This window comes from Mytilus edulis, chromosome 8 (genome assembly GCF_963676685.1).
Source record: "Mytilus edulis chromosome 8, xbMytEdul2.2, whole genome shotgun sequence".
Classification (NCBI taxonomy): Eukaryota; Metazoa; Mollusca; class Bivalvia; order Mytilida; family Mytilidae; genus Mytilus; species Mytilus edulis.
In genome coordinates, this window is record NC_092351.1 from 83749981 (window position 1) to 83894159 (window position 144179).

General features: G+C 32.3%; 7 protein-coding genes across 10 annotated transcripts; 3 read left to right on the top strand and 4 right to left on the bottom strand.

Annotated features, from left to right (window-relative positions):
• Positions 1-4625: 4625 nt before the first annotated feature.
• Positions 4626-40531, bottom strand: LOC139486463 (leucine-rich repeat-containing protein 74B-like). 4 transcript variants are annotated; one of them, XM_071271344.1, is made up of 16 exons: positions 40159-40531; positions 34936-38941; positions 25200-25481; positions 23844-24028; positions 23313-23342; positions 18148-18255; positions 17333-17426; positions 16697-16746; positions 12092-12170; positions 11678-11763; positions 10417-10611; positions 9737-9832; positions 8811-9071; positions 7375-7460; positions 6130-6192; positions 4626-4998 (listed from the first exon to the last, which is right to left on the bottom strand). In XM_071271344.1, the coding sequence occupies exons 2-16, from the start codon at positions 34997-34999 to the stop codon at positions 4737-4739; spliced, it is 1941 nt and encodes a 646-aa protein (XP_071127445.1). In that variant the 5' UTR covers positions 35000-38941; positions 40159-40531; the 3' UTR covers positions 4626-4736. The 4 variants fall into 4 exon arrangements, with proteins under 4 accessions (XP_071127445.1, XP_071127446.1, XP_071127447.1 ...); XM_071271345.1 differs by lacking the exon at positions 23313-23342; XM_071271346.1 differs by lacking the exon at positions 6130-6192.
• A 7499-nt stretch (positions 40532-48030) lies between these two features.
• LOC139484451 (cytochrome c oxidase assembly factor 8-like) lies at positions 48031-48510 on the bottom strand. Its single transcript, XM_071268184.1, has one exon. It carries the CDS (start codon positions 48508-48510, stop codon positions 48031-48033), a length of 480 nt encoding a protein of 159 aa, XP_071124285.1.
• Positions 48511-50479: 1969 nt separating this feature from the next.
• LOC139486426 (E3 ubiquitin-protein ligase TRIM45-like) lies at positions 50480-59729 on the top strand. The gene is made up of 4 exons (XM_071271299.1): positions 50480-50614; positions 51126-51189; positions 52965-53068; positions 57443-59729. The coding sequence occupies exon 4, from the start codon at positions 57504-57506 to the stop codon at positions 59556-59558; it is 2055 nt and encodes a 684-aa protein (XP_071127400.1). The 5' UTR covers positions 50480-50614; positions 51126-51189; positions 52965-53068; positions 57443-57503; the 3' UTR covers positions 59559-59729.
• Positions 59730-62165: 2436 nt separating this feature from the next.
• LOC139484452 (E3 ubiquitin-protein ligase TRIM56-like) lies at positions 62166-63077 on the top strand. The gene has a single exon (XM_071268185.1). It carries the CDS (start codon positions 62166-62168, stop codon positions 63075-63077), a length of 912 nt encoding a protein of 303 aa, XP_071124286.1.
• Positions 63078-77628: 14551 nt separating this feature from the next.
• LOC139484453 (uncharacterized) lies at positions 77629-87804 on the bottom strand. Its single transcript, XM_071268186.1, has 6 exons — positions 87685-87804; positions 86375-86639; positions 85044-85279; positions 83871-84099; positions 81462-81533; positions 77629-80736 (listed from the first exon to the last, which is right to left on the bottom strand). Exons 1-6 carry the CDS (start codon positions 87802-87804, stop codon positions 77732-77734), a joined length of 3927 nt encoding a protein of 1308 aa, XP_071124287.1. The 3' UTR covers positions 77629-77731.
• Positions 87805-93213: 5409 nt separating this feature from the next.
• On the top strand, positions 93214-100167 carry LOC139486427 (uncharacterized). The gene is made up of 7 exons (XM_071271300.1): positions 93214-93321; positions 93939-94002; positions 94596-94695; positions 95842-95913; positions 97912-98160; positions 98893-98988; positions 100116-100167. Exons 1-7 carry the CDS (start codon positions 93251-93253, stop codon positions 100121-100123), a joined length of 660 nt encoding a protein of 219 aa, XP_071127401.1. The 5' UTR covers positions 93214-93250; the 3' UTR covers positions 100124-100167.
• Positions 100168-102245: 2078 nt separating this feature from the next.
• LOC139487152 (tripartite motif-containing protein 59-like) lies at positions 102246-104225 on the bottom strand. Its single transcript, XM_071272129.1, has one exon. The coding sequence runs from the start codon at positions 104223-104225 to the stop codon at positions 102675-102677; it is 1551 nt and encodes a 516-aa protein (XP_071128230.1). The 3' UTR covers positions 102246-102674.
• Positions 104226-144179: the final 39954 nt, after the last annotated feature.

Consider the following 144179-nt stretch of genomic DNA (forward strand, 5'->3'; position numbering starts at 1 on the left):
GAAAAGGGTCGCTCTATTCAGCTACGTTATGAATTAGGGGAAACAGTAGTTTAAGTTAATTTCAAATAACGCAAATGCTTAAAAGGAGTACACGCATCAAGGTGAACAAAACAACTACCAAGGGAATCGCATACTCTCCCATCGGATTGAACATGGATGTGTCAACAGATTTTTGCTACCATTTTAAGTCAGATTTCGAATTTAATCTCATTAAATTGTCATAAGAGGCAACTGAAAACACTCGGTGAATGTGGGAATTCGAGGTTTTCTCTGGTTCCTACAGATTTATGACTGTGAAGAAAATAAATATTTTCTGAATTGAGATATACACATAACTTGTCTGTCGACAAAATGTTGATGATAACAGAAATGCTTGCGTGTTGTATACTTCAGTCGTTTATTTTACAAAAGAGAGTCGAAAGATACCGAAAGAACAATTAAACTCATAAGTCAAAAAAAAAATTGACAACGATATGGCTACAAAGAAAATGATCAACATACAAATAATAGTACACAAATCACATTATAGAAACTAGAAAACTGCACTAGAATATTCAAGCAATAGTGTAAGTTTTTTTTTCAATTTTAAGTACAAGCAAGCAATTACTCAAAGACCCTTAGGTTCTTAGCAATGCACAGTTATAATTATATAAGGTATTTCTAGAATATTTATTTTCAATACACACGAAACACTGACATTACTCCAAAAGATGATATATCATTTAAATTGAAATGCAATAGTGTCAATAAAAAGACTTATTAAGATAGCATCTAAATGATTGTTTCCCGCAAAACAAATCTGGTTAACACATTTCTTGAAGTTTAAAAACAGTTAAACAGCTTGTTATATAATCAACAATTGAATTAAAGAGAATAGTAGTATAGTGTTGTTCAATAGTCATGAATCGATTTAGAGAAAACAAATTCGGGTTCCAAACTAAAACCGAGGGAAACAACTCGAACTATAACAGGAAAATAACGGAACAACAGAAACGCTGAATTGCAGGATACTTCATTAAATGGTGGATTGAACCTGGTTTTGTGGATAGCCAAACCTCCACTTATATGGTATTGTTAAACTAATCGCTAAAATGACAACAATGCGTTTCTGTTGTTTTTACAACCATGTACCTCTAGGAAATTGAATAGAATCATTATCAATGTAAGTCAACAATTGTCACTTTTAAATCTTGAAACGGTTGGAATTCATCAACTCAAATTAGTGGCATGTTTGCTTGTCTAATAAGTCCGTCTGTAGGTAATAAAAGTTCAGAAGTTTTGACTGTCCTATTAAAATAGAAATAATTTGTTTATGTCATAATAGTGTCTGTGCTAAATTTTACATAGATAAACAGTTAATTTTGCCATTTTTTACAACCCCTTATGTTCAATGTTAAAACATTAGCGAACAGAATGGCTTCAATTGTTAAATTTAGCTTAGACACTAACACAAAAAGAAACCATCTATAAAATAGCATATCAGACTCCTATCTATAAAGAAACTTCTTTGGTTCAGTCTATTCATTGACAATTGCTTTTTCATATAAAATTTTAATATAAAATAAAATAAAATAATGTATCAAAGTTACGAAGTAAATTTCACCAGATTTTTACAGTAATTATTTTCCTGTTTAAAATTTACTAGTCGGATTTCTATTTTATGCTTTCTTACTTTGATAATACTTAAAATCTACCGATTTTCAAGAACAATATATTTTGGCGGCTGTCGCAAGTAAAAAAAAAAATAACTCAAATATCAATCGCTCCTAATATATATGTAGGACTCTAAAGTACGATGGGGACGCTAAAGTACGATGGGGACGCTAAAGTACGATGGGGACGCTAAAGTACGATGGGGACGCTAAAGTACGATGGGGACGCTAAAGTACGATGGTCACGCTAAAGTGCGATGGTATACGCTAAAGTGCGATGCCTCCATACGCTAAAGTCCGATGGTCCGCGAAAGTATAGACGAGAGAATTGTACTTGGATTATGACGTTAACAGTCGTTTATACAAATCAAAAATGAATATGCCGGAACATAAATTAAGAATATTTCATTGACAACTTTTAAACCAAATGTCCATGATTTAATTTTAGACCTAACCGTGCTTCGTCGGCTGAAGCAACTGTGTTTATTTATTCCGGATGCTGGAAGAAGAACGCGTGTCCTGCACTAGATACAAAACAGAATTACGCATAAGTATCGTGTATCCTGCTTCTATTGGTAGAAAACGGTCCCCGTTTAAATAATATCAATTTTATTGAAAAGAAACGTCAGTGAAATAAAGGTTCGTACTTTTAAGCGTAAATTATAAATTGTCGGCTAAAAACATAGTTTGTACAGTGTAGGAAAATGTAACATGTATTTTTCACGGAAAGTGAGAAAGCTCGACGAATATCGCTTTTTCTCGCATTTTAAATTAAAGCTTAACGCCTTATACAAATGTTACTTATTCCGACAATGTGTTCGATCTTCTGAATTTAGAAACTATCACTTAAGCCTACCGGTAAATCATAAAGTCATCACATATGTTATACCTTGACATACCGGATTTGTTACAACAAGAGCAACACGACGGGTGCCACATGTGGTGCAGGATCTGCTTAACCTTCCGGAGCACCTGATATTACCCCCAGTTTTTTTATGGGGTTCGTGTTGCTTATTCTTTAGTTTTCTATGTTGTGTCATGTGTACTATTGTTCGTCTGTTTGTCTTTTTAATTTTTAGCCATGGCGTTGTCAGTTTATTTTCGATTTATAAGTTTGACTGTCCCTCTGGTATCTTTCTTCCTTCTTTTAGCATACTAGCTTTTGCAAAAAGACTTTTTTTTATCCATGTACATTTTAAGCCGTCGAACCTTATCAAATTGGTCCATTGCACTTTAGCGTGATATACCATTGTACTTTAGCAAACAAACAACCATCGCACTTTAGCGTGATACACCATCGTACTTTAGCGTAGACCATCACACTTTGGCGTGACCATCGCACTTTAGAGTACCATCGCACTTTAGAGTCCTACATATATGTATGACTCAGATAGACGTCCGGTCTCTAATCGATGTCCGTTCCTCAAATCGACATCCAAATATGAGGTCACAATGAAATTAGATTCCGAATCGACAACCAATGCCATGCCCCTCTAATCGACGTCTTTTTTTTTGTTGTTCTCAAATCGACGTCCAATATTTGGCTTTTCTAATCGACGTCCTTTTTACGGACTCGCCTTTTATGACGTCACATCTTTTTTTATAAAAATAACAGCTGTCATATTCCTGATTTGATAAAGGCATTTTCCGAATACAAATGGATACCTGAACCTTAAACCGAAAAAGTTGTTAAAAAAGATCTTGTCCAAATAATAATACTTTTTAACAATTGACTGTATATACTTCTTTATTCTGTCAATTGTTTTAGACTGTATATTGCCCCTAGATGTATTTCGTTTATCTTTAAATTTATGCTACTGTCTGTTGTCTCATTTTCACATGTCAATTATTTATATAAATATGAAAGGAATAGAACAACGTAGATCGAGTATATTAACTTTTTCCCCAATAAATTAATATGCATGTATAAGTACATGATGTAATATGATGTCGGTTTTTGCTTATTGTAATTTTCTGCTGTGTGTCTTCTTATGTTTATTTAGTTGATTATTTTGGACAGGATGTTGCCTACTTTGTTGTTCCTTCTTATATACGTCAACTTAGTTTTTATGATTTGTTAAGTATATAAAGATATATAAAAACAATTAGTGTCTTTAAGCAGCTTTACACAAAGAATAAAGTTAACGATAAAGATAATTTTAAAAAAGATAAAAACTCAGAACAAATAATTAAATGATATATATGACATCGATGAGAGGAGACTTCAATCGATCAGATGTCGTTTTGGAAAAACATTACGTCACATTGGACGTCGATTAGAGGGTAAAAATATTGAACACTGATTTGAGAACCTAACTTTAAATTGGACGTCGATTTGAGAAGGGACGTCGATTAGATACCGGACGTCGATCTGAGTCTAACATATATAAAATATGTTTTCTTAATTAACATGTTCAACTATATCAAGTAATTTGAAAATTTTGAAATTTAATCGCCGCGTAGTGACCTTGAATGGATTTTCTGACGTCAAACACGTGAAGCAATGAATGTGGTTTTAAAATTGATAAGAAGCTTTTTTGTTAACTATTTGTTTGTTTTGAGATTGTGACACAGTGATGACTGCTGTACACATATTTTTAACTATTTTAACTATTAAATCTGTTTTGTTCACGCATCGTTGTAAATTTAACGGAATTACAAGTGAGAGGTTTAGTGCTATAAAACCAGGTTCAATCAACCATTTTCTACATTTGAAAATGCCTGTTCTAAGTCCATTCATTTGATGTGTTTTATCATTTGATTTTGCCATTTGATTCCGTTGTGAATTTTCCTCGAAGTTCAGTATTTTTGTGATTTACTTAACGAAAGTATCCAAAAAAATAGTTTGTTTATAGCATTTGACAAAGGGTACTAAAAGGCGATGTTTTATACCTGTAAGATCTTCTAACCTAAAAGGCTACTTTAAGCTTTTATTCATAATGAATATAGCACCGATTAAATCAGATAACTTCCTTGAATGACAAAATATTTAATTCTGTAAACGTTAGTATCACCATAGTCTAATGAGTATTTATATTACATATGCTGATTTGAAAAACACTTATTAGGCCCATCCTATATAATTTAGTTTGTATGTACATTTATCTGTGGTAATTTTCCTGAAGATTTCATGTCACTTCGTCTCGGTGATTTAATGTCATTTCTCCTCGGTGACACCAGATCGCTATTTTGTTTTATTAATAATGCTTCACTTGGTTTAAGGTATGTTTTTGAGTATTCTCTCTTTTCTGAAGGCGACGGAGCTAGTTTTGAAGAATGTTGTCTCGCTTCTTGAGCTTCTGCAATCAGGTGTCTTTTTAATCTTCTCTCACCATCTATAAGTTCCCTGTTGGTTTAAATGAAATATTAAAAGTATATTGAATATATATTAATGAATCAACCAACCCATGATTGAATATGTGTGCCTTCAACTATTATTACTTTGCTAGAAATGTCTCGCGGATGTTTTGATAAATGCATATATTTCATTGTTTTGTCGTTACGAGAAAAACTGTATCCATACAAACAACTTTTTGATAGTTTTAATCACAAACATGTTGTAAAATGTTTATTAATCTGTAAAATGTTTATGATTTAGATTTCTTAAGTGACTTTTGCATATATACCCTCGTGCATCTAAAATAGCGTTCCCCAATTTCAATGATGACGCTTCATGTTCAAAGATATGAATAAAACGAAAACAACAATAACTGCTAAAAATACATTCCAAAGTTTTAAAAACAAATTAATGAATCAATATGGCAAGGACTAATTATATCATATAAGTCAGCAAGAAATAACTAAACGTTACACACGTTGGCAGTGGCTTTACTTCAAAATCATACATCTATTCAAAACAAGTGAAAACACATTTAACATGTTTAAACAAAATAACATATACATGTATTTCTATTTTAACATTTACTTATCAAACATGTATTTCAAAATATGCAAACAGACTTTAAATATTACAGCAAAATGCCTGGAGTCTGTAGGATAATGTAATGTCTTTGGTTAGCTTGAACCGTGCAATCATTACTAAGTTATTTATACTATCCTCCTTTAAGAGTAGACTAGTCCATCTCTCTTTCGTTAGGACGAGACTTCTTCGAAAGGAGGTTTGTACAGTTTACCGTAAAATGATGTTTTCACGGTTCATCTTACAAACAAGCTAGCAAAAGATATAACCTTTGCCTACACACTCAATGCATTTTGCTGTAAGGGGGAAGATCTACAAGAGTTGATAGACAATACGCTCTTCTAGAATATATGATTTTCTAGCTTTTTCTAGTAATATTACGTATCTACTTTACAATGTTTCTATCATGCAAAATAGCGATAAACAAAGCAAAATATGCGTATAACTATATTTTAAATATGTGATTGAATAGTGATAATAATAGCAATCTATCTATTAAACACAAGGAAGCAAAGCATTTATATATAAGCGTTGTATGGTCATAAGCGCTATTGTTACCCTGGTATTTTCTTTGATATAATATTTTCTATTCGTTTTCTCTCACTTTCAATTTTTGTCCGACTGCATAGCAAACATAATCAAAAATAGTAAAGTAAATGATGAATCAAAATGAAAAGAAAATGTTTACAGATTTCAAAATTGAGAGATAACATGGGTGCTCTGTTCCCCTTGTCGAGCATGTGTGATTCCCGGATCCTTGTAAGATTCGAATTTCTCGTTCTCTTGTTATCAAAAGTCCTTTTTTGGAGATTTTCCTTAAGTTATTAAACTTTTTTTTTGTCATGACACATTCCTTTTTCTTTGATTTATGAGTTTGAAATATTTCCTTGGAACCTTTCGTAACTTTTTGTGACTCTTTATAATGATACGTATCCTTATCATATGCAGTCTCAGGAATCAGGAATCAATGTTGTCTGCTGTTGTCTGCTCTATGGTCGGGTTGTTGTCTCTTTGGCACATTCCCCATTTCCATTCTCAATTTTATTAAGTAAAAGTTAGTTTCATTTGTTTTTAAATGTTTTCACCCGACAGTTTAACAAACGTGTTGAAATGAACCAACATTTGCTTTAATTACCAATACAAATGTTCCGCAATGACCTAATGTCCAATAATATTTGTCAATTTAATAAAAACTAATTGGAAATCGTACAAAGAGGCTTAATTATATGATATTCCCTTGAATATAGAACATTTACATCGTTAAAGAAATTCTACTACATCATGAATAATCAATTGGTCTCATTTGAACGATTACAAGATCAAAGTGTTATATCCCAGACTATTCTTTTTTTCTACAAAATAAAACCCTTGCTAAAATTCTCTGAAAGAAAGAAAACGTTTTACCAAAACGTACAGAATCTATTACACTAGATTCGATTGAGTCACATAAAACAGAATAGACATAAGTGAAAAAAACTTTTAATTCACGAGAAAAATGGCTAACAAAATAATCTGGTTATGTTTTTGTTCATTGTTAATTTTTTGTACTTTTAAGAGCTGTTTGTAATTTTCCTGCTTTTTAACGTTTTTTTTTTAATTCTTTTGTTCATATTTGTTGGATGCCGTGTGACATTAATGGTATTTTCAAACGTGTTGTGAGTTTGTATTAAAATTTTGTCTTTGAACATGGTGTAGATTGTCCATTTTTTTTTTTTTTTTTTTTGGCTGCTTGATTAATTTACCATGTTTTATTTGTTATTTAGTACTTAGTACTTAGTATTAATTATAAAAAAAAGTACTTACATTAGGTCTACATCACCATCTCTATTAGTATCTAGATAACCCATGACTGTATCTAAAGCACTAGTACTGATGGGATAACCTTCCCTCTAAAATTCAATTAAAAAATCACTGTAACATTTTATAAAACCGACCACAAGATTATTCTATTTCTTATACAGTAAATTCAGAAGTTATTGCAATGTCTTTATTAATGCAAAAAATAAGAAAGGATCATTTCGCAGTAATAAAAACTTCCGTTCTTATTTTAACTTATTATCGCTTGAGTTAGATAGCGCATTTTAAACAGTAACCAGTGTTTCCCAATTATAAAAAGTAAAATCCCAAAAATACTGAACTCCAAAGAAAATTTTAAAAAAAAAGTCCCTGGTCAAATAGCATAATCAAAAGCTGAAACACATCAAACGAATGTATAACAATTGGAATATTGGTACAGGCATTTTCTTATGTAGAAAATTGTGAATTAAATCTGATTTTATAGCTAGCTAAACCTCTCACTTGTATGACATAATAGATCCACGTATTAATTTCAACAGAAATTTAGCAATAGTTTGATGGCTGATATCCTGAACGTTTCTTTATATTTGAATAAAAGGATGTTTTATTGTTTTGGCTCTTGCATATTTTCGACTTTCAAATATTCGAATTGAAGCGTTCATGATGAAAGTATTTCCAGAAATATGCTTCGGACGCATGAAATTATACATGTTATAAGTGTTGTTTTCATTTTTACCGTCATTTGTCCAGAAAATGATAATTAAGATTGAGTGAGAAGACTTTAACATACTATAGGTCAAGCCTAAGGGTCTAGAAATGAGGGAACAAACTACCATTTTTTTAGGGCTGATACAACTGAGGTAAAACTAAAAACATCCAAGACCATTTTAAGCAAAGGAAAAATAACATCACGAACATGTTGCCACTTAAATGTGTGTGTTGTGAACTCAAATATCTAATATTTAATCTCAAAAGTGTGTACTTAAAAAGCTCCTCCAATGACTTTCTGACAAAGACCACATCAGAATAGGTAAAAACCTACACTGCAAATTGATGGACTATTTTTTGAATATATAGAGATTTGTGTATCGAGATTTTTTGGTAGATTTATTGGTGTTTAATATCACTTTCATCACAAAGGTGCTATTTCGTGACGCTCAATTTTTTTTTTGTTAAAGTCCGGACCTCCACGAGATAACAATCAACTTTCGTTAGGAAAACTTACAATAGAAGTAGACCGCACCTTTCACGTGCCGGATTCGAACTTTCAACCTCAGAGTTGACAGGCTAGTGATACAGTAGATCGACTACTAAGACCACACAACAATCAAGGCCTCTATATATCGAGATTACGGGTGCACACTAACACAAAGCAAAATTTTCATTTTCAATTTTTTACGGTTTGAATACAGCACTTCTAAGATCTTGGTAATTAAACTTACTTCAAAGGCAAAATGTAGCTCCTCTCTTGAAAGAGAATTACTGTTGTCTTTGTCAAATTTTAAAAACATGTCAATTGTCCTCATATGTTCCTTCATGAAATATAAAATTCTGATTGGATCAATGTTGAACACATTTTTCGAGTCAATGTTAGATACAACGCCCTTTCTAACCGGAAGTGAAATATCATATCTAGCCATGAAAAGCCTTTCGTCCTGTATATTTTCCAGCAATGGATCAAACTCCTTATCAACAACGATACCCTGAAAATATTCAAAACATCATATGATAGATTTGCATTGAGGAAAATATATCATATAATTTATCAAATTTATCTTTATCTTATATATACGTCATTGTCGGAACGGTACACTTGTATATTTAGAAAAATCTAAATAATGAAAAAAATATTTAATTTTCGTAGAAATATCAAGTAATTCTGAAAAACTGGTGATTTATACCAGGTACGTTCTTTTCCAAATGTTTGGAGTGCCAAATACATCAAGGCGTTGTCAGTTTAATTTTGGGGGCCCTTTATAGCTTGTTGTTCGGTGTGAGCAAAGGCTCCGTGTTGAAGGCCGTACATTGACCTATAATGGTTTACTTTTTTTAAATTGTTATTTGGATGGAGAGTTGTCTCATTGGCACTCACACCACATCTTCCTATATCTAATTATTGTCTACTAATGATATTGAATCTCCCTTTAGTATATGTTGCCTTTCTTTGTGGACAGTGGAAAAAAGAGCTTGTCTAATGTTTGCTATGAAGACCCTGGATATGCAGCAACCGCAGATCTGTCGTACTAATATCATGTCCTGTTCAAATAACTGGTCAGTGTGCCCTGTTATAACTTAATTGTTGTTTTGAATACAAATTAAAAAAAATAGAAATAGATAAATACGAATTTATACAAACATATACACATACCTCCATATCTAATTCCTTTAGTCCACATTCCTTTGAGGTTGATATCCGTTGGAGAATAATGCTGGTCATAGGAGCTGTGATTGGATTTTGAGCAAGCTGTGGATTTTAAGTTTAATAAATGTTTAATCGATAATATTCAGATAACAAAGGGCTTCATGATAAAAATGATTCATAACAGTGCACATTGTGTATGGTGTGTTTATGTTTCGAAATGGCCATATGTTTGGGGACTGAGTACTTATGACAATTCATTGATTAACAGTGGTCGTGAAAAAAACATAGGGATTCGGGCAGGCACACGATTTTCTATTGCTGTTTTAAGTCTGGAGTTTCTTTTCTTTTAAGTTGCTTTGAATGATTTATTTTTAGAGTCTGGTATATCTTCCCATATAGTTTGGGGATTATTCATTATTGATGACTGTTCACAGACCTGTAGTTGTTGATAACCTTGTCCTTTCGACTCAGCTCAATTGGTTTCTCATTGACAATTTTATCATATTCGTGTATGTTTAAATAGTAAGAGACATATCAATAGCTACATGTATAGTAAGTTCAAGTCTACTCATAGTTCTTCATTGGCATGCACCATATTATCATTTATTATCAATTAATTGCCAGATTTTTAAGGACAAGGTAAAAAGTTTCAGATTTGTATTTGAAAAGATCGACAACTGACTCACCCGTATTGTTGAAAGTGATTTATTTCCGCAAACTCCTTTCAGCAGTTCAAACATGGCCGGATTATGTATTCTGTTGTTAGCTAAGTCGATAGTAGAAAGGGTTGTGTTATGAACTAATGCGTGGCCCAATGCTGCACAACCTTCAAAGGCAAAACCATTCCATGCCACTTGAAGATTTAATAATTTTGTGTTTTTCTGAAATTATGATTCTATTTATTAGTAGAAATACGTTTTATTGCATGATGTTGTCTAAACGTTTAACTCAAACTCTGTCTTTCATATCATTATTTCAATTCTACCTGTCCAGTTCTATATTTGATATTCATTTGTTTTTATTTGTAAAAATAACTCTAACATAAAGGGGGAAATTTGATACCAGTATCAAAAAAATCAACACTTCAAATTGCCATATGCCTGTGTGTTACATGTAAATGCCTGCGTTGATGACAGATCTCTGTTATATTTTTCATAGCCTTTTACAGCTTCGAAACGATCGAGAGCTTTTTATATTGCAACTACCTGTGTTTATTTCTTAGCTATATTTTGTATAATGTCAATTTCATCTTAGGAACACTTTCTCCACAATCAGGGGTCCATTAAAGGATGAAAATAAGTTTGAAATGTGTGTTCCACTTTAAAAATCTATCAATGTATTAAATTAAGTTGCAGTATAAAACAATATAAGGTCAATGTCATGAAAATATAAACTGTTTTGTACTCGGCGCAAAACTGGGGAACCTCGCTCTTCCCCAGTTTCCCAGCCTCATACACAAAAGTTTATATTTTCCTGACATTGACCTTATATTGTATATGTATATTGATATCTCGTTTTTAACTTTTTAAAGGTTTTACAAATGATTGTTTAAATTGCTACTTAACAAACTAACATCATGAATACGAACAATGTTGGGGGAAAATCATAGCAGATCTACATCTTAATGAACATTAGATACATTGAACAAAAATTTACTCAATAAATTTTACCATTTTACGAAAAAAAATTGAATAAATTAAGACGCCGGACTTTTCAGATGTTCGCATCGATTAAGAAGAAACAAATTAAGGTAACAGACTGAAGCTGGGAGATTCGCATGAACTCTTAAAAAAAAGGTGAAAAAAAACAGAAATACCGAACTCCAAGTAAAATTCAAAACGGAGAGTCAAAATAAAAGCTCAAACACATCAAACGAATGGAAATGAACCACAATCAAGTATGTAGAAAGGAAAATTGTCTCCTTCTATTGCATACTTAAGTATTTACCTCTAACCCTCTCGCTATACCAATGGCACCATTACCACGAAGGTGATTCCAGCTAAGGTCAAGAGTAGTTATCATTTCATTGTCCTCTGAAATTAAAATAAGTATTTAAATTATTTTAAGATAATATGTATGCAAGATTTAAAAAAAAATAGTATATTTTCTGAGATTATGAAATGTATCATATAGCAATGATATCTTCTTTTTTATGGTTATAAGTTAACATCATGCTTCATGCAAAACATTGTTGCATTACACTTTTTATTTGCATGAAATTTTACAATCTAAAAACACACACTCTGTTAGCACTGTATTGTATTGCGGGTCATCATTTATGTCAGCAAACTCTACTGTATTTGCTCTTCAGCTGTATTTCTTTGTTTCGTTGTCATTCAGAAAAGCAAATATGATACTTACTCAGAGCATTTCCAATCAAAATGCCGCTATCTCCTAGCTTATTCTTTGACAAATCCAAATTACTTATGCTCTCATTGTGCTGGAAAAAAAATCATTACTCGACTACTTCTTTCATTCGTTTACACAAAACATTGTATATAACCTAAATAGCATATGTGGTAGGGTGGTAAAGATTACTCTGGGCTGTACATGTGAAGTTGGCACGATTGGAACTGAAACATTGGAAGAACAAACAAAGAATTAGAAGAAATTACATTACTCGGTTTAATTGGGACAACGTATGTCAGTTAGTTGGTATACGCCTAAGTATATAATATGTTTTTATCCTGCAATTGGGTGTCCTACTATACAGATACAGCCCTACAGATATCGCTATGATGTATCTGTATACTATACAGATATCGCTTTAAAGCTCCGTTTAGTGAATTTCAAGTCTGAAGCGTAGGACAACTCGTACACTTCTGTTTCAAATTTGACACTGTTTTGTTATTTGTTTTTACTGTTGAAATTAGTTGTTATGTTAAAATAAATAATTATTCACCTTGAGCTATGTATTGTTGTTGACCATTCGAGATTCTTTTTTTGCGGACCCGTCTTCAGCGTAATGTGTGATTTTGATATTACTACGCGGGCCTCAAGGGATTACAAATCGAAAATAAATACTAAATATGTAAGTTTTTTGTGTCTTTCAAAACACAAACAATATACAGAATTAATTGCAGGATAAAGACAATAACTGTTTAGTGTCTTTAAATATCAGTTGTATGTGTACTCGGCTCGAAATAGGTGTAGTATCTCGCTAAAAGCTCGCATACACCTTGTTTACTAGCCTCGTACAAATACAGCTGATATTTAGAGACACTAAACAGTTATTGTCTATATATCTGTTGATAGAACTTCTCTGTCGTATAAATATAAAATCTAAACGTACATTTATAGTGAGAATGTGAGAGGACGGTTTGTTTGTAAGTTTTTTGTTGAATTGTGCTAACATGCGATGATGTCCTTTTTATTATATATATTGTAAAATTAATGTATAATTTATAATCGTTATTATGACGTAGGTGGTGACATACATGGGAAGTGTGATATCTTCAATGATTGTTTTTTTTTTTATTTCTTACTTCTTACCATCAAAAGGTTCATTTCATTTTTTTGCTAACCTTACATTATAAACATGATATAAGTAATTCCTCAAAATATCTTCTATATTACATTCATTTATCATGACAAGCGTAATGGTGTATTTTTTATTTTAAATTAAAATGTTGGTTAAACAAAAATTATAAAACGGTGTAGACGTCGCGTACGGTGTTGGTGTTAGTTTTGGTAACGTTATTTTGACGTTGTTTTTCATGCATTGTATAAATAACGTCGTACTTTTTTTTATTTCGTGCAGCTCAATTATACAGCATAATTTATATGAGCGGTTTGCTTGACTTGCTACGCATAGAACCGAAATGCAAAAGCGGCACATATTTTTTTTTAAGTACAGTTAAATTAAAACGGAAAAATAATATTCATTTACATTACTATCCCCTCGGAGCAAAGATATTTTCTCTTTCTTTTGATTGAAACAGGATATTTAAAACAAAAAGTTTAAACCACTGTCTTTTCTGCTGCTTTTTCTTTTAGTTTAAACATATTTATTTATAATGGATTGGGAAACAAGTTATTACAACTTATATTAATCCGTTTCCACTTTGAGGGTGCGAATGCTTCCTTGTAGCCTTAGTCTGCTCTTTTCGAAATCTGAAAGGGTGACTTTTATGTGCAAGAGATATTGCTCTTTCTTAATAAAACACGGGTCAGTCATTTATCGCCCCCTTCCGACGGACTATCATTGTTAAGTGAGTGTTTCACAAGACCATCATACTCGCAAATGGTGCATGACAAGGGCTTATTCTTTTATCCGCTTTTGATAATTTCCGAAAATAAAATTTTTATTAGTTGAATCGTTTGTTTCATCGCCTGTTTTAAATGGTAAAAGAATCAACAGTTGAAAGCAAATTCAAATTAACCACAATAAAATTAATTTAATAAAATTTGCCAATTTCATAAACAAAAAGAAATTTAATCTCAACTATGAACAAGAAAACAGATGGGCGCAGATAATTTTAGCGCAAAACTACTAGGGGGCATTTTAGCGAAGATATTAGAGCCCATTTTAGCGCAGGATTAATCCGTTCAGCTGTATTTTCGATAGCCCATTTTAGCGAAAACTTTCCTAGTTGAATAATACTAAAACCACGAGCATTAATTTATGCTGGTTTAATATTAAAGTTGTATGTATATATTATATGTTCACTTTGGTTCATCATGGAAATAAAAGTAGTTCTATAGTTGTCACTCAGCTATTTACGTTTTTCTTGATACTATCATCAAATTGCAAACAACAACATATATAAAAATACAATGTATAGGCGAATGTGCACCACAATCTAGACAAGATAAAGAGAAAAATCAGTTCCTACTGCAACTTTATCAACAGTATTGTACTGATTGTGCATGGGTTTTCTCTTCCAGATCTCGCGCATGGGTCTTTGTTTTTTAATGAAAAGTGTGCAAACAAAATAAATATTGAAACAAATATATAAAGAAAAATGCAAGGATTAACTTAAGAATGTTTTATTAATCCATCGAAATTGATAAAGAAGCATGCCAGCATTTTTTTCTCCTTTCATGTTCCTATGTCCCTAGAAACACACTATCCATTCTTTCTGATTTGAAAATGTGCAATATAAATTGATCCTTTTTCTATTTTAATCGTTCGTTCTAAGACACCAGGTCCCATGTACTGAATAGAGAACATTCAAACTAGTCCCCCAAACTACCTCAAGTAATAGATAAAAAGGGAGGGAGAGGATTTCAGAAACATTAAACCTGTTAAAAAAGTTTTGAATAAGCATTCAATGACATATTTGTCGCTGGACGTCAGATAAACAATGAATCAATACACAAAAAAAATGCGCCAATTTGGGTTACGCAATGTTTCAACCAATCTCATTATTTAATTAAATCATACTATTGGTAGAGAAATTGACAATTTGTTATTTCTGATTGATAATTTGTTATATCAAATTGATAATCTGTTATCTCAAATTGATAATTTGTTATACCAAATTGATAATCTGTTATATCAAATTTATAATTTGTTATATCAAATTCATAATTTGTTATATCAAATTCATAATCTGTTATATCAAATTCATAATTCGTTATATCAAATTGGAAAAAGTTAATTAGCATGGCACGTAAAGGCTTCCGCAATTTTCGACGTTAGGCACTACATGTCAAGTTTTACAGAACGTAACGTCAAAACAAGTAAAAAAGCATGGTGTGACATTATGACTAGACAAAAGTAGTCGCTGACTGTGTCGTTAATACTTCCGACATGTGATCGAAAATGGGTTCAAAAAAATCCCTGAACAGTAGATTTTAATGTTATATAATATTTTTTGTGCTATTATAATTTCAAATTCCCCCCACTCCAAAACTGTATAATACGACTTATCATACTTGTAACAAAAATGTAAAAAACGGCGTTTTGTGACATTTTGACTAGACAAAAACAAAAAGATCGCGTTTATTTTTTTTTCAATATTTTCTCTTAAAACTTCGACACAATTTTTTTTCATACACTTAAAAAAAAAGTTTTCACGTTTGAATAAAATTTCATATCGTAGAAAAGACAGCAACTGCCTATTACTTTTCATAAGACACTTTACATAAATACGCCAAAACGTCAGAAAACTGCGAGTGTGACATTTCAACGGATTTAATAAAATGAACAATTTAGGACATAATTTAAACAATACTTACTAATTGAAGACATAAAAAGTTGTATATTTATTGTATAATTTTGACACAGGAAGGTTGGATATGTAAATTGTGGTTTGGATCTGCAGCATTCGTTCGAATTTTGAAGAGCTCCAAAAAATATGCAAGATTTGGGTTTTGTGACAGAAATACAAATTTCAAAAAATCATTAATTTTGCCACGATCTTTTGAAATGTTGTAACACAACTTTTTATTTTTTTTTTCCTTATTATATACGGAATAAAAAGATATATCATTTTCGGAATAATCTATTTGAATTACCTTTAAAAATCACTCTTAACTTCACCCCTATCCATATTTTTTTTCAATTTTCGGCTTGACCACAAAACAAAGTGAACTTTTCGTCCTGGTCAGACGCGTCCAGTTAACGATGACGTCATAAATAAAACATACATCATTAACACCAAAGACTACTCTTGCTAGGAGTACAACTTTTTTTAATAAGTTTAAAAATTGACAAGAATAACTTCAAAGCAACGCTGATCATATGTCGCGGTGTTACTTGTCTACACGCTCAAAATCAGTGTTATTAGGGATCATTCAAGTAACAAAATTAATAAAAGTATTGATTTTAAGGCATATTCCATTTCTACTTTTAATTACGCACATTTTGATATATACATTTATATAGTTATCAATTCCGAAACTTCTAACAAATGCAATAAAGGCGAACTGGAAAGCAAAACCCGTATTATCACCAACACCGTACGCGACGTCTGTAACACATATTCTAAAATTTTAAATCACTTAACCTAAATGAAATACCTCGATAATCATTGCCACGTGTGGGGCATCTTTGTCGTCAAAATGATTATCTACAATGTAAGAAAAAGCTTGTGTTAAAAAAAAGAAATATACATATACCTGTGTTGTCAATTGGTAGGGTATTGAACCGGTGTGGTAAACACAAATTTAGCATGTTTGGTGAAACTGTGTAATGTGTGTTATTCAAGACAGTTGTTTGTTTGTGTTTCTTTTTAAAGGCGGGGAGAGGGGGTGATGGTGTGATGTTTTGTCCTTCTTTGACTGATTCTAGTTGTTTCTTTGTATTTTCTTTTTGTTTCCCCATCAATAGGTTTCTTTATGCATGATTTTTCAGCTATTATAATAAAAGGCTTGAATTGGGACATTATGGAAAATGTTGTTCTTCCTTGAATTGGTTCCCTCTTTTATAGTTAAATTGTGTTAACCATAGCACTTCCTTTTGTATTGTTCTATTAACACATGTATTTTTTTAATTGTTTAAAAACTAAACTGGTATCACAAAGAGTCTATTGTGGTACTTTTGTAAATTGTTCTATGCGTGTTTCGATTGCTTTGATTTTAGAATTTCATCTGATTCAATTTTCCAAAGATATTGTCGTCGTTTACCCTTTTTTTCAAATATCAACGTTAACATACCGCTTATATCTAGTTTCCGTAATGTATTACTTTTGCTGAGGAATTCTGCCAGGGTTCGTATTGGTGCGCCGCTTAATCCACAGCGTCTTAATGTCTAGAAAAAAGAAGAAATCATTAACAATTTAGAATTTATTGTCATTTACTATATTACAATAATCTATACTCCAAATTTCTACTTTATTTTATTGTTATTTTATATACTTATATCTTTTTCCAAGGAAAGCGACTCCTATATAAGACAAATTGCATGTCTGCTCGTTCGTCACAACTCGGCCGTTTCCGTATCCTTATCTAACAGAAGGAGATTAGCGGAGTCACTCGAGGATTGCCGATTATATATCTGTCTATACATGTACAAACCGAATGAAAGGAGTATGATATGATGATTAGAATATCCATATCGTTATAACCTACTTTGTTATCCATTTCAACATGAATGTGTAATACACTTGCAAAGGCATTATTATTACTAGATTCCACACAGAATACCATTTCTTGTTTTAATAAATACAAGAAGATACCACTTATAGAACTTTGCCCCCACCTCACCTTTTAGTTCTCTGTTAATAGTTGTACAAGTATGATAACACGTAATGTTACATGTAACCTAATGCATTTTGTACATCATTTTTGTTATCACAAACAAAATCAATCATAACTTGCAATGAAATGAGCTGTGGCATGGCGAAGATTATAAAAAGGTAGACAACTCAGAAATATACAAAATATCCCTTTAAATCTAAGTTCATGTGCTCTGAAATAAAAAGTGCGTCCGGTGAATCATCAGGCGTAGATTAAAAATACTGATAACTTACCAATGTAGATATTGTTTTGTTTGTCCTGAGTATTTCTGAGATGTATTGGATATCCCTAGCTGTCAAACTGTTACCAGAAAAGTTTATCTCCATTAAATCTACATCGTTCTAAAACAGTGATATAACAAAAATATAAGATTATACCGTATGTAACGAAAATCTCAAAGAATTGTATATTTAAAATTGCGTATATCAAGCTTGAACCAAGTTACCAAACAAACCACCGATATCAGGTTCAACACGACTGAACTTTTACATTGATGGTATGGTGCTTTTATCAAGATATAGTACATGTATTTTATTGTAATGGTCCGAAGAGTGTGTGTTTTTATATGTATTGTAGGTAAACGTAGAGGTTTTCTGCTTTTGCAAACTGTACAATGACTGCCAATTGTATTCTGAATTTCTGAAACTTCGTAATGAATTTGGCCTTCTATTGATTGTTATTCGACCGCGACTGAGAGGTCCTGAGCAGACGAATAGTTTCATAATCTTGTGTTATAAGTAATAAGCCTGGTATATTTGATGAGTTCTTTTTGTCGGTTATCAGCATACTATATACTACATTGCCCTATTGTTACTATTTCTAGTCATGTTATTGCATAGCTTTGGTGACTTGAGTGGTCTAGGCAATTAAAATACTAGTAACATAAGCCTGTCAACATTGTGATTGTGAATTCGAATCCCGCATGTGGCAGGTTCTTTTGACTCCAATCTTAGTCGACTAAGATTTTAACTATTTGTACCAAATGAGTATTCCATCTTTTTCTACCAATAAAAACAAGTACATTTAGCCACGAAATAACCAGTAGTGTTGAAAGTGGCGTTTAAACCCAATATCAATCAATCAAATTCCCGAACTATCTCATTACCTTTAATATTTCTGAATTATAATTGATTATAAGATACTTAACAGTAATAAAACCGGCTATTGAAAGACAAAACCATGGATTCTGTTGATAATAACAATGTGAAGACTGATTAGAATTTGGATAATGGTACAAAAAGTGGGTATATTAGAGTCTGAATAGGATTTACTGGGCAAGATATTGGTCCAAGGGTACAGAAATTATATGAATATAAAATGGACAAGAAAAATATAGAATTGCTCACCTGAATTTTTTTGGTTTAATCTCTCATCAATGATTATTTTGGCTTTTCAATTTATTTAAATTTTCTTTGAATCGTCCTATTTTCTTCAAAAGCAAAAAAAAATCATTTTCTCCTATGTTCTATTTTAGCCATAGGAGCTATGTTTCTTGACATACAAGGAAATGAAATATAAAATTTATACTAGATACTCTGAAACTCTAAAACTCATTTAGCCTAAGTTTGGCTGAAATTGATACAGCAGTTTCAAAGGAGAAGATTTTTTAAAGTAAGTCAACATGATGAACAAATTGTGAAAAAAGTCTTTAAAGGGCAATAACTCCTTAAGAGGTCAGTTGACAATTTTGGTCAAATTGACTTATTTGTAGATCTTACTTTGCTTAACATTTTTGCTATAAACAGTTTATCTGTATCTATAATAATATTCAAGATAATGACTAAAAACTGCAAAATTTCCTTAAAATTACCAATTAAGTGGCAGCAACCCAACAATGGTTTGTTTGATTCATCTGAAAATTTCAGGGCTGATAGATCTTGACCTAATGAACATTTTTACCACATGTCAGATTTGCTCTAAATGCTTTCGTTTTTGAGATATAAGCCAAAAACTGCATTTGACCCCTTTGTTCTATTTTCAGTAACGGCGGCCATGTTTTTTGACGGATCAAAAATCGAAGCACACACTTTGTGCAGGATAATCTAAGGAACAATCATGCTAAGTTTCATCCAAATCCATTCAGCAGTTTCAGAGGAGAAGATTTTTTAAAGTTAGCAAATATGATGAACAAATTGTGAAAAATTGTCATTAAAGGACAATAACCCCTTAAAGGGTCAATTGACAATTTTGGTCATATTAACTTATTTGTAGATCTTACTCTGCTGATCATTTTTGCTGTTTACAGTTTATCTTTATCTATAATAATATTGAAGATAATGACCAAAAACTGCAAAATTTCCTTAAAATTACCAATTAAGTGGCAGCAACCCAACAATGGTTTGTTTGATTCATCTGAAAATTTCAGGGCTGATAGATCTTGACCTAATGAACATTTTTACCCCATGTCAGATTTGCTCTAAATGCTTTCGTTTTCGTTTTCGTTTTTGAGATATAAGCCAAAAACTGTATTTGACCCCTATGTTCTATTTTAAGTAACGGCGGCCATGTTTTTTGACGGATCAAAAATCGAAGCACACACTTAGTGCAGGATACGCTAAGGAACAATCATGCTAAGTTTCATTCAAATCCATTCAGTAGTTTCAGAGGAGAAGATGTTTGAAAAATTGTTAACGACGACAGACGACGACGACGACGGATGCCAAGTGATGAGAAAAGCTCACATGGCCTTTTAGGCCAGGTGAGCTAAAAAAAGAGAATAATGGACAAAACAAATAAAGAATAGAGAAAACCGGTCTAAAATATTGAGGAATATAATACAAATGAAGACCTCTTCCCCGTTCCACCCATCAAGATACTTATCAATTATGTCTGTGAAAACGTTTTTGATATCTTTGAAAAAGGCATATGTCTCTTATATCATAAGAGTTCATAAATTTCCCTAATCACAAAAACACAGACAGTTCATATCACTTACAATCTCTAAACACAGACCGCTCATATTACTTTTTTAAAATCTCTAAACAAAAGCAGAATGATAAACAACAAAATCTACTAATCTTAAAATTAGTTACATCACATTATATAAGAGCAAAAGTGTAAATACCGATACAACTCAAAATTAGATAGACAATCAATGTTTGATTTGAAATAATGGTATTTGTTTACGGACATTGCATATTTGATATAGTCTAGTATTCAGTGCATATGACCAAATTAATTTAAGCTTTTTTTATCTTGTAGCTTAAGAATACAAAATTGTAGTTCAATTGCTAATGAAACAACTCTTCATTAGAGATAAAAGACACAGACATTAACAACTATAGTTCACAGTACGGCTTTCAACAAAGAGCAAAATCCATACCGCATAGTCGCAGGCAGCTATAAAAGGTGCAATGACAAAAATGTAAAACAATGCTTTGAAAAAGAAAACAATGAACTCAATACAAATATGATATAAAGCAACAAACGAAAATCCTTTTACTACATGCTCCTGACTAAGGAATTACACATACAGAATGTGGCGATATCTGCTCCTGACTAAGGAATTACACATACAGAATGTGGCGATATCTTCTCCTGACTAAGGAATTACACATACAGAATGTGGCGATATCTTCTCCTGACTAAGGAATTACACATACAGAATGTGGCGATATCTTCTCCTGACAAAGGAATTACACATACAGAATGTGGCGATATCTTCTCTTGACTAAGGAATTACACATACAGAATGTGGCGATATCTTCTCCTGACAAAGGAATTACACATACAGAATGTGGCGATATCTTCTCCTGACTAAGGAATTACACATACAGTATGTGGCGATATCTTCTCCTGACAAAGGAATTACACATACAGAATGTGGCGATATCTTCTCCTGACTAAGGAATTACACATACAGAATGTGGCGATATCTTTTATTGTCATTTTGTTAGCGTCACCAGCTGAAGCTGGAAATGCTTATTCATCATTGATACTTGGGTTCACCGTTAACACATTGAAAAGAAACGTTTTGAAACAAAAATATAATCAGGCAAATTATTGAAACAACGGGGTGATTTGGACTATTAAAGGTAACTTGTTGTTATAGGTTAGATTTCGGTCATTGTTGCGAAATCGTGGCTTATGTGAATAGTCAAGATGTCCTACTTAGATCAATTCAAAATAGGTGCTATTAAAAAAGATTGAGAACGTCAAGTTAATCTCTTCAAGACCTATTATTAAAATCTAATAATTCCTGTACTTATTCTTTATATTAAGTAGTTAAAAGTTTATAACTAACACCCTGTTTCGTTGGGATTAAATATTATTCATAATCACTGTTCGTTGAAATTGACCTTTTTTCCAAAGAATAAGATAATAAATACTATTACTAAATAAGTGGGCCACTTAAATTAAAAGGTAATCCAATATTTGTCCATGTTAATATATACTGAGTCTCAATAAAAACGCAATGTACATGGCTTGACTGTTTTTATTTAAATAATGGGCGATGATTTCCCATTTGCACCGGTTTATATCTTTGACCTCTTTTGTATTATAAAACTACAGAATAACGGGTTCAATTGGTTACATGTACGACATACAGGTTTGTGTATTTCGAAAAGATGTCAAAATTATTTAGCTTAAGGTGGTACCCAACACTTGTACTAAAATTAATTTGGCTCGTTTAATTTTTATAAAATTTTGTCAAAGTACTTAATACTTTGACCCTTTAACAAAAACCAACCGTTTTGTCAGAAAAATTACACTGGTTATATAGCATTTTGACAAACACCAATTTTTATCATTGAGAAGCTTTATATTCCCTTTACAACACTACGTAATCAAAACGTTTAGCTGACTTTACAGAGTTATCTCCCTGTAGTGTTAGGTACCACCTTAACAAATCAATGTAATTAAAAGATTTAGAAACCTTAATGGTTCCTCACATTACGCACAGAGAAATTTGCCCTTTCTTGCTTTCGATTGTAAATAAAAAAAAATGTCCCTGATAAGGGAGACAAACACAAAAATTGGATCTCTTATTACAGAGTCAATTACAGGAATTTGCAAATAGACTATTGTTAATCGAAGACATCACCGTTTTTATGTCCTTTTTTTCGCAGACATGATTATGCATATTTTTTTTAATTTTTGCAATATTGATTAATCGTAATAAACAATAAACTGGCCCTGTGCCAATGTACTTTTAAATTGTATATTTAATTTTAAAGTCTGTAAATCAATAATTAAAAATAAAATTGTTATTTAATTAAGATTTGGATTACAGAAGTGAGGATATTACCTCAGTATATATAACTATTGAAAAATAAATAATCTGAAAACAATGGTTAATCTATGAAGATTTAGTATTATAAGTAAGGACTATTAATAGAAAAAGAATCATGCAAAGACCGCCACCTGAAATAAATAAGGGAAATTTTCTAGCAAATACCTCTCCATCCAGACGTATTTCTTTTTCCAACTGAAGTAACAAAATATGTGCGTTTTTCTTTATCAATTGGAAAATGTAATATGTTAACGAAATTTCTATAGGACGTTTCCACAAATCTTCGCTTTATATGATATTCATGATTTTGCAATAGCGAAATTGGTCGTGTTTATGTGATTGCACAATTTCATATATTTTTTATACTTTTTGCATTCCGATAATTTAATTAAAAAAATAGGAGTTTATAGGGTTTTTTCTATGATAATATTAAATGAACAAGGAAGGAAAAAAAATTATATACCGAAACTGTTTGGATTCCTACAATTGAACAATATTTTTTTTCTATAGTAAAATTGTTGAAAATGTATCAAAAACTTGTATACATCTTTCTAAATCGTGAAAAAAACGTTGAGAACATCACGGTCACATGACAACATTATGTCTATGAGCTGATAGACAAAACACTGTAAACCAATCAGAAGACGCGTTACATCCAAAATTAAATTATATAAAATACACTTATCATACACTTACAATCATTACAATGTATAACGCTCTCAGTTCTTTTGATGAAAGATTCAAGTCTGTGATATCAACTATGCCAGTACCAAATTGGTTCATAACTTTCCTTGATGGTATAATTCCCAATTGTCGACATTTTTGTTTGTATGTGCTCTTGTGTTGTTCTGCAGCACTGCTATATCTCACTGGTAACATTTCTGAGAGAGAGAGAAATTGTTATATCTATATGATAGAATTTGATGCGACTGTCATACAAGTGAGAGGTTTAGCTAGCTTTAAAACCAAGTTCAATCCACCGTTTTATACATAGGAATGTACTAAGTCAGAAATATGGCAGTTGTTATCCATTCGTTTGGGTGGTTGAGCTTTTGACTTTGTTATTTGATTTGGGACTTTCCTTTTTCATAAAACCAAAATAAACAAAATACGAAGTGAATGAATACAGCTATAAACAAAAATGGTACGCACTCATTGCTTACACATAGTTTGATTTGTGCGTTAACTGGTGAAGGTATTTTCAGATCTCGCTTCGCACGCATGAAACAAATGAAGTGTTATTTTCATTTGATTTAAATACAATAACATTTTACAATACACCTGTTTAATAAAGCACGATGATTAAATTTAAATGCTAAAGCTTAATATTTAAATGAATTTTAGTACACGGCTTATATTTTTAAATCTGAAAACAAACACATGATACCTACTTGGCGAATTCGACACTTGATTTCTGAATAATTGTTATACGCTAATGGCCTGAAGAAACAAAATATATGTCCAACATTTGTAAGTCTAACAATAATGAGTCGCCCTAAAAGGCACACCCGGTCAACATTAGCACAACCTTGTATCATACTAGCTAGGAACGAAATATTGCATGCTACATGGTGTTTGCAAAATACGTGGAGAAAGGTTATCTTTATTTATAGTGAATTGTAAATATCGTCTCGTACAACTGATATTTTCTATTTTATAGAATAATCAAAATCGGCCACTCAACTATTTATTAGTAATTCAACGGCAATATTTGTCATAGCAAATACCGTTCTTTTTTGCTAGCAAAGTGCGTGACAAACAGGTATCATTTTATTATTTTAGTACACTACGTTTAACTATTGCACTAATTAAAGGGCATTACTTTATAATGATATTAAATTATCTTATGCAACAAGATTCTGTTGTTCAAATAATAGATTGCTAGGTGTGGTAGAGCACCCTAGAAATAGAGCATCTTGTAATACAGACATTTGCAACTAATATCATCATGCGTTGGGAAGAATAGTGAAATGTTCACGTTGACATTTTCAATTGTATTTTCAAACGCGGTGTAGCCGTTAATTTTCAAACGTGGATAGCCGTTATAATTACCTTCGTCACTGTCCCATTCATATTCTTCATCAAAATTTAATTCTGCAGGTGTTTGCGCTATTCGAGATTTGTTTCTTTTCAGTAGTCTTGAAGGTGGTTTAAACGATACTCTAGAAAGGTTCCGAGAGGCTGTCCTTGATGCGACATCTTGGTGTCTCTGCTCATCTCTCTTCCGAATGTCTTCATCGTTCGAAAGATTTGTGCCAAGCCTAGAAAATGTTACAGTTGACGGCAGTCCAACGTCTGTTGCCATGTCATCAGCTTCCCCTAATTCTGGTGGAACTGCAAAATGTAAATAACATTAAGAAACAGACTATATTTGATTCCTCTAATTCTGGTGGAACTGAAAAAACTGTAAATAATTTAGAAACAGACTAGATTTGATTCTTCTAATTCTGGTGGAACTGAAAAAATGTAAATAAAATTTAGAAACAGACTATATTTGATTTCCCTAATTCTGGTGGAACTGAAAAAATGTAAATAAAATTTAGAAAAAGACTATATTTGATTCTTCTAATTCTTGTGGAACTGCAAAAATGTAAATAAAATTTAGAAACAGACTATATTTGATTCTTCTAATTCTGGTGGAACTGCAAAATTGTGAATAAAATTTAGAAACAGACTACATTTGATTCCTCTTTAATATTCTGGTGGAACTGCAAAAATGTAAATTACATTTAGAAACAGATTAGATTTAAATCCTCTAATTCTGGTGGAACTGCAACAATGTAAATAAAATTTAGAAACAGACTATTTGATTCCTCTAATTCTGGTAGAACTGTAAAAATGAAGAAAATAAACATTTAGAAACAGACAATAGTTGATTCCCATAATTCTGGTGGAACTATAAAAATGTATACATAGCATTTCGAAACATACTATTTGACTGACATAAAATAGGTGAGGCAAACGAATACAAACTATAATGGGGTTATACGCCAATAACATCGTAGATACATATGTAGCAACCAAGGATACAAATATATTGATGGTTGATTTTTGTTTGCTTTATATCCAGTGGCAAATTAAAATTATAGAAAGGTGAGTCAATATGAAGACTAAACACTATTTTCTATTTTAAATTAAATTGTGAAAAATGTTAGTACATGTATGTATCTCTTTTTCTGTATGTTCATGGTTGCCTTAACCGCTATATGCAGTCAACAGACCCTGGTCAAGCAAAAAGAATCACATTGGACTTTAATCCATGATACGTGTATAAGTAAAATTTAAGGTGGTACCCAACATCTTCACTAAAATTAAATTATCTCGTTTAATTTTCATAAAATTTTGACAAAATAGTAACTTTGACCCTTTTGTCAAAAATATAAAAAAAAAATCAAAAAACTTTAACCACACACTTTACTGGGAATTTTTTTTATCACGGAGAAGCTTTACTATTTCATAAACAGAGTAGAACGTGATTAAATCGTTCAGTTGATTTGTAAAGAGTTATCTCCCTGCAGTGTTATGTACCACTTTCCGAACGTTTTCGGCGATTTTGTGTGCTTATTGTACAAACGTTCACCTATCATTTTAGTTTGATATTACTTCCGAAAATAAAAATGATACAGTGCGCGGCAATATTTTTTTTCTCTTTTCACCAATAATTTAACAAGCCCGAGTTGTTTGTAAAATTACACCAACATAATTATATGAGTTTCACTGTCCCTCTGGTATCTTTTGCCCCTCTTTTACATAGCATATTTACTGTACCTTGGTCATGATTCCAGATCTCATGAAAACTACTCTCTATTTCAGGTGAAAGCATCTTCTTTTGAATTGATACACTTTGCTAATTATTTCATATATTGTTAATTTGTTTTCAATCAGATAATACACAAAAAACCAACCGTTAGATGTTTAAGCAAATTAACAACTCGTTACTCCGAATTATAATTTGCTAAACTTGTTCCTTTATAGGTTTATATAATACTTACGACATCGTTGAATAACATTATCATTTAATCTATTTTCATTAAAGTAAGTCATTTTAAATTATGTACTAGTACTGTATATGGTAAAGCTAAACAGTCATAGTATTTAAACACTTAATTTGTTTTCTTTGGCGAATTAAAGAAAATTTATTCCCCTACAGCCATCAATTTAGAATTTTTTTCAATGTCTAACATGTTTTCAGAGAATTTTTTTTTATTTATTTATTTATTTTTTATTTTTTTTATTTTTTTAGGGGGGTGGTCATTTAATGCCGTGAGTCGTCAAAGCAGTCTCTCCAGCGACAGATATCCAAAGGTGCCAAATATTTGTGTGAGGGGGGGGGGGGGGGGTTAAAGGATACAAACATACGATACGGCGATATTGAAAAATACTTTTTAAGATTTCAGTTTCGAGTAATCAACCGTGAGGGGGTGACACAGGTATGCTTATCTCTAAAACCATGCATTTTTGTAAGTGATTCCCTATTTCCACTTTTACGCATCTTTTTCCCAGATTCCACATTGTGTGGTCTTTATATCATCCACACCACATCTATTTGTACCTCATATACCCAACATCACACCTTTTTGTACGCCTCAAGTATAACCATCATCATAAAATAAAATTAACATCACATCCTACATCGCAACTTGTTCTACCCTTTAACGCTACACCAAACTTTTTGTACCCCTTTATCCCAGAAAAAACTTGACATTCCCCTGCTCCGTAGTAACGATTTGAAATGCCCCTTTCAATCATATCATCACTTTCTGCTGTTAATCATAACTTCCCTAGAATTCCCATTTTCCACAATCACCTATACCTATTTAAAGTATCATCATTAGTTTATGCTCGTTCTAATCATCCATGAAATATTGGCTGCTGAACATGAAAATTTTAAAAAAAAACAGTCAAACAAACTTAAGTTAAAAACATAATTAGCTCAAGTTGGTCTTCCTCGATATATCTGTTGACGTTATATTGATTGGATAATGATATTTTAAATTAAATTTTTATCCAAATAAGTCTTGTTTGAATTATGTATTAAAAACTACAACAGAAAGGCAGCTTTTTTGACTGATAAATTGTTGTTTTTGTTTGGAATTTTACGATTTATTTCCCTTATAGCCATACATGTAATATAATCATAGTTTTAAATAAAATGTTTATTTTACATGCTTTCAAAGAAAATCAATGACACATATACATGTCTACCGGTGCCGAATTGGGCGTTTTATTTTGGAATATATAACATAAACGGAATATTTAAATGTACTTTAAATTTAAGCACGTATCTTAACCTAAGATTGTCATAACAGAATTTCCCCGAGTAGAAGCTATCTGAGTTTACCGATTGATGAACTTCAGTTGTTTGCATAACATCCATACTATTCTGACTCTTTTTAATGGTTGACTCTTTGCCAATCGCCAATTGGCGAAACTAGTGCAAGTCTGGTGCCATAGTATGGCGGTATCGAGTCGGCCGAAGTAGCGATGCATATGGCGTTATTTTATGTCACATATACGGACTGATGTTCCAGTAAAATGAAGAATTAAATACATGATTTCAACAAAAGTGTTTCGTGTCGCAAATATTAACAGGAAAAAACATATGAATAAAGAAATAAATAAATGACGGCAATATTTGAAATATTTGCCACTGGCTGTTACACAAACGACAATCAGTCATAAACTAACACAAATGTTATTAGTCAACAAAATATGACATCCATTTATTAGAGTTATGATTTGGCTTATAGAATAGAGAATAATGGGTAAATGGTGCAGATTACAGGGCCAAAAATAATAATAGAGACAAATAGACCCCAAACAGTTAAGAATAAAGAATGACGGTTCTTAAAATATACAAAAAAAGAGTATCATGTGCAAAACAGATAAAAAAAAAAAAAAAAAAAAGAGAAAATGGTCTTACAAAATAGACAATAAAGACAAGAAGAACACATATCCAGACCTTTGTTAATGAGCATAAGGCTTGCATGCATATAGCCTGTAATTCAGTGGTTGTCGTTTGTTTATGTGTTACATATTTGTTTTTCGTTCATTTTTTTACATAAATAAGGCCGTTAGTTTTCTCGTTTGAATTGTGTTACATTGTCTTATCGGGCCTTTTATAGCTCACTTTGCGGTATGGGCTTTGCTCATTGTTGAAGGCCGTACGGTGACCTATAGATGTTAATGTCCGTGTTATTTTGGTCTTTTGTGGATAGTTGTCTCATTGGCAATCATACCACATCTTCTTTTTTATATATATTAGTTTTAGAATAGTCAATACTTACGGTACAAACAGAGTGAAAATAAATGTTTCGTTCACTAGCGAAAACTGACCCCTTAAAACTCGAGAATCGGCAGTATATATGCGCTGACCTTTATCGTATATATATATTCTATGTTTTGTCAATTTCCCATTTACTCCAGTTAAATTCTTTAACTTAGAAAGTTTTCTGTATCGTAAAATAATGTCACTTAATCGTTTGTCAACTTCCCACTTACTCGGGTCAAATTAATTAACTTAGAAAGTTTACTTTATCAATTGAATTTTTATATTACTTAAAAACCATGACATTTATATAGTCAGCTTTCGTGATATAAAGCTGTGCTATTCATAAAAAAACAACGATCAATTCTTAATAAAGTAAAAAAGATAATAGATCACATTTGCAAATGACTTTAAACAATTGACTTTTGTTAAAAGGGAAGCAAGTGGGGGTATATCTGGTATAACAGAAAAATCGATTTCGAGTGCAACCTTTACTTATATAATATAACCACAATATAATATACGAACATGTGTTCTTTGTAAAATGTGGTAATATTGTAAGTCCCTGCACTTATGTAAATCTTGGGCTATTGCAAAGGGGAAAACAACCAACCCTTAAAGTGTGTTTGATGGATTGGCGGAAAGGTGCCGACGGGTTGTTATTCAGAAAGCGGGCTACACATTATAATTCTAAATACTAGTAGACCAGTTCGTTCAACAATAAAACAAGCATACGTTCTTAGCTTTTAGATTGTATTCATAAAAACTGCCTTTCGTCTTTCCTTTATTTAGATTTCGTTTGTTTTTCAGGGGCCATCTAAGGTACAAAATTATGTTCACCATTAAACTTTTAAAGGGTTCATTTATATAATTTCCTCATATTTCCTTCCATTTTATTTTTCTAATTTTTAATATTTATTTTTTGAAAAAATTTCCATATTAAGGGTCGAATAGATTTAATCTTCAAACTTGAAGGTGTTAAACTGTATTTTTGATTATTACAGTGTCATTAAATTACATCGAATAATTTTATTACTTTAGAGAGCGATTCGCGGAAAATATATAATCGATAAAATATAGACATTCCATGAAGACGTCTTTCATACAACATCCTTAAAAGACGAACTTTCAAATTGATACAGATAAAAGATTTGTTTGTGACATGTATAAATTCAACGTATAAGTGTTAGGCTATAAAATCGGAAACTTATGAATAAAATTAATTCAAGGTATCTTCATATTACAAATTTTACTAAATGATTTGCATGCCTAGTGGATTAAATTCCTCACACGTTAAGGCATGCACATTTAAAGTCGTTTTGCAATTTAGTTATTCTATATTTTCGTGCAGTTATATATTTGGTTTGTATTTCATATCCTATAACATTTATTTACTTTTACAGTTAATCTTGATTTGATTATGGTAATTGAAATTATAAACTGAATTTTAAATGAAATAAAACTTTAAAGTTAAAAAGGTGTTTCAATTATTAGCAAGAGTACTTTTAAGTAATTATATCAGTTAAACGTGCCGGATCTGAAATATGAAAGTGTTTACATATTTTTAACAAGTGCTTTTTAATCGAATAATTTGTTAAATATCTTTAAGGTATCATATTTTTCATTAGAATCCTATTTGAAAATCTAATGAATGTTTTTTTTCCTTTATCATAATCAAAATTTTCATTTTTGTACCAGTACCAACAATCCATGTGGACAAATAAGTTTAATTTCAAATTTAGAAATAAAATTACTGCTGTCCCACCATAGGGGGTCTTATTGGGGGTTCTGATCCCGGATCCAGCTTGCTGTTTTGTCAGATTCCCGTATTTCGCTTACACTATGTACGTAAGCAATTCTCATTTTTTTTTATTTCCCGTGTCCCGCTAGACTTCATTTCCCGTTTTCACGGCACAATAATTTTGACTTTCACGTGTCACGCTTACAAAAAATCGGCAATCCCGCGTCACAATCGCTTAGACCCCAATGAGACCTACACCATATACACAGAGCAAACGCTATGTTGAGAAGACTTAGTCTTTGGTATCGTTGCTACGTTAAAAAAATCTGTATATATAATGTTCACTCTTGCAATATTTGCAGCTTGACGTCACCAAACTTCCATGGATTTCAATTTGTACAATACCAAAAAGTTAAGCAACACTTCCATTTAGATTAATAGGGGTTTGAGGGCTTTTATCTTTGTAGAAATTTGAAGTTACTAGTCTAAATTTTCTCCTATCTATCGTAATTCGGCATAAGAGCATTACGATATCAGAGATCTATATATATCAATTAGATCAAATTTTCTCTGATATTTTACGACCAAAAAGAATGCTTTAAGGGTACTAACATATCTCGGTCTGTCTGTTATTTATTCCTATTGCTATAACAGTTCATACACCATTTTAGAGTAGATCGGACATTAAATGTTACGATTGTTCAGGTTACCTACTTAATCGGATGAATTACGTACTTCGTAGAAAAATTAACCCATTTTAAATTCAGAATTAACCCAAAATATGACCAAATACTAAATCGTTTCTATACTTTTCGTACCAGGATGTCAGTACACCATAACTTTGACAAACTATTTAATTGTAATAAAAATGTAAATTGTCGAATAGAAATACATAAAATGAACTATACCTCCGATAACATGCGGCTACATCCAAAGTTTTAAAGTTATTTATGTCAGTATTCGTCATAATACGGTTTGTTTTATGGTTAGTTATTTAACGCATTAAGATCAAAATTAATTCTATGCTACTTAAGAAATACAAGGGTTTTATTCTTAAAGATTTATTTTCGTGTAAGTAATTAAAAGGATCACAGTCAACAACTGAAGTTTTACCAATCAACATGCATTGTCACGAAAATGTGATCCTGTGTTTAATGACATATTTTATTAATTGATGTTTTGACCACTGTCTACGAGTTTACTTATTAAATGTAGGCGGTTTTACATTTCAATAAACGATTAAGCATATTTTCGATGGGGATTAAATTCCAGAAATTCGTTAATCTTATCTAGTCTTTGTATTTAGACAAGTTATACAACTACAAGAAACTAGCATGTGCCTCGATATAATCATAAGAAATGTGGTAAAAGAGATTCGGAAGATAGCAAACTCAGAAGTTAAAAATAAATTAACAACGCAACGATTAAAATAAGAAAAAGACCAACAAACAAATCACCACATAGAAACAAAAGACTGAGCAACACGAACCCGATCAAAAATGGGGGTGATGTAAGATGTTCCGGAAGGGTACGCAGATATGTTTCTCATGTTAGTTTAAACCTGGCGATTAGTCTAGTTTAGGTCACTTTAGAAAAACAGGGGGCGGGAATGTACTAACGAAAACATATCCGTTGTCATTTGTGAAAAACAAATATTCTGTAACAATCCACCAACTCAGTCCTGATGGCGTCTGTAAAATTCACAAAGGAATGATTTCAACAGCATTTGGAACTCTTGGTTACATATCTGCCCTGTGGAACAATATATATTATAATGGACTTTTGGACTATCACCAAACCATCCTATGATATATCTTAGACCTATAATAAATCAAAGCTGTCTAGCTTGATGTACTTCTAATGATTACGGGTTTAGGATTATATAAACGAAGTTATATTTACGTTCTAAAGGACCATTAGCTGGCAAATGCATAGTTATTGAATAACCAACTGACTCAGATTCTCAAATTTGATAAATATATACTAACAGTCTTACACTCATATAAAAATAACAAAAACCCGAATAAAACAATCAACAATGCATGGAATCATTATTATGTATATTTAAGACTGGTCGCAATCTAAATTAACCATGGAGATAACCTTCGAAGAGTGCCGATGGTATAAGACCCAATACAGATATAGATATAGAAAGGTAATTTGGTCAACGAAATTGTTTTTCCCGTCGGCCGCCATGGTTCGATGTTTTATTTATCTTAAAATTCATTAACGGAACGTCTTCATGACACGACCTAGTATAATAACTGTCTAAAAGCCCTCAAAATGCTGAATGAAGCAAAAAAAAAGACAATTGTGATAGAAAAATTTTATGAGACAGTGTATATCATGAAACCATTTCAAGACATGACTTGATGTCTTAACTTAACGGTATATTTTTGGATTCCTCCTAACTTGAGAGCCTTTAAAAAATAACTTAGAACTTACGATATCGCACAAGTGATGGTCATATGACAACATGGCTTACTCCTAAGAAACCTTCGAAAACGAGGTTCAAGACACAATTTATACAAATAGGAATGAGAAGTTCCTAAATCATGTTTACAACCCAGCTTCGAACTTCAAGGCATTGAAATGTCAGATAGCAATTGGTTAATTATTTGGCCTTATGTCCGCATAATTTTGCATGACCAGTGTTTATTTTTTTAATATGAAATGGTTGTTGACATTTTAATTTATTCGTGTTTGGTATAAATTTCGTGTCAATTAAGGTTACACTATTATCAAACATCAGGCGCGGAACCAGGAGGAGTCAAGGGGTTGGAACCCCACCTTTTTGGACGACCTTTGTCCCTTTGTCCTGGGTTAGAAACCCCCTCCCCCCGTTTAATAATGGCTGGATTTTTTTATGTTAATGATGCGTATCAGACAACACAAATAAGAAACACATTAATGATGTTCGCTTCTCTTGTTTTTGAATGTTTGTGATAGCCTGGATAACTGGCCCAATCATACTGCGTCGAGCAAATCAGTAGCCAGGACCCCAGGCTATATGTTTGTGAGATATTCGGAATCTGGTGTTTTTTTCCATGTAATGCCATTGAAAAAAAATTTGCCGACTAACCCCTACTTTTCTTTTCATAATTTTATGACATATACAGTATACAGTAGTTTAAAAAGCTATTATTCAAAAACTTGTTATTTTTCTTAGTTTTGGAAATAAAAAACTTGCCTATTTTAAAGATGTGAATCATTTCCCGCCAAATTTCCGATGGCTTACATTGAATATCTCGAAAACAAGCACAATGATCCTTAATAATGTCTGCTCCTTTAACTTCTTTATTCGTATACTATCGATGTATAACGATCTAAGTTAATTCGTATACTATCGATGTATAACGATCTTTTAAAAAACAAGTTATTTTGAAACAGAGTAGCGAACATCCTTTGGTTGATTTTTTAAGCGACAACAACCCTACCATAGAGCAGACAACAGCCGAAGACCACCAATGGGTCTTCAATGTAGCGAGAAACTCCCGCATGGAGGCATTATTTTCTTTTCTATTTATTTCTGATATCGATATTTGCTTTAACTTATTTTTTTTTAAATATTTTTTATTTTAAATATCAATTTGCCACATTATCGTAAATTTTATTTTTAAATATCAGTAGAAAATGTAAACAAATTGAATAATAATAATAATAATAATGTACGTAGGACAGTCAATCTTCGATCTATACAAATGTGATCGCGTATATTGAGAAGAAAAGTACAGACATTACTAAGAAATATATATATGTAACTTATATAGAAAACTTACGAGATACATCACTATCTTCTCTTTCATTCTTCAATTCTGTGATTAAAGAAGTGTATTCCTCCATTTTTTTTTTTTTTTTTTAAATATTTTTCGTAAATATTTTTCAAGTGGCAATCTTCATTTCTCGTAAAATCTTAAGTGATAAACACGCTTCGCTAACGGATTTTAATCCTCAAATATTATTGTTTCATAAAACACCAAAGTGCATAAATATAAAAAATGTCCAAAATAGTAATTTTCCGGATCCCGACTGAAGAACGTACGTCAGCTGTTATAATGAGGAAAATTTAAACATGATTTTATCAGATTCTAATTTATAACCTATATATATTAAAGGATAATAAAATGTCGATCAGTCATTTATAATTTGTGATAATATTTATGTTATATGATTCAAATTTGTTGTTATTTCATTTAAAATCAAAATGAAACGGATCACCGCATTGATTTACATAAGTAATCGATTTCACTTTTTTTAACTGAATTTTCACGTAAAGTAGGTCCATTAAAAACAATTTAGGAATACATTTTAATGTGGACATAAATTGTGCGGTATATAATATATTAAAATTAATGTTAAACATCGTTCTTTTGTCAATATTTGATGCATTTAAATAATTATCTGTACTGTAAGCAAAATTTCATATATTAATGGGCTTTCCGGTCAAAAAATTATAAATGGATTCTCTTTTTTCATTATTTTAGTCAGTCCATTACTATAATCATATTTCAAAACTGATGAAAGCCAAAGTATTTGATATCTTTGATCGAAGGATTTCACGAAGTAAATATGTTTGCTTTGGAAGATACAAGGGGTCTAATATACCGTTACACAGTGTAAATAATGGAACTATATTAAAATGAAATTACGTTGTATGATCGTTAATACCTTATAATCCTTAAAGCCAATAGCATCACAAGTAGTTCTTAGTCATACATGTTTTTAAAAATTACGGGCACTGGTGACATGTAATCCTTTTTTATGAAACGTGTTTTTTTTTTTTAATATTTCAATGATCGTTGCTTCGCACGTTTTTATCTCCATTCACAAATTTTAGTTGACCTATTGCATATAGTATTAGAAAAAAAGACCAAAAACTCAAAAACTTAACTTTGATCACTGAACTATGAAAATGAGGTCAAGGTAAGATGACACATGTCCAACGGACATGTAGACATTACAAAGATTCTATACATCAAATATAGTATACCTATTGCATACAGTATAAGAAAAGCAGACCAAATCACAAAAACTCAAATTTAACCATTGAACCATAAAAATGAGGTCAAGGTCAGATGACACCTGCCAGTTGGACATGTACACAAGTACAATCCTTCCATATACCGAGTATACTAGCCTATTACTTATAGTATCCGAGATATGGACTTGACCACCAAAAATTTACCTTATTCACTGATCCATGAAATGAGGTCGAGATCAAGTGACGGACATTATGACCATTCAAAGTACGCCCATATGATATATAGATCCTGGCAAACTTATCGCTCCTTTAAATAAACTTATTCCAAAATGTTACCAATCAGTCAACACTGTAATAAGATCATTGAATATTGTTTTATTGGTATAAATATTGATTATGTTATCAGTAAATTAAAGTCAAATTAAATATAACTAGTATTTTATATACATACATATTCATGGATCTACAATCTGTCGATATCTATATCTGGGCATTGCACAAGTTCATGTTTTTTCTCTGACTGTTTATGGCGTCTTTACACTAAATCCTTTGGATGTTGGATGTGTACAGATTGATAATTTAGTCTTAGATGCATTATTTTTTTTTTATTAGTTGTTAATGGCTAAGAACTAGCTGTCAATTAACTGCGAGTGCTCTTAGATCTGTTCCTGGTGTCTTTTTGTTGTTGGGATGTACAAGTTCCCGGCCATATCCACTTGTATTTTTGTCCATCTGATGAGTTAAGTCCTATTCAACAGATTTTTATAGTTCGTTCTTATGTTGTACTGTTATACCAATGTCCCAGGTTAGGGGATGGTTGGGATCCCTCTAACATGTTTAACTCCGCCACACTATGTATGTATGTGCCTGTCCCAAGTCAGGAGCCAGTAATCCAGTGGTTATCGTTTGTTTATGTGTTACATATTTGTTTTTCGTTCATTTTTTTTATATATAAATAGAGTCGTTAGTTTTCTCGTTTGAATTGTTTTACATTGTCTTATCGGGGCCTTTTATAGCTCACTATGCGGTATGGGTTTTGCTCATTGTTGAAGGCCGTACGGTTACCTATAATTGTTAATTTCTGTGTCATTTTGGTCTCTTTTGGAAAGTTGTCTCATTGGCAATCATACCACATCTTCTTTATATTATCATATTACTCATAATAAGAGAGAAATTAACATTACAAAAAATATTAACTTTTTTTTCAAGTAGTCACTGAACCATGAAAATGAGGTCAAGGACAATGGACATGTGACAGACGGAAACTTCGTATCATGAAGCATCTATATACAAAGTATGAAGCATCCAGGTCTTCCATCTTCTAAAATATTAAGCTTTTAAGAATTAGATAACGCTGCCATAGTAGGCGCCGCTATCCCTATGTCGAGCTTTCTGCGATAAAAGTTTCAGGCTCGACAAAAACGATCACCGCTACATATGTCTTTGATATCTTGGAATAGTACTTTGTCGATAACTACTACATTGGTCTATGATATTAATCGATAACCGAGACAAATCTCTTTGGTATAAAATGATACATGTATATCTGCATTTGATATTCATCGATAATCGGTTATTTTGTGTGTTTGATATATGCGTCCATCGATAAATACTACATTTGTTGTGATGATATACATATATGTATCGACATACGTGTATGATTTTGTCAGATAAGCTATACAAATGTAAATAGTATGGTAAAATGGTGAATAGCTCAGCTGTTTAACTTCCCGAAGAACATGTTTACGGGAAGCAATCATGACACCCCTTGCTTTGTATTAGTCTAAGACGGAGAAGCTAAGCTGGGGTTTTATCTTAATGAGTAAGTAACCTGTAACTAAACTGTTACAGTTACATAAAGATATCATTCTGACATCAAGTCTTTAATTTCAATCCAAAACTTCGTATGCTTAGCGGAGAAACAGCAAATACCAGTTTTTGCGCCACGGCTTCAATCAAGGCGAGCTCGCTTTCTACAAGATCAAGTTGAAATCATTCATGTCGATATGTAAACAGATTTCTATTTTAAACAGTATGTTCAGTCTTGCTGTAATAAAAAAAAATATTCCACGCATCTTGGAGACTATTACACTATAATGCTGGTAATTCTCGATATAATAGAAAAAGAAGAAATATTGACACTTGTTTTATTGCAATGTCTGTTATTCTGTGATAGTGCCTATGTATATTTGATTTCAGCAGGGACTTTCTATACTAGTATAGAAAGTCCCTGGTTTCAGTAAAATCTTTAAAAAAAGATTAGCTTATTATTTTTGTTTGGCCTAACTAGAATTACTATAATGGGGGGAAAAGCAATCAAGTCAGGCTTATAAACCAGCCTTTTAATAAAACAGACTTATTTTAAGGTTTCTCAAATAACCATACACCGGTTGTTCCACGTCCGGTGCTGATTCCAATATTTACAATTTTAAGTTTACGATCATCCATCATCATCATAAACTCTCTGTTATTTTCTTTGAGTCCCATTCCGACTTGAATTATCTGGTTTTTCCAACTGATCCAGAAACCAGTAAACCTTTTGCAATTTAGAAATGACCTTGTGAAGGTCACGATATTTGTCCCGCGTTTTTCAGTTCGAATGGCGGACCTCGTGTTGCCATTTAGTCCAATGGCTATTTCTATTAACGGACCTTCGTCGTCATATTCTGATGTCAAAACAAGATAAACATTGGAGCAGGATTTGACACTGAATGAGAGAAACTGTTGTTTAAAAGGAATGTTTCCTATTTCACATCTCACCATTCTAAACTCGTACTTTTCTGGTGTTGTAAAGGTTTTGTTACCTGAAAGTTTAAAATAAATGTATAATGTAGTATCGACAGGTCTGTTCTAAACTGTGAACACTGTAAAGACAAACATTAATTGTAAAAATAATATCCCATTGAAACTTTTTTTGCAAGTAAGACTCGAATGGATAAAATTCCTACATGCACTTGTTTTAATATTATTTTGTTTCAAACTCAAGTTGTCGTTAGTGTCATACTTGAATTTTTATGTTAATTGCTGTAGTTTAAATAAGACCATTGGTTTCTCTTTTGAATTGTTGCCATTTTGGCAGTTCCGTGTTTTATATAAGATTTTTATAATTATACAGTATGCGTTTTTCGCATTATTGGAAGCTATACGTTGACATGAAATTGTCAGAAGATAATTGCCAATGACACAATGTTTAAGGTCTTAAAATTAATTTAATTAAAAAAACAAAACATTTATAAGTGTACGGAATTTGCCATATTTAAGAGGGCGGATACCATTTGCGAACTTAAGTGCTAATTTTTGTACAATTCAATTTTGTAAAGCATTTGCGCATATATATTTGTTCAAGTATATGTAACATGAATTAACATTAGTTTAGTACTAGTTTGTACATGTAGTTTGGTCGATTTTGGTGTGCTTATGTCGTCTTTAGCACTATAGTTGGTTATATATTTCGTTGCGGTCAGTTTTATTTATTGGTGGACAAAGCAATAGAGCTCAGGGGGAAAATGTGAAACACCAACACCTCAGTGTTGACAGCCTATACATGTATACTCACCATGTATAGGCACCAAGGTCTGCATAACAGTTATTTAATATTATGACTAAAAAGATTAACAGACTGGCTGGATGTAAGAATTGCCGGAATGTAGGATCGCTATATATGTCTCGATTTCATCGCAGGCGAGACAAAAGGAGATGTGGGGTTTCATTCAAGGAGACAGTATTCCAACGACAAAATTTATACCATACATCTTCAGAAAATATAAGGGTTTCCACGTTACATTACGCAGGTGTCTACAGTGGCGGATTAAAAGGGGGGTTACTGGGGGTTGGACCTCCTCTTTTACGATTAATGCTTTTGATAGGGGACATATGGTTAGAACTCTCTTCCCCTTTTTTAAAAATTGCGGGATCCGCCTCTGTGTCCATACAATGTGTTAAGCTCAAAAACATTAAAAAATCTATACTAATTGTGAAGATTTCTGATGAAACAATCAGCTACATGCATCTTTTGTCTTACCTGATGGCGATTCAAAATTGTCATAATGATTAACACTCGGTAATGATGTACTAGAATGTCCAAAAATTAAGAATCCAGCTATCGTTAAACCAGTTCCTATAAGTAGCCCCAAAAAGAATAGAACACAAAGTCGAAGCTTTTTCTCCCATTTCCATTTTGATTTAATGACTACTTTTGGTTCAATATAAGTATATATTCCGTTAGAATGTTCATTTAAAGCCGAATAAATATGAGGAACGCTTTTTCTTGTATCTGGTACTTCGTAACCATTTGATTTGACCTGAATTTCCATCCATAAAATATGTTGAACGAAATAAAAATGTGTAAAAAATAGATCTTTTAGGTTACAATTATGAGTAAGTGTTTAATTATAATATGTATATATTACAAATGTACCACGCTCCAGGTCAAGTAGCTGTCTCATATATAGCATGATATAAGTTGTTTTTCGTTAAGTGTTTTGTTTCCTGTTAAGATACTAGCTATCATGTCATAAAAGGGATAATATATTCGAGATGGGTTTTTTTTCCGACAGACGTTTTCACACAAATATTTACTTGAAGAACATTAAAAAATTTAATAGTTTTCTCGTCTAAAGCTTTGTGCTGTATTCTTGATAACTAACGCCGTAAATTTGTGCGCAAAAAAAAGTTGTACGTATAGACCCGACTATTACTATCTGTACATTTTGTAATTATTAATTTGATGTTCAAATTTGATGCTTTTCTCTGTTTTATCAGTGGCGAAGTTTCTACAGAGCAATTCCTCGCTATATTTGTTTACCAAAATGTGAAAACGGCTCCTCCTTGTAAAAAGATAAAACTGCAAAAAAAATGTTTTCATAATAAATGACAAGTTTAGTTGTTGTAAAGCCAAGTCTATGCCGAATGGGGGCATCTGCAGACCTATTCTACTTGTCCTTCTACGTACATGTACGCTGATTGTATGCGCAAAATGTTGGACTTAAATCAGATACCTCTTGCAGCGAGTTCGATACGTTATCTGTTTTATAATTTGTACTAAGACCCTTCCTTCTGCTCGGTTTATTGTTGATATGTTCTAGTACTTGACATGCATGAAATATTTGCTACTGAACATTAAACAAACATAGAAAAATTACCTATTGCATCTATAAAATGCAGATTTTTTTTGGCACTGGCTTCACCAAAGAATCATTCCCTTGCTATCAGCATTAAGACCATGGACTTTTTTCGCTTCGGACAGACGGATTCGAGTGGTTACTCGACCGGCTTTCGCCTTATACAACGCAGGTTAAATAAGGGAAGTTTTTAGTCTAACGGTGTACACTCAATGACGCTGAACCATGTTGCTACACGTATAGTACTAAATATTTGTACAATAGAAATTTACAAGCAAAAACATAAAATGATGCAGTTCAAAATATATGAAATTGTATTTGTATATACATTATATATACTCAATAAGCGCTAAACCAGTAACCTTTTGTGTCTTGTACTCGAATGACTTACACTTATAACATTTACTTATTTCGGTCGTTCTATTTAACCTTTATGCAGCCCGTTGAATCATTTGTGATATCAAGATCAAACGGAAATTAATTCATATTCAACATAATACCACAAAATATAATTCATGTATGGTTTTACATGTACATATTCGGATATACTACAGTAGTGATACAACTACTAACTACGGATCTAATAACATAGGACTTGTCAGAGACAAAATTTCATAAGAAAGTGACCTCTTTAAACAATCCTTACAAACCAATCAAATACCATATGATATTGACCCACAAGAGTTACCCTCGTATAGCGAAGACTAGCGTCTGTAATAAGAGGGTTTTACTACAAGTATTCCATAAACTTAACAATATCAAAAATTTATGTAAATGAGGTCAAGGTCAGTCGAATCCTGTAAACTTTACAATCATGCCATTTACTAAATATTTTAAAACAATTCCATTGATTTTATGTTGATAGTTCTTAATATAAAGCTTTGCTACAAGTATTACATAAACTCAACATAATCCAAGAAATTGAGGTCCAGGTCAGATAAACCAGAGAAAAACATGTAGTCTGTAAAGCATGATGCCATCCAATACACCAAATATAGTTGCCTTATTGTTTATAGTTTCTAAGAAACAGACGTAACCAAGAAAACTTATCATCGACCAATGAACCATGAAAATGAGGTCAAGGTCAGATGATACCCTGCTAGACAAACGTATACCTTACAATCCTTCCATACAAAATATAGTTGCTCTACTGATTACAGTTTAAGAAAAGCAGACAAAAACTTGAAACCGAGCAATGAACCATGAACATAGGGTAAGGTCAAATAAAATCAGCCAGACTGACATGTACATCATAAAATATACACAAAATATAGTTGACCTACATGTATTGCATACAGTATACGAAAAAAAAAGACCAAAACACAAAAACTTTACTGACCACTGAACCATGAAGATGAGGTCAAGGTCAAATGACACGTGCCAGTTGGACATTTACACCTTAAAATTATTCCATACACGAAGTAAAGCAGACCTATTGGTTATATATATAGCATCTAATATATTGACTTGACCACGAAAATTTAACTTTTTTCAATGACCCATGAAATGAGATCAAGGTCAAATGAGAACTGTCTGACGGACCTTGCAAGGTATGCATTAGACTAAAAATAGTCATCCTTTTACTCATAATATAATAAGAAAAAAAATCATGTAGTCACTGAACCATAAAAATGAGGTTAAGGACAATGGTCAAATGACAGACGGAAACTCATAACTTAAGGCATATATGTACAAAGTATGAAGCATCTTGGTCACTCGCTTTCTTAAATCCAAAGCGTTTAAGAAGTTAGCTAACGTCACCACTGGGTCACTATCCCTATGTCGAGCCTTCTGCGACATAAAATACAGGCTTGGAAAAATCTGAACATTGACCAATGAATCTTTAAATTAGGTCAAGGTCAGATGAACCCTGTCAGAAAACAAGTCACTGACACCATGTATATTGACGCAAGCATTCCATACGTCAACCTATTAACCATATTATCTGTGAAACAGACATAACTTTGAAAACGTACTACATTTTTTTCCATTCTCTATTTTAAATTTTATGGAACGCTAAGGGTACATTCATAAGTGGGGGCCCACTGACTGCCTTAGAGGGGGCCGCTCTGATTATGCTTCAGTGATTCTCTATATAATCAACCATTTTTTTTCTAGAAAATTGGGCCCGCCCCCCTCTTTCTACATGTTAATCCGCCTCTGGCAATAACCAATAAACCATGTAAACGAGTTAAGGTCAGATAAAACATGCTAGACAGACATATACACCTTACAACATTTCCATACATGTACACAAAATGTAATTGCGCTATTCATGGTTTATATGGTTTCTAAGAAAAAGGTCAAGCCACAAAACCACACAAATATTTTTTTCCAATGAACCATGAAAAAGGTCATGGTAAAAATAAATCTGCCAGATAGATATGTATCATATTTCACATTCCTTTCCATACACCAAATTAATCTATTTTGCTTATAGTATCTCATTAATACCTAAGACTTTCATACATCAACTAGACATTCGGTCCAGTAAAACATTCTTCTTAACTGGACCAGATACTTTTTTACTTTTTTTAAGGACACTAATACATATTATTTGGACAAAATTAAAAATGTAACTGGTCATTTAATTTCATCCAGTAATGCATATCAATGAATTGGACCAAACCATTTTTACTGGTATTTGCCCAATGACTAGCAACCATAGGAATGACTGGTATCTGAGATACAGACTAAAACTTCAAAACTTAAAATTGACCAACATGACCAATGAACCACAAAAACAAGTCAAGGTTAGATAATACTTGCCAGGCTGACATGTACATGTATACATGTACCTATAGTAATACAATCATTTCATACACCAAATATAGTTGATCTATTTCTAATTAAAATCATGAATATTTTCTATTTTTATTGTAGGTATGTATATAAATACTCTGACACATCTGGTCTGAAATTTTGGTACTTCATTTTCTGCTTTGAATAAATCTGATGAGTTAAACCTTTTCGACTTATTTTTACATTTTGTTAATATGTTGTATTAATGTTACTCCACTGTCCAAGATAAGGGGAGGGTTGGACACCTACTCGCATATTGTATCCCTGGCCCAAAACACACTGTTTGTGCCTGTCCCAAGTCAGGAGCCTGTAATCAAGTGGTTGTCATTCTTTGCTGTTCATCAAAAAGCTGACTATACTGTATGGGTTTTGCTCATTTTTGAAGGTTGAAAAGTGACCAATAGTTGTTAATTTCTGTGTCATTTGATCTCTTGTGTAGAATTGTCTCACGGGCAATTACACCACATCTTCTTATTTCTATATATAACAACATGAAAGCTTCCTACTTTAAAATAGATTTTCATGGGGTTTTTTTTATACATTCATTATATACTGAAACAATTTTTGACATGTCTGAGACTTGCATGAATTTTTAAATTTCATGTACATTTTTTTGTACATTTAATTTACCTCATGTCAGCGATTTTGAATCAAAAATGTATATACATGTAGCGATCACCTCTGATTACATGGATTATTTTTCTATATTTTTAAAAAGGATTTTAGAAAATCATAATTCATAGCATAAAAATGCAGGAAATTTAAATAAGATCTGGGGAACTTATCAATCCTTAAAATAAACTAATTCTTAAAGGTAACCTAGTACATGACCAATTCAACACTGTTATTAAAAAATCTTTGAATATTGTTTCATTGGTATAAATATTGATTCAGATCTGTTCAGGTTGTTATCAGCAAATTAAAACCAGATACATGTACTTTTAAAATATATTGCGTACATATATATATAATATACAATGTATATAATAACATTTCCATGCCTTATATATCATGTACTGTAGTATGACGCTAGATTAAAACTGATGTGGAAAGGTAACACCCGGCCACCGAAAGCTTAATTTTTATGAAGCCCAGGTGGTTGTGTGGTCTAGCAGGACGGCTACAGTGTAGGCGATTTGGTGTCACGATATCTCAGTAGCATGGGTTTGAATCCCGGCGAGGGAAGAACAAAATATTTATAGTATAACTAATCGCCGTATTTGAATATCAAAAAATAAAACAACGTGTGACCGAAGGACGCATGGATTAAACGAGTGCGCAGCTTTAAAGAGAAGCAAGTTGTCTTATTTTTTATATTCAAATACGGCGATTAGTTATACTTTTTATTACATTGTCAAATGGCTTTTTTTATGAAATTAATGTAGAAAATGTAAGGGACTATATGTTTTTCCTACGCATTTACAATTTGTTTTGATCCAACGTTATCGATGTCTTGACAACGCCTATTGTTGTATGACGTCAGAGAGTGAAATAACCACGTTTATTTCACATGTGAAATTATCGGTTTTTATTTAACTTGGAAATCAATGTAATTTATTGCAACCAATGTAATAAATATATATATATAAAACTTGTCTAAACATCAACTCAACAATGTTAGATCTGTAAATTTGCTTTTGCAAATTTTTTATTCTTCCCTCGCCGGGATTCAAACCCATGCTACTGAGATATATCGTGACACCAAATTGCCTGCACTGTAAGCGACGCACTAGACCACACGACCACCTGGGCTTCAAAATGAAGCTTTTGCTGGCAAGTATTACCTTTCCACGTCAGTTTGAAATGTATATGTACTTTCACAGTACTATTTGAATCATGATTGTCATATCTGTTTTTCGGTAAATTGTCTTATTACAAAAAAAAAGTTAGTTGTCTCAATTGAATTGTTTCATATCATTATTCATTTCTTGGCATTTTATAGTTGACTGTTGGTATTGGTTTCCTCATTGTTGAAGGCTGTACATTGTACGGTTGTCTATATTAAATCCAAGTACAATTTAATTTCATTTGAACTGTGTGGATAGTTGCATTGACAATCATAATTTATACCACATCTCCTATAACATGTATAATAATAATATATATACAGTTTTTTAGAATCATCATGCAAAATGTAAAGGTACATTCTATAAGCAGATAAGAAATAATTCTACATTTAAATTTTCAATTGTTTGTTCATCATGTTCATATACAAAAATAAAATAAATATATACATTTGACATGTTTGAACTTGTCATTTTTTGTAAGTTAGTATTTACAAAAAAATGTTTATATGTACATGTATGGTGTGTATATGATGTGTTTACATTATAAACATGATAAATGCACACAAAATATCAAAATTTGAAATACCTCACAGTCATATTACTTATAATTTGCTTTAGACATGTTAGAATCAAATGTTAACATGGTTAAGACAATGTAAGATCAAAATACAAAAAAAAAAATACATGAAGTTTATCATGTTTTATGCAGATGAAGTCCTATTTTACAGTCAGTGACAGTAGAAGATGGAAATGAAAAAGAACAAGTTCAATATTGTACATGTGCATCTAATTGTTAACTTTTTAATTTTTAACTTCTTCAAGTTCGAATTCATTTTTACAGAAATTTCTTTATTCCTTTGGTCTCTTGTAAATTAGGGAGGAGCATAATAACCATGATAACAGTTTCACTTTAATTATTCTTTGAAATGAAAAAAACTTTACTTGATGATAGAGTTTCTCTGTTTACGTTGTAAATGATCCCTTACAACAAGCATGACCAACATCGGAAGCAATTCTGTATTTCGGTTTCTTTTTCAACAGATTCTGAAACTATGCTTGAATTCAACAAATAATCCATACCGAGTGGACTTCATTCCCTTTGACAGGTCACACCTGCCTCATACTTGTTTCATATTGGTTTAGAATGTGTACATGTACACCGTGTATCATCGTACAGCGGATATAGGTACTAACCAAGCGGGCGTGAGCGATTTTGATCTTACACGGTAACGAAAATCTTTGTTTTGTTCACATAATATCAATGTGTACTTCAATCTAAACATAATTGCTATTTTCAGAAATGATTTGGTCGTAGGTTGATGGTTAGAGATGTCTCATTATTTTCCCAAAACAAGAGGGATTACTTAAACATTGTAAAAGCATGTGCAAATACTTGTCAAAGAAGTTGGTCCTCGTCTCTTCCGATATAATTCTATATTCATTGCAACTCTTTTTCTGATAGAAGGTCAATATGTGTGTGTAATAAGTATTGCTGTTTCAATAATTGGCATTGAAATCTTTCATACATATGTTATTTTTCGATATTTTATCCCTAAAAAAGTGTTGTGTACGGTGTTTAGCTAACCACATAAATCCTTATGTACGGTGCATAGTTATGTTGTTGTACACCGTACACAAAAACATTATTTTTATACTCGTTTATTACCCAAAATGTTTCAAGGAATGAGTAATCACAGATAGGTTTATGATTGGTGACTATTACTTTTGCCCTGTATTAGGTTTCTTTCAGATAAAACATGTAAATGTCTCAACAACTGTATCGAAATTGAAAGATGGTGTTGACTTTCACAACTATTTGCGCTTGTACAAGTTAATTGTTCTTATTAGAATATCAAACTTGTTTTATGAATAGGAAAAAATCGATGCAAAAATTATTTGGGAGCAGGAATTTCAAATGTTGAGAAATGTACATTGAATATTGATCAAGCAAAACAAAGATTTTCGTTACCGTGTAAGGTCAAACTCGATCATGCCCGCTTGCTTAGTACCTATATCCGGTGTACTGATGATACACAGTGATGTACAAATGTACATGTACTTCACTTGAAAATGTACTCCCCACCTTTCAGTTTCAAAGACTTTATATATTATAAATGTCAGGTAAGTAAAAAACAAACACTGTAATACTATGAAAAGCTATGCATAGTTTCTCAAGCTATGTCATCATTTCTTAACTTTATTCAGTAGTTCAAGTTTCATTCTTTCGAGGAAAACTCTCAACGATAGAGCAAATAATGAAAAGTTTCGTCTGTACCATTCTCCGTTGTACTTTACATTCTTACGAAAGTTTTCATTTAGAAATTGTCGGTAAAACATAGACATCTCCTCTGGTGTTAACTTTGACGGCACATCTTTATCTGTTATGTCGGACTCTACTTTTTTCTCAGCAAGTTTTGTTTTCACAAACAATTCTTTTTCACGAAAGAAATCGTCATTATGTTTTGTCCAAAATTTGTTGTTAAAGTAAAGAGTATCTTGTCGTAACATTCGGAACTTTTTCTGTAATGGTGTTTCACTTTCTGGTATGTGAAATTGTATCTGTCTCATGTTTGAATCTTTCTCAGGCGGTCCTACCCAGTCTCGTTCTAGCTTTTCAGGTGGTTTTGATTTGAATTTTTGTTTATCCTTTCTTACGTTTGACATAGAAATATACCTGCTGTAACAGTAACTTTGCCATGATCTGAAGTTTTTCGCTAGATTATTCATATATATTCTATTTTGCAGTTATTTTATAACCTGCTCACGTTTTGAACCTGATTTTTTTAATTTACCGGAAGTTTACAAAGCGACTGTAATCATCCGTTCACTGACGGATAGGAATGCGATTCCGGATATATATAGGACATAACGAAGATTATTTGCCAGGCGTACACATCTCTATTTGAACAGACGAAAAAAATATTCATTTTTTTCCATTACAATTAAGGGTAAAAAAAGGGGGTAATAGCAGATTCTTGTCACATGCAGGGACTCGGAAAGCAGATTAAAATTTTGTTAATCAATGTTTTTTATATTTTTTTTAGTATTTCTTGTATAAAATTTTGTGTTACTTTATTAACGTTTTTGACTAAGACATCGATATTTCTTTGTTTTCTAACAATGTGCAGTTTACTATCCATATCCGTATACTGAAAAACCCTTGTCTCATACTCTTTAAAACCGAGGCTACCTGGGGAGGCCTGCACTGATTGTACTACATGAAACTACCTAGGAAACGACTCAGTATCATTGGTTGAAAATAAATAACCTGACTTTAATACAATATAATAGCCTGTCTTCATATCAAATTGTTTTCACAGCGAGTGTCTTGCAAGAAGCAAGTTAATTCTGTTCTTTCTTAGACATAGCCCCTGTTTTTTTAGGGATCCATGTTTCTTATTTATTTTTAGTTTTCAGTGTTATTTGTCTTATTGTTTGACGTTTTGTGCTTTATCTGTTTCCAGGTTTGTCTTTTGTTCATTTTCCCCTCTGTATTCTCTTAGTCTTGCATTCCTTTTGTTATTTAGTAATTTTGTTTTAAACTTGATCATGGGTTTTATTTTATTTGAGAATTTTTAGCTTATTTTAAAACTTAACTACTTTAAATTGTATAATTGCCGAAACACACACAAAAAAAAACTAACAGCAGCCACATATTTAACTATTTGAATTACAAATGTACATTTTTGCTTTATCCTAGATATTGGTCTTTTGATATTGTACCTAAAAACTAAAGTTTCACACTGGATCTATACATTTAGCTTAAAAAATGATTAAAACAGAACTTGTGTTTTCAGATTAAGAAAAGGGTATTGGAAACGCCTGGAAAGCACGATTTTGCATCATTTGTTCTATAGCTTCTTGGGGCCTTCAGCGGTTCCCCAACCCTCCGCATTTTTTTTAGCCTCGCTCTACTAGGCATAAATACTTTTAAAAGGGCTAGTCATGCTAGTTACAGCCCAACTTTAATACCGTGTATGTATTCAATACATGTATTTGTAGTTTGGGATTCAGAATCTTGAGTCATTTTTAGAGAGGAAGATGATTAATTTTGATAAAATGGTAAACTATGACTTGACTATACATTGTACATGTAATTTTATGTTAAATAAGAATAAAAAAATAATATAAAAATTGTATGTTTTCAAATATTATAAATATAGTTGTGACAATAAATAATCAGTCCCCTGGTTAAATGAAAATGAAAAAAAAATGGTTAAATGAAAATGAAAAAAAAAATGCTTCAACAGTGTAGAAAATAAATAATCCGTCCTCTTAGTCGACAAAAACAGAGGCGGATTTAGAGGGGGGGCCCAGGGGGCCCGGGCCCCCCCTTTTTGGGAAAAAAATTGGTTGCTTATATAGGGAATCACTGAAGCGTGACTGGAGCGGGCCCCCTCTTAGCGCAGTCAGTGGGCCCCCACTTATGAAAATTTCTAGATCCGCCAGTGAAAAATAAATATCCTATAAAAAAAAATCATCCTGCCCCCCTCCCCCTCAAATGGTCGTCCCCTTATCATAGTATTTCCCCAAATTACAAAAAAAAATCATTAAAAACAAATATATCCAGCGAAAAGGCCTTCACTTACAATATTAGACACACGTTCCGCCGTCACTGTACAATATTATGACGTTTGATCATCGTTAACAACGCGATAGTTCTTTATAGGATCACGACTGAATCCCGAAGACACCGACCAGTACAAAAGATGCGATTTATATTCGTGTTAACGTGTCTTCTACTCCTGAACGAAAATACACTTTTCCGGTATGTATAAAATTGTTTCTTAACGATATGAAATTCATTTTGCAATTAAAACTATAATGCAACATGCCGGTTCAGAATAACAGACAATATGTTGAAACAAGAAAAATGACATGTTGGAGAATTTTTGAATTTTTGTAATCTGAACTGTGTGGAATTAACTCCCTTCCCTGCATGTTTTGTTTCTGACTTTACTAGCTCTTTCTATATTAACATCAAAGTTTAGAAAAAAGGAACATTGACCAATATGCATTTTGGACTAGAGGAGAATAGTTGCTCTTCATGTTGCATTTGCTTCAAGGTATATAACGATGATTATGGGTGACATAATTATAACAGGCCCTCACCGTATAGCGCCGGCAGCCATCTATCAAACGGTCCGAAAGGTCAATAAGATAAAGTAATATTGAAGTTTTCTGGATCTTAACCACTTGAGATCTTTAATCCTTAAAATTAAAGTTTCAAAACAATTAAAAATAACTCCCTCTCAATAACTTTTTGTTTATCTTTACAGGTCCAGATACCAGTACAACAAATACGCTGATGCTGACAGATCTGGACATGATGGATTATTCTGGGTAATACTATAAAATGTTTGATTTTGTATTGTTTTAATTTTTATTTTGTTATTTGCGCGGGAGAGGTTGCGGGTGCCCAACATCGTTCAAGTATTGTTCGAGTTATTTATCCATTTCATTTTTGTATGATTGTATATTTGTTTATGTATTGTATTTAGTAAATACAAGGGGTACAATCAAAATCACGTGATGGATATACACACACCGGTAGTAACAGTCGAGCAGACCGCTTGAAAGGTAAGTAGTCGTATTTACTTGTTTATATCAATAAAATTTAATAAATAAGGTAGTGCACCGAATGTAGGATACTATCTAGTTTTGAAATACACAATTATTCTTGCTGGAAAGCGTGTAGTTAATGCGAACACTTTGACACAGTTCCGAAATTTCACCGTCGAAGTGTTTGCAATAACTGCACGCTTTCTAGCAAAAACAATTGTGTATTTTAAAACTACATACTATCCGACATTCGGTGTGCCAACTTATTAATCAAAATTTAATTGATATAAACAAGAAAATGCAACAACTAACCTTTCAAGCGGCGAGTTCGACTGTAACTTCCGGTGTGTGTATATCCATCACGTGATTTTGATTGTACCCCTAGAAATAAGTCAAATTTTAAACCCGACTACAAAGAATAGCATATGCTAAACAAAATGGCTACATTATAAGATGTAAAATAAAATCAGTGTGTTTAAATGTGTATGACCCATCCCATCAAAATACATGTACCAACCAACAAGCGAATGCAAAGAAAGAAAACTCAGATATTGGCATATACATGAATACGTCGACTCGCTCGCATCAGTGAAAAACAGATTTGTACATCAAAATTCTTTTTGAGTTCATATTATACTTGGATTAAATAAGAAAATATCAAATACCAGCTCGAATCTGCATGCCTTCGATTACCTCACAGTGAAAATACTTCATTTATTGTTTTTCAATAAAAACAATATCTAGGATTAGGTTTTACAGGGATTCAACTGTACATATATATACATGTACGTAAATGTGAGACATCAACCAAACTAAACACTTAAATAGAAAATGTATCAAGAGACCATTTTATACCTGCTTTCAAGGTAATCGATTACACTAACACATTCATGTATCATAAGGGACGACATCAAAAGATCGATGTAGGATACAAAAAAAAAACTTAAATCAAATAGTTTGGGGGTGGGGGTTAAAATTCTGCAAGTTTTGTATATCTAAAATCGATTTTTACATATATCCCTATTGGTAAATCAATTTTTCCCAAATTAAGTTAAGAGGGGGGTAGGGGGGTCAGTGAAAAAAACTATGTGAATTAAGTTTTTTTTATCCTACATTGAACTTTTGATGTCGTCCCTAAGGCACAAATAACTACATGTGAACATTAAGCAAACTCTAAATAATAGCGGATTTTACCCTTTTTTAGGGATTCACAAACTGTATAAAACATCTTACATGAGTAAAAGTTGTGTGTATATTTCAACAGGTCAGAAACCTAGCAACACAATAAAACCTGAATAAAAAATTTGACAAATAGAGACGACAAATGATACCAAATGGGAGTGTCAAAACTTCAAACCTAAAAGGTACCGACAATATCATGCCAAACAAAAGGAAAAAAGGACAAAAAGACGAACAACAATCTACAGAAAACAACATAAATTGAGCAACACAACTCTTACAAAAAATATGTTTACTTTAGTCCTATCTAACATACGCTACATGTGGTACCCTTCTACCCCATTCGCATTTACAGTGTATTTTCTTTTTACTTTTAGGGTCAACTTAGACATCTTGATGTCGTTTTGATGTTGCTGTATCTTTTGATAGCTTACATTGCATACAAGGTGCTTTGATTTATCAAGGAAGGTTATCACGAATCGTAAGTATAATCCAATATTCCTGAATATAGTTATCAAAGGTACCAGGATTATAATTTAGTACGCCAGACGAGCGTTTCGTCTACATAAGACTCATCAGTGACGTTCATATCAAAATATTTATAAAGCCAAACAATTACAAAGTTGAAGAGCATTGAGGATCCGAAATTCCAAAAAGTTGTGCCAAATACGGCTAAGGAAATCTTTGCCTGGAATAAGAAAATCCTTAGTTTTTCGAAATATTTAAACTTTTGTTAACAGGAAATTTATAAAAAAAAATGACCACATTATTGATATTCATGTCAACCTGAAACCGTTCCATTTTTTTGTGAAATATGCTCTGTTTAGTAAACCCCTTCAAGACCCACATATATACGTTTATAAGATGTGCTATTACTTAATCGAATAACCATTGAGAAAATTGCTTATAAAAAAACAATGCATCGTTTAGGAAATAGAAAAAGGGATAAAACTGTTCGACAGAAGTTAGAAATATGGGAAGCAAATATCGCGGGATACCCATTCGTCACAACTCGGCCGATTCCGTACCTTAAAAGGAGAGTAGCGGATTCACTCGAGGATAGCCGATTGAAATACCATTAAATAACAATTTTAAGATGCAAAAGTTATGTTGATGCTGCAACCAAATATCTTACACGAGAGTCTGTTTATCAATATACTGAGAACAAATAGAAATGCAACACATCATTTTCCATATTTGGTCTATGGTTCCATGTATTTATCCAACATAAATATTAATCTTATACGTAACATTGGAGAAGTTGGTATTGTGTCGACCATTTCAATCCGTTATCTCGTGATAATTTAATCTTTTAAAAGGTCCATAAAAAAACTTTCATGTTTAACCAACATGTTATCTATTAAATCAGGCAAAAACGTAAATTGTGGAACGGTACCATGCACTTTATGAAAACCCGTGATAGAGGGTTTATTTTGGTTGAAAATTGTCATTCAGATGAGGAATTTTAATTTCAGGATCTATAATTTAATTATTTAATACCAAAAAAAAATCTTTTGGGTAACTGTGTACTCGTACCATGACTACACTAGACATTTGATATATTTGATAGTGACGGATATTTCACCTTGGATATATATCAGGCAACCTACGAGCACCCAGATCGTTGTTTCAAGAGATATTAACTCGGAAGGTGTGGAACTACATGTATCTCCAAAACAAAGAGGATGTGGTATGATTGCCAATGAGACAACTCTCCACAAGAGACCAAAATGTCACAGAAATTAACAACTACAGGTCACGGTACGGTCTTCAACAATGAATAGAGCCCAAACCGCATAGTAAGCTATAAAAGGCTCCTTCGACATGACGTGGCTATGCATTTATACTTATCGCACATAAACTGACATTATATACATGTAACAAGAATATTTACCCGAATGAGAGAACTCGAGGGATTGCTAAATGTTTATGTCACAAGTCAATACTTGTGCTCGATAAAAGTATGATTTACTATTGAACTAAGTTATTTTCTTAATATTTCAAATACAGCTGATATATTTTTAATTTTTTAGAAAATTAATAGTTTTTTCATATTAAAAAGTTGTAACGAAATTATATAATTTATATGGAAATGGGGAATGTGCCAAAGAGACAAAACCCCGACCATAGAAAAAACAACAGCATATACAACAAGAGGCTCTCAAGAGCCTGAATCGCTCACCTTAAATTTTTTGCTTAAATCTTCCATCAATGATTATTTTGGGTTTTAAATTTATATAAATGGTTCTTCGATTCTGTCATATCTTCTTCAAAAGCAAAAACAAGAGTGGACACACTGAAATGTCTCGTTTGTCTCGTGTTCATAATATAATTTATGATGAAAGTATAAAAAAACATTGTATACCCCAAGCATTACATTATTGCTGTTTACAGTTTATCTACATCTATAATAATTGAAGATAATAACCAAAAACAGCAAAATTTCCTTAAAATTACCAATTCAGGGGCGGCAACTCAACAACGGGTTGTCCGATTCATCTGAAAATTTCAGGGCAAATAGATCTTGACCTGATAAACAATTTTACCCCAATGTCAGATTTGCTCTTAATGCTTTGGTTTTTGAGTTATAAGCTAAAAACTGCATTTTACCCCTATGTTCTATTTTTAGCCATGTCGGCCATCTTGGTTGGTTAGCCGGGTCACTAGACACAATTTTTAAACTAGATACCCTAATAATGATTTTGGCCATGTTTGGTCAAATATGGCCCAGTAGTTTCAGAGGAGAAAATTTTTGTAAAAGATAACTAAGATTTACGGAAAATGGTTAAAAATTGACTATAAAGGGCCATAACTCCTAAAGGGGTCAACTGACCATTTCGGTCATGTTGACTTATTTGTAAATCTTACTTTGCTGAACATTTTTGCTGTTTACAGTTTATCTCTATCTATAATAATATTCATGATAATAACCAAAAACAGCAAAATTTCCTTAAAATAACCAATTCAGAGGCAGCAACCTAACAATCGGTTGTCTATTCATCTGAAAATTTCAGGGCAGATAGATCTTGACCTGATAAACCATTTAACATCAGTCAGATTTGCTCTAAATAAAATGCTTTGGTTTTTGAGTTATAAGCCAAACACTGATTTTACCCCTATGTTCTATTTTTAGCCATGGTGGCCATCTTGGTTGGTTGGCCGGGTCACCGGACACAATTTTTAAACTAGTTACCCCAATGATGATTGTTGCCAATTTTGGTTCAATTTGGCTCAGTAGTTTCAGAGGAGAAGATTTTTGTAAAAGATAACTAAGATTTACGGAAAATGGTTAAACATTGACTATAAAGAGCCATAACTCCTAAAGGGGTCAACTGACCATTTCGGTCATGTTGACTTATTTGTAAATCTTACTTTGCTGAACATTTTTGCTGTTTACAGTTTATCTCTATCTATAATAATATTCATGATAATAACCAAAAACAGCAAAATTTCCTTAAAATAACCAATTCAGAGGCAGCAACCTAACAATCGGTTGTCTATTCATCTGAAAATTTCAGGGCAGATAGATCTTGACCTGATAAACCATTTAACATCAGTCAGATTTGCTCTAAATAAAATGCTTTGGTTTTTGAGTTATAAGACAAACACTGATTTTACCCCTATGTTCTATTTTTAGCCATGGTGGCCATCTTGGTTGGTTGGCCGGGTCACCGGACACAATTTTTAAATCTTACTTTGTTGAACATTTTTGCTGTTTACAGTTTATCTCTATCTATAATAATATTCATGATAAGAACCAAAAACAGCAAAATTTCCTTAAAATTACCAATTCAGGGGCAGTAACCTAACAACGGGTTGTCCGATTCATCTGAAAATTTCAGGGCAGATAGATCTTGACCTGATAAACCATTTAACATCAGTCAGATTTGCTCTAAATAAAATGCTTTGGTTTTTGAGTTATAAGCCAAACACTGATTTTACCCCTATGTTCTATTTTTAGCCATGGTGGCCATCTTGGTTGGTTGGCCGGGTCACCGGACACAATTTTTAAATCTTACTTTGTTGAACATTTTTGCTGTTTACAGTTTATCTCTATCTATAATAATATTCATGATAAGAACCAAAAACAGCAAAATTTCCTTAAAATTACCAATTCAGGGGCAGTAACCTAACAACGGGTTGTCCGATTCATCTGAAAATTTCAGGGCAGATAGATCTTGACCTGATTAACAATTTTATCCTGTCAGATTTGCTCTAAATGCTTTGGGTTTTGAGTTATAAGCTAAAAACTGCAATTTACCCCTATGTTCTATTTTTAGCCATGGCGGCCATGTTTTTTGATGAAATGGAAATTAAAACACAAACTTTATTCTAGATACCCTAGGAATCAATCAGATGAAGTTTAGTTTGATTTGTTTCAGTAGTTTCAGAGGAGAAGATCTTTGAAATAGTTTACGACGGACGGACGACGACGGACGTCAAGTGATGGCAAAAGCTCACATTTCCTTTTGGAAAGGTGAGCTAAAAAAGTTGTATATATGCGATCATATTTATATATATATATATATATATATTTGAGATTGGAGAGAGATGATCGAGAGTATGCGGGAATTTTCTTATTTCTATATTCTATTTAGGGGGAGGAGGAGCTGAAAATGAAAGATAATTTTCTTACCGATACATTTTTTTTCCATATTATAAAAGTGTGCGGGGCAAATTCTTTTTTTGACACTCTATATTATTACCCCCCCCCCCCCCCCCCCCCCCCTAATTTCGATATAATTTTCTGTGTTTTCACTTCCCTCCTAAAACATTTTCTATCGAGATATTAAGATTCAAAATGTTCGTTTAAAAAGACTTGCCATGGTTTATAAAGAATATTTTTTTTATCCAGTCAAAGGGAGATAAAAATGAAAGAACGCTGATGTAAATAAGGAAGTGAAATACCTGTACAAATGGCAACGGTAGGACAGGTTGACGAACAGGATGCATTCACGTGTCCTATCTGCTTAGAAACACTCAAGTCGCCAAAAAGCTTACCATGTTTACATACCTTTTGTGAAACATGCATTGGTGAGTTTATCTTGTCAACTGAAAAACGCACAGACCACAAACTATCGAATTACCCTTGTCCCGTTTGTAGGACAGTTGTTACACCAACCAACCCGGAAGACGAAACATCACAATGGGCAGCATCGCTCCCACATAATGTCACAATTTCATCATTAATGGATAAGTCTCAGAGCGTCAAGCAAGAATGTCATCTCTGTAAACGGCGAGACAAAATTTCCGAGGCAACAAAATGGTGCTGCGATTGCACTGAAGCGCTGTGTGAGGAATGCATGCAATTCCACGGCATTATGAAACTTTCTGCTGGCCATAACGTTGTTCGAATTGAAGAAATGGATACTTCTGCATCCGTAAATGAGCCCGATGCATACGTGTTATCCGATTCGTGTCCAGTTCATACCTCGAAGAGTGTGGTAGCCTTCTGTTTTGATCACCAGGAACTTTCGTGCGTGCTTTGTTTAACTGTTCAACACAGAAAATGTGAAAACGTCCAAGTTATTGAAGAAATGCCCAACTTGAAAGGAGACAAAATAAACCGACTCGTGTTTGAAGTAAATGATATTAAGGTGAAAGTAGAAAAAATAATGAAAGAAAAGGGTGTTGAACGTGACAAACTTGACTCTGACTTTAGAGAAATTGAAGTTAAGACCAACCAATTTATTTCATCCATTAAAGATAACTTAGATGACATTTTAGCCTTGTTTATTAAGGAACTAAACATTACACGAGAAGACGTCAAACACGAGTTTGAAAACAAACTAAAAACGGGCAAAAAACTTTTGAATCATTTTGATCAGCTACAACACTTGACAAAAACTGTTAAAAAGAAGGGTACATTAGCCCAAATGTTTATCCATTTCGAAAAATCAAAAACCGAATTAAAATCCATCCTGGCGGAAGCAACACAAGTTCTAAACACACCATCGATTTGTGCAGCTAAATTAGAAAATAGTGCAATACTGGATAAGGTTGAAAAAGTCGATCGCCTTGGAAAGCTAGAATTAACACGAACGAATCCAATCGAAATGAACGAATATGTAAAACACATCTTTCCACCAAACTGTTTACTTTTGAAGAAAACTCAACCACAGGTATGTTTTAGGAATATTATGCTTAAGCACAATAAAACTATTTATTTAGGAGATTTCAATGTTCATGGAGGGGCTTTTATATCTGATGACGTGGTTGTAATCGGAGGAAATGAGGGCGGTTCTAATGGATCGATAAAAACGATAAATATATCAAACGAAAAAATAATTTGTGAAAGCACTTTTAAGACAACTGTTAAACGATTAGCGTATGATTTTGAAAGTAAATCTCTCTTTGTTTCTTGCTACGAGTCGATGTTGTTCCATTGCTTGAACAATGAATTTACAAGCAAAATTAGATTAAAAGAATGCGGCTTAGAATGTAACAATGGAGACATTTGCACTTTTGATGGCGTTTTATACGTTATTGTTGACAATGCAATACAAAGATTGGATTTCACAAAGTTAAAAGATGGTATATTCGAAAACTGTTTTGACACCAACACAAAGTGTATCAGTCTCAACGGACTTGATATTGATTCAAAGAATAAACGCTTGCTTTACACCTCCGAAGATTATGAAGTAGTGTGCACGTCTCTGGAAGGAAGAGAAATATTCAGATACAAAGATAATTGCCTCAAGCAAGCACAAAGCTTAGCCGTCCATTCCCATGGATTTATACTTGTAGCAGACACAGGAGAAACTTCCAATGGATCTATACATGTGATATCCGAAGATGGAAAAGAACGGCGGACTGTTTTGCACAATTGTTATAAGAAGGAACCCATTCGAGATATTTGTTTTGACAAGTTCAACGACCGTCTTGCTGTTTTTGAACCGAGTTACGTTGAAATATACGATCTTTCTGTAGAGGAAAAACCCAAAGACAAGAACAGGAAGAAAGCCCGTTAGTGATTAATCGAGTATTCAGCTAACAAATTCTTATTTGTTGACAATGTGTAGTTTACATAAATCTTTACTTATAATTTTTGTTTGATTTTAGAAAATACACAAGTGTTGACTGAACATGCTGAACAAGACAAAAAGTAATTATGATATTCCAATTAATAAAATGGAGTTTAACCCTGCCACATAATCACTTGTGATTGTCCGAAATCAGGATCCTCGTCAATGGGTGCCTGTGTTTGCGTGCTTGGGGTCTCGTCTGCTACACAGTTAACATACTTAAGGTATTACTTTTCGGCAGTGGCGGCAGTTCAAACTATATTTGTAAAGCTTTATATTTCAGAAGGTAGAAGAACTGGATGTTTCATACCTTGTATGCAAATACCTTATGTTACGAAATTTTCGTCTGTCATTTTAATAGTCCAGCAACTGGTTGAAAAAAAGACTAGTGTTTTTAGCATGTGAATTTCTCTTTTATTATGAGTAATAGGACAAACGTGTTTGGTAAATGGATTCATTGTAACATTAAAATGTCCGTCAGACAAATTTCACCTGACCTCGACATCATTTCGTGTATCAAGGGACCAAGGTTAAATTTACATGATATAAAGTATAAAAACAAAGATGTGGTACGATTGCCGATGAGACAAATCTGTTTCTCAGAATGAGATACTATACGCAGTAGGACTATATATGTGGTGTATGCAATGATTGTAAAGGTTACATATCAGTCGGACAAGTTTTATCTAACCTAGCCTCTTTTTGATGGTTCATTGAATTGGTCAATGTTTATAAGTTTTTGTGTTTGGTCTGGGGTTTTTTTCAAATTCAACAAGCAGTAGCTCGACTATATTTGGTGTATGAAATTATTGTAAGGTGTACATGTCATTCTTTCAGGTATCGTCGGACCTTGAACTCATTTTCATGGTTAATTGTTCAATGAAATTTTTTTGTGTATTTTGGTCTGTTCATACTATAAGGTGTACATGATAGATAGGTAGGTGTGTCAATAATATTATTTACGTGGAATGATTGTAAGCTGTAATGTTAGTCTGACAGGTATTATCTGAACTTGACCTCATGTCCATTGTTCATTGGTTACTGAAACTGTCAACTATATATGGTTTTCATTTGCAAGCAATATATTTAGCAAGTGATTTATTACATTGTAATATACATGCAGCATGGTAACTTGATCAAAGGTTCTACTTTTCTAATACAAATAAACAGCTCATCTATGAATAACATATATCTGTTTGAAAGAAAAACACAAACAAAAAAGTAATAACCAATGAAAACGCAGATGATGAAGTATCTTCCTTTTTTTTGGTGTTTATACATTCCCCAAAATACGTTTGTTTTTGAAGAGTGAAGAGTGTGTTCTTGTTTTGTGCTGTTATACAATGTTCCAGGTTAAAGGAGGATTTATCACCATTTAACTATTTTAACCCCGCTACATTCTTTGTGTTTCTTTTCAAAGTTTAAAGTCAGAAGCCTGTTTCTCAGTGGCTGTCATTTGTGGCTGTGTTACTTTTTTTATTTTTTCGAATATTATTTTGTAAATAAATTAGGCCGTTGTTTTCCCCGTTTGAATTGTCTTACATTTGTCATTCCGTGGCCTTTCATATTTGACTATTTGGTTTGAGTTTTGCTTATTGTTGAAGGCCGTACGCTGAGCTATAGTTTTTAATTTCTATGTTTTTTGTTTTAGTATTGTTCCATTGAAAAATCATACCACTTTTTTTTTTTAAATCCATATTTAATTTTATCATGTTTATGTTCCAGACTATACGAGTATTTGGATCGTACGCGTACGGTCCGGACCGAATGCGTATACTCGTACGGTCCGACCATACGCATACGGTCGGACCGTACGAGTATACTCACACGGTCCATTTATCAAAACATTTCTAATTCTCTCAGATTTTTTAGAAGTAAACAGGTGGTTTTTCTAGTAAAGTTCCTACAGATTCTAAAGTATTTTCTTCACACATTTTGTTTACTTCAAAATATTCTAATAAGTTTAATTCAGTGAGCAATATTCAATTTTGGTACATATATTAATGACATGCTTAATACATGAGAATACCGGATTAAATTTTAAACGCGACTTTTTTAAATAATTAAAATATTATGCTTTTATTCCAATTACTATTGAACATTTTATATTAATTCGAGATTTCAGTTATGTTGTCCTGAAAAATATACATTCGTATCTAATAAACTTCATCTACTTCTTAAAATCAGTCCGACCGAATGAGTATTTTTTTTTAAATTTCGCATACGGTGCAAATACTCATACGGTCTGAAACATTTATATTAAAAGGTGTGTATGGAAAGAAATCGGAGATATGTGCATGTTAATCACCACAACAAAGAAATAGGAAAATCACAAAATTCGTATTTGCCCTTTGTTTTTTTGTTATTCACTTTTCTACATGTAAAACCATTTTCAAAATTTTCATCAGCTTTGAGACGGCGAGCCTTTTAGAAAAGGTATTACTTGTGACACGTCTAACAGATCAATAACTATCCACACTGATATGTGTCCACACTTGTTTATCTAAAGGAAGACAACTATTAACGGGAACATTGATAATACAAGGAAGTGAAATGGCTACGGAAGAACAAATCAATGAACAGGACGCCTTCGCATGTCCTATTTGTTTAGAGACACTTAAATCACCGAAAAGTTTACCATGTTTACATACCTTTTGTGAAGCATGCATTGGTGAGTTTATTTTATCCACTGAACAACGCGCAGAACAAAAACTTTCCAACTACCCCTGTCCTGTATGTAGGACAGTTGTTACACCCAACAACCCAGAAGACGAAGCATCGCAATGGGCAGCATTACTCCCTCATAATTTTACAATTTCGTCATTAATGAATAATGCAAAAAGCGTCAAACAGGAATGTCATCTCTGTAAAAGGCGAGACAAAATTTCCGAGGCAACACAATGGTGTTGTGATTGCATGGAAGCGTTGTGTGGGGAATGCTTGCAATTCCACGGCATTATGAAACTCTCTGCTGACCATAAAATTGTGAAAATTGAAGAAATGGATACTGCCTCTTCCGGTGTAGACGAGCCAGATCTAAGTATGATATCCGATTCGTGTCCACTTCACACTTCAAAATTTTTGGAAGCTTTCTGTTTTGACCATCAACAACTATGTTGTCTACTTTGTATAACTTTACATCAAAGAAAATGCGAACATGTGCAAGCTTTTGAAGAAATGCAGAACCTGAAAACTGACAAAATAAGCGTGCTCTTGTCTGAAGTAAATGATATTAAAGTGAAAGTTGAAAATGTAATGAAAGAAAAGAATGATGAAAAAGAAAAACTTGACATTTCCTTTACTGAAATTGAAGCAGAGGCTAACCAATTTATTTTATCACTAAAAGATAAGCTAGACAGCCTGTTAGCTGTATTTATTAAGAGACTGGGCATAACTCGTGAGGAATCAGAAAATGCATTCCAGAACAAAGTGAAAACATTTGAAAAACTTTCAAATTATTTTTGAAAAGTTACATTGTACATCAAAAACTGTTGAGGAACATGGCACATTAAGCCAAATGTTTATTCATTTCGAAAAATCAAAAGTCGAATTAAAATCTGTCCTGACAGAAGCAAGTTCGGTTTGGAATACAAGTGCAATTTCTAAAGCTAAATTAGTAAAAAGTGCTAAACTAGGTCAAGTTGAAAATATTGATGGCCTTATTGAGCTAGATTTATTAAAAACAATTCCAGTCGAAATAAACACATATGTCGAACAGTTACTTCCCTCAGACAGTTCTCTTCTTTCGAAAACACATCCTTATAGTAGTTTTGACAGTATTATTTTGAAACATATTAAAACTATAGATCTAAATGGTTTCAAAGTATACGGAGGAGTTTTCGTGTCAGATGAAATTGTTGTCGTTGGAGGAAAAGTGGAAGAATCAGTTGGAGAGCTAAAGGCTGTTGATATCTTGAACGAAAAAATTATTGACGAATGTTCTATTTTGGCAAAAGTAAAACGACTAGCATTTGACTTTGAAAGCGAGACCCTGTTTGTCTCTTGCTACGGATCAAAGTTATATCGTTTAAATTTTGTCAATCACTTTAGCCCTGCTACGAACATTAAAGATGACAATAATAACAATGGAGGAATGTGCTTATCTAATGGAATATTATATGCAATTGTTGATAACACTGTTCAAAAACGAAGTTTAGAAAATGTACAACAGCCATTAGAGAAGTGTTTTAAAACCAAAACAAATTGTAAAAATCTTAATAGTCTTGGATTTGATTCAAAAAACGACCGTTTGGTATACACATCAGAACAATTTGAAGTTGTTTGTACATCGTTCAATGGTAGAGAGATTTTCAAGTTCAGAGATCAGCATATGAAGGACACAAAAAGTGTATCTGTTCATGTAGAAGGAATTATCTTTGCTGCAGATGAATCTGGAACTATTCATCTGGTATCAGAAGACGGAGAACGAAGACGAACCGTTTTGAATATTTCCGACAAATTGAAATGTGTTCGTGATATTTGTCTTGACAAGTCCTGTTCACGCCTTGCTCTTTTTGGAACTGGTTATATAAAACTTTATGATGTATGTACTGAGAGTGAATAGATTTATAACGTTCAGCGGTAAATGCATATCAATTAGCATGATGATAGTGCGAAAAATTGAAATATATGTGCGATCTTTGTTTTCACAGGTTTTGTACACGTTTGGCTGTCTTGGCATATAGAACTTTATGATATCTGTTTTAGGACAGGAAAACAATATTATAATATCGATGTCAGATATTTATCTGCGGAACAGCCTGCTTGCTAATGCGTGGAATACCTTTTGTATGCACCTTTCCAGGGGGAAGTAGGACATTACTATCATTCAAGTAGACACAGGATTTAGAAATACAAACGTTTTCATTTCAGTTCTAAAAACATTTATAAAAGGTCAGAAGTTTAACCAGAAAAGAAAGCACTTTTTGAAAATTATAAATATGACATGTATGAAGAAGTTTTATATTTTGAATAATATATATAAGTTGATCTTGAATAATAAGTTGTTCGTTTAATCTGGAATTTTATTTCTATATGTCAATTTGAATAAAAGGAGATGTATTGTATATGTCAATGAGTACAGCTCTAAAACAATTATACATGATAGCGTAATACGGTTTTCAACAATGAGTAGTTTTCTTCATAATTTTACGATATATGACATGCGCTAGTAGGGAAAACGGTACTATTACATTTTCCAGCATTAGGTTGCCCCAAGACAGACGAAGGAAGTGAACTTAGGAGCGGTGTGACTGGATGTAAGGGTACAATGTATTTTCTATATATCTATGAATAACTGTAATGCGAACATCTGTCGTCATCAGCTGTGAAACAAATACTCCAAAACACTCAACCAACCCGTGATGGCATCCGTCTTGAATACCAACACTATAATTGTATTTTTCATCGTCTACATGTTAGTACATTCTCCTGTCAAGAACATGTTCCGAGTTCAATATATCATTCTATCCAACAGTAGCATGACCACATCATTTGGCAATCAATAAGCATGATAAGAAACGGTAGGTACTTGTTATCAAATAATTTCAAAATGACGTTTTTATCGATTGAAACAGACGATGTGAATAGATATAGGAAGATGAGGTGTGAGTGCCAATGAGACAACTCTCCATACAAATAACAATTTAAAAAGTAAACCATTATAGGTTAAAGTACGGCCTTCAACACGGAGCCTTAGCTCACACCGAACAACAAGCTATAAAGGGCCCCAAAATTACTAGTGTAAAACCATTCAAACGGGAAAACCAACGGTCTAATCTATATAAACAAAACGAGAAACGAGAAACACGATGTGAAGCCAAAACCATACTTACAGACTATCCGCTAAGCATTCAACAAAAAGTAAGAACACAGACTTTTTAACCCATAATCAAAACATTGTGCACTTAGGGGAATACATCTTCTATTTGGCCATTAGCTGTATAACCATGTTCAACTCTACCACATTCTTTACGTGTAAATCAAGTGAGTGTCCTGTAGTTTATAATATATAGTCTTTCCACGTTTTGTTTTCGTTACTTGATTGTTGTTTGTTTGTTTGGTTGGTTTTTATTTTGGAGGGGGTTGTAAAAAGGCTGTTGGTATTTTCGTTTGAAAAGCTTTATATTTTGTCATCTCGGAGTTACACATTGTTTAAAGCAAATGCTACCAGTCAAGTTCCTTTGACTCTTGTATAAAGTTGTCTCTCTGGCAATGAGACCACCTCTCATTATTTTTGATATGAAGCAGGTATGTCTCACGACAACGAGACCAAAGAAGAAAGTAGATTTCTACGTTTTCCACAAATGCGGGATTTAAAAAAAGTGACAAAAAAAAGGTTAAAGATTTTGAGTTCATTAGTACAACCCAATATATTTTTTTTATTGATTTTTCTTCTGTAATAGGGGACTTCGTTCCCATATAATGTCATCAGTACGTTTTGCGTACACTTCAAAAACTGATTTAAAAGCAGATTTGATACTTCTACCAAGTCAGATTACCAGGACCACGTGTTGGTGTTTTGTGTCTTTGTCTGTGCGTTCTTTTTTATAAATCGGTTAAAAGTGTAGTATGTTGTATTGTACAATATTTTTTTGTAAATTTTTTTAAAAGATGTGAATAAAATACCTTAACCGTTACAATACACCCATTGCAAAACTCGAAACAGGTGATACAAAATGCAAAACACACACTGATAATATTGTAAACACTGACAAGTATATAATAAAATATTTTAACATTAAAAAAATATTCATCAAAAAGTATGAGTTTATAGGGTTTTCTCTAAGGTATTTCAACGTCTATTTTTAAATACATGTTGAACAGGTCGAGAACTCTAGATTTTCTGACGTCAGAATATATTTGCATAGTAATTTCCAAAACACAAGGCCAATATGGCCTTGAAAAACTGACCAATTGACTCAATGAACTACAATGCATTATGGGCTACTACGAGTAAACTACTACTTTAAACACGTTGAATTAGTGGGAAAACAGTCAACTAATATATTGTCTGGGACTCTTATTACCAAAGTTTTTATTCTGCAAATATATTTTATGTAAAATATATAACGTAATCTTCAATTTGCATGCTCAGATTAAAAAAAATATTGTTTATTGGCTTCACGATTCGACTTTCTTTTTCGCCTTGCAAAAGTAGTTGAACCTGTTTTATGCATTGTTATGAATTGAACCTGCATTAATTTCACGACATGACACAGTGAAATATCAAATTGGGTGACCACTGTCCTGTAAGAAAATCATTTGAGCTCTTTTAAACCTGTATAATGTCATCCCAAAATCATTTCTGCCTAGAAAAACACGAAAACTTTCATTGAAACACATCGATCTTTCTGTACTGAATTTGTAATTTTTTTATCAGGACCTGAACTAATAGTAAGAACATCATAATATTCAGTATGCTAAAAATCAGTGTTATGAAAGCGGCAGGGGCGGATCCAGCCATTTTAAAAAGGGGTCCTAACCTTGGCCAAAAAGGGAGGGGGTTCCAACTACATGTCCCCATCCAAATGCACTGATCGTCCAAAAAAGGGGGCCCATCCCCCGGAACACCGCCACTGAGCGGGTACGGTATATAGCTCAATACATTTTTTTATAGTTGCATCCATCGATAATATCCGTTTGTTGCTAATTTTATCACAAAATATACCTCAGAGGTTTTTTTATCGTTCGGCTGCTGTCCTATTAGGAGATAACTGTATTGTATTTTAAGCTCCGACGGCATCAATTGGGGATTTGATGGTCGCAAATTAAGTTTACTGGCGACGCGTTAGCGGAGACAGTAAACGGGTATTTGCGACCATCAAATCCCAAATTGATGCCGTCGGAGCTTTAAATACAATATTGTTATCTCCATTCTAATGAAACTGACAGAAAATAACGTTAAAACATGTATTTAAAATCTGTCATATGCCGTCTGCGCTTGCGCGTACGTCCCATAGCATCAATTGTCAATTGATGCCATGTAAGAAAGTGACGTTATCCAATCAAAATGAACGTTACAAACGTTGTTGCATTAGAATGTAAAATGTCTCCAATATTTAAAGACTGGATCATAATGGGTGCCATACCTATTATCCTGCAATTGGGTGTCCTACTATACAGATACAACCCTACAGATATCGCTATGCTGTATCTGTATACTATACAGATATCGCTTTAAAGCTCCACCCACTGCCGGACTGCGTATTGTTTGAACCTGTGTGACCTCAGAATGTGTATTCCAGTTGCATTCTAATGACGATGACAAGTGAAGATTTCAAAACTTGAATGTGTATGATTGTGTTACAAAATCAACCATGTCAATTTCAGCATGCATGTTTAGTGAATGTCAAGTCTGAAGCGTAGGACAACTCGTACACTTCTGTTTCAAATTTGACAATATTTTGTTATTTGTGTGTTGAAATTAGCTGTTATGTTAAAATAGATAATTATTCACCTTTAGCGATGTATTATTGTTGACCCTTCGAGATTTTTTTTTTTTGCGAACCCGACTCCAGCGTAGTGTGATTTAGATATTTCTACGCGGGCCTCAAAGGATTACAAATCGAAAATAAATGCTAAATATGTTAGTTTTTGTTTCTTTCAAACACAAACAATATACAAAATTAATTGCAGGATAAAGACAATAACTGTTTAGTGTCTTTGAATATCAGCTGTATTTGTACTCGGCTCGAAACAGGTGTAGAAGTTCGCTAAAAGCTCGCATACACCTTATTTCATAGCCTCGTACAAATACAGCTGATATTTAAAGACACTATACAGTTATTGTCTATTTATTTTTTTCTTAAACGTGATTTGTATATAGAAATAAAAAGATGCGGTATGAGTGCCAAATGAGACATCTTTTTCCAACAAAGACGTAATTTAGTAAAGTAAGCAGTCATAGGTTCAATGCTGAAAAGTAAGCTATTAACGACTCAAAAATTAATTGTGTAAAAAAAACCAAAGAAAAAAAAAAGAAAAAAAAACCGGCCCAATTAAATGTATTGATAAAAGGAGAAGAAATCTATCCCATCAAAAAAAATATATTGTATAGGAGCCTGTATTTCAGTGGTTGTCGTTTGTTAACGTGTTACATATTTCATTTTTTTATATATAATTAAGGCCGTTAGTTTTCTGGTTTGAATCGATTTACATTGTCATATCGGGGGCTTTTATAGCTGACTATGCGGTATGGGCTTTGCTCATTGTTGAAGGCCGTACGGTGATCTATAAATGTTAATTTCTGTGTCATTTTGGTCTCTTGTGGACAGATGTCTCATTGGCAATCATACCACATCTTCTTTTTTTTTATTATAGATCCAACGCTGCAATTTTCACAAAACATATAAATTTTTCCACCTTGTCGCACATACATATGGATAAAATCATTACAGCTGTTTTCCTAATGCATGTAGAGCAAAACTTTGGTTAGCTTGCTTGCTTTGTTTGTATATTGTACAAAATATAAAATATACAAGTTAAACTATCATGCCTATATATATATATATTTATCTTATTTTCAAAGCTTATATAAACAACTATTCAAACAAAGCAAGCAAGCAAGCCAACCAAAGTTTTACTTTGCAGGTATAAGAAATCAGCTGTAATGATTTCAAGTTATTCAGTTTGGCAAATGTCCGAGCCCGTTAAAAAAAACGAACAAACCGAAACTACAGTTGCTGACTTCACTACCTTCATATTAAAGGGAACAGTTTGGAAGTCCTATATAAGGTTTAAACGTATTCGGATGTGTCTACTTTTGTGTTTCAAATGTCTGGTTATGTAAATGTATTTCAGTTGTTTCCTGTAATTAGTTAATACTTCAGCTTTATCATGTACATCTTTTGAATATTCATTTTATTAAATTTACTGTTTGCAAAAGTATAAATTACTCTAAATTATAGGGATTTTCTGGTAACTTAACAGAAAACCCTTGCCGTTTTTGGCACAACCTTTTTGATCTTTTGGTCCTCGATGCTGTTCAACTTTGTACTCGTTTCGGCTTTCAAACTTTTGTATCTGTGCGTCACACATAGGTCTTGTGTGGACAAAATACACTTCTGGCGTATTAAAATTTTGAACTTGTTGCCTTTTGTTGGCTGTTGTTCGTGTGATTCTTTGTCAATTGTGTTCTCCAATTTATTTATATTGTAGTCCTGTGTTGTCATTTTGATGTTATATTTCACATGGCCATAAAAGTGCGAGGTTTGGCATGCCACAAAACCAGGTTCAACCCACCATTTTTTCCTTTAAAAATGCCCTGTACCAAGTCAGGAATATGGTCATTGTTATATTATAGTTCGTTTCTGTGTGTATTACATTATAACGTTGTGTCGTTTGTTTTCTCTTATTTTTGAGTGTAAATTCACATTGCGATAAGACGTGTCACGGTACTTGTCTATCCCAAATTCATGTATTTGGTTTTGATGTTTTATATATATATGTTATATTTGTTATTCTCGTGGGATTTTGTCTATGTGTGTTACATTTTAGTGTTATGTCGTTGTTCTCCTCTTATATTTAATGCGTTTCCCTCGGTTTTAGTTTGTTATCCCGATTTTGTTTTTTGTCCATGGATTTATGAGTTTTGAACAGCGGTATACTACTGTTGCCTTTATTTATATACTGAAATGTGACCAAAAAAAATACTTATAGATTTTATTAACACTGCCATGTATGTAAAATTTATTTCTTCGCCTTTTTTACGAACACAAAATTCAAGGATCCCACATTTGCCTTTAATTATCCATACGAACATTGCTGTACTCGTGAATATCAGCACCGGCTGTTATCGACGGCTTACTTTACACAAGTAAGTTTGTCTTATGGGTACTTGTGTTTTATCGCTGTTGTTTCGTTGCTGTCTGGTGGACAAATACATGAAATCTTTGTGCCATCATCAAACATGTTAATGGCTATATATCGGGTAATTCAAACCCTTTTTTCTTCACATAGAAACAACTCTTCGTTAATCTGAGATTGGATGTAATACTTTATATCACGAACTATAAATGAGGATACACAAAATGAAAAACTAAGCGAAATTGTGAATCCCGCATTGCACAAAAAAATGTGTTGTATTTCAGTAAATAACACGTGTTCTTGGTTGATTGTAAACACGTAGTAGTCCATCATGCATTGTGACTCATTTAGTGGATTGGTCAAAAACCTAGGTTAAAATAAATTGCGTCACATGTGAATAAACAATTACATGTGCGAGAACATAAGGGACCGGTCAAAATTTATCTACACATAGGACCGGTGCAAAGTGCAGTAGGACAGATACTTTTTTCCGGAATCGCTTTTGTTGGGACATCACTTTTTTCACAGATAATATCCATAGGACACAAGTTTTTTTTTCAAACGATTACTTTGAAATAATTTTTAATACATTTATAACAAAACTTAAAATAACAAGTATAATATACAATATGTAAAGATAAAAATTATTATATAAAAATTCAGATAGGCATCTTTAATTTTTTTTATAACTTTTTCAAATCAACTTGGATTTTCATCAAACTATGCAGCTATCTTAGATATATATCAAGCTTACTGAATCCCATTTCATTTAGTTTTTTGTTGTATTGCTGTAAAATTTAAGAATTAAAGTAATCTTGGTAAAAAAAGCTAGGATTTGCAATTCGGACAAAATAGAGATAGTACACTTTAATTTTTTTAATAACTTTTTCAAATCAACTTGGATTTTCATCAAACTATGCAGCTATCTTAGATATATATTAAGCTTACTAAATCCCAGGTCATTTTGTTTTTTGTTGTTTTGCTGTAAAATTTAAGAATTAAAGTAATTTTTGTGTTTTAAATAGCTAGGATTTGCAATTCGGACAAAATAGAGATAGTACACTTTAATTCTTTTTATAACTTTTTCAAATCAACTTTGATTTTCTTCAAACTATGCAGCTATCTTAGATATATATCAAGCTTACTAAATCCCATTTCATTTAGTTTTTTGTTGTATTGTTATAAAATTTAAGAATTAAAGTAATCTTGGTAAAAAAAAGCTAGGATTTGCAATTCGGACAAAATAGAGATAGTACACTTTAATTTTTTTAATAACTTTTTCAAATCAACTTGGATTTTCATCAAACTATGCAGCTATCTTAGATATATATTAAGCTTACTAAATCCCAGGTCATTTTGTTTTTTGTTGTATTGCTGTCAAATTCAAGAATTAAATTAATCTAGGTCAAAAAAGCTAGAATTTGCAGTTCGAACAAAATAGAGATAGTACACTTTAATTTTTTTTATAACTTTTTAAATTCAACTCAAACTATGCAGCTATCTTAGATATATATCAAGCTTACTGAATCCAATGTCATTTAGTTTTTTGTTGTTTTGCTGTAAAATTTAATTTCACTTATATGGTGAAGTGCAACAAACATACATCATGTACATCATGTACTATATCATCCAACAAAGTAGCAAAAATTCGGGGGTCACATCAGGTACATTTTCTGTAAGTGGAAAATGTTAAAGCAATTATTACCATTCCTAATAAAAAACACATTCCAAGGCAACCTATGGGTCTTCAGGTTAAAATATATATAGAGTTCAACCAAATGCTATTGAGTTTCATGTTTCTCCTGGAGCTTGTTTTTATAATTAATATTTTAAGGTATTGATAAAATTCTATATAAGATACATGCAGCTTCATTAATTTTTCAGTTTAACAAACACCTATTTGTGGTTTGATTGCATTATGCAATGTCTTTGTTTTTTTCAATGCTATATTCATAGTATAATTTATGATAATGCCATGCCTGTAATTGTTTGTGAATCAACAAAATAAAACACGAAACTGTTGCTTTTGATCATATTATAAAGACTACATATGTTAAATGCCTCTATTAAGTATACTTTTATTTACAATACATTGGAAAAGTAGGATAGGACACCAACTTTTTTATTACTAAGTTGGCATAGGACATCATTTTTTTTTTCAGTCAGAAAGCGATAGGGTTGTAACTTTTATTAAATGTTTTTATTTTTTGCACCGGTCCTATGTGACGATAAATTTTGACCGGTCCCTAAGTATGCTAATTTATGCATTTCCGTATAAGGTAGTGGTCCCGACCTGTTAAAACTATTTACATAACAACGAATGTGTTTGATTTAGTACAAAATTTCATATTCTTCAACAAACTGGTTTCCACACACAAAGAAAACATTTCCGGACTTATCAAAACAAACATCATTTGGTGCTTTGATTTTGTCAAACTTATCTTAAAGAGTTTTCCTTTGTGTGCCATCTTCTGAAATTGTATGCAATCAACTAGATCTGTCACATGTTATTATCCAATTTCTTATTGATGAAAAATTAGCGTAGTATTCTATATTATTGCATAGCGATTTAATATTTCCTACAGAAAGTAACCAAATGTTAGCGTGCAATAAATTTCAAAATTCATAACGTCATCATCGACAAAATCTTAGTTTAAACCAATTTTCACTTTCAAATATTATATTGCTATACAATAAATATATTATAGTGACTGGATCTTATCATAATTCCTTATTAAACAAATTGTTCGTAAGTACTGATATTTTAAAAGTTTAAAATACATATGTTAAGCAGTTTCTTAAAATTGTGAAATGGGTCTCAACTTTGATTAAACTAATGAATTGAGAACGTATGTCGATATCTGGTACTGGCGATCTGGGGGAGAGACTCTACATGTAGTTAGATTTTATATTTTATATTTTTTTTATATGTGTTTCAAAATTGTATTTCATTCTTACTGCATTGATTGTTTTAATGTTTAACACCTCTTTTTATTTGCATTGATTGTTTAATGTTAAGGGTAGTAATTTCAATTAGATAATGCGCTATATAAATATTGTAAATAATAATAATAATAATAATAATAATAATAATAATAATAATAATAATAATAATAATAATAATAATAATAATAATAATTAAAAACCAATTGTTCAGAGAACAATTGAAGGTCTTTCCATCAAAAAAATGTATTTTGATATGAAAAGTTGTGAAACTAAGTTTAAAATGTCATTTCAATCGTCAAATGATAGCTCCTAGTAAGCTGATTCCAAAAATATATTGTTTCCATACATTTTTTTTAAATAAGGGAGATAATTTGTTACTTCCGGTTTGAAAAATGTTACTTCCGATTATATTTGAATATTTACTTGACACTGATTCCAAAAATATCTGGTTCTATATACTTTTATATTAAAAAGTACAAAAAAATAGCTATTTCCGGTTTACAAAAGGTCACTTCCGGTTGTTTTTTACAAGGTTAAATGGTTTGATATCTTTTTCTAAAAGTTGTATATCTTTATCATGTATACATATAGAATAAAAGCAAAGGTCAAAATCTAGAACGTCAAATTAAGCTATGACCTTGAGATCAGTTTCAAGGTCATAAACCAAGGACCTCAAATCAAAAGACCATAGGTCTTTATTATATTTAGTTAATGAGTTATATCACCAAACGCGTATTTTTAAATACAAGAGGGGAGAAAACTCCCTTTTACATTCAACGTACGCTTGCAATCAAAATTTACATCTTACGACATGTCGCAACTAACAATTTAGTAAAAATAATTTGTTGATATCTTATACAGTCTTTGGATATAAGTGAAAATAAGCCAAATTCAAATATTAGAATATGACCTTGACCTTTGACCTTGACCTAATTTTCATTTTTTGGGACCAAGGACCTCAAATCAAAAGATCCTAGGTCTCTATCACTTATGATTTATAAGATAGAAATTCATATCACTTATATCAGATGCATAAGGGGAAATAACTCTCATATGGAGCGGTCATATCGCTTCGGTCAAAATAGGACAAATCATGCGAAGGATATAACGAGCAATTTTGTAAAATAAATTTGTCATAATCTTTTACGGTTGCGAAGGAGATGCGCTAACAAGGAAAACAGTGTTTGGGGAGATAACTCCTACAAAGAAAAGTATTCGTTTACGCAGGGTAAATTTCAAAAGTGCATAAACTGTTCGATATCATATACCAAATATCTAAGCGACATATTGCGAAACAAATGTTTATCGCAAGAACAAAATTAGGCGGAAGAAAAAAAAAAAAAAAAATAATCAGAAGAAAAACAATAGGTCTTTCCACAGAAAAGTGGAAAGACCTAATAATATAATAATAATAATAATAATAATATCAATCATCGCCATAAGTCATTTCTAGAGACCAATAAATTAGGCCGACGTCCTGTATTTCATAGATGGTGTTATATTCGTCTGTCTTAATGTCGTGTAACGTTACGTTTGACCTCTTAGATATTCGAAAGACTTTATAGCCACGGAATATGAGCAGTGAGTTTTTTTAATGATTTTGGTAATATTTTCCTCTAAGTGATCTCAGTCCACAAAGATCTACCAACTTGTTTTGTCGATATTGCTCAAACTCTATGATTTGAGCTTCGTCTTTGTTATGCTTATTGTTATTTTTTAACGTTATAGGCATGCGTTCAAACCCCGGTTGTGTGGGTGCAATCGACTCCAATCTTAATTGAATAGAATTGTCAGTTTTACTATCAAAGGTCGGTGGTTTTCCCCTGGGCATTCTGGCTTACTCCACTAATAAAAACGTGCCACCACGAAATAGCCTTAATGCAACGTTTGAAAGTGGCGTTAAAACACAAATCAATCAAATAAAAATCACCACGTGACCAACAAATAAGATCTTTCGATCCTTAATCGAATTTCATGATGATTGTGGATAATTAAATACACAATAGACTTGTAGCGATTGTTCAATAGTTTGTATGCTTATTATACTGCATATAAGCAGGTTTATTGCGAGAGACATAAAAACGGCTTTTGATATTTTGTTTCGTCTGGTTGCTGTCCAATGCCTCCACTCATGTCTCTTTTTTTTTTCTTGACGTTGTTAAAAATTTCGAAAGAAATTAAAGAACTTGTCTTAATATTACATGTATTAATCTTAGCCCAATATACAACTAACGATAAAAGTGTGGTCTAAACTACTTGTAGTTTTATATCTACGACAATCTTTAATTGAATATGTAATCTCGGTAACATTGTTTTACTACTTCTGATGATGATGAAACATTTTGATTATTAGTTAATAACTGTTTGCAAGATATAAAAAGGGTTGGATTTGATATTTAAAAATCTCGGGGTTTTTTTTTCAGTTCGAAATTCGAATGTATTTCTTAGTATTACTATTAGTATTTCTGTCTCCAGATTTATTGAGGTAATTATAAAAACACATATTTTGTTTTACACCATGTATAGATATAGGAAGATGTGGTGTGAGTGCCAATGAGACAACTCTCCATTCAAATAACAATTTAAAAAGTAAACCATTATAGGTTAAAGTACGGCCTTCAACACGGAACCTTGGCTCACACCGAACAACAAGCTATAAAGGGCCCCAAAATTACTAGTGTAAAACCATTCAAACGGGAAAACCAACGGTCTAATCTATATAAACAAAACGAGAAACGAGAAACACGTATATATTACATAAACAAACGACAACTATTGTACATCAGATTCCTGACTTAGGACAGGTGCAAACATTATTGACAAGAAGATCATTTTGACATAAATCAAAAGTTCATGTCAAATTGTAAACAAAATTGTTGCGATTTGTTGTACTGCTTAGAGATTTTGTTAACCCTGTTATTTATATTAATATATATTTTCGTATATTGTAGACCGTAATGAATACATGCTGTTTTTGGAATGGATACTGCCATGTTGATCTATATGGGTCCGACTTATTGATATTTGCTGAATTCACAGTGCAAACAATTCTTGTTTCTACTTTGTACACTATAATGAAGGCATGATTTTTGTTAGAAATGGATACTGCTATTTTGTTTATCTTTATGTGACTGTCTCATTGATCTTACTTGAAGTACTTAAAATTTCATGTTTGTTCATGACATTAACAGTCAGAGTAATTGGTATAACCTGTTATAGGGGTCAACTTGGATAGAAGAAGAAATATAGTATTGTCACTTTGCAAAATAGGGATATATTGGATAATAATGACATCAAGTTAGGCTTACAACATGATATTTAAGGAATGAGCAGAGAAATCACATCACAAACAACAGGTGTTGTAAGTTTCAATTTGTTATGACTACAACTTCATAGTAAACAAACTTCACTGGCTATAGGAAGAATAGACAAACGAACAGACGTACGCAATTATTGTTTGTTTAACGTACAGTGTCAAATATTTCATGTTAAGAAATGGGCGGATGGACCAGAAACACAATGGTCCATGCTACGAAAGCACGATGTAATTAAGAAAACCCACATATTTTTATTTATAAATTTGAATGATGTCTGTGAGGGGGGTATCAAAATGCAAGCAAACGGAAAGACAATTGAGAGGTTGCAATTTACTTTGATGCTAGACATGGAGATATTTTGATTATAAATGAGTCATGGAAATAAATACAATAATCAGAAAAGAAACGGTATGAGCAGTTTTGAGTATTCATCCTGTCGATTCTTTTATATTTTTGCAATGTAAACAATCAAAATACTCTCAGAAAGACTGTGTTTGACATTTTTTTCTTTTGTTACATTTTTATAACGATTTTTGTTATACCCTGCAACATGATTTATAATCTGCAGAAGAGAGTCTAAAGATACCATATCGACTTCCAAACTCATAAGTCGAAAATTTATTGACATCACCATTCCTAAAATAAAGTAAAAAAAAACCAGACCAACAAAAAAACTACTGTAAAAGAAAAGTCACAATTTCTAAACTGACACTGTAATTATAGACTTATTGGAACGACTTGTTTTCCTAAGAGGAGACGAGTACATTTTCAAAGCCACTGTGGATCTTGGCAAACAAACTGTGCTCAATGTGTGTTATCTGTAAGTGTTGCTAATCGTGTTGATAGTAGATATTTGTTAAATGAAAATGTATTGGAAATTCAATTCAACACTAAGATAAATGATTGAAACTTAAAAAGGAATTTCGACATGCACTTTTATTTTATTTTTATTTATTTTTGATATATCCTCCATTCAAATATGAGTAGTATCTGCTGTAGTTTAAAAATCACTACCAAGAAACTAAGAAATGATGACGTTGGCTATGCATTCTATTTCCATTGATTTGACTCAATAAGATGCACTATCTCAATGTTTTCCGATAGATGAGCAACATTCAGAGGAGTATTGCCCTGATTATCACATAATGTTACATCTGCATTCATCTCAAGTAAAACTTTTACAATTTCTTTGTACCTTTCACCGCATGTATTCAATTCAAGGTAATCATTTTCCCTATTGTTTCCTTTACATGCAATATGTAATGGTGACTGCCCATTATTGTCACATTGATTAACAGCAGCGTTTTTCCTCAATAACAATTTCACTATTTCCTCATGCCCTCCTTTGCAAGCCGTATGCAAAAGTGTTGTTCCAAACTTGTCTCTATTTAAAACCTCAGCGCCGTGCTCTAGTAAAAGTCGTGCAATTTGTATGTGGCCCATTTCACAAGCCGCATGCAACGGCGACCGTTTATACTTATTGCGTAAAAAAATGTCGGCACGGTTGATTAATAACACTTCCACGACATCAATATGCCCCTTACAACAAGCAAAATAAATAGGAGTTTGTCCAGTCCGACCTATCTGATTTAAATTTGCCCCTTTATTAAGTAAACACTTTACAATATTTGTATATCCTCCTTCGCTTGCGATGTGTAATGGTGCTTGGCCATGTACATCACATTTATCTAGTGCAGGTTTTATCTTAAGCAACAGTTCTACGATATCCAAAAAACCTTCCTTACATGCAACAAACAAGGGAGATTGTTTTCGTCGGTCACACTGATTGACATCAGCATCATTATCCAGTAAAATCGGCACTACATCTGTATTTCCTGTTTCACAAGCCATATATAATGGCGACTTTCCAAACTTGTCACCCTTACCAATATCAGCCTTATTCTCTAGTAGTAATTTAGTTATATACTGGTGTCCTGCTTTACAAGCCACAATCAATGGTGTTTGTCCAAATTTTCCACATTGGTTGACATCCGCATTGTTCTTCAGTAACAATTTCACAACCTCTATTTGCCCTCCTTCGCAAGCTTCGTACAATGGTGACTGCAAAGACCACCCTCCTTGAGAAATATTGGCCTGATTTTCCAGTAAAATTTTCACAATTGATAAACTTCCTTTTTTACATGCAATATGCAATGCTGTGCGTCCATCCATACTTTGTTTGTTTACATTTGCTTTTTTTCTTAACAACAGTTTAACAATATTTGTATATCCCCCTTTACATGCTAAATATAATGGTGAGTGTCCCCGTTTGTTACATTTCGAGACATCAGCATTCTTGTCTAGCAACATCTTTACTATATATGTATGGCCACCTTTACATGCGAAATACAATGGTGAACGTCCCTGATAATCATGAAAATCCAGTTGCGAGACGTCAACAGTTTCAACATGTGTTTTATATCTTGTATAACATCTTATTACACCAGCCTCCGGTAATTCACAGATTTTTGTTTTTATTTTTTTTAAGATTTTGGAATCTTTCGCAAGTAAAAGTTGCACTATACCTATATGCCCTTTTAAACAGGACACATGTAAAACTGACATCCCATTATAATCATAATTACATACAGCTGCATCGTTTTCCAGTAAAAATTTTACTATATCAATGTAACCACCCTCACATGCCAAAAAAAGTGGAGATTTCCCTAAATAATTGATGACATTGACGTTGCATTTCAAATCAATCAGAACCTTAACCAGGTCGAGAAACCCTTGAGTTGCGGCTTCAATCAATGGGGTTGTATATACAGTATATCTATTAAGGTGAATCAAGGCAGACCTTATTTGGAGGTCTTCCCGCAAAATATTGATTATTCCAGCTCGAAATGAGGTAATTACTAAATTTTTATTACGTATTGTGCTAATGATGTCACCTTCATTTAGATTGTTTATTACTCTGTTGATATATTCTTCCCTCATGTATACCGGAAGTATAATAATATTTTCATTTTCCCCAGTTTTACATGATTCAAATCTGTAATGATCGCAAACAAATTGTATGGGTGCATACTTGATGAAGCATTCTGTGAGATGCTGTCCATACAAGAATGCAGCTATTTCATGTATTTTGTCGTGAATCATAATGTATAAAAATCCTCTCTTTTTTAAGTAGGTCAACTCCAAATTTGTAAAGCAATCATTCAAATTGTTCCGTTGCTTTTCAGAATTTATATTTATGTCACATGCTTCCAATATTTTCTTTATTTTGTCTCTTATATTTAATGGTGCATATTCTAATTTCAACCAATGTGAATTAAATCCATTCAGAAATAAGATGCATAGAACTAAAGCACAATACTGGTTCTTATCTTGACACATAATAAATCGTGACAAATCTTCTTTAATAGTCACATCTGGAGATCTAAAAAGCTTCTTCACTTCATCCGAATGTTTCCCCTTAGCCAATTTACACAGCAAAGGAAAAAAAGTAAAGTCATCAAGACGCCATGGGTCACACATTTCTTCTGGTAGGTATTGTTTCATCATTGACGTTTTTTCCTCAAACGATAGACAATATTGGTCTGACAGCAAATTGATCTCATTTCTTGTGAACAGTTTGAGCAGTTGAAACTGTAAATCTCTATATATGTGTAATCTACAGGATATCAACAAAATAGGAGTTGGTGTTTTTCTCAACTCTGTTTCAACAACTCTATGTTTTCTATCTTTTTCATGAATATTGAATATTTTTTCTAATTTTTCTGAATGATCTCTCCACATATCTACTGAACTTCTACTAATGGCCTCTTTACCACAAATATCATCAACTACAAACACTTGTTTCTTTTTGGAGTCGCAAAAAGTTATGATATCAAATGGACCATTAACAAATGGTATTACCTCATATCCATACTTTGAGTGTAATTCTAACGCAACATGATGAATAATTGACGACTTTCCATTACCTGAACTTCCAGTGACAATATTTATGTTACTTTTATATTTGAGTGACGACTTCACATATTTTGTAGCCCTGGTGATGACAAATAGTTGGTCTTCCTTTGTCCATTCATCTATATATTGCTGATGTTGAGCTGTTAATAATAATAATAATACTTTTATTTCCGTAAGCAAATACAGCTTATTGGATTTACACAATATAAATATCCAATAGATAATATACACTTACAGCATAATATAACATTTATACACAGATTATACAAATCAAAGTAACATATTATGGTTATTTAGGTTGTAATTTACCCGTTAAAACATAGAAAAGATCGAAAGTAAAACAAAAGAGAACCATTTCGTTGACTGATTCGATCGACATGAAAAATTATTCTTCTACAGGTAAAAACAAGGATTATCTTTTTTAACTAATATCATGACATCAGACAGACCTAGAAATGTCCAATTCCAATTGCACAATGTTTGCTATCTATTTATATTAATGTTATTTGAACGTCGGCAGTCATCGGTGGTCATCTCAATTAGTAATAAGTTGGCGTCTAGACCAACATACACACGAAATGCTGACATATATTATCGAGTCCATGCATTGTTAATTGTTATATTTTGACTTTTTGTAATTTGGATATACGTTTCAGTATGGAAAATTTCGATCCATTTTGAATATTAGATATCACATTATTCAAATATCAAGCTCAATGTTTGAAAATACCAGTTCTGTTTTAAGCCAACGGAAACACACCAGTGGGATCAAAAAATGATAAACGCATGGCATGTTTAGTTTGACATCGATAGACAAATCTGCACATGTTCATGTGTACATGTATGAGTAACTAAGTATACGTACCCCTGATATTTTTGGGGATTGTCTCTTCTTCATTCCGTTTTAGTTCCAACGCAAAATCTCTGATATGTGCACCTGAAAAAGGACATCTTAATGTAAGTTTGTATTACTGTAAATATAGACAATGCAAATATCTCATTGGAACTCCTTGTACGTCTAAATATTTACCACTTTTACTCTGAAGTTTTTAAAAAATATCCTAAAAGCTCATATGTACTACTATTTTTTTGCTACTCCCAGCTTCACTTTGGGTCTTCATCGGATTTCAGGGCGGTCGCAATTGATGTTTATTTATATTGATAACATTACCTAGTCATGTGTCTATGAGATTCAACATACGGGTTATACCTGGGAACGAGTACGAAAAAAGAGAAATATCTATGAATATTATATATATACCCAGAATAGGCTTGGTTTGTGAAACCTATACTAACAATCATTCAATTAGAAAACTCTTGGAAAACACTTTTACTCACTTCAATAGTTATTTATCAAGATCATAGCTTAGAAGAAATCACTGCATTCGCTCTAACTTTTCTGTTACAGTACATTTTATACCCCACCGCTGTTTGATTTTTTAAGGAATTTGTTTTCTTACATGAAATGTCTAGAACATGTATCAAACTATTCTGATAACAAATTGAACTAATTTCAGAATACTATAACTGATAAGTTTAGTAGTTAATTAATAATATATTCAAGATTATACATAACGTATCCAATCAGCCTTTGTCTCAAGTCCACAACTTTCTGTATGCCTTTTTATCTTTTAAAGTTCACAGTTCACATTTTTTGCAAAAATAGCCAATTAAGAATTCTTGTTATAATAATATTATCTCTTACTATATATTTAACAAAAGTTTGTTAATATATGACTGGTAGTGTTAAAACAAAGTGGTATTTGCAATGATTTGCGATATTATGAAAGAGAGACGAAAGATACCAGAGGGACAGTCAAACTCATAGATCGAAAATAAACTAAAATAATAAAGACAAACATACACATAATAGTACACAAGACTAAGCAACACGAACCCCACCAAAAACTGTTGGTGATCTCAGTTGCTCCGGAAGGGTAAAGTAACCAGTCTGAAATATGAATTCACTTTAAGCTTTTTAGAACTGACTGATGTCTGTTTTTTCTTCATAAATTCAAAGCATAATTATTGTTCACTATACAGAAGACCTTTAAATAATAATAACATAATAATTGGCTTTATATTCTGTTTTATGATCCAGTGGTTAGAACTTGTTCTTCAAATTAGTTCTGCTGTTTCTTTTAAGTTCATCTTTAAGATATAACCAACTTTTCTTAGCTTTATTGAATCAGATTTTTAAATCTCTAGCGTTTTTTTAGACCGCAATCACAAGAAACCACACTCAGGTGTTACAGATTGCATTTCGGTTTTCGACAGGACGAAAACACCCCCACAACAATATTTATCAAGGATTTATAAGTATCAATTTCTGTGAAGAATACAATTAGGCACGGCTTAACAATTTAAAGTACAAATTACAATTACATGAACCGAGGCAGACAGATTCGAATCATCCAATGCACTTAAAAATTGAAAACAACACGTTTGATAATTCCATGCGTCCGAAGCGCTTTTCTGGATCTACCTTCATCCGGAACGCACGATATACATGTAGTTGACATATTTCAACTTGTTGGTTATTCATAGCAACAAACCGAACCCCGAAAACTAAATCAATCTAATTTAGGGTCTTACTTTTAAATATTTAAGTTTGGTATAATTGTATACAGTGATGAATTGAAGCAGCTTTCATGAAAAGATATTTTAAAAATGTTCCGTTGGAAACATCTGTGAAACCAGTATCATCCATATTTAATCATATGACAAAGGTAACAATTTAAGTGGGAGGTTTAACTCGCTATAAAAGCAGAATTAATCAATAAATTTATATGGGAAATGCCATAGTCATATATTTGAGAGTTATCTTCCAGTCTTTTTCTTTTGACTTATTAAGTCAAGTGCTTAGTGTCGTTAAGTTTATAGACTCCACCCTTTTTTAATTTACTTTGTATTTCGATATTATGGTTCATACTTTTCCCTCAAATAACAATAGAAATTGGGTAGTGCTTTAAATCACAAAAATACTAACTCCGAGCATAATTCAAAACGGCAAAAAAGGCAAAATCAAAAGCTCAAACACATATTCTATATAATATTTTTTTTTTAATATTTTATAGTATAAAACAATTAATTTCGGTTTCAATCACTCTGCACTTTTTTCAGCTTTACTTTGTGAAGTGCCACAGTTCTGATTTTGTAACTATCAAAGGAACCAATTTTTTTGAAATATTCTCTGGAATTCATCTAAAACATACTTAATGTAAAACTTTTTTTTTCAATATGAGACAAACCTCTTAATTATTCATGTTATTACCTTGAGTACTGCATTCATTGTGAATATTTGATGTCTCGGCTTGAAGAAGAGATATATCCGTTCGAATATTAACTGTATTCGTTGTCAATATTTTGATTTGGTCACGGAATTCTTCACGGAATTCAAAGTGATCTTGACGAATGTAACCAAGGATATCTTTGTTTAGATTCATCTGGCTGACTTCCTCGCATTTTGATTTATATGCTATTCCACCAAGCCTCGTGATTGCCTTTAATATGGATAAACTAACAGTTATGTCTGATTTATATTATAAACATTTCAATGAAAAAAAACAAAGACAAAGTCTTTCTTAAAGGCTTAAGTGTTGGTGCATATCAATTCATTCAATTTAGATTGATATCTTTTTTAAGATATGTAAGGACTCAGATTATATTAAAAAATTAAAAATTTAGAGGACGTGCTTGTCTTTGGTGAGTTTTATAATTAATAAGAAAGTTAAGGATTGGCTTTTAAAATCTTCATTGCAAATCCTGTAAATTTGATTTCGTCACTTTTAGGGAATGATTATTTATGAAATCTGATATATTTTTGTTATCCTCGAAATTGTGAATGTTTTCTAACACTAAAAATTCATAACAGAACCATACCCATGAAATCATAGCCGTAACATCTGACATTGCACTACATTTTAAAATATTGCGGTGTATTATTTTCAGCAAGACATGCGATTTCAAGACAAAACTGTCATTCTCATATTTGCTGATTATAGCTTTAAAATGGTAAGGAAATAGGTAAAACAATACCGTTATATAAACATGACAATTTTTACGATTAAACTTTACTTTTCAGTATTTCAAAATAATCTGCGTGTGATTTTACTAAATCGTACTAAAAAGCAAAATAAAGTGTATGTATGGTACTGTTAGACGGTTTTAGACATAGCAGTTTCAGAATAAATTATGCAGAGGGTCAAAATACTTGTGAAAAAAAAAAATAGCACCTTATAAATATACTATACTACACAATTTCAGTGCACACCTTTATATCCAAATAAGATATGATGTTTGAGACATTGACGTAATAGATAATAACAACATAAACTATGATGAATATTTTTATGATCCACTGCTTTCTGTAAACATTTTTTTATTTTCATAACTAATAGAAGAGCTAAAATTTCAATCCATACTACAATTTGCATAATTCCTTTACCTCGGATACGCAAATCCACATTGTGTTAAAGTCTCCATTAGACAGTTCATCTTTCTCAGCATGGGCCATTATATTTCTGTAGTATTTTATCCTGGCTAAGTCTGCTCCATCACTGACTTCTGTAACTGGAGGTAGTTTATCAAAGCCACGTGATGGTGGAACGATAGTCACTGTGGTCATGTTTCTCAACAGGCAGATCATCAATGTAATGTCAAAGATATCTGATGATGTTATGCCTATAATTCAAAAGCATTTGTTCCAATAGAGTAAACAGAAATGATAAAATTCATACCACCAGCTCAGTAGTCAGTACTTATGTGTTCATATGTAACTACATTGATATAGATATAAGAATATGTGGTATGAGTTCCAATAAGACAACTATTCATTCAAGTCACTATTTAAAACAACCATTATAAGTCAAAGTAGGGTATGTAACCGAGCCTTGGGTCACACCGAACAGCAAGCTACTAAGGGCCCCAAAAATGACAATTGTAAAGTGTTCATTACGGTAAATTAACCATTTAGTAAATATTGATATATTCAAAACACTAAGTGTGTTCTATTGAAAGGCTTTATTTACCTTAATCATATTTGGCACAATTTTTCTGAACATTCGGTTCTGAAAGCTCTAAAGCGTAATGCTATATTGCATGAACTGTTCGGCAAATTAAATTCTTATAATTAATATTCTGCACTGCTATCATAAGGGAATTGTGATTAAGTACCTACGGAACAAATATTATTTCTAGTTTATCGTGCACCATGACGACCACTAAGACGCATGATGAACATTAATAGTACAGGGATACAGGCGAACCCCTCTAATTGGTAAATGACGTCCTAAAGAAGCGCATAATTGACATTTTTGTTCCGGTGACGGACAAACTCGAAAGTGGTCTTTCACAGCAATGTGTAAGGATGTTCGCTGCTCAGTTTCAAAATAAATAGGTTTCATTGACACTAGTATATATTGATAGGGGATAAATTGAGGAATCTAAAAAGCAAAAAAAAATATAGGGGTCAATGTGCTTGTTATTGAGATATTAGCTGTTGGAATTTTGGCGGAAAAATGTTCTCTCTTAATTTTTCAAAGCTTGAAACCAGTTAGACCAGTTAACGTTCTCAAAACTTTTAAAAAATAAATAAGTTTTTATAAGACTTTTACAAATGGCTTATACTTATACATGTAAAAGATTAATAAAAAAAAAATGGGGGTCCATTGGCAAATTTTTTCAAGGCATTAAAATGGATAAAACCAGAGGATTTCGAAAACCTGACAAAAATTGCAAACCATGACAAGCAAAAAACCGTAAGTGTATATAACGTACCTGATGCTGGGTATAGTAGACTCATTTGTTTCTTATTAATGATATGACCATTAAACAGGTTTGTAATTCTAGGTTTATCTCTCGCTAGTTTAGCTGAAAGTGTGGCTGGAGGAAAATACCGGTTGAATCTCTCTCGTACTGCTTTGGGTGCAACATTACTCATCAGTCTAAACATCCGTAGAAAATTATCTTCATTCTCTGTCAATGACGCATCATTATTTTTCTGTCGTCTAAAGATATTCCTCCAAGATTTCCTTGAAAAATTCTATAATAGAAATAAATGATTCACCTAAAACAACTGACAACTTTGACACATTGAAAGAAAATTTAAAAGGGATCATTTTAATACTTTGAAAGTTGTCAATTGTTTTAAGTGAATCATCTATTAATATTAACAACCTCTCTTTTACTTTTACTTTTTAGTATATATTTGGTAATATTCATTTGACGTAATTCGGTACTTATACATCTCGTTGCTAGGGTAAATGTTTGTATTCTTGTCTTGTTTTTGCTAATGTGCTTTGTCTTTATTACTCTTTTTATTTTTCTTTGTTGGCATATTTGTTTGTTTTCATAGCGATTTAGATAAAACACAATGTTCACTGCTGTTCCCCTATTTTATTTGACATTCTTGACTATTGTGTCTTGGTTGTTTTTTTTTTTGTTCACACATTGTTGTCAATATAATATAGATTTATGCGACTGTCATACAAGTGAGAGATTGGCTAGCTATAAAACCAGGTTTTATTCACCATTTTCTAAATAAGAAAAAGAATGTACCAAGTCAGGAAATGACAGATGCTATCATTTTGTTTGATGTGTATTATCTTTTGATTTTGACATTTGATAAGGGATAAATGAAATATAACAGATCTGATGATTTTAATAAGTTCTAAAAGAGGGACGAAAGATACCAAAGGGACAGTCAAACTCATAAATCTAAAACAAACTGACAACGTTATGGCTAAAACTGAAAAAGACATACAGACAACCAATAGTACACATGACACAACATAGAAAACTAAAGAATAAACAACACGAACCCCACCAAAAACTAGAGGTGATCTCAGGTGCTCCGGAAGGGTAAGCAGATCCTGCTCCACATGTGGCACCCGTCGTGTTGCTTATGTGATAACAAATCCGGCAAATAGTCTTATTCGGTAGGCCACATTCATGAAAGGGAAGGGGATTGTAGTTACGACGTAAGGAACTACCGATATGTTATTATCAAATATGCATGTGTTAAAAGTAAGAATTCTATACAATTAAGAACGTCACGATGACTTTCAAAAATACAAAAAAAAACTTACAAATACCTCATGACGCCATGCTAACAATATCATAAACCACCCCCTTTGATTTGCTGTAGTTATTATGACCAGTAATACAGCTAATGACATGGCTCCAAAAACTGTTACAATAGGTTCCATTCTATTAGTGTAGTTTACAAATCAAACAAATATTCATCTGCAAATATAGAAAAATGACAGCATAAACCAAAGATTTTTTTTTAATTTGGATGACACCAATCATGTGGTTTTAAAGGATGTGAAAACACAATATCAATGACAAGTAACTCAATTTTACTTTGCAACCCTTCGCAAGTATAATTTAGAATAAAAGATTGCAGAATTAAATATGTTCTATCTAGTTTCATTCTCAAACTGCAATTCAAATAATGAAATTCATACATTGTAAGTATTAAGCGCAAATAAATATTAAGTTTAACAAAGCGATGGAATAAAAAATGAAGTCTAGTTCTTAATATTTTCATTATATTCCATGTTTTACAAACTAGTTAAGTTGTGTTATACATATTCCTATTAATGAAGCTACTATTTGAGACTTAGAATCCTTAATTTGCTTTCTCTCTCTCTTCACATCGTCAGGATTCGACTAGATGGTACCTGTTCAAAGATACATGTGATGAGTTCAAACTTGTTACATATAGATATAGGAAGATGTGGTGTGAGTGCCAATGAGACAACTCTCCATCCAAATAACAATTTAAAAAAGTAAACCATTATAGGTCAATGTACGGCCTTCAACACGGAGCCTTGGCTCACACCGAACAACAAGCTATAAAGGGCCCCAAAATTACTAGTGTAAAACCATTCAAACGGGAAAACCAACGGTCTAGTCTATATAAAAAAACGAGAAACACGTATAAATTACATAAACAAACGACAACTACTGTACATCAGATTCCTGACTTAGGACAGGTGCAAACATTTGCAGCGGGATTAAACGTTTTAATGGTACCAAACCTTCTCCCTTTTTCTGAAACAATAGCATAACACCACAACAAAGAAAAACATACAATAAAATATCAATTGGCAGGCTTAACTCCATCAAAAAACGTAAATTAATACACTATGAACGAATAAATATGATCTGCGATATCTGAATGTAAATGCACAGTTATTAAAATATTAGGTATAAACATTCAAGGCCAAAAAGCAAACAAACAAGTCCAAACAAAGCCATGGCAAGACACCACTGCGAAATATTTAACTCTACGAAAATTATCACATTTGAAAAAAAAAAAAAGGTTTTAATAATACAGGTAAATCTTGAAGTTTATACAAATGTAGTAGGTGAAAATTAGAAGATATTCCAAATAATCAAAGCTGGTATATAGACAAGTTCCATATAAATATAAAATAACAAAAAAACATTAAAAACAGTATCAACAGGTCGAATTAACAAGAAATTACGATTTGAGAGTACTCGCAGTTACTGACAGCTAGTTAAAAGCCAAAAACAATTAATAATAATAAAAATCATGCATCAGAGACTAAAATCAACTAAAACACATCCCAGGGATTTAGTATTTTAACGTCATGAACAGTCAGAGAAGACATGACTTGTGCAATGCCAAAAATAAATGTATCGACAAGTAGTAGGATAGTGAGGAGCGACTTCTATAGAGATAAAAATTAACGTGTCTGTGTCTCTATACATCCCGCCTCAAAAGAAGATACAATTTAGTTATGTTTTAATTTGCTAATGACAAAATCGATATGAGTGCCAATGTAATAAAATTAACGGTACCAATTTTCTTGCACCAGATGCGCATTTCGACAATACATGTCTCTTCAGTGATGCTCGTGGCCAAAATATTTAAAATCCAACGCTTATATAAAAGATGAAGAGCTATAATCCAAAAGGTCCAAAAAGTATAGCCAAATCCGTGAAAGGAATGAGAGCTTTGCACGAGGGAGATACATTCCTTAATTTATAATAATTTCTAATACTTTGTAACAGCAAGTTTAAATAACACAAAAAATCCGTATTTCATGCCAGTACCGAAGTACTGGCTACTGGGCTGGTGATACCCTCGGGGACTAATAGTCCACCAGCAGAGGCATCGACCCAGTAAACTATACTCAGATCTAATTACAATATTGGTACGATAACCCTTACTTATAAGTTTGTTTAAAGGTTCGATAGGTTTACACGGATCACATAGTGATTTCCTCGCTTTAAGTACAATATTACCATAAAATTTAGGATGTGAAATACCATTTTTAATAAGTTTTCTACAGGTACAGCCAAATTTACTAATCAAATCTTTGTATCTATGAAAGAATTTAGTAAAAGTTTTAAGTAATTTATGGTATCGAAATCCCTGACACAACAATTTCCCAGTGATGCATTGATTACGTTCGTTAAAATCTATGACATCAGAACACACACGGGCAAACCGAACGAGTTGGGATATATAAACACCGTATGATGGAGCCAAAGGCACATCGCCGTCTAAAAAAGGAAAATTAACAATAGGAAATGAAAAATCGTCTCTTTTGTCGTAAATTTTAGAATGAAGTTTCCCGTTTGAAATTGAAATGTCTAAATCTAGAAAAGGACAACTGCTGCTGTTTATGTTAGATTTAGTTAAAGTAAGTTCTTTTGGGTAAATTTCGGAAGTATATTTAGAGAACTCTGGATTATTCAACGAAAAAATATCATCCAGATAACGGTAGGTATTTTTGAATGTATCAACCAAATATAACAATGATGGGTCTTTACTGAATTTGGTCATAAACTGAGATTCATAGCAATATAGAAATAAATCTGCTATAAAGGGGCACAGTTAGTGCCCATAGGAATACCTACTACCTGACGATACATGTATGTATCCTTCAACTATAAACGAATAATTTGTTTGTGGTTTTTTCACTGCTTCGAGGGTATCTAAGTAACAACATAAAAATTTATGTTACTTGCATTATAAATGTCTACTTGTAAATATCAGGTATCGAAACTACAAAGTTCTACTGAATCACCCCTTCCCATATTTATCTAAATTGAATTATGTTTAAGAATCTCTTGTGTAGCTATGAAAAATGATAAATCAAATCAAAAAGTCCACGATCAACATATACTAACCATATTTATCAATGTGAATTTCAGTCTTGTAAATTCAATGAAATATTCCAATCATCTAGACTACGAATTGCGCTTACAAATCTAAAACATGCACATGCCCACGTAAACACACACAGAGATGAAGATAATTGTTGAAAGACACCTGATTTTCTTTAAATAGCATCGATGGGTTGAGTAGTGAAGTAAAGTCCTAGCCTAGGATCATAGCCCACTGGTAGAAAAATATAACGACATGTACTCATATAGCATGTATAGGTTGTACGAACGATGCATTCTGGGAAAGCATGATTTCTTCGCATTTGGCAGGAAATACTAAAATATTCAGAGAAAAATAAATTCTAAGTTCACGTAAATCGGCAAAAATAGCATAGTTACATTCAGTTTAATAATTCAACACGCAGCTCAATCATCGATTTTTGCATGATATATTTCCAGTGACAATTAATACTAGAACAAGTTTCATATTTAAATTATTTCCGTTGACAAGGCATAATTAGTAAAATTTATTGGACAAAGACAGAAAATACAAATATGACAAAAAAATTATATGTATAATTATTAAATAACAGGTCTTACCGATAAAAACACAAATTCCTATGTTACTTTTACAAATGTGTTTGTTTACCTGATAAGACGTTGCTATTGTACAGGTTATACTGATAAAACTTGATATTACTTGAAACTGTCTACCTTATTGAAATACATATCGATTTTATTTTATTCTTTACATAAATTCTTATCTGAACTAACATTATGTGTAATATGTGTCATCTACGGACTGCCATTATTTATTTTTATTACAGCCGATTTCATTGAGTGTGTAGGGAAAGGTAGAATCCGTGGTTAGCTTGCTTGTTAGCTGAACCATGATGACATTTTTAGGTAAGCTATACTACCCTCTTTTCGAAGTAGTATAGTCTTACAGACATATAGATTGGTTATCTGTCGGACTAGTCTACTCTTAAAGGAGGGTAGTTTACCTAACCTAATAATGACTCAACGGTTCAGCTGAAAATTAAGCTTACCAAGGATTCCACCTTTCCCTACACGCTGAAGTCGGCTGTAACACAAACAAACCGACACGCTGATCTTTAGTATTGACTTGACTGTCAAATTATTGGGTGAAATCCAGTCTGTTTTGACATATGGATGTTACTAACTGCTGCGCCTCGTGTAGAAAGTGTCTTGGTTAAAAACCACTGCAACCACTCTTTAAGAACTTGAATAACCTGTTGTAGCTAAGATGAAACTATCCTCTCTACGAATATGTCGGTTATTGATTTGGGGATGTACCGCGGGAGGTCGGGCAGGCGGCAGCCATATGTTGTCCGTGCATTTACTAATGAACCGTTCAACCAAAGCTTTTAAAATTTTAATATGTTGTAACTGACAACAAAATGAAGGTCTAGTTCAATAATGACGATTTCGACTTTTACTGTTCAGGAGTTATGGTTCTTGAAAGATTGAAAAATGGCGTTTCCAGTCCTGTCCGTGCTTTTACTCATGAACTGTTCAGCCAAAGCTTTTGAAATTGTTACTGATGACAAAGTGGAGGTCAAGTTTAATAGTGATGATTTTGACTTTTACTGTTCATGAGTTATGGTTCTTGAAAGATTGAAAAATGGTGTTTCCAGTGGTGTCAGTGTATTTACTCATGAACTGTTCAACCAAAGCTTTTCAAATTTTAATATGTTGTTACTGATGACAAAATGAAAGTCAAATTTGACTATTTTCATTTTCACCGTTCAGCAGTTATCATGGTTCTTGTGATATTGAAAAATACCAGGACACAAATAAATGTTAACAAATCCGGTTTGCTGTCGCTCTGCCAGCCTCTTGTTCTTGGTTTTGATGTTAAACTATTGTTTCAGAAAGGGGAGGGGGGTTTGGTTCCATTAAAACGTTTAATCCCGCTGCATATGTTTGCTGTGTGTTTCCAGAGAGTTGCGATGACAAGAACAGAATTGGCTGACGAATATACGGACAGATAGAGCTGACGGACGGACGGACAGACGGACGGACAGATCAAAAACATTATACCCGACCTAATAAATTGCGTGGGGTATAATAATTTGATTGATAGCAGAATAAAGAATAATGAGCAAAGAATATAAAGAATAGAGAAAAATGGACCAAAAAAATAAGAATAGAGAAAAATGCAACAAAAGAAATAAAGAATAGAGAATAATGAGGTGATAAAATATAAAGAATAGATAATAGTGGGTAAAAAGTATAAAGAAGAGATAATAGTGGGTAAAAAGTATAAAGAAGAGATAATAGTGGGTAAAAAGTATAAAGAGCAGAGAAAAAAATAGGAAAACAGACATGAAGGACATCAATGTATGAAAAAGTCGCCCCGAATCTGACAGATGGCGTTACATTCGTCCGTCTTTATGACGTGTAACGTTACTTTTGACAACGTCTGAGATTTTCGGGAGATAATGTATTGAGCGAAGACGTGATACACGAACCAGAAAAAAAAAGATGTGGTTTTCAATCATTTGTGTATGTTTTCTTCTGCAAGCGACAACTGTCCATAAAGACCCGTTGATGAGGTATGTAGACATATTTTCTTTTTATATTTTTATCGAAATTTTGGTGGATTAATTCTTTAGAAGGAAATGCACATGTTCGATAATACCTACTGCAATATGCAGCGATTAATGTTAAAAATAACAAATAATCAAAAAAATCAAACTGGAGTTCTTAAAATTTTATTTCATGTATTTTGTATTTGTTAGTTTTATTTATGTAAAAGTACAACAAGTCAAAGAATAAAAACCTACGACCTCTCCCACTAAAGGTCAACACACTACCACTAAACCGCGGAGCCAACTCGAAATCAACTCGACTAAAACTTTCACAACTTGTTTGAATGAGTCGTTGGGTTTCAGTCTTAAAAGCATGTTTAATCCTGATTCGATTGAAAACAATTATTATTCCGTTTTCAGGGTTTAGTGAAACCGAATGGTGTTCTTTCAGTGGTATTTTTCTACCGCTTGTTGTAAGATAAACAAAATGTTCAGAACGTTTTTATTCCTGTTGCAGATTTTTGTTTTTAGGGACCACTTCCCCTCCCCTGCAATTGAATGGTTGTTCTCTTATAAAAAAAAATAAAAAAAGGGGGACGGTTTTATAATTATTGTTATTTTAATTTGGGTTTTTTTTTCAGATCGAAATTCCTGGAAATCGATGGATTGCTAAGTACTGGTGATGATGTCATTAGAAATATTGAGGTAAATATGATTGATTGATTGCTTACTTCTTGCTTAACGTCTAGTGGAAATTACTTAGAAATGTTTTGACTTGTTTCTTAGTATGGATAGTAAATTAAAATTGGGTATTTTTTCTGAGTTGTTTCAATCACTCGAAACTAGGTAAGACATATATAGAAGTGATAGATATGTGTATTATATATATATATAGAAAATTGAATATTTTAATCAACAACACAACTATACGCAAAAGTGCACACATCATTTCAAGAGAAGGTTGCTTGAGACAGACATTAGATTTCTTAAACTTCTTTCAAATTCCTTTTTCAAAAACGTTCAAACAAGAGGCATGTATACTTTTTACTCAATACAACACATTTGAAAATGGAAATAGGGAATGTCTCAAAGAGACAGCCACCCGACCAAAGAGCAGTACAAGCGTTTTTATCCTGTCGTGACTATGACAAAACAGAAAGAAAGTTTAATTCGTTGAAAAAGCACACACACAAAGTATAGAAATAATTCAGAACGCAAAGGTATGCAAACCTCTCCTGTTTACCTTCAGTGTTGTTTTAATCAATATATTTAAGTTGCTTTTCTTTTTTACTTTTTAGTGTTATATTGATCCTGTAGATGTCGCTTTGATTTTTATATGCTCCATAGTATGTTATCTTGTCCGCAAACGACGTCAACTGAATAGAAGGCTATTAAAAGGTTAGTTATATTAACACTCGGCATTTAAATCATATAAGAATTTATATATTTATAATATTTTAGTATACTTATTTGTGTATACATGTATACTCTGGCTTAAACAAGTCAGATATGTTTTTCTTATTTCACTTGTTGTTGAAATATCTATGTATCTAGTGTAACGGGAAACATCGACCTTATTTAATAACCATTGGGTTGGCTTTTTAATAGTTATTAAGCAAAGCACCATCACAACTGTTTCAGGGTTTGGGAGGAAACGGTATTTGACGGAGTTTGGGATTAAACGATACTTGACGGAGTTTCAAGCAGTGGCGGATCCAGAACTTTTCCTAAGGGGGGCCCGCTCCAGACATGCGTCAATGATTCCCTATATAATCAACCAAATTTTTCCCAAGAAAGGGGGGGGCTGAGTTTGAGTTGAAACGGTACTTGACATGTTAAGGCGGTTTAAACACTAGAACAAGTGAAGCATCGCTACTCATCTTTGTCTCAAAGGCATTGTATAATTTTAAAATCAAACCACATCTCTTCATTATTTTTTTTTTTAAAGCGCAAACAGCAAAACTGACAATAACATTCCTATTGAGATAACTATTGTATTCGTCGATTATGAATGAGGGTTAACTTTACAGACCAGCGAATAATGGGTAAATTATGCAAAACAACAGTTCAAAATAATAAAACATAGAGAAAATTAGACCGAAATATAAAGAAAATGGTTTAAAAAATTTAAGAATAGAGAATTGAATGCCCTCTTCCGGACACTGGCGCATTTAACTTCACAAGGGCGATTATAGTGTGTTGTCTGTCGTGAGTCAGAAATGTTTTATTTTTTTTATTTTTCAACGCTATCAATTTAATTTTTTTTTTAAATATTTAGCACTACAAGGTATGGGGGGAATCAAAATTCAGAATATTTTTTTTGTCATGTGATTGGCCAGATTACTAGTATATTTTTCATATTTTTCATATTTTTTCAAACTTGGGATCAGAATATTTCTATTATTTAGAGACACCCCTTTTTAAGTTTAATGGTCGTTCCCTTAGAGAAAACACACTACATGTACATGTACAGATCTAAAATGTTTAAAAGCAGTTGGTCTCTGAAAAAAGTATTTTATGTGTCTTATTTTTTTTTTTTTGTAGAACTAACATTTATGAAAATTACATGTATTCAAGACGATAAAGTTATATCTGGATTACAACCATATCTTGAAGGTAATACTACATTTCAACATAGTATTTTGTTAATGACCGGTTAAGACAGATTTTTCTTTTAAAAACCTATAAGATACATCAAGCTTAAAACACCGTTTAAATTCCGTTACACCGCTTCCTGATTTAAGATCAGCGTCTTAATTGCCGTTTTATTTCTGTGTGAAATAAATTTCTGATACTTAAGATTGAGAATGGAAATGGGGAATGTGTCAAAGAGACCATAGAAAAGACAACAGCAGAAGGTTACCAACAGGTCTTCAATGTAGCGAGAAATTCCCGCACCCGTAGGCGTCCTTCAGCTGACCCCTTAACAAATATATACTAGTTCAGTGATAATGAACGCCATATTAAACTCCAAATTGTACACAAGAAACTAAAATTAAAAATAATACAAGACTAACAAAGGCCAGAGGCTCCTGACTTGGAACAGGCGCAAAAATGCGGCGGGGTTAAACATGTTTGTGAGATCTCAACCCTCCCCCTATACCTCTAGCCAATGTAGAAAAGTAAATGCATAACAATAAACACATTAAAATTCAGTTCAAGAGAAGTCCGAGTCTGATGTCAGAAGATGTAACCAAAGAAAACAAACAAAATGACAATAATACATAAATAACAACAGACTACTAGCAGTTAACTGACATGCCAGCTCCAGCCTTCAATTAAACTGATTGAAAATTTAAGATTTCATCATATGAATATCAGGCACAATCCTTCCCGTTAGGTGTTTAGTATCATACCATCATAACATATATGAGAAGAACATAACCCGTGTCATATCCAACAACTGTTTTTTTAGTAAATGTGTTTAGTTCCGATGCAAAGACCCTATTTAAGTGAATCAATATTAACGCCAAAATATGCAATTTTTAATGATCTGACAACAGTATCGTAACTATATCCCTTCTTAATAAGTCGATTTCAAGGTTTTGTTAGTTTCTGAGGTGAATACTGACATTTGTGTGCTTTATAAAGAATATTTCCGTAAAAAATTGGATGTGAAATACCTGAACGTATTTATAAGAAGTCTTCATGTTGAACTATATTTACGAATGATGTCCTTATACCGATGATAAAAAAAATTAGTAAATGTTTTGACTAGTTTGTGATATCGAAAACCCTGGTGTAATAATTTTTCAGTAATACATACATTTCTTTTGACTGATAGGTGATAGAAATTTAGCTTAGTGCATCTATAATTTCTCTATTTTATACCAGAATAGTCGTAAAACAAATTTTATGTCATAAATTGATTAAATGATTGATAGGTGATGCAAATCAGGCTTAGACAACTGTCGATACTTTATGTACTTTATTCCAGAAAATAGGTGCATGTAAAGTATAGAGTGTACAAACACACAATCCGTTATCTGAATACACTTGTAATTGTATTTTTAAGAACAAAGTAGATACAAACGACAGTAGCGGATCCAGCCATTTAAAAAAAAAGGGGGTGGTCCCAACACAGAGTAAAGTGGGGGTTCCAAAAATATGCTCCCATTCAAATGCATTGATCGACCAAAAAAAGGGGGGTTCCAACCCCCGAAATCTCCCCCCCCCCCTTTGGATCCGCCACTGAACGAACAACTGTGACGTGTTTTAAAGTAATATGTATATTAAAAGAGGGACGAAAGATACCAGAGGGACAGTTGAACTCATAAATCGAAAAAAAAACTGACAACGCCATGGCTATAAATGAAAAAGACAAACAGACAAACAATAGTACACAAGAAACAAATAGAAGACTAAAGAATAAGCAACACGAACCCCACCAAAAACTAGGGGTGATCTCATTTATTTATTTTTTTTCATGTTATAACAAATACGGTATTAAGATTCTCGGTGATTATTATTTGTTTATTGAGATGCTACTATGAAGGTTTGCCAGATCTGGTGAAAAACCTCCGTAATCTTAAAACACTTTCTAAAGTATTTTATAAATACAGAGGAAATACAAACCAACAACTGGCATGTTTTTAAATTTATATTTATATATAGATGCTAGAAGTGAAAACTCAACCCTTGAGATGCCGTTACGACGGCTAGCAAGATCCTGCTGTAAACTTGATCAAAACGTGGATCAAAAGATGGCAGAAATTGAGGGGCTGTCTGTCCAATTTTCCCGTTTTAAGAAAAATTGGAATAATCAGGCAGCCCCTTATTATGAGACTCCACTGATCACAATGCTTGCTCATGTCGAAGAGGCAAAAGTTCACGCTGAACTAAACAGACTTAAAAAATTTATTGGTAAGAATTTATAATTTTGAATAAAACAATGATTGAGTATTATTTAATTGATTTAAAGATTGACAATCTGAATGTGATAAATAGTTGAAGAAACATAGCAAGAATTGATTGATTGATTGATTGATTGACGAAATGGATTGATTGATTGATTGACGAAATGGATTGATTGGTTGATGGCTTGGTCGATCTATGGGTTACCATTAAAGTTTGATTCATCCTGAAATCTTCTGTAAACAGCCTTTTTAGGATTAAACGTGTTCTTATGATGTGCAGTACTGTCCCAGACAAGGAACAGTCGGTTTTGGTACCTTCAAAACATATTGAACCCTGCTATATTATGTATTTTTTAATGCGTACACTTGATCATTCTCTACCTTATTTGTTTTTGTTGTGTACATAAATCATGCAATTTTTGAAGGGTCTTTTTCGTTTAATCATTTTATCCTTTCGAGACGACTATTCATTATCTGATTTACTTAAGTTCCTTGTTGAAGGCCGTGCAAAGTAACTTGTACTTGCTGACATCCACTTTATTTTGTCTATAGTAGATAGTTGTCTCATTTGCAATCATTTCGTGCATCCTTATTTCATTAACAACTATACAATGCTAGTTTATTTTTATATGTTAGATATACAATGCTAGTTTTTTTTTATACGTTATGAAATTTTCATGAATTTTCATACAAATAAAATGATTATAATTTTAAAAACTTATCAAATTTTATTTAACAGAAAGTGAGCTAAAATCAGTCAAGTCTGTGATGGAGTATAATAGCTACTTGTTAGATCAAGCTGAAGATGATGTAGACAGATTGCTCAATGCTGAAGGTATATATTACTCGACTCAACGGTAGCTCAATAAAAGTCTTAATATTGAGATTATTGTTATAAATCTCAAGGTCAGATCCAGGATGTACAAAAGGGTACGTAATTCTTGAGAACGGAATATATACAGTTGAGCCGAACGAGGGGGAAAATATTTAAACAATGTTATATCAGAAAGTTATATATTATATTCCAATCGCAGGGAACATACTATGCCCTCTCATCCTTAATGTTTTGCTTTACATTGATGGATCTCAAAGAGGGGAATGCCTCCCCCTTTATATTGAATTGAAAAAAAACGTAATTTTAAACATAATATGTGTTTGATTATGTAAACATTTCATGGTTTTTTTTAGAGCTGGAACCTGCCCCCTCCACCCATGTGTAAAATGACTTGATCCGCACTGGTTTCATTATTGATAAACTCATTTAAAATTTGAATTCTTTATTAACTAGAAACAATAAGGCTCATCAAATACAATATATACATATGGCATATAATATACAATAAAAAAAATACATATAGCCGACTATGCGGGATGGGCTTTGCTCATTGTTGAAGTCAGTACGGTGACCTATAATAGTTTTTAATTTCTGTGTCATTTTGGTCTATTGTGGAGAATTGTCTAATTGGCGTGGAGAATTGTCTAATTGGCAATTATACCCCATCAACTTTTTTTATATAATACAAACAATAGGTTTTACAAGAAGTTATATTTACAAATTTAAACATCTCACTTTTTTTATGTAACCGGATTTTCGAAACATTTTCATATTTCTCAGCTACATGGACTATAATTATGAAAAAACGAGTTGCTCACATTTTTCGATCAAACTGACTTCTGAGTAACAAGCAAACCACAGAATTAAGAACATGTTAAATAAGAATTGAAAATTATATTATACGAGTTTCTTATACTATGTTCCTAATTTTGTCATTTTTTGTTCAAATGGAGACGGATTTATATAAGTTTTTCTTGTTTCCGAATTCCTGTATTTATATTGTATAATTATACTTTGTGCACTTTTTGAAAATAAAATATTGGTTAAACTAAACATCTCATATTTATAATAAACTAAGAGAAATGTATATTATATGAAAGTTTTAACGCATACCTTTCTGATTTCAGGCCTGTAAGAAGAAGCTAGTATTGTAATGTGTGGAGAGAGAAAATGACGAAAACATATTTTATTTCTAAGTTTGTTTTTTTTTGTTTTTTTTTAACTTCTTTTTTATGCTTAAATAAAATACGAATTTTTGTTGTCACATGACTTTTCAATATTTTGCCGATACGATGACCAGATAGTTGAATGTAAAGTAGTTTGTCTAGTTCACTGATTATCATACATGTGTCATAATAATTTTCAATATAATCTTTTCGTGCTATGTTTTGTTAATTTGCTAAATGATTTTAGTGAAAACGATTTTTTGCATAATCTAAAAAACAAATCAAACAGAATCTGTATGCATCTGTTTTCGGTCATCTTTTTGATGTAGTGGCAGCCATCTTGAATTTCAGACTGATATAAAAAAAAATATATATATTTAATTTTAGGGTTAATTTTGATTTAGGGAGTTGCAAATTTAACTTATTATGAAATAAGAAAATCTGGTATGATTGTCAATGAGACAAGTATGTGTCAGAGACATAATGGCGTAGAAGACAGCAAGCATAAACTGATCACCGTATGACCTTCAACAATAACCAAATAGGACCAGAAATAACAAATTGTAAAACTATTCAAACAAGAAAATCCAAATGACCTGATTTTTACCACAATAAAACGAGAAACAAATATGATAAACAACGACTAAGAACAACTATAAATTAGGCTTCTAACCTGCAAAATGTATATACAGAAAGTGGTGGGGTTGACCATGCATATGAATTGACACCTGATCCTGCCCTCAACATTGGACATTGATATACTAGTAACAGCAGAACTAAGAACACACTATACAAACCAGTCGAAAAGGGCTTTTCAATGTAAAATTGTTTTACATTGTCATTTCGGGGGTCTTTTATAGCTGACTATGCGGATCTTGGCTTTCCTCAATGTTGAAGGCCGTACGGTGACCTATAGTTGTCAACTTCTGTGTTATTTGGTCTCTTGTGATGAGTTGTCTCATTGGCAATCATACCACATTACTTTATAGAATGAAATTCAAAACAGTGTGGCTGTGGCCATTGATTGACACATAAAATTCATCCATTGACTGGGACAATTTAGGTGAACGTTTATATGTAACGACCACTGCTCACTATGTACTTTTTAAAGACACTTTAACTATGGGGTCACCAAAGGTTCTCAACACCTTAATAAAGTAATTCGAAAAATTAATCAGAAATAACACGATGTTTTGATTCATATCAATTATATAAATCAAAACATAAAGGTTATTCCTGATTAATTTTTCGAATTATTTTATAATTAAAGGCGTTAAGAAACCTTAGGTGACCCCATAGTTTAAATGTCTATCGTAGGTACGTCGTGAACAGTGGTCGTTACAGACAAACGTTCACGTAAATTGTCCCAGTCAATGGATGAATTTAATGTGTCAATCAATAGCCACAGCCACACTGTTTTGAATTTCATTCTATATTTACTCATCAGATCGATGTAAAGCAAAACAATCAACTACCAAAAGCACTTAAGACACATGGTACCGATCTGAGAGTATTTGCAGAAAGTACATTTCATGCCGAGAACAACTACTTTTAGTAAAATCATGTATGCAAGACAAAAATACCACCCAGTACACAGGCAATTCATGATTACATCATTTCACGATCCAGACATTGCAGATACATGTCTCTTTTGTTGCCGTACTAACTAGAAATGTCTTACTTTATTTTGGTATTTGAGAAAATCTCGGGTGCATGTTTTCCATATCTCCCTTGAAATATTTTGGATACAATTTATATAAACAAGATACCCTATGGAAAATCGGCAAAAATTTGGAAATATTTGGGCAAGATCTAATTCAAATATTTATAGTTTTTCACTTGCTTTCCATCACGATATAATTAACGAGACGTTTTTTCAAACACAACCAAATCACCCACCATGGCAGCATTTTGTCCAATCACAGAAAGGATTTTCGAGCATGCGTATTCTGTTGCCATAGTTAAGCGTCCTTAAGTTCAAAGGACACAAACCGAAACTACCGACTACGTCGGAAAAACGATGAAGGGACAGAAGGATGTCGTTGCAACGTATATCTAAACATAAATTAGCATAACAAACAATACGTTTTATTAACTTAATAGTACAAAATATCATATATTTCTACAAACTTGCCTCCGCAAACAAACAAAACCTTGCCGGACTTATCAAAACAAATATCACGTGGCGCCCTGATTTTGTCAAACTTATCTAACAGAGTTTTCCTTTGCTTTCCATCTTCTGAAATTACATGTAATGCTCTAGACTGAGCACATGCTACTATACATCCATGGTTATTAACGGCAACAGAAAGTATGTTTTTCATATGCTTGTCCTTGTAGCAAAATATTTCGGACCCTTCCGTTGTTGTTGCTACTACCTCTCCAGTATCAGATGTATAAAGTAAACGTTTGTTTTTTACATCACTCGCAAGTCCATTCACATTCCTGTGACATTTTGTGTTTGTGGTGAAACACTTTTGTAATTCTATTTCTTGGTTACCAACTTGCACTTTTCGCAGTTTATCTCCTACGATGACATGTATACAATAATCTATCTAAAATGCAAAGTCCATCATTTGTCCCACCGCCGCTTTTAATTACTTTGTGTGATTTAAATTCACGTTCTTGTAACGTGCACGTATATATGGTCGTATATATGCACGCATCATAACACGAAACAAAAATAGTATGCGTTTCGATATCACAAGCCAGTCTCTTTATCACATGATTGAAAGTAGTTTTTGCTATACATCTGCCAGTATCACGATCAATTGCATACAAATTTCCATCAGCACCCACAAAGATCACTTTGCCCATCATACAGATAGCACTAACATCAAAATCTAAAGACATAGTTTTATTGTGTCTTAGTGTTATATTTTTAATTGAAATGTTATCCAATGAATTCATGTACATACAGTCATTCAAATAAATTGGAGCATTAAAAGTCAGATCGATTTTTCCGAAATTCTCTGCTTTTTCTGCTTGAAGGAATGTATCATTCATAGCAAATCTAGTTTCATCAACTGATTCTTTATTCAAAATTGTGCTTGTTTCTTCTATTTTAGATTTTAATTTATTTTCCGACCTTTTAAGATGAATAAACATATGATTCAACGTACCATACTCTCGGGCAGACTGTGTAGTCTTCATCAATGAGATGATGTGGCCTAGCAGATTTTCTGCAGCTTTTAATTTATCTTCGAAAACAGTTTTCTGTTCATCGCGAGTCATATTTAGCTCCTTTAAAAATGAGGACAGTAGAATATCGACGCGGTCTTTTATTGACTTGGCGGATGTTTTTGCGGTTAACTCGATATCTTTAAAAGAACTGCTAAGCTTTTCATAATTGCTTTTCTTTTCTTCAATCAATTCTTCAGCTTTAGATTTTACTTCTTTCAATTTAGATTCAAAAGATTCGATTTTATCAGCGTTAAGAACTGTCATGTCTTCAAAAGCTTGTACATTATCACATTTTCTGTGCTGTGCTGTTACACAGAGCAAACAACAGAGTGCTTGATGGTTAAAACAGAAAGCTTCCAAGATTTTAGAAGTATGAACTGAACATTTATCAGAAATAAAACTAAAATCAGGCTCGCCTTCGCTGGCTAATTTACTAATTTCTTCGATTTTAACAACTTTATGATCTGCAGAAATCTTCATACGGTTGTGAATTCGCAAACAGTCATCACAAAACGCGTCACTGCAATCCCGACACCAATGTGTTGCTAAGTTTTGATTGTTTTCTGTTTTGCATAGATGACACTCTTGGTTCGTAGATTCTGATTGGTCCATTTGTGATGGAAGCGATACATTTGGCGGGAGAGACGATGCCCACTGCGATGTTTCCTCTCCGTGATTTGTGGGCGTAACAACTGATCTACAAACGGGACATGGGTAACTCGAAGGTTTATGTCCTGTCCGATGTTCTGTTGATAAAATAAACTCACCGATACATACTTCACAAAAGCTGTGTGAACATGGTAATCTTTTAGGAGATTTAAGTTTCTCTAAACATATCGGACAAGTGAAAATGTCAAATTCTTGTTCACCTTTTGCAGCCGTTGCCATCTCTCTAACACAGGTAAACAACTTCCTTGTTTTAAATAAACTTAACTCCCCTTATTATTCAACTTAAAATGTATCACTGTAGGTAAAGTGTCAAGCTCAGGCAGTGCTTTAATTGAGGTAATTGATCGGATTTTTTCAAATGGGACCAGGTTTTGTTTCGCATAAATATGTTGCAATATAAACAAACATACTTAACTCAAGACATAGGCAAAGTATCTTTGTTCTTACTATGCTTTAAATTAAGCTAGCAGATGATGCACAACTGAGGTGTGCTCTAAAGGGGCATTAGTTACAAGAATTTAAAACAGTATTTATGATTATTTGTTTCAATAGTTCGCTTTAAGCTGCAAGTTTGGTTCCGTTTTGGAAACATCGCTGATGAAGTATGCAGCTTGCAAGTCGATAATCAACCTCATTCAATCTGAATCCGTAGTCATGTGACATTCAATTGAACCCCTTAGCTAGAGATTGGTTTTGCACAAACTAGCTATTAAAAAGAAAACTCGGGTAGGAACGATGAGTTATTTTTTAAATAATTTTTTAACCTATAATATGAAATAGACCTAGGGCCGTGTCAATGAAAGTATCCTAGGATATGTCCTAAGATATGTCTTAGGACGTTATTTAGGATGGTCTTAGGACGTGCCTGAGACATGTCTTAGGATGTAAAACAAAGCTGTCTTAGGACAGTCCTAACTACGATGGTCCTACTAGGACCGTCCTAACACATACTTTTAATTGAAAAAAATATGTTGTGATTGCTATGACATAGATTTAATGGTATTTTAGTATCTATATTTATAAAGAGAGGGAGGAGGACTTTTATATGGAAAACAATTAACGCAAAATAAAAGTTAAAGATTTAACGTTATTCTAATAAATAACGTTGTTTAGGGGCGACATCAAAAGTTCAATGTAGGATAAAAAACTTAATTCATATAGTTTTTTCTCTGACCCCCTACCCCCTCTCTTAACTTAATTTGGGGAAAATTGATTGACCAATAAGGATATATATAAAATTGATGTCAATTAAACAAAACTTGCAGCTATTTTGACCCCCCACCCCCAAACTATTTGAATTAAGTTTTTTATCCTTCATTGATTTTTTGATGTCGTCCCTTAATGAAATGATAAAAGATATATAAATGAATTTAATACGAAAACAAAAGTAAATAGTCACGAAACTTTGTTAAATGCGTTATTCGTGCTGCAGTTTTAGTCGATGAACTAGTTTTGTCCTTAGGTCCACTCGATTTTATTACATGTATCGAATGGGGATTAGTTAAAAGAAAAAGTCATATTTTCCCCATCTTTAAATTAATATTGCACCGTTTTTAGTTTAGTCGCAAAAATGTTGCTTTAATGCTTGTATGTTTTAGGCTTCAGAAAAGGCAGCACGAAATAATCTCATGTAATACAATTAAATCTTTAACAAAAATTGAAAACAAAATTGTTGTATTAATTTAATTCTCATAACAGTATGATAGTTTAATATTGTATATGTATTTTTTGTATTGATTTTATGCCATATTTGTTGTTTTTATTACGTTTTAGGACATTGTAACCTTTAGGACTATCCTAAGACACCTATTTGTATGTCCTAACTTTAGGACCAAATTTAGGACATATCTTATTTTAGGAGACTTTTGTTAACCTGACTTAAGACTAAGACGTGTCCTAAGACCATCCTAAGACATGTCCTAGTCCTAGGACAGCTTCGTTGACACGGCCCCAGACCTAGAAAAATCCATTTGTACGTGTTCACTATCTTTTTATATTTATGTTACCATCGAGTTGTATAGACGTCGACAGTCTTCGGGGGTCAATTCGATGGTTGAGAAGACTAAATTACACACACGACATGCTGATTCATATTATCGAGTACATGCATACATAACAGCTAATGCCTTTTTAGATATTAGATACACTATATAAAAAAGAAGATGTGGTATGATTGCCAATGAGACAACTATCCACAAAAGACCAAAATGACACAGACATTAACAACTATAGGTCACCGTACGGCCTTCAACAATGAGCAAAGCCCATACCGCATAGTCAGCTATAATAGGCCCCGATAAGACAATGTAAAACAATTCAAACGAGAGAACTTGCATAGTCAAATGTACTCTTACCTAAAGGGCGGATCTGGGAATTTCCAAGAGGTGTGCATAATTCCATAAAATGGAAAAATACGCCGAGTTTTACGATTTCATGCTAAAATAATATATAATTTTAAATCAAATGGGGACGCTTTTCCCCCTCCTTTTTTCAATCCGCCGCTGGCCTTTCAATTACGACAATCACATCATAGTTGATCAATTTAAAATGTTGTACAAACTTCGTCGCTTCAACTGGAAGCATTTTATGTCATTTTATGTAAACTTCATCAGTATTTTAAAATAAAAGAAGATAAACAAAAATTGTAATTCTTGCATGCAAAACTCAAAGAAAATGCGTTATTTACGGACACCTAACAGAAATACTTGCGTTTGGATCAATAAATTGATTTTAGATTTAAAAATAAAGTTTGCTACACGTATTGAATAAAACTGATACAATTGCGAAATAAAAGTAAATCAATTCGATCGATTGTAATTATTCTACTCGACAATTAAAGGGGCACTAGCTGTCAAATTCATGGTCACCGATTTGACTCAAATTCTCATATTTGATTTATAACAATGTAAAACATTTATTCAAACTATCAAAAGTCTAAAATAAACAATTAACAGAGCATGGGGTAGATAATATAAATAGGTTCGTTTCGTGTGTATTTTAGTCCAGACGCCATCTAATTAACTATCGATTTGACCTCAGATGACCATATAAGCGATGTAAACATAAATAAAGATATGAATAGATTAAACCAGCACGTGCAATTGGATTTTTATAGGTCTGTTTGATTTTATTTTATAGATTAAAAATAGATGTTTCTTATTGTTTTTAACCGTATAAGAATGATTTTATGTGCATCGAATTAGTAATCAAATGATTTACCGTAGTGTCACTTTCATTGTTGACATTCTTTTTCTTTAAATAACTAGTACACGTACAATGCATGCGATGTCAACCTCTAGCTAGGGGTTAAATTGAAGTTCACATGAATACGGATTTAAAGAGGTCGACTCATTCACTTGCAAGTGAATTACTAATTATCAATTTTTCTTAGCGTAATTTGACAAAATTGAACCTTTTTGGCTGCAAAAAGCGAATTGTTATTTCACTATTTCACTTTCATTATTGATTGAACAGAAAAAAAATCAAACTTTAGATTTTTTATATATCTCTTAGCTAGTGCCCCTTTAAAAGTTACAAACCCGGTCTACACTCGAAATGAACCAATTCATTCGAAAAAATACAATCCCATCCCGACACTCGACCGTGTTTGTGTACATCATATATTTAGCAACAACTTGGTTTTTTTTTTTAATTTACATTTAAAAATGATTTATTTTACAAATCAATAAATAGATTACTGTAACAAGGAAAAATCAAAATAGAACCGAAAGGTTCATTCGACAAAAATAATATTGAACATATCTATCCGCAATGTTGGAAATTTTATCAAAATGTATGTTGCTGAACCTTATTATTCAGTATATATATAGCAGGGTTCCTAGTTTCAATCTCTTTATATAGCGCCTATCGAGAGGTAAACTTGAAAAAAAATCTCGTTTTGCTGTTTTAACTTTTTTTTTTGCGTTCTAAGATTTCCTAGTGGGGTATTTCGGCAATCTTATGCCGTGTTCACATTGACCTAAACTCGATGTTGTGTTAGTGTAACTACGTTCCCATTGATAAAACTCAATGTTTTCATGTAGTTTAAATCATGTTTTGTCTACATGCAGTCGATAGTCAATGTAGGCCCTGTGTAGGCTAAATGTACACAAAACTAGGCATTTAGAACTTTAATTTTACCAAGTATATTTAAGGAAGGAACATATTTTAATAAAATTGATATTTATAATAATTATTAATAAAGTTCTTTATATTTCTTTGTTATAATTTTTTTTAGGTAGCTTTATTAATCAATTATCAAGACTCAAAGCATCATCGTTGCCGAATACATAATTCATTTGAAAATGTCTTCCCGAATCGACTTGACGTACACGGAAATATTTGCCACTGGTCTTTATCAAACAACGATTCACTCATATTAAATGCATTACTAACAAAAAGTGCGAGGTAAATTGTATCGTTTGTCTACTTTCTCAGATATGTTAAAATACACTTACAAATAAAAAAACAAGTTGCTTTCTTTAAAAAAAGAAAAGCAATACATGAACCTAAGACTGCTGACTGCCGGGTCACCAAAAGATTGTTGCTGAAATTGTGTTTGCTTTTGAATTGAAATAATTGACTGTGAATAGAAGAAGCCAGTTGAAAGTATATATTTACAGCTTCTATTTGAATAGTTATTTTAAAGCTCGACTATCGTGTTTATAACTTGGTAATGTACATATTTTTTCCGATTATAAACCTTTGGCAAATCCCAATTTCTACTAACCGGATAACTTATGCAAATTGCACAAACCTATCGCAATATGATTTTTTGGACTCAGTTTGCTTTATAATCTGAAATTCTGGATGCATTTATTTTAAACTCGCAACAAACGTAAAAATAATTTACAATAATCACAACAAAATTTAATTACAATCATAATGACTATTTTAGTATGGATTTAGAAGTCTTTGCTTATATTTTGTATAGTAATATATTCACATAGTGGAATGTTAGAATTTAAAAATAGATTCATTCGATAAATAAAATGTCCATCCGTAAACACTTGACGTTCGTGTTTATTGATATTATATATATTAAAAAAAAAATACTAACAGGAACGTTAGTTTATTATAAAATTTGAATTGTTTTAATAGTTATAGCATCTACATATTTGTACTATGGTACGGTTTTGAAAATTGTATTCATTGTGTTGACCAACTATCCTACACGTCTTGATTCATTCACATTACAGATCACATTTCAAAAGCACACTATCGGTTTGCGTTCTCAAAAATTCCAGATAAAATGTCAATGAATCCGGAGTCAAAACATTTAATGAAGGCCGTTGGACATTCGAATTCAACTATTAGATCAAGATATGTGCTGACGCAAATGCATATTCTTTTCCTGAGTATCAGTGAGATGCTTTCTATTTACTATTTCGTGCGCTAAAATACTACTTGCATGCAATACAATTAAATTCACTCGTGAAAGCTTATTTTCGTTTTTGTTATCTAAATTCAGGACACGGCAGAAAGAGCTTTACATGTGACTTTCATCATTACTAACGGTATTCTGACTTTGAGTTGTTTTCTTTTGTTTCTTTTTTGAGTCACTGTCCTGTCCTATTATAGACTTTGACCTTTTCGAAAAGGTAAGGATTGTCTACCCAAGGAATAGATTCCGTAACTTTGTAATTTTTTTAGCCTTTTAACTTTTTTCATTCGAGCGTCACTGATGCTTTTTTTTGTAGACTTAACTCGTGTCTGGCGTACATCATTTTAATTCTGGTATCTTTTTATATCTACATACCTTTCAATATAAATTGGTTATTTTAAAAGTGTGTACAGGTATTCATAAACTTCTGAATTAAGAAATTCTTCGGCAAAACTAAGTTTCCCTGTAGAATGTTTGAATTGATTTAAGTAAAATCAGGAAATCCATAAAATTTGAGATGTTTTATGAGACCAAAATAAGTCTCTTCATAAGAGGTCCCAATCAATTGCATGCCACAGGTTTCACCACATACAACATTCAAATACGAGTTAAGAATATAAAGGCATTCATGTAGGAAACAAAATATAAAGATATGATAGATAAAATCATGCTTTAAGAATTGAAAACACTCAAGTATTTTTATTCACGACCGTTTAAAATTCAAATATTAATTTTAATAAATTTATCTTACTTTCCGTTTGATGGATATATTGCAATACAAAAAAACAAATAAAAATAACTCATAAAACCTTACTAAAATGGTATGAAATAATTAACGTAGAAATATAATGATTATTGTTAATAAACATTTTTTTTGTATGATGCAAGAATTTGTTTTAGATTTAATTTTTATGTTTCCTTTACAAATGAATATTTAAAATTACCAAAGCAGAGTATCTTGTCCTATAAAATACTTATTTCTTAATTGCAACTCTGAAAATATTCTGATTTCAATCATTGTTAGTTTCTTCAGAAACATAAATACAGTATATATTTTGTATATATTTCTTTGATTCCTCTTGAATTAATTGTTTTCCGATCTAATATTAATATTTTAACCAGAATGTTCTCTCCCGTAAGTCTATGATGAAATACACGGTATCCCGAGGTTAAATCTTCAAACATAATTAGTTTACATGTTATCGAGACAACAGACAATACCACGTTATAATTGACCCAGATACACAGTGTACAGTGGTCGTTTTAAAACAAATATAATTGCGTCGTCAATTCAAGGGCCATCAAGGGATCATATCAAAGACGAAGATAACAACCTGTTAAGACCTGTATAAATGACAGAAACTTTCGAGACGTTCCGAGAATTTTATTCTGACTTCCGGCCGAGAGACATCGAGTGGCCCATAGACACATCCAAAACTCGCCAATATATAAGCATGAACCCCTCAGGGGTCATGCAAAAAAATAATATAAACATCTCCCTTTGTTAAACACTTCTTGGAGAAGAAATATCATTTGAAACAAACAGTAAAGATAAAAATGTAATGATCCTTAACATCTCAATCCCTTTTCTTCGTCTGTAAGCACGCTGCTGCAGCCTACGTTTTTTCATGCGTAATCGAGACATCTTTAGTATCTTTAAACTACTGCAAACCGTCAAAATGGCTTTCATAAAGGAGCAACCACTTAACTTCAAAAAAGGGGAGGGGGTATATTTTTTTTCTGAGTCGTAATGTTTTTCGCGCGAACGTTTTTTTTTCAGTTTTTTCGATGCCAGCAATCAATTTTTTTTTCAATATTTAACACTGTAATGTAAAGGGAATCTCTGGATTCAGAATATTTTTTTTATCATCTCTATGACCAGATTTTTTGGTGTGAACACGGCCTTACACTGCAAAAATAGAAAAATATTTAAACAGCACAAAAATAAACACAAATAGAAAAATGGAACAAGATGCATTCTCTGTTTTTTTGCTTTTGTAGTAGTCATGTTTTAATCTTGCTAATTACAGTTATATTACATTCATTGACATTTACATTCATCATCTTAATCTTAAAAATCTCGTCCCCCTTTCTTGTTCCAAATTTCATAGATTGAACGACGAACAAGGCCGTCGTTCCTTATTTGGTAGATGGCGTTACACTCGTCCGCCTTTATGACGTGTAACGTTACTTTTGACAACGTCTGAGATTTTCGGGAGATTCTATATCAAAGAGAGAATTAGTATACAATCAAGAAAGTTAAAGATGCGTTATTCCCTTATTTTTCTATGTTTTCTGCGCCATTCGGCAACCGTTCGTAAAGATACTTTGCTGAGGTATGTAGAATTATTTTATCGAATTCTTACCGGATAAATTATTTACCAGAAATTGATCATAGATCGTTAAAAAAAATAAAAGAGCAAAACGGGAATTTTTTTTCGCATTCTGACGATTTTATCGTCACAAAATATGATATCCCGTACATATTTTCGTTGGAACCTTCTACAATAACTGCAGTGGTTCGAGTTGAAAATATGGGTCGTCCCGATAGTCCGACACGCATTAGTCCGACACTCATTAGTCCGACACTCAATAGTCCGGCACTCGATCATTTTCCACTACCTTGAAAAACAAGTGTGGACACACTGAAATGTCTTGGCTGTATAACGTTAATTTTAAATGATCAATGTCAGGGGCGGATCCAGCCATTTAAAAAAGGGGGTGTCTGTGTTCCCAACCCAAGGTACATGTCCCGATATAAATGCATTGATCGGCCAAAAAAAGGGGGTCCAACCCACGACCCCCCTCCCCCCTCCCCCCTACACACACACATGAGGTCGAGGTGAGATATACCCTTTCAGACAAACGTGTATATATAAAAAAGGAGATTTGGTGTACTTGCATTGCCAATGAGACAACTTTAAACAAGAGACCAAATGACACAGAAAATAACAACTATAGGTCACCGTACGGCCTTCAACAATGAGCAAAGCCCATGAAGCATAGTCAGCTATAAAAGGCCCCGAAATAACTAATGTAAAAAAATTCAAACGAGAAAACTAACGGCCAAATTAATATACAAAGAAATGAAAGACAAAGCATTAAGGTACAGTATTCGACAATCGATTGATACAATAACAATTGACTTTAAAACATCGATTGATACGATTGATCACGATTGATAACCAGTTTTCAATTCTATCAACTAACTAAAAAGTACAAGCCATAGATCGTTACGATAGATACGATTGATTATATAATATCAACTCAATCAACTCTATACGAAATACAAACACTCGATAGTAATGATCAATATGATTGATCACGATTGATTACCAAATATCAACTCAATCAACTTAATACGAAATACAAACACTTGATCGTAACGATCGATACAATTGATCACGATTGATTACCAAAAATCAACTCAATCAACTCAATACTAAATACAAACACTCGATCGTAACGATCGATACAATTGATCACGATTGATTACCAAAAATCAACTCAATCAACTCAATACGAAATACAACGACTCGATCGTAACGATCGATACGATTGATCACGATTGATTACCAAAAATCAACTCAATCAACTCAATACGAAATACAAACACTTGATCGTAACGATCGATACTATTGATCACAATTGATTACCAAAAATCAACTCAATCAACTCAATACGAAATACAACGACTCGATCGTAACGATCGATACGATTGATCACGATTGATTACCAAATATCAACTCAATCAACTCAATACGAAATACAACGACTCGATCGTAACGATCGATACGATTGACCACGATTGATTACCAAAAATCAACTCAATCAACTCAATACGAAATTACAAACACTTGATCGTAACGATCGATACTATTGATCACAATTGATTATCAAATTTCAACTCAATCAACTCAATAAGAAATGCAACAACTTGATCGTTACCAATGGAAGGCTTTGGTGAAGCGTAATCCAAAAAGACTTGTGCATTCGACAACATAGGTGGAAATGAATATTATAAAACGGTTTTATATAATTATAACTGCAAATAGTATACTGAGTATGTGTTTTTTGCAAGGATTTGTTAGTTTTTATATATACATATAAATAAGAAGATGTGGTATTAGTGCCATTGAGACAACTCTCTATCGAAATAACAATGTATATATATATATAAAGTTAACAATTACAGGTTAAAGTACGGACTTCAACACGCATTCATAATTTGGCTCACACCGAACTGCAAGCTATCAAGGGCCCCAAAATGACGAGTGAAAAACAATTTAAACAGGAAAAGCAGCAGCGTAATTTGTATACAAAATGAGAAACGAGAAACACTTATGAACCATAACTACAAACGACAACTACTGAACAGCAGACTTCTGACCAAGGACATTTGCATACAATTGTATTTATACTGGTTATTATTTTTGTGAATTTTTTATTACAATATGTTGGAATAAAAGTTTTTCATAATTGTTGATGTTGTATAGATAATGATGTTACTAAACTTTTATATTAAAAATAGTTAAACAAATAAGTTGCATATGAATTTTATTAGATTGGATGTTTGTACTTATTATAGCAATGAAAGAAATTATATATTTTGTAAATGTAAGATTCACTAAAAATTAATTCCATTTAATTCATTTATGCAAATGATATTTTGATTAGTGAAAAAGATAAGATATTATCACTTGTCTACGCCATTATCTGTTACTGTTTAATGCACTAAACATTAATGTAACTGATCATCAATGTAACTATGAACGGTTTCTTTATGAATGAAAACAACATTGTTTGTACATGCATATACAAATTTTAATATTATAAATAAGCCATTTTTTATTAATTGTTTACAGAAATACAGACAGAAACATATTTCATAATAAATGCATATAAACAAGTTATTGTAATGATTTTTGGGGAAAATTACATTTTTTACAGCACTAATGGATAATTATACATTATTAATATTGTGTTTTAATACATGAATATGTATGCGTAATTAGTATTTGTATGCACCTAAAATCAGTAATGTTTCAACTTGTCATAACATTTGATTTTGTGATGTACTTATAAATAAATGTACTTGAAAACGAATTAAAATGTTTTGTTAATTATAATTATCACAGAATGGTGTGGATTAGAAACAATAAGGAATGCTGGAATATAGGTTAACACATAGAGAATATAGAAAAAATAACGATTTAATTAACGCTTGACAATAATGGAGTGCAAAATATAAAGGATAAATGCACAAATTAATGAATTTAGTAAAAATATATTAAGTGAAGAATGATAACCAATTTTAAACAAATAGTAATAAATGGCAAATGCAGGATTCCTGCACATATTTTTTAACAGTAGTACACAAATAATTTAGTTATTTTTGTGCAGATTTGTTTCAATTATATATTACTATTACATGTACCACAAATATGAGATTTAATAACGTTACACAGATTTAGGTGTAATTTTGAAAAATTATGGGGATTATAAGCGCTTTACACTTTTATTCTCCCTAAAAAAATTAAAAGATATGAGTTACATTTACTATTACGTTTTTGACTTAAAACGATTAATATTAACAAAAAATAATGAATAATAATAATGTATGGTTTTAAAGAGTTGTTTACTTGATTAAATTATTTTGACTGCTAATATTACTTAAAAAAAATTACGTACTTGTACGTATATTTTGGAAACTTGTGAGTATTTCTAGTGAAAAAAAATGCAACAAATTAACTATTAAACAATCAAAAACTGAAAAACTGAAAAAAAATCATTCAGTTTAAAAGAAAAACAATAATTAATAAAGTTAAGTACACGAAATACTCTATAGAAACAGATATTGATTACTTATATGCATTATCAGTATTGGAAATACACATTTAGGCACGTTTAATTAGTAAATATACTAGTCAACAAAAGAAGATACAATACAATGTGTCTTCAATATACACGGTTTAAATCTTAGAAATGGTCCAAATGGTCCGAGACCACAATTATTTCGTAGTGCATTTCTTTTATAACATAAATGAAAATAAAGAAACTTTTACAGTGTGTTGTACTACTTTTGGGACAAATTATATCAAAATTATAGAAAACTTCAACGTCTCTAACTCAAAATATGGACAATTTTATGTTTAGGGCGTCTTGAAATCTTTTGACAGCTTCCGAAGTGCTCATTTTAAACCCTTTTCAGCTGGACCAAATCACTATTTTCCTTTAAAATTCTGGACCTAAATCTTTTTACAGTGTAATTTCACCCCCTACTTGCAATTTGAGGCATTAAAAATGGAGAAATAAATTTGGAAAGGGTATAAAAATTAATGGCAAGTAACCCACTGTCAACACTAGGGGCTATATTTGTGAACAACGAAAATCAAGGGACGACAATGGTGGTCTCGGACCAAATGGTCCAATGTTCAATTTTCGATTTAAAAGCAATGATTTCAGACATAAACACACAAAAAAATTGATTTTGCAATATTTCAGATTTTAAAAACGTATTTTTTTTTAACTAAAATTAAAAACAAATACTTACTTTAACGCAAAATGTTTTACATTAGCATAGCTTGGTTAAAATGTTTCATATCTTTGAAAAAAATAATATTTAATTAGTATTTTTTAAATGGGGTCTCTATTCTAGAAACATAATTTGATATCTATGACCTTTTAAAGAGGATCTGGTAATTTTCCGAAAAATTGAGATTATTTTAATTATATGCAAATACTTTGAAAATTAATTCTGCTTTTAATGGTATTCCTCACTTTGTCTTATATATTACATTTTGTGATATATTACAGTTGAAAGGTGTGTATGGCTACTTCTGCTGACTAGAATATAAATGTAATTCACGTTTTATACAAGGTATACACAGTTACAAGCTCGGCTTTGGCCTGTTATATGACCTTTGCTTCCATCTGGAAGAGTATAAACCATACATTTTTTGTAGTTGGGAATGCCACATTATATCATTTGTTTGAATCGCAAATAGAACATAACAAACATAGTTAACATATAATTTCAATATTAACAGTTTTTTTGCATATTATAAATTTGTATAGCTTAACTACTCTTTTTTTCTATCCTTTCATTAAAGTCATTGTTTATGATAATGAAGAATAGTTTTCTTTTTTTTCCGTGTCATCATCCTTGTTGAATGCTTAAATCTGTTTAGTCTCTTGAATGCTTGTCCACAACTTTCTGTGTTCGAACCATGTATATCTACAAACTTTTCTAGTTTTGGGTGGAATTCACATTTGGGATTGTTGTGTAAAGGCATATCCTTGAAAAACAAAAGATAGAGTTGATTGAGTTGATCAACTCTTAATCGATCGTAACGATTGAATACGATCGATACGATCGTGAGCCTTGGAATTAAAAAAAAGATAGAGTTGATTGAGTTGATCAACTCTTAATCGATCGTAACGATTGAACACGATCGATACGATTGTGACCCTTGAAATATAAAAGATAGAGTTGATTGAGCTGATCAACTCTTAATCGATCGTAACGATCAAACACGATCGAGACGAATGTGACCCTTGAAATAAAAAAGATAGAGTTTATTGAGTTGATCAACTCTTAATCGATCGTAACGATTGAATACGATCGATACGATCGTGAGCCTTGAAATTAAAAAAAGATAGAGTTGATTGATATGATCAACTCTTAATCGATTGTAACGATTGAACACGATCGATACGATCGTGAGCCTTGAAATTAAAAAAAGATAGAGTTGATTGAGTTGATCAACTCTTAATCGATCGTAACGATTGAACACGATCGATACGATCGTGACACTTGAAATAAAAAAGATAGAGTTGATTGAGTTGATCAACTCTTAATCGATCGTAACGATTGAACACGATCGATACGATCGTGACCCTTGAAATACAAAAGATAGAGTTGATTGAGTTGATCAACTCTTAATCGATCGTAACGATTAAACACGATCGAGACGAATGTGACCCTTGAAATAAAAAAGATAGAGTTGATTGAGTTGATCAACTCTTAATCGATCGTAACGATTGAACACGATCGATACGATCGTGACACTTGAAATACAAAAGATAGAGTTGATTGAGTTGATCTACTCTTAATCGATCGTAACGATTGAACACGATCGATACGATCGTGACCCTTGAAATACAAAAGATAGAGTTGATTGAGTTGATCAACTCTTAATCGATCGTAACGATTAAACACGATCGAGACGAATGTGACCCTTGAAATAAAAAAGATAGAGAGTTGATTGAGTTGATCAACTCTTTATCGATCGCAACGATTGAATACGATCGATGCGATCGTGAGCCTTGAAATTAAAAAAAGATAGAGTTGATTGAGTTGATCAACTCTTAATCGATCGTAACGATTGAACACGATCGATACGATTGTCACCCTTGAAATATAAAAGATAGAGTTGATTGAGCTTATCAACTCTTAATCGATCGTAACGATTGAATACGATCGATACGATCGTGAGCCTTGAAATTAAAAAAAAGATAGAGTTGATTGAGTTGATCAACTCTTAATCGATCGTAACGATTGAACACGATCGATACGATTGTGACCCTTGAAATATAAAAGATAGAGTTGATTGAGTTGATCAACTCTTAATCGATCGTAACGATTAAACACGATCGAGACGAATGTGACCCTTGAAATAAAAAAGATAGAGTTGATTGAGTTGATCAACCCTTAATCGATCGTAACGATTGAATACGATCGATACGATCGTGAGCCTTGAAATTAAAAGAAGATAGAGTTGATTGAGTTGATCAACTCTTAATCGATCGTAACGATTGAATACGATCGATACGATCGTAAGCCTTGAAATTAAAAAAAGATCGGGTTGATTGAGTTGATCAACTCTTAATCGATCGTAACGATTGAACACGATCGATACGATCGTGAGCCTTGAAATTTAAAAAAAGATAGGGTTGATTGAGTTGATCAACTCTTAATCGATCGTAACGATTGAATACAATCGATACGATCGTGAGCCTTGAAATTAAAAAAAGATGGAGTTGATTGAGTTTATCAACTCTTAATCGATCGTAACGATTGAACACGATCGATACGATTGTGACCCTTGAAATATAAAAGATAGAGTTGATTGAGTTGATCAACTCTTAATCGATCGTAACGATTGAACACGATCGATACGATCATGAGCCTTGAAATTAAAAAAAGATAGAGTTGATTGAGTTGATCAACTCTTAATCGATCGTAACGATTGAACACGATCGATACGATCGTGACACTTGAAATACAAAAGATAGAGTTGATTGAGTTGATCAACTCTTAATCGATCGTAACGATTGAACACGATCGATACGATCGTGACCCTTGAAATACAAAAGATAGAGTTGATTGAGTTGATCAACTCTTAATCGATCGTAACGATTAAACACGATCGAGACGAATGTGACCCTTGCAATAAAAAAGATAGAGTTGATTGAGTTGATCAACTCTTAATCGATCGTAACGATTGCACACGATTGATACGATCGTGACACTTGAAATACAAAAGATAGAGTTGATTGAGTAGATCTACTCTTAATCGATCGTAACGATTGAACACGATCGAGACGATCGTGACCCTTGAAATACAAAAGATAGAGTTGATTGAGTTGATCAACTCTTAATCGATCGTAACGATTGAACACGATCGAGACGAATGTGACCCTTGAAATAAAAAAGATAGAGTTGATTGAGTTGATCAACTCTTAATCGATCGTAACGATTGAATACGATCGATGCGATCATGAGCCTTGAAATTAAAAAAAGATAGATTTGATTGAGTTGATCAACTCTTAATCGATCGTAACGATTGAACACGATCGATACGATCGTGGCACTTGAAATACAAAAGATAGAGTTGATTGAGTTGATCAACTCTTAATCGATCGTAACGATTGAACACGATCGATACGATCGTGGCACTTGAAATACAAAAGATAGATTTGATTGAGTTGATCAACTCTTAATCGATCGTAACGATTGAACACGATCGATACGATCGTGGCACTTGAAATACAAAAGATAGAGTTGATTGAGTTGATCAACTCTTAATCGATCGTAACGAATGAACACGATCGATACGATCGTGACCCTTGAAATACAAAAGATAGAGTTGACTGAGTTGATCAACTCTTAATCGATCGTAACGATTGAATACAATTAACTTTAAAAATAAAGGGTTGATTGAATAGATTCACTGAGTTGACTACAAATGATAGTAATAAACCGACAACAATTGATTGATCCTACAGCAGTAGTCAATTGATTTGAATTGACTATACAATAGATAGTAATTTTTGTAAACTGTCTATTCAATCGATTGTCGAATACTGTACCTGTCTCAGACAAAGGCCAGATATACAATCATTCCATACTCCAAATATAGTTAACATATTACTTATAATAAAAGTGAAATTAACATTGCAAAAATCTAAACTATCCCAGTCTCTCTTTCTGTTACAGAAGTCGCAAGTGAGACACTAAATACAAAAAGATGTGATTTAATTTCCAATGAGACAACTCTTCACAGGAGACCAAATAACACAGTAATTAACAACTATAGGCCACCTTACGGCCTTTACTAACTTTAACATTGCAATGTACTTTTTAAAAATTATGCCAATACTATGTTAAGTGAACAATAAGACTGAGATAAAAGCCAATTTATCATACAATTAATAAAAACCTCATCAAAGGAACATGTGTACTAAGTTTCAAGTTGATACGAGTACTGCTTCATAATAAACCACATTGACTAAAAATCTGTTCGCACGAACAGACGAACGAACTTACGGACAAACGAACATCTGGACAATCGGTCGTACGAATGAACGGACAGACGAACGAACTAGACAATATAATGCCCATGTACAATCGTAAAAAAGGAGGGTGGGTGTAATAGATGAAAGTCACAGTAAACTCAGATTTGAAATAGATGTAGATGCGTAATGACTGGTCTTAAGGTCAATTAAGAATGTCACGTTCTGCTGAACTTTTTAGAATTACGAACACAAACTTGTAAGATATGTTTTATTTCAACTTTTATTACACCACCGACAAACGGCTAAACATCTCAGTCATTTCAGTGAAATTGGGCAACAGTGTACACCATGGCGTCCCAGTACTGATTAAGTGTTCTCTGTCCATTTCTGTAGGAACTCGTTAAACGATCTATCCTTTCTTAAAGAAGGCGGTACTTCCTCTTTCGAACGGGTGGTCGATCGCCTCGTCTAACGGCTGCAACGGACAAGGCCCCCCTTCTCTCTTCTGTTTTTAACTTCTTCAAAAAGTACCACAAGTTTGGATGACGTCTGCCAACTACTGCGTTCCATCTCTTGTTGAAAGCTGAAAAATATTTATAATGAATTTTCAAAGGAAAAACAGAAAGTTTTTTTGTGACCCAATTCTGATTTAGTAGGATTAAATAACACATTTCATCTTTATATTCAGTGAAATACAAAAGTAAAACTCTTACAATCATGAGATACTGAATTTAAGCATTTTTGCTTTCTGAATTTCGAGTATGATTGTTACACGGAAGCTTTTATGAAAAACAACGACTGATCATAAGCGACAGAATCGCTTTCCATTTTTTTTTATTGGGGCCATTAATACTGATAAATCAAATTATTAATACTACATAGATTTGGGATACATACCGTAACGGAGTGTCATTAAAGCATATGCTTTTATGATTTAATTTTTCATACATGTATACACTTACATTCGACATGATTGTTTGTCCTATTGTCCATATTTCTTTGGTAGACATTCCAAATAACTGGGCTAAACTGTCCATTTAGGTAATTTCGTTGGAAATAAGTTAATAGCTCCCTTAGACCTTGACAATTGTGACATAGTCGTTGAGTAGTTGCATCTTGACGAAACAACTGGAAATTTTGTCGAACCACCGCCATCATTTTTCTCACACATCTCCTCAGTGCAAGACGTCTGTTAAAGGCATTTCGAAGTTCCTCTTTCTGAAGTCGCCTCCAGATACTTCTGCAGAAATGAAAGAAACAGCCACACATCCTAGCTTGGGGAAATTCTGTTCCGCTGCAGTTATCATTCCGGTCTCGAAATCTGAAACAATGTTTTGTGGCGATAAATCATTGTTGGTTAACCTTCTGTAACGCCGTTTAATGTGTCTCATATAAATCTGTCGATAGCTGCCAATATGCTTATCTGTCGTTAACATAAACAAATGGAATTACCCAGTCACGGTAGAACCCGTGTATTGTCAAAAATTGCATATATGGACGCGGGACAGACTTAAAAGTAGCATCTATATATATGCCATTACAATATCCCAAACACATAAGTGCCTCCCTAGTGCAGAAAACACCAATTCCCCATCCATTATCTAGTTTACTTAGGAATTGATCACCATCTTTGGTAAGACACCAGCGCCCGTTGATAGCCACATCATTTATTGTGGCTTGGATTGGGGGAATGTGTTTCCTTCTTGTCCTGTCAAGTGATGATCTTAGGCAATCTTATGTTGGTATACTATCCCGTTCATTCCGTCGGACTTGCTGAACAACATTGTCATAATCCTGTCTTCCGGAGACCTCTGGATTTGCAGATACATGATTTACCATTCTTTGTCTTATTGATGCAGAGTCAATTGTTTCCTGGTCTTCTTGGTGATCATGCTCGGAAACATAAAAGATAGTCAGTCGCAAGTTATGTAGTCTGTATAAGTACTTATCTTCAAAAACCTAAGAAATAATTAAAAAAGATATGCGCGCAGAAACCTTCTTTTAGGCTCTAGAGTAATTTCTATATCTCTAAAGTAAAAACCGGTCAGGATGTAATACAATTTACCAAATAGAAAGATTGTCATGATGAAAAGTGACCGATAAGACATGTTCGTATCAAATGTAAAATTGATATGCTTGAAGTACAAGATGTATAAGATAATAATCGCCCCTCCCCCCCCCCCCCCCCAAATAAAAAAAGGATTCATTTTTACATAAAGACCAAGTTTCTCATTTTACTTCTTTGGTTCCAAGAGGCATGCAATTATGTTTTATTTATAAAAGTATGTTGAGGAATAAAATACATGTTATTTGTATGGAGAGTTGTCTCATTGGCACTCACACCACATCTTCCTATATCTATGAAATGAATTCAACTTACATATAAAACGTCGATATTGTTTGGTGCATTTTGTATGTCAAAAACTGCAGTTCGTAAAGGGGCTCTGCATGTGTTCCTCCAACACCGCCAGTGAATTGCGTTTAATCTAATTCTGTTTTTCTGGTACCTGTATCCTTCATGTATTAAGATTTTTCCACCTCGACTACCTTGTACAACATAAGCCATGCTTCTTCAAACGTCTTAGTTCAAATGCCATATGGTTTGAGTTAGTTCAAATGCCACATGGTTTGAGAACGCTGCACTTTTTTCCAGACTGACCAATAATAATTTTACTTGTCATGATGACATCAGCAACAGCTATCCGAATATTTGATTGGCTTATTTCAGCTTCATTTGCATATTGCCCCTCTTTCAAACTCCCCGGTTATGTTGTCAATTGACCGAATTTTATATCTACTAAAACTGCACTAACACAAATTAAATATCATATTTAGTAGTATGTATGCGTCATAGTCACCAAAATATACACCGTTGCGCTAATTAATACGTTGTTTTAGACGTTTTGCACGACGTCGAGTTTATCTGTGCCATTTAAAAAAAAAACGGAGTAAAATCAGTTAAACTTTAAATTAACAGATCAGAAAACATGGGTTGAAGGCGTGTGCATATTAATATAAAACTCAAAACGATGTCAATTTTGCTACAATGACATTTTACTGATTCTTAGTTCTTCATTTACTATATATTTCTATATAAATTCCAGTTTTTTTATATCCTATTTTTCAAAGATTCATTAGTTAAATGATTAAATAGGGACGCATTAAATGACCCGCAAAAAATACGTGTTTCAAGAACGGTGTAAGTTCGTCCAAAAACGGAACAACATGCGTAAGTCTATAAGAATGTGTAATGCTCTTCTTACGTCCATGAACAATTCTATCTACAACTTGAGAAAATAATGTAAGAAATTATCACACCGTATGAAAATCGTGATATTGTCCATGTCTTGATTGTGTGTGCATAAGACTTGCTATCTTTGAGTTAGAACGAGGTATTTTAGTTTTTATTTCGATCCAACATGTATGGTTATATTTACAGTACATGTAGGTTTTCTTTTCATACAAATTCTGATTTTTTTATTGGTGAAATGTATAAGAATATAAGCTAAGTAGTTTGTAGAGGCAATGTTCAATTAAAAACAAAAATCCCGATGTTCTATATTCACAGTTTCACTCGAAAAACGAAAGTTGGAAATCGTCAGTGTCGGACTAACGATGAGTGTACGTTTGTCTGAAAGGGTTTATCTCAACTTGACCTCATGTACATTCAGTGGCGGGTCCAGGGGGTGGGGTTGGGGGTTGTGGTTTGAACCCCCTTTTATGGCCGATCAATGCATTTGTATCGGGATTTGTATTTGGACCACCCACTTTTTATCCTGGGTTGGGAACACCACACCCCCTTTTGTAAATGGCTGGATCCGCCCCTGACATTGATTATTTAAATTTGAATTTAACGTTTTAAAACACAGGCAAGACATTTCGGTGTGTCCACTCTTGTTTTTCAAGGTAGTGTATAATGATATTGAAGACCAACTTGAAACTCTGTACACATGTTTATTTAAATCGATGTGATCTTTCTGAATTGTATGCAAAATTATAGGGTTCTGAGTCTTCTGACCTTATTTTATGGTTCATTGAACAAGGAAAATGATCGAGTGTCGGACAAATGAGTGTCGGACTATTGAGCGTCGGACCATTGAGTGTCGGACTATTGAGTGTCGGACTAATGAGTGTCGGACCATTGAGTGTCGGACTTATGAGTGTCGAACCAATGAGTGTCGGACTATCGACGTTATCCCGAAAATATAAACAAAGAAACCAAATCAAAGTGGTGGTCTTAGATTTTTATTTCATTCATAATGGTTGTATTTGTCAGTTTCTTTTATGCTTATAATAAAACCATTAACAATTATTATCATAGCAATAGCAACTATTATTATTAGCATTATTATAATTATTGATCTTTAATACTATTTTTTTTTTATGTATTGTCATGTAAAAGTTCAACAATTCAAATGGATATATCCCACGCGGCGGAGGACATTTTAGCGCATTGATAGAACATTTGAGCGAAAAAAATCGGACTTTTTAGCGCCAAAGTAGAACCCATATAAGCGCCTGATTTTTAACCCATTTTAGCGAAAATTAAAATTGTCAATGCCCATTTCAGCGAAATATTTTTAACCCATTATAATATTCAATAAAAAAAAAATAAATAACAGACTCACGAGAGCACAATATAAAACATATGATGTCCATTAAAATAAAGCACTAAATGTCTAAAAGATTAATTTCATATTAAAAATCGATCTAGCCTGGAATTTATATGCGAAAGAACATACGTAATGGGCTCTGGATATACCCACTGTACAATACTGCTGAATTACATTAGGAACTGTTCTTTCTCTATATCTTGTCTAGATTTTTGTGCACATTCTTCTATACTTCGTATTTTTTTTTATATGTTTCTTTTTTGCAATTTGATAACAGTATCAATAAAAACAAGTATCAAGAAAAACATAATAGCTGGGTGACAACTATAACATTGCCCATTAAATGGGCATTGAACAACTCTGGACCATTATTTGTTCACTATGAATTACACTATGCCCAAAGTTTAGTGAATATAATTCAATCAGTTAGCTTTTCGCTAAAATACAGGTGAACGGATAAATCTGGCGCTAAAATGGCTCTAATGTCGGCGCTCAAATGTCCCCTAGAAGTTAAAAATGTCCGCTAAAATGTCCTGTGCTCTACCTACGACCTCTATCAAGAGACCACGAGTCAGCTCGAAATTATCTGACAGACTAAAAAAGCAATATGTTTTGTTTTCTTTCTTAAATATCTTCATTAAAATACAAGTAGAACAAATCGTCCACTGAAATTATTCGTCTTAATACAGATAAAACAACAAAATTTTAACTGTTAGAACTTGTTTTTATGAGCCGATGTCTTTCTAATTGTTTTTGGTATCTTGAGACGATGGAAAATAAGTGTTATTCAGTTTTCACAGTTTAGTTAAACCGAATGATGTTCTTTATGTGGGATTTTTATACCACTTGTGGTAAGATAAAAGAAAAACATCTTTCGAATTTGATTCTTTTTGTTGAAGGTTTTTGTTTATAGGGAGCAACCATTTAAATTCAAGGATTTTTGTATGAGTCAGAAAATGTTCAACACTATAAGGTATGGGGGAAATGTTGATTCTGATTCCCCCTTGAAGTTAAATAGTTGTTCCCTTATAATAACGGACGGTTTTTAAATTATTTTTGTCTTTTTTAATTTTTTTTTCAGATCGAAATTCCTGGAAATCGATGGATTGCTAAGTACTGGTAATGATATTGTAAGATGTTTTGACGTAATTATATGATTTATTGATTACTGCTTGCTTAACGTCTGGTGGAAGTTACTAAGAAATGTATTAACTTCAGATAACTAATAATATGGAAGAAAATTAATAAAAAAAATCAGCAATTGTCAACAACAACAATAAAGAAACAGTAGTGTATTGCTGTTCTTCATCTCAAAGTCACACTGAGGCCCATAACACTTAGCAAAAGTGCACAATTCATTTTAAAAAAAACAGGCATTTCATAAACATATATGAGAATTCCTAATTTCAAAAACTTTCAAAACAATTAAGAGGCATGTATACTTTTAAATGTTTGAATCATCCGGCCCTGTGCTCTGTCTATTGTTTGCTTTTATTTTATTTATTTGCTTAGCTTTTGTCTGTGTGCCAGTTAAAGCAAAATTTGCTTTTCCTTTGTTTCTTTTTCTTTTTTAGCTTGCTTGTTTTGATTTATGCATGTTTACTTAGCTATTATATTTTTCATGTGTTTTATTTGTATGTGTAGTTTGTTTAATGTGCTTAAAACTTTGTTTGGTTTTTTTTTATCAGTCTGATATAAGGTCAATATTTAGTGACTTATCATCCTTGAACAGGGAATTCCATCTCTTTGGGGTAGGCAAAGTGTGAATCATGTAAAATCATTATAAAAATAGACAGAAGAAAATTTTCCACTTTGGTTTTTTTCCATCTAGGTCAAGGAGATGTTTTGTGGGCCTGTTGATTGAAAATTTCATTTTGATGATTGCCCCCCCCCCCTTTTTTTTTGCTGGTAAAAATCATAAGAACTTAGTTATAACACCCTAGGTAATAAAGAATAAAGTTAATCTGGCCTACATTAGCTGCTTAGACATTGATATGAAAATATGATAGGGATATCAATTTTCTCATAGTCACATTTTTTAGCTTTTTGAATTTTTATATCAAATTGATCAGATATATAGTTGGAAAAGATGCCATCAAAAGTGAGAAAAAAAAACTGTAAACAGTACAAGACCATTTATATATGAATCAATATGGATTTTTTAATTGTAAATTTAAAAATTTTAGTAGAGGTTTAGTAAAAATAACTCGTTTATTGGTACAAAATACAAAAAAATCATACATTTTCCCGTACTTCTTTGTGAAATTAAATTATTTTGGATTTAACTCAAAATTTGCACACGAACATAAATTTTTTTTTTTTCTTTTTGAAAAAGACTCTATGGAGCATCAATTTTGTAAAGGAATAAGATTTTCTTGTTATTTCTTATTAGTAAAAAAATCAAAAATATGTTTTCAGTAATGTTTTCCCGTACTTTTTATTTACATTATTTATTGCCAAAAATAGAATAGATCACTATCAGTATTGTAAAAAAATTTCCAACATTGTTAAACTTGAACATATATTGTTGCTTGTCATTGGAATAAAAATTGATTTATGTAGTAACATTAAATGTTTTTTGTATTTCAAACAAGGCCACCCCTTCCTGAAAAAACTGCTGATTTTCCAATGCATGTTATTGTGGACGTAAAGATGTTACGGCCGCAAAAAAACTGGACACGAAATTTTTTTTTTATATTATTTTTTTTTAACAAACATATCAGCCCTATCAATTAATGCATAGTTTGAATGATTCTTGTTATTTTGATTTTGAGCAGCAGACATCCTTAATACAAGCATTCTTATCATGTCGTGACTATAAAAAAAACAGTTTGAAAGCTTAGAATAGTTATATTAACATTCAGCATTTAAACCAATTAAATCATCTAAGAAGTAATATTTTAGTATACTTATTCATGTATACTCTGACTAAATTCATTTATTGTTGAAATCAATCTAGTGTAATGGGAAGCCACGACTTTTTTAATAACCATTGCGATGACTTTATGACAATTTAGCGAAGCACCATCACAACTGCTTCGAAGTTTGGGATTTAAACGGTACTTGACGGAGTTTGGAATTAAACGGTACATGACGGAGTTTAAGATTAAACGGTATTTGACGGTGTTTTGGAATTAAACGGTATTTGACGGAGTTTGGGATTAAACGGTACTTGACTGAGTTTGGGATTAAACGGTATTTGATGGAGTTTAGGGTTAAACGGTATTTGATGGAGTTATGGATTAAACGGTGTTTGACGGAGTTTGGGATTAAACGGTATTTGTCGGAGTTTGGGATTAAGGTAGCAATACACAGTTATGGATACACCAAAAAGAAATTATATTTTTCCATTTTATATACTGGATATAAAATCTATGGAAGATTCTGATTACATACATATGCCCATATATAACACAAACAGTAAGCTTGATATTGCAAGAAAGCAATGAAAAGGGGATGGTAAAATTCATAAGGGCAAATTTTAGTATTTTTTCCTAACTGTTTATTGCTACCTTATGGCATACTTACCAAGCTCAGAATTGTATAATTTAAGACTTTTCATGCCACAAATCTATTGATATTTAGATTCTTAATCAATTTCTGAGTAAATTGAGTGTTTAAGAATGACAATATATGTCAATTTTATTGTTTACAGTCCTTAGCAACCAAAATTAGACATTTTGACACAAGGCTTATATTTGTACTCTATCGGCTTAACTTTTGCTTCTGATGGATTAGCCTAAGTATTGAACGCGTTGGGTTTTTTCTTGCGAATATATCAAATTATTGTTTTTATCAAGATTTCATGTTACATTTTGGCATATATTAAATGTATAGTTAAATCAAATGTAAGAAATTGATTCCCTATCACCAAGTTTTTTAATCAAGTCTTTGGTATGCAATAAGCATAAAGATTAACATTTTTATGCTTGAAATTGCTAAATTTTATACAATGTTGCATCATCAGAGATCTTATTAAGATATGCAACATTAAAAAACTGGCAAAAGAGGTACAGTTTTTAAGATTTGGCTAAAAATTGAGGTAGAGACAAGATTTACACTTTGACTTGGCACCTTTCTTTAAAATCAGTTTTTGTCGCGTTTCAGTGTCAACTGCTAACCTTCATAAAATATTCATTACTCAACCAATTTTCAAAAATAAAAGGCCATTTTACTCGTATTAGGTAGCAGAACTCAGAAAATAAGTTAAAAGGGAGAATTTGAAAAAAATATTTACTATTAAGGTAGCAATACACAGTTAGGAGTTTAGTTTCGCATTTTGGCCCCTGTGGATTTTTAAAATAGGAAAGTTATTGTGTAATAAAATTCATTTTTAGACAGATGAGTGCTAATTTAGCCTTCAAAGATGGTTTATAAGTTCATCAAGATTATTTTTTACATGTTTTATGGGCTGTTTTCTGTTTGACAATCCGTATTTTCATAGCTAGACCGGCCATCGGTCCAGAAATTAATGTACTGTTTACAAACACTCTTTTTCTACGCGAAGTTTTTGACACAATTTTACAAAAAAATGAGATGAAAGACATATGATTATCATTGGATTTGCTGAATGATATATGTACACAGTTTCAGAAAAGGTATTACTTCAAGCGATTGAAATTCTACTTTTAGCCAAATTTTGGGGAAATATATGACATCTTTCCCCCCCTTTTTGCAATATTTTATAACAAATTAATGCAGATTGTTGCCATGGATACACCAAAAAGAAATTGTATTTTTCCATTTTATATACTGGATATAAAATCTATGGAAGATTCTGATTACATACATATGCCCATATATAACACAAACAGTAAGCTTGATATTGCAAGAAAGCAATGTAAAGGGGATGGTAAAATTCATAAGGGCAAATTTTAGTATTTTTTCCTAACTGTTTATTGCTACCTAAACTGTACTTGACGGAGTTTGGGATTAAACGGTACTTGACGGAGTTTTAGGTTAAACTGTATTTGTTGGAGTTTGGGATTAAACGGTATTTTATGGAGTTTCTGGTTAAACGGTATTTGATGGAGTTATGGATTAAACGGTATTTGTCGGAGTTAGGGATTAAACGGTATTTGACGGAGTTTGGGATTAAACGGTACTTGACGGAGTTTGGGGTTAAACGGTATTTGATGGAGTTCGGGATGAAACGGTACTTGACAGAGTTTAGAATTAACTGTACCTAACGAAGTTTGGGATCAAACGGTAGTTGACAGAGTTTAGATGTAACGGTTATCGACGGAGTTTGGGATTAAACAGTATTTGACGAAGTTTTGGATTAAACGATATTTGACGTAGTTTGGGATTAAACGGTAATTGACGGAATTTGGGATTAAACGGTATTTTACGGAGTTTGAATTAAACGGTACTTGACGCAGTTTAGGATAAAACGGTACTTGACGGAGTTTGAGATTAAACGGTACTTGACGGAGTTTGGGATTAAACGGTACTTGAAGGAGTTTGGGATTAAACGGTACTTGACGGAGTTTGGATTAAACGGTACTTGACGGAGTTTGAGATTAAACGGTACTTGACGGAGTTTGGGATTAAACGGTACTTGACGGAGTTTGGATTAAACGGTACTTGACGGAGTTTGGATTAAACGGTACTGACGGAGTTTGAGATTAAACGGTACTTGACGGAGTTTGGGATTAAACGGTACTTGACGGAGTTTGGATTAAACGGTACTTGACGGAGTTTGAGATTAAACGGTACTTGACGGAGTTTGGGATTAAACGGTACTTGACGGAGTTTGGATTAAACGGTACTTGACGGAGTTTGAGATTAAACGGTACTTGACGGAGTTTGGGATTAAACGGTACTTGACGGAGTTTGGATTAAACGGTACTTGACGGAGTTTGGATTAAACGGTACTTGACGGAGTTTGAGATTAAACGGTACTTGACATGTTAAGGCGGTTTAAACACTAGAACAAGTGAAGCATCGCTACTCATCTTTGTCTCAAAGGCATTGTATAATTTTGACATCAAACCACATCTCTTCATTACTTATTTTTTTTAAAGCGCAAACAGCAAAACTGACAATAACTGTCCTGTTGAGATAACTCGTCGATTATGAATGAGAGTTTATAGACTAGAGAATAGTTGGTAAATAATGCAAAATAAAATTGAGAAAGAAAATGTATCAAAGCGACAGCAACCCGACCATAGAGCAGACAACAGCTGAAGACCACCAATGGGTCTTCAATGTAGCGAGAAACTCCCGCACCCGTACGCGTCCTTCAGCTGGCCCCTTAAAAAATATGTTTACTAGTACAGTGATATTGGACGTCATACTAAACTCCGAATTATACACAAGAAACTAAAATTAAAAAACATACAAGACTACCAAAGGCCAGAGGCTCCTGACTTGGGATAGGCGCAAAATGCGGACAATGGTTCAAAATAATAGAACATAGAGAAAATTAGACCGAAATATAAAGAAAATGGTTTAAAATATTTAAGAATAGAGAATTGAATGCCCTCTTCCAGACACTGATGCATTTAACTTTACAAGGGGAATTATTTTGTTTTGTTTTATTTTGTTTTGTGTTTTGTTTTGTCAAAAATGTTTTAGCGCGAAATTATTTTTATATTTTTTTTAACGCTATCAATCTAATTTTGTTTTCAATACTTAGCACTATAAGGTATGTAGGAAATCAAAATTCAGAATATTTTTTTGTTTTCTGATTGGTAAGATTACTAGTATATTTTTCATCAAATTGGGGATTCGAATATTTCTATTATTTAGATACCCCCCCCCCCCTTTTTTTTTTTTTTTTTTTAAAGTTGAATGGTTTTACACTTAGTGAAAAAAACACTACATGAAAATGTACAGATCTAAAATGTTTAAACGCCGTTGGTCTCTGAGAAAAGTATTCAATGAGTTCAGTTTATTTATTTTTTGTATAGAACTGGCAATTATGAAAGTAACATGTATACAGAATGAGAAAGTGATTTCTGGATTACAACCATATCTTGCAGGTAAGTCTACAATTAAACATACATAGTCTTTTCTTTTTAAAGATCGGCGTAGTAAGATTTTTTTCTATAAAAACCGATGAAATACACCAAGCTTAAAAACATCGTTTAAAGTCCGTTACACAGCTAACCTAATTTAAGATCAGGTTATTTTTTTTGCTTGTCGTCTTGATCTCTGAAAGAAACTTTTGATACCAATATTCGATTAATTGATTGATAGGTGATAGTTATACAGCTTAATACATTATAATTATAACTATTATAATATTGATATTTTGGGCGGCAACTTTCCTGACTTGCGCACTCAGCTTAGAACATCTGTAATTCCTCTTTTTTTATTCCAGAATATAGTTGTAAAACGTTTTCATAATCACAGAAGAATTGAATGATTGATGGATGATGAAAATCAGGCTTGAGAAATCTGTCGATACTTTATGTGTTTTATACCAGACCGAGAAAATAGGTGCCAGATGTAGAGCGTACAAACACATAATTCGTTATTTGAAAACACTTCCAATGGTATTTTAAGACACAGAGTAAATAAAAACGAACAACTGAAGACATGTTTTTTAAGTAATTTTGATATTAAGATTCTCGGAGATTTTTTTTTATTGAGATGCCACTATGAAGACTAGCCAGATCTGGTGAAAAACCTCCGTGTTCTTAAAACACTTTCAAAAGTATTTTTAAATACAGAGACAATATAAACAAACAATTGGGGAGATGCATGTCTTTAAAGTACTATTAATATATTTATGTATCTAGATGCTAGAAGTAAAAACTCAACACTTGAGATGACGTTACGGAAGCTATCTAGATCATGCAAAAAACTTTATCAAGACGTGGATCATAAGATGGCAGAAATTAAGGGGCTGTCTTCCCAATTTTATTGTTTCAAGAATGATTGGAATAATGAGGCAGCCCCTTATTATGGAACACCATTGACCAAGATGTTAAGTTATATTGAAGAGGCAAAATTCCACGCTAAATTCAAAAGACTTAAAATGTTTATTGTAAGAATTTAAGATTTAAGTAAAACCGTGATTAAGAGTTATTTCTTTCATTATTATACGAATCCTTTTTACTTTCTAAAAGTTTAGATAATTCAGGTTGCTATACCTGGTTTACATATGTTAAAAATATTTTGAAAGAGGTAAACATGGACGCATCCATTCTTGAGGGAAACAAAAGAAAAAATTACTCAAAGTTGTTAAAAAAAACATTAAAACATCAATTCTTAAATTTCTATATATATATATATATTTGAACAAAAATTTGAAAAAATAGATAAAAAAAGTAAATTGTATTAATATATAAAAGTTTAAAGCAAAATTTAGAAATGGAAAACTACTTAAACTATAAATCTTTTGAAAAGAGAAGTAACATAACAAAAATGAGAATTAGGGATCATAATTTAATGATAGAAAAGGGAAGACATTTAAAAATACCTAGAGAAAAAATACTATGCACATCCTGTAATACAATGGAGGATGAAGCCCATTTTATTTTATACTGCAAAAAAATTGCTAAACTAAGAGATAACTTTATAGGAAATGTAATTAAACATATGCCAGATTTTATTTCCTGGCAAGAAAATGAAAAAATTAAATATCTTCTTTGTCCATCAACCTCAAAAGAAGTAGAAAGCTTAGGGTCCTATTTTAAACAGGCATTAGAACTGAGGACAGGGGACTGACTCTTGATTTATTTATAAAATATATTTATATATCATATAGATAGATTGTTTTGCTTTTTTGCTTTTTTTGTTTTCATGGTTTTGTTTGTTAAATGTATTTTGTGTATGTTTATATTATTTGTCACAAACTTATTGTTCAGAGTTTATATGACAATAAATATTTGAATTGAATTGAATTTATTTAAAGATTAACACACTGAAGGATAATAAATGTATCAGGAAAGCAAGCAATATTGATTTATTTATTGATTGATGTTATTCGACTCAACAAAAGATCAATAAAAGTATAAATATTGAGATTCTTGGGAAAAATATTTGTTTTTTTTTTAAATTCAAAAGGATATATTTTACAATTAAAGGAGCACGTTCATACGCCTATCCCTCTCTCAATGCAGTACTAATGCATTGCTTCACATTGGTGGATCCTGAACCCCTGGAACAACCCCACTTTTTCGACTTATCAAATAAAAAAAGTTTAATTATGTGAACATTTCATGGTGTTCCAGAGGTTGAAAAATGGGTGGATTAAAGTCGGTTTCATTATAATTGGTAAACAAGTCATTTCAAATCTAAAATTATTTATTAACTAGAAACAATAAAGTTAATCGGTATATTCAAATACAATTTATACATATACGGTAACTTATATACAATATTTACAATACATATATAACTCTAAGTAACAATAGGTGACGTCAGAAGTTATATGTTTACAAAACATTTTATATTTACAATTAACTATCTCTAATTCAAAAGAAAAAAGTATATTTGAAAGTTTTAACTCAAACCTTTCTTATTTCAGGTCTGTAAGAAGAAGCTAGTATTGTTACCGTGTGGATATGGTGTGGAGATAGAAAATGAAAAAAACAACATGATACAATATAAGAAATATCTAAGTGACATATTGCAAAACAGAAAATTATCGCCTGAACAAAATTTTGCGGAAGAAAAAGAAATTATAATCAATTATTCAGAGAACAGTTGAAGGTCTTTTCACATCAATTTTCTAAATTATTGACGAATAACTTCTTCCGATTGATTCAAAGTAACTATTAGCGTCCTATAATTATAGGTTTCAATATACTGATTTCAAAAATATATGCTTTTTATATACTTTTGCCTGAAATAAGGGAGATAATTGTCAACTTCTGGTTAAAAATAAGACACTTCTGGTCTCGTGATAGCTAAATTCACACTGATTCCAAAAATATATGCTTTTTGTATACTTTTACCTGTAAAAGGGAGGCATTAGGTACTTCCGGTCTCAAATGATAGGTTTATATATGTGTATTTAAAAAGATCTAGGTACTTGGTTATTAGACCCTGAGGCTTTATCATGGTCCAAGTTGGAATATTATTCAATTAATCTTGAATTGAATTATTTCAGGGACAATAACTCTTATAAGACGTCATTGGAATATTTCAGACCAAATGTACTATTATCTTAATCACAATAAGGCAACATTTTGCACTAGTTGTTTTATATATATCTTTAATGGCATCGATTTCGTTTATATGAACCAAGGACTTCACATCAATTACCAGAGATCTCTATCACTTACCATTCATACTATACATTTATGTATTCCTTATGCCAAATACAGAAGGGGAAATAACTCTCATATGGAGTTTTCGTATTGCTTCGTTCAAAATTAGACAAACCATCCTGAATATATATAACGAGCAATTTGGTAAAGTAAATTTAGCGCTTTCCTTTACAGTTACAAAGGAGATACACTAACAAGGAAAACAGTTATCGGGGAGACAACGCCTACAAAGAAAAGTATTCGGTCAAGCAGGGTCAATTTCAAAGGTACATAAACTGTTTGATATCATATACTCAATACTTAAGGTGGTACCTAACACTACAGGGAGATAACTCTGTAAAATCAACTAAACATTTAAATGACGTTGTGTTGTAAAGGGAATATTAAGCTTCTCAATGATCAAAATTGGTGTGTGTCAAGCTGCTATATAACCAGTGTAATTTTTCTGACAAAACGGTTGGTTCAAAATTTTTGAATTTTTTATATTTTTGTCAAAGGGTCAAAGTAAATACTTTGTCAAAATTTAAAGAAAATTAAACGAGCCAAATTAATTTTAGTTAAAGTGTTTGGTACTACTTTAAGTGGCGGAAGAAAAAAAATATTATCAGAACAAAAATATATTATCAGAACAAATGTCTTTCAACAGAAAAATGGAAAGAATTAATAATCAGAACAAATACAATAGTTCAGTAGAAAGAGCTAATAATCAAAAGAAATACTGCATACATCAGAGTCTAAAATCAAACAAAACACACCCTATATAAGGGCAGAAATTTAATCCGATAAAAAGTAAACGCAGAGAATTGTGTATTTTCAATAACATGCTGATAGTTATTCTTGATCTCGATTTATATGGTTGACAGTCAATAATAATATAAGGAGATACAGAATGTATGTCAATGATATAACAACCACGCCTCACTATAATATAACCTTCAGTTTTCAACAGTATATGTGTGTCTTTACTAGCTATCAATCACCCTATTATGCATAAATTAGTTATACTATAAAAGGTCTATCAGTTGTACCCAATTATTAAAATGAAAAAAACAATATTATGAACTACGAAAAGGCGTTATCATGCAAAATGTTTATTGTTAGCATTCACTAATCGATATCTATGACATTAAAAGATTGTGGGTGACAGGATAGTCGTCAAACAGACAGTACGCAAAAAGACAGTCTTTCATATTTTACAAGTTTCCACAAATGTCCCTTAAATATTGCATGATGAGTAACAATATACGAAAATATACAAGACTGAAACATACATAAAAGGGTCCAGTGCAAAAAACTTTCAATTGTTCGAAATAATAAGTATGTTGTGACCAGGGAATTGATAAAACACAAGATTTCCATCCGAATATATGGTTGTTGCAACAATTTTTAACACATAATCCATAAAAATGATTTTTATGTAATGTTTTTAAGCTAATCGTTAAATATACAAGTCCACAACACTTGAGTTGTGATCATTTTAAAGGGCCAAGTGAGCTTTTCTCATCACAAAGCGTCTGTCGGTCGTTGTCGTCGTCCGTTAACTTTTACAAAAATTTCTCCTCTGAGCGAAAACCAAGGCCGCCATGAATAGGATTAGAAAATGGGATAAAATGCAGTTTTCTCTGGAACTAAAGCATTAAGAGCAAATATGAGCGGAGTACAATTGATTATCAGGTGAAGATCTGTATATCTGCCCTAATATTTTCAGACGCATAAAACAAACCCTTGTTTGGTTACTGCCCCCGAATTGATATAGGAAGATGTGGTGTGAGTGAATTGGTACATTTAATGACATTTTGCAGTTTTGTGAGATTATCTTGATTAGAATTCTAGAAAAAGTAAGGCCCACAATAATATTGATAAAAATAATTACATTCACCTTATTATTGACAACATTCGGAATGCTCTGTTTCCCTTTTCATCTGGATTTAATTCTATTGATTTCATATAGGCTTGTATCGCTGATTCTTTGTCTCCAGAAAGTAGAAAACATATACCTATGATGTTATAACATTCACCTTCAACCATGCAAGGAACTGATACATAGTTTTTCTTTACCATATATATAGCCCACTGTATCTTCCAAAGGGAATCTCGGTATTGACTGCAATTGTTTAGATGAAAATGACATAGAAATTGTAGATAATGAGCATACACAACTGGTGGTATTATACATTCTTCTCCAATTTGTAATTCTTCTGGTATTATGCATTCTTCTCCAATTTGTAATTCCTCTGGTTTTAACATAGAGGTTTTAGAAAAATACACAAAATCTAAAAGCAAATATTTCCACAATTGAACAAGATCCATACCCCTAAAGAAATGTAAATCAAAAAGGTTATAATGAATATCGGACAAATTCAGGAATTGTTGAAGTTTTTCTTCTGAACATTTCAATAAAGAATACTGTACGATAGCAAGAGCTGTATTGTATTGTTTTCTTCTGTAGAAAAACGAAGCTAACAACAGCCACCCAGATACAGCATCATGATTTGTGTTCAGTAACAGAGTACTTAAACAAGTCTTGTATTGTATGTAACGAGATTTATTACCGGAACTATCCTTAAATGGAAGTAACTGGTCACATTTGCAACAAAATTTTGACAAATAGTATGTATATAGGATTTTGATTTTTGAACTCTTACTGGACGCGGTATACAATACATTGTACATTACTTTTTCCAAAAGAAAACAAAAGGTATTCTGCAAGGTGTCAGCCGAAAACATAACCGATATCAATAACTTTTCCACTCGTTTGACAGGTAAGCAGCTTGACTCATTGATAATATCATATGATAATGCATAAAAATTCGGCATTTGTTCTGACTCTAAGATACATTGCCAACCAGAGCTGTAAAGAACGAACATCCTATTTAGAAGTGTTTTACGTTGATGTCTATGAATCTTATTCTCAAATAAATTATTCTCAGGAATGAAATAATGCGGACAAAATGAGTATTTAACATGATAAATAAGCCTACTGAAACACGCCATGAAACAAGATATCAAGTTGTCGGGTCTCCATATTGATAAAGGTAATTCTTCACATATCCAAAACAAAACTGTTTTCATGAAATATGAACAAAGCAATTCTTTGCAATCTATGTCTAAAGCTATAATGTCCTTTAGGATTTTCATAAGTGAATAACATAGTAATTGTGTATGTGTAAATGAGTATATAAGCAGTTTTTCGCCAACGGAAAATGAATTGCGCCATTCTAATTCTTCTTCTGTTGATCCTTTCACACCAACTGGTACAAATAGAACGCCATGTTGAACAATAGTCTGTTTAACATCCCAACTTGGCCATGCATTCTTGTTTGATCTTGTAATCCATTCTTTTGCTGGTGTTATCCACAATTTACTATGTAAGCAGAATACCAAGTCAAGAAATCCATCGGAAAGAGATGGTCCGTGAAAATTCGAAAAACCGCTTTTGGAGAATCTTTTTTTAAATAACAGGTTTGAATAGAAGAAATCGTTACCTATCTCTATGCAGTCCTCATGGATACCCTGGTCATTACTATGCAGCAATCGTAACTTAGTGAATCCTGGGTGTGTATCTTCCATTTCCAAAATAAAGTGTATGTTATCGGAATTCAAAGGACTATGTATGTCTTCACGAATGTCAATAAATTTAATAACTGCCATAACATCTAAATCACTACCTAGCATCTTAAGTCCCTCTCCAAAACTCCCACTGGTAACTATTGCATGTGTCTTGTCACTTTGTAAATTGTCTCTGACATTGTTCATCATTCTGACTGATTTAACATCCTCCTCTGTTCCAACAATATTCTGACATACATAATGATATAGGGCTGTTGATGTTTTTTGTGTTGCTGATTCTATTAAAAAAAATGACAAAGCAGTAGATTTAAAAAAAGTTTATATCGCTATTGTTTTATCTGGCAGAACAGAAGAGTCATATTTGCCCTTGCATGCAAAATCCATATTTGCCCTCGCGTGCAAAAGCCATATCGGCCCTCTTCCAGTTGTGTGAGTCATGTACAATCTTTGAGAATTCCTTGATTATGAAATAACTCTAATTTTTATAGAACTGTTTAAACAGCGAAGCATTCAAAGAAATAAAAACTATTTTTTTATTACTGAAGTGACGTTTTTTACCGTTAGATTAGTTTTGTCTTACTTGGCATTTCAGAACTAAAGTTTTGTTTAATCAATATAATGAAAAAGTAGATAAATGCACCACCCTATGTTGATAATTTTACCTAAAGACATCTTAATAAGGGTAAGTAGACACTGTAAACTATAACCTCGTGTATTGATCAAAGCAACAGTAAATTTTATTGGCAAAACGTTAGAACTTTGTGTAATACATAAATTCCTTCGTTGCCTTTCGTTGACTGAATCAGGAGATGTGGAAGTAGCTGGAAAGTTGATCAGTGTATTGACAGTCTGTTTAACTTCATTTCTAATTTCTGGAGTCATCTGAGCTGAAACTTGCGTGGAAGTATTCTGTCCAATGACATACCTAGATCTGCTTCTCATATGTGTTAATACGTCTCTCTGTTGTACTCTTTGGTAAATGATCTCGTCGGACTGATGACTAACGCTAACAGATGCTGGCTTGCTTGGCTGTGCTGGAGACCGTAACCTTTTTCTCGCTGTATAAGGACTTTTAGATGACATGCGAACCGTTTTCCTCATTTCTGTGGAATGTTTAGTTTTTCAAACTGAAAAATATTTCAAAAATATTAGTGAAATGACCCTTGAAAAGTTAGATTTTTTAAAATTAACAGTCATTCATGACCAAAACTTGAAGCATTTAAGTGGTGTGACTTATTTATTCGGTATTGGTTAAATTTAGATTGCTTGCTACAGTGCCTACCAATTTTTTGTGAAGGAATTCGATGTTTGTTATACCACTTTTCATTTCAACGCACTTTATGACAATACCACTATACCTTGAATCGAAATGATTTTTTTTGTTGCAGTGTTTGGAGAAATGATTTTAACATTTTATGTTTTAAAGAACGAATTTTCTGTAAAAAGTCACTGGTTATGTGGACTTTTGAAGCCCAAACTTTGTATTGCCTTAAATACACAAATGAAAGATCCAAAAACTGAACCAATACAGAACGGCATGTTTCTAAAATGATAGCAAAACCTTTGGTTGGCAAATTTTTATTCGTTATTGCAAAATGATGAACTTTAAATATCTTACATTTTCTCCCTACCCAATTTACCCCCATTACATGTATTACTTATTATAATGTGGACCGGTCATTGTTATTGAATACTACGCAATTTGATTGGATTAAGTTATTATTAGTTTACCTTCAAACTGCTAATGCTTTTCATACATCATGACTATTGATTAAATCAGAACCTGCATGAACGTTACAGTAACTAAAATGAACTTTAAACTGGACACTGGATGAGTCCATGTTATGTTTTTATTAATGAACGTATAGGTATGAAAGGTAAAAATTGCCAATTCTCCTATTTTCAATTTTTTTTTCAAATACACAGTAGATGGTCCGAGACCACAATTATTTCGTAGTGCATTTCTTTTAGAACATAAATGAAAATAAAACAAATCCCACCTGCGCTTTCTCAAAGAAACTTTTACAGTGTGTTGTACTACTTTTGGGACAAATTATATCAAAATTATAGAAAACTTCATTCGCTCTAACTCAAAATATGGACAAGTTTATGTTTAGGGCGTCTTGAAATCTTTTGACAGCTTCCGAAGTGCTAATTTTATACCTTTTTCAGCTGGACCAAATCACTACTTTCCTTTAAAATTCTGGACCCAACTTTTTTTAGTGTAATTTCACCCTCCTACTTGCAATTTGAGGCATTAAACATGGAGAAATAAATTTGGAAGGGGTATAAAAATTAATAGCAAGTAACCCACTGTCAACACTAGGGACTATATTTGTGAACAACGAAAATCAAGGGACGACAATTGTGGTCTCGGACCTTATAGGATAGAAAGAGTTGACAAATCTTAAAAAAACTTGGTATGACCAAAGTTTAATGAATTATAACACTGCTTACAAAGTTTCATGACAATAGGATGTATATTATAGACAATAAGTTAAGCTCTATACTCATCTCTGCGTGTAAAATTTTGACGTTAAAATTGAAAAATTTCAACTATCAACATTTGGGGCTTTAAAAGAAATAAGAAACGGTTTACAAATAAGACGTTTTATTCCGATGAACAAGTCTTTTTTCGAAAAGAAATGTCAAAATACATTTTACGCACGGCTACGTACGCCAGGTGAAATTATTATTTGTCTTACAAAAAAAACTACATTTTTCAATCTCATTGGAATATACTAAATTACAATTAAGCCCAAACTAAAGAAGTCGTTAAATAAAGTCAAAAAATGTCCGATCTACCTTTTTTTGACAAAAAAAGTTAATACGAACGTTTAAAGGACAATTTCGTCTACCTCACAAAATCTATATAGGCACTATAGGTAACAAATGAAAACATTTCTTAGAAACGATAGTTTTTGAATTGCAGACGTCCATGCGACACGTGTCTTTAAGGAGTCTCGCAGGTATAAAATTTTAAGAAAAAAATTAAACATTTATTTTTTTATTACAAATTTTATTCATTAATTACCTTTAGTAGTTGTTACTTTATCATATGGTACAAAAATCTTTTAAAAAAATCAATTCGTGTTGGACCCAGATGTTTTTTAAGATATAGATATTATTGAAAAAGCTCCAAATTATCTCTCTTTGATGCAAAAATGCCATTTTTGGCATTAAAATTGAAATATCTTTTTTAACTCATCGGTGACCTATATTTTTTATTGTTGTTTTCGAATAAGCTGTACATAAACTAAATAATTGTAAAGTTTAGCAATTTCTGTAATTTAGTTCTTTTTTTATTTAGATATTACCTCTATTTCTCCTATTAGTTCAACAGGGAAAAAAAGGACTTCAACAAAAATGTATGCTTCTTTCGATGGCAGATTGTGAATGTAAATGAACGGTAACCTCAATTTTTCATTTCCTTTTGTATTAAGTATAAGGTAAAGTTATTTTATAGAAAAATATAGCGAAATTCTATATTATATAATAAATTTGATTTAGACCCGCGAGCTACGAGATATATATTTAAAACACTCTAAAGTATGTTTTTTTTTGCTCAATAATTAATAATAATAGTGATATTAATAAAAGTGAAATAGTGAAAAAATAATTCGCTTTAAGCACCTAGAATGGTTCTATTTTGTCAAATTATGCTAAGAAACATTAATAATGAATCATTCACTTACGATCACATCAATATAACCCTTTGGATAACATAGAATAACGCATGCATTTATTTAACGGAAAAAAAATGTCAAAATTAAAAGTCAAACAAACTTTAAGGTAAATCATTTGATTGACTGATTAGATCAATAACAAAACATTGTTATACAGGTAAAAACAATGATTAATATATATATGTTTAATCTGTGATATAAGATTGAAAAGGTCGATAAAAATCAAATTGGACGAGTTGCTTTATCTATATCTATTCTGAGCAAAAAAAGTTTTGCAACAAATAATTTTTTACATTAATTATTTTTTTATTACAAAATATTAACAGCATCTAATTTAATAATAATAAAATGGAATTATGACATGTCAGAAGCAACATGCATGTGTATCACTCACATTCACTAGGAATTCATTTGTATGGAGCGCAGTAGGGTCAAAAAGCAGACATGCGTATACTGTTATTCAAAATCAATTTATCATCTATGCTCCACGTACATAAATGAAGGAGTGGCAAGCACCCCAGTAGTGCACTAAGCCTATGCACTACTCTTGTGGTCAGAATAAATTTGTCACGTGTTGATGTTAAGCGAAGGTAGTGCTCCTCCCTCAGTATTTTTTTTTGGGGGGGGGGGGGTCTAAATACTTTAAATTCGGACGAGCAGGGCGAGGGAAAATGTAAATATAATAAATTTGTTTTAAATGTAATGAGATGTACTTTAATATAATTGATGCTTAAGAAGTATAAGTAGTAAAATGTGAAAATATGAGGATGTCAAAAGGAAATTGGGGTGCCAAAAGAGAAAAAAAGGTTGTCAACAAAATATGGTCTTTATGAAAAACAACTAATTTGTAATATTTGTTTTTCTATATTTTTAAACACTTTTTTCAATTTCTATTTCAATCCCCCAAAAAGACCATGCCCATTTTTTCATAAGCTCCAAATAAAAAAAACAACATTACAATGCTTTCTAATAGGGGAAATGTTTTTTGGGGTGGAGGTGCCATATGGAACTCTTTCAAAAATGTATTTTGCCGATGAGAAAATATTCTTAAAACTGTTTTTAAGTGGAGCTTTAAAAAAAATGGGGCATGATTTTTTGGGGGTAAAAAAATAATTGGAAAAAATTGTTGATAAAATATCAAATAAAATATATTACACCCATCCTTTCTCTGACAATTTGGCGAGTATTTAAATGAACTATGTCGGTCCGGTCGACTGTGTTATTTTATTACATAAAAGTAAACAAACTAAAAACAACCTTAAAAAAATAAAAAGAAACAAAGCAAAGCAAAAAATAAAAAGAAACAAAGTAAAGCAAAACAAAAACCAACCAAATACAGGTGATAATTCCTATTGAAATGTATCGATAAACTCATCATAGATGCCAGGATTAGATTTTGTAGTTACGCCAGACGCTCGTTTCGTCTCCTTAAGCATGTGTGTTTGCCAAAAATGAATTGAAATAAAAGTCTTTTTTGTAGACGAGTAACAACATTACATTAGCATGAGTAGGAAATTTGACCAAATGAATGAAATAAAATTTTAAAAAGTAAGTGCACATTTTTCTAGTGGCGAAAACCACGCATATCGATTTACGTCGACGAAAACGAATAAGTACATTAATAATAATTATGATGTCAATTTCATGAAATTATAGGATTATAATTAGAAAACAATCTTAAACACTATTCGTGATTCCCCATGTATATAGACTAAATCAGATTTACAATTTTTATTCTTAAATTAAATTCTGAAATACAAAGGCATGGCTCTGATACTTGACAGTTCAGCGAACACTATTACATGAAATGCACGATGCTAAAATTAACCGAAAACAAAGGTGAGAGATTGAAATTGTAAAATCAGCCGCTGGACGGTAGAATTTCTATCAATTTT

Excerpts from the sequence above, each read along its gene's own strand:
- LOC139487152 (XM_071272129.1), bottom strand. The coding sequence starts at position 104,225 with ATGGCAACGGCTGCAAAAGGTGAACAAGAATTTGACATTTTCACTTGT.
- LOC139486427 (XM_071271300.1), top strand. The coding sequence starts at position 93,251 with ATGTGGTTTTCAATCATTTGTGTATGTTTTCTTCTGCAAGCGACAACT. Across the intron at positions 94,003-94,595 it reads ATGTCATTAGAAATATTGAG|TGTTATATTGATCCTGTAGA; the intron begins GTAAATATGATT and ends TTTACTTTTTAG. Across the intron at positions 94,696-95,841 it reads GAATAGAAGGCTATTAAAAG|AACTAACATTTATGAAAATT; the intron begins GTTAGTTATATT and ends TTTTTTTTGTAG.
- LOC139484451 (XM_071268184.1), bottom strand. The coding sequence starts at position 48,510 with ATGTCAAACGTAAGAAAGGATAAACAAAAATTCAAATCAAAACCACCT.
- LOC139484452 (XM_071268185.1), top strand. The coding sequence starts at position 62,166 with ATGGCTACGGAAGAACAAATCAATGAACAGGACGCCTTCGCATGTCCT.
- LOC139486426 (XM_071271299.1), top strand. The coding sequence starts at position 57,504 with ATGGCAACGGTAGGACAGGTTGACGAACAGGATGCATTCACGTGTCCT.
- LOC139484453 (XM_071268186.1), bottom strand. The coding sequence starts at position 87,804 with ATGGAACCTATTGTAACAGTTTTTGGAGCCATGTCATTAGCTGTATTA. Across the intron at positions 85,280-86,374 it reads TCTACTATACCCAGCATCAG|GCATAACATCATCAGATATC; the intron begins GTACGTTATATA and ends TTTGAATTATAG. Across the intron at positions 81,534-83,870 it reads CAATGAATGCAGTACTCAAG|GTGCACATATCAGAGATTTT; the intron begins GTAATAACATGA and ends GTCCTTTTTCAG.
- LOC139486463 (XM_071271344.1), bottom strand. The coding sequence starts at position 34,999 with ATGGAGGAATACACTTCTTTAATCACAGAATTGAAGAATGAAAGAGAA. Across the intron at positions 25,482-34,935 it reads AGAAGATAGTGATGTATCTC|TTCCACCAGAATTAGGGGAA; the intron begins GTAAGTTTTCTA and ends TACATTTTGCAG. Across the intron at positions 9,072-9,736 it reads TAAAGGAATTAGATATGGAG|GGTATCGTTGTTGATAAGGA; the intron begins GTATGTGTATAT and ends GAATATTTTCAG.